This window comes from Thamnophis elegans, chromosome 6 (genome assembly GCF_009769535.1).
Source record: "Thamnophis elegans isolate rThaEle1 chromosome 6, rThaEle1.pri, whole genome shotgun sequence".
Taxonomy (NCBI): Eukaryota; Metazoa; Chordata; class Lepidosauria; order Squamata; family Colubridae; genus Thamnophis; species Thamnophis elegans.
The window spans coordinates 77,974,109-78,118,287 of record NC_045546.1 but is presented as its reverse complement, the minus strand read 5'-3'; the positions used below and the strand labels follow the sequence as shown (position 1 = coordinate 78,118,287).

Sequence of the window (144,179 nt, the reverse complement as noted above, 5' to 3'; positions counted from 1 at the left end):
GGTGGGAGTGACTTGCCCGCCATGTGTTTTCTTTCTCTCTCTTTCTCTCTTTCTCTCTCTCTCTCTCTCTCTCTCTCCTTCCTTCCTTTTGTCTCTCTGTCCCTTTTTCCTTTTTTTCTTTCATCTGTCTCTCACTTTTTCTTTCTTTTTTTCTTTTTTTCTTTCTTTCTTCCTTTCTTTCTCTTTCTCTTTCTCTCTTTGTGTGAGTCTGTCTGTCTGTCTGTCTGTCTGTCTGTCTCTCTCTCTCTCTGTGTGTGAGTGGTGTGTTTCAAAAATTTTTGGAGCCTCTTCTGTAGGTGTGGCCTGCTTTCCGGGTCCACTGGTGGAACCTCTTCTAACCGGTTCGGTAGATTTGACAAACCGGTTCTACCGAACTGGTGCGAACTGGTAGGAACCCACCTCTGCTTTAGAAACAAAGTAAATGTATCTTGGTCTGAAGAAAAGCGTGTCTAGGATTACAGCCAATGAAAAAGCAAATTGATATCCATATCTTGGTCAATCCACCATTACAGTACCTAGTGAAAATCAAAGACCTAAAAATAAAAAAGAAGAAAATCATAGCATCTGACAACATTCTTAATATCCATAGATCCAGCACTAACAAAAAGAATCCACTGAAGTTGTCAGGCCTGCAATTATATTCCTTTTAGCATTTTGGCCTGCCATACTTTCTCTTATTTCATAATGCTGTTTCATTAGTATAGTTGATGGGAGGGGGGAATAGACAGGAGTAGGATTGTGGAATGTATTGTTTTCATTCTTTTCTTGAAGACCAAGGTCATCTTTTGTCTCCGTACTTTTACAACTGACCGGAAGCAACTGGGTGGAGACGCCAGCATGGAAGAAGAAGATTGGACCATGTGATGGATTGTGGGTGTGGGGACAAGATCATGAACTTTTAACTGGGTGGAATTCTGATGTCATTTCCAGAATTGGGATTAACACAGGTGTGCTAAGATGTCTGCTTTATTAAATTGGAAATTTAAAGATCATTTTGCCTTGGACTCTGATTTAATTCTACATGATACTTAGAACGCTGACAGAAGTATCATTAAGCAATATACCCAACCTTACACTGATTAAATACCCATAGAACTCATTGACCTACATTCAATTTGATGGACAAATACACTGTACCAACAAATCAGAGAAAAACACTCATGAAATCACCACAGTCACACCGAAGATGTTATGCAATGTCTAAAGCAGGGTGTTCAACCTTGGCAATTTTAATACCTGTGGACCAACTTCCAGAATTTCCCAGCCAGCTATGCATGTTGGGGAATTCCGAGACTTGAAATCCACAAGTCTTAAAGTTGTCAAGTTTGGACACCCCTCATCTAAAAGCATAGCACTCGCACACAAGCAACCAAAAGTATGGATCTCCTTAAAAATAACACTTTCATTATAAAAAAAGGAACAATTACAGAAGACACCTGAGACAATCAACAATATCTTTAAAGGAATAAAATGTACAAGAGAAAAACACACACTGTCATCTTGGATATCTTCATCAGCAGAGAAAACAATGGCAAATTAGAGACCTATGTTTGTTAAAACAAAACCTCACACTAATCCAGTGCTTCACTATCAAAGCAGTAACCCAACCACCCACAAAATAAGCTATATAAGAACTTTATGCAGAAACATACTGCAGTAACCCAGAATGCCTAAAAGAGGAAACATACCAGCTACACTTCTTCCAAAACAATAGATACCCATCTCGCTTTATCAAAAAGTAATTGACTACACAACGCACTGCAACACAATCATTACTACTTACAAAAAGCCTCTCTGTATCAGTGTTGGGTTTTAAATTTTTTTAGAATCTCTTCTGTAGGTGTGGCCTGCTTTGTGGGAGTGGCTTGCCAGCCATGTGACCGGGTGGAAGTGGCTTGCCAGCCATGTGACTGGGTGGGCAGATAGCAGTCAGCTGAAGTGGCTGCAGTACTGCACTCTAACTACTGCGCCACCTCGGCTCATATTTTCTTACCCTTGGTTCGCTGCACGCACACACTCCCGCTTTGTGGGCACACACACACCCTGTCCATGCATGCGCCCAGCCTTCCACACATGTGCTTTGCTTGTGCACGCACTTTTTGCACATGTGCCCATGTGCAAAATGTACCTCTGGTTGTAATTGTGAAAAACAGTCATAAGTCAATTTTTTCAGGGCTGCTGTAATGTCAAATAATCACGAAATGAGCACTACCTATATGGAGATTACAATATAGCAATAGCAATAGCAATAGCAGTTAGACTTATATACTGCTTCATAGGGCTTTCAGCCCTCTCTAAGCAGTTTACAGAGTCAGGATATTGCCCCCAACAACAATCCGGGTCCTCATTTTACCCACCTCGGAAGGATGGAAGGCTGAGTCAACCCTGAGCCGGTGAGATTTGAACAGCCAATAGCAATAGCAGTTAGACTTATATACTGCTTCATAGGGCTTTCAGCCCTCTCTAAGCAGTTTACAGAGTCAGCATATTGCCCCCAACAACAATCCGGGTCCTCATTTTACCCACCTCGGAAGGATGGAAGGCTGAGTCAACCCTGAGCCGATGAGATTTGAACCGGTGAACTGCAGATAACAGTCAGCTGAAGTGGCCTGCAGTACTGCACCCTAACCACTGTGCCACGTCGGCTCTATATAATGTATTTATAATTGCACGTATCTGGTATTCAGACTTCCTCTCTCTTTTGGTTGTTTTCTCTGAATAAAACGAATTGAAAAGTTAATCTTTTTGTATTCACTTTATAAATAAGATTATCATTCCAGAGCCTGGAAGCGTGCAAACGTCGTGAAGAATATGGGCTGAGCGAATTCGTAGTGCTAATTTAAAACATGGGGCAGCAACAGTAAATTCCCTTCCCTCTCCCAAGGAATTCACATGCAATCCATAAATGGCATTCTGATGATTACTGTGGTTGTTTGTTTGTGTGTGCGTACAGATGTGTGCGCCCACATTAAGTTTGCATCCCACTCGTCTATACTGTTGCCAGGATAACCACAGTGCCATGTCTGTGCAGTCACCAGCAGTCAAACCTGAAGGAGGTTTTGTTTTTGCTTTGTTCCAAAGAAACTCACAATGACATACTTGGAGTTACATATCTTCGCAAATACCCTATGTGAAGAGATAGTAGCTTCTTCTGTGTCACTTGGGTCGGCTGTTATTAGCTCTAATCCCTTGAGCCCTCGGTTGTCCCTTGCCACGGAATCCTTTTAAAAAAAAGGAATTCTAACCTCACAAAATGAATAGCCACTATCGTTGTAACCAGGTAGGCAAGATCATCGCTACATCAACCTCCCTCCTGTGGCATCGGAAGCTAAGATTTGCAGAGGCAGAATAATCCCACAGAGAAGAACTATGAAAAAAAAAAAGAATTCACATGTTTTACTGGAGTGCTCAATAGCAATCATAGGTTCTTATTACTTGTATAAAATAAATCAAACTGATGTATTAATGTGTGTCTGTTTATTTAGAGGGTTAGGAAATCAGAGGCATAGGTCCAATAACTCTCTTTTGTAGAATGAAAGATTTCTTTTTTTTTTAATATATTTTATTTTCATTTTCATAAACTCACATGTATACACCATACAGTATTAAACAATAATTGCATCAATTCCTCTTGTCAACAATGCCCCAGAAAATAAAAGCCCAATATACCTCTTCCATTCTCTATACACCTCTTTCTTCCACCATCCTCCAACTTTCTATCTTCCCTCCATCATCCCCCTCTACCCTACTTCCCCTCGCCCTCTACCACTCCTTTCTCCAGATCCACTCCCCCCCCTTCCTTTTCGCCTCCCCCCCCACCCTCTCTCCCATCCCTCTCTACCCATCTTTCTTCTTTCCTACTCCTCCTCCCCTCGGTGTATTTCCACTATATGTTAATGTATTTGGCTTATCCTATTTTTTTTTTTTAAGAGAAAAACAGTATACATGTGAAGTCACATTGCATTGAGATCTAACACATCGTGTCTAGCCTAATATATATCCCTCCCTCCCTCCACCCGACCCCCGACCACCCTCCTCCTTCCCCCCCCCCAACTTCCCAGAACCCCTGCACGGTATAGATTTTTAACAAACACAGTCTAAAATCTATTGAGAAAAAAGAAATAAAGAAATTAATAACATCTCTACATTGATCTTGAATTTCTGTTCACAGAAACAGAGCAGTTTCCAATTGAAACAGGGAGGAGGTCAGTGGTGGGATTCAAATAATTTACCAACCGGTTCTCTGTCCTAATAACAAGTTGGGTAGGCGTGGCTCAATGGTCATGTGACTGGATGGGCGTGGCCAACTCAACGTCACTCATGTTGATGGGCGCTTCGCCTTAGCTGTTACAATGTACTAAGGGTTAACCAGAGAGGCAGTTTCTGTAAACACTGCAATAAAGATGAGGCTAGAAACATCACCAGAATGTTTCCTTCCTGCCTTCCTTACAGGATTAGCCCTGTAAAGTGGAAAAAAACAAAATGAAGTTTCTTCCAACAACCAGTTCTCCAAGCTGCTTAGAAAGTTAACAACCGGTTCTCCAGAATAGGTGCGAACTGGCTGAATCCCACCCCTGGAGGAAGTGATAATCATTTATTTCTTCCTCACCTAATACTATCTACAACATTAATAAAATGCTCCAAAACAATTGGGATGCTCTTACGATGATCTGCCTTACGAGATAGATGCTTATTGAAACCATGCTTCTTACTGAAGAATGATAACCACTATTCCATTCAGACATTTCACTGGCACATAGATGAAGAAGGAGTAAACAAGCTGAATCAAATATTTCACTTCTGAAATTCGTTATACTGTGATTGTTATTATAAACCTACAGCCTTCCTGGTGGAATGGATTCGCTTTTCCTTTCCTATGGAAGTGTTGTTGCTCTAGAACAGGGGTGGGTTTCTCGCCCCGTTCCAACCGGTTCGGTTGGAACGGGGCCGGCGGCGTCCTCGTGCACGTGCGCGGTGCACGCATGCGTATTAGCATCTGCGTGACGCTCCAGCTGTTTCTGGAGGATCGCGCAGGCGCTGTATGCGTCCTGCGCATGCGTGGAAGCGCAGAACTCATCAAAAACGGGTAAGGACCGCGGGCGGGCGCGCCCTTCGCGGTTCCCGGAAGTTACTTACTTCTGGGTTCGCCAACCAACCGGTTCGCAGGGACCGCCGCGAACAGGTTGAAACCCACCCCTGCTCTAGAACCAATGTTCCTTGTAAAATAATGAAGTAAGCTAGCATCCAGCCCTCTCCTGAAAAAATGAAATATCCTAGGAAATATTGAAAAGGCAGAGTGTTATATTTCCCTGGATGAGAAGTGGAGAAACATGCTTTTTTAGGCAGGAAGCAGACTCACTCTTAATAGCCCCCATCTTCCTCAATAGTCCACAGCAGATGTCCTTAAGAGATAAAGAGATAGCTAGGTCTATTCATAGGGACATGCCCTCACCCAAGTTTCAACAAAGGTAGGATTAGCCCTCTACCCATCTCACCACATGGTACTCGGGAAGATTACATCAGCCAGCAATGGCTCAAGCAAACCTGGGACACAAACAGCCTATAAAGTTAGCTAAGACACCCCCCCACCGCCCCTGGATGTCTGACAACCAATCAGAATACATTTCTTACACAGGAACAGGAAACTCTTAAGGTGGGGCCCAACAGAGGCCATAAAACCCAGGGACGCTCAGCACCCCCTCCCTTTTTCACCCAGAGCTCCAAGGCATTAAACCATCTTTCTATGCAGTCTCCGTGTTTTCAGTGTCTTTCCTCTCACTTGGAACTGAATCTACATGGATGGGATTAAGACATGATCCTCCAGAACATAACAGGATTATCTATCAGCAGAGCTCACCACATGGCCCAACTAAACCCCTACATTACATCAGCCCATGGTTCAACCAAACTTGACTTCAAGACAAATGGCCCCGTGGAGTCTTACAGCACCCAATAGAATACATGCTCTTGGCACAGGAACAGGAAGTTCAAGTTCAAAGCCCAAGAGAGGGTATAAATACCTTTCACTCTCCACTCCATGTGTTCAGCTACTCAGAATCACACATGCTTGGTTCTGGTTCTGCTTCACCATTAAACCATCTTTCCAATCAGCCTCCATGTTTCCATTGTCTTTCTCCCCACTTGGAACTGAACCCAGATGAATATGCTTGAATACAAGGAAGGCTGGATTGTCTGGTTGGAAATTTCCTTATGGGCTTAACCTCTCCCCCCTCAGTTTTAAATGATAGCTTTGCTTCATCTTGGGGCAGGATACTGTATGAGAAACTGAAATGGTAGCGTTTCTCACTCAGTGCAATTCTGATGATGGGATAGGAGCACACCCTTAAATGGATTAGAAGGCCAGTTAGATCTGGTTTTCATACCCATATGTTCTGACCCCCCCTCGTCCCACACCAACACATACTCCGAGCCAAAGATACTTTACGCAATTTATTAACAGACAGATAGGTCCTTGGCAGCAATCCAGCACAGACAAGCCTTGGCAGCAATCCAACACATAAGGCTTGGCAGCAATCCAGCCTGCCAAGCTCACAATAATGTTCTCCGACATTAATTCCTGCGTTAACTTCTGCAAGAGGGGTGTGTGCACAAGCAGTCTTTTTATAGTCTGGAGAGGAGCCTAATGACCACCAGCTGAGTGCAATTACCTCCTGTAACTGCGTAATTGTTCCTGACGCCTATTAGCTCTTCGGTGCTGGGCATCCAGGAACAACTCACTGCTGATCTCAGGCTCACTCTCCCTTGTCTCCTCCCCTCTGATCCAAGGCTCATGTGCCTCCTGATGGCCAACCAGACCCTCTGCGCCCTGCTCAGAGTCGGAACCCTGTCCGGGGTCCTCCACATCCTCCAAAGCTGACTCATGGGACCCCTCACTGTTGGAATCTGGTGGCAGCTCCAACGGCTCCTGCTGGGCCACAACACCCATATATGTGCTCCTAGAAAGTTTCTTTCTCTTTCTCTTCTTTCTCTTTCTCTTCCCTTCCCTTCTCTTTTTTCAAGCTGGCTAAACATTTAAGAAAAAGGATGGTCCCCAAATTCAGAAGAGCCCTAAACCTGGCAAGATTTAACGCCCTTTCGCTTTTGAGGGGAAATTATGAGGTATACTATTCAAAGACTTTTTCCCCGTTGTGATGATGTTACTGAAATATTACACTATAATTCGCTATATTGCTCTTATTATAAAGCTGCCTGGATTGCAGTTAATAAAGCTCCATCTCCGTCAGATTTCTGGGCCACCTAGATTCATTTTATTTTACAGTTGTTATTGTGTGATCAATGTGATTTTATTTCTCTGAAGATGGTTAACTTTTCCTTCAAGATACATTGTACTTCCACTGCAACAGTGTTATAATTATTAGATTTTATTGTCATTTTTATTTGCTATCATGGGATTTGTTTTCCTTTTTCAAGTGTAATAAAATATACTGCATTGTACTGTGCTGGCTACAGAGTTTGCAAGCACAAATAATCCAATTTCCCCTTTACACTGAAAAAAGGAATTGGCCTTATTTTTCCCCCCAAAATATGATTTATGCATTTTGTGAATAACTTGTGGTTGGTCCTGTCATTCTAACAAAAGATTTCTATTTGCTTTAAATCTTGCAAATATTTATTTCAGCTAAGCCCCATAAGATCCACATAGGCAAGGATTAAAGAAAAATCTCCTTCAGCATTTCCCATCCTCGGAGGGAAAAATACATGCTGCTTTCCTTGGCTGGAAAACAGCTTTCAGCTTCAACCCCAGAAATAAGTTATGGGAGAATATTAGCTCTAATCCCGAAATTTCACAAGTAAAATACTATGCAGGTTATTATCACTCAGGGATATGCTGAATACATCTCCCTAAACCAATTTAAAGTAACAGTTCTATCCTTAACCCTATTCTTTTTCACTGGTATAGAAATCAAATTGTACAAGTTCTGCATCGAATTCCACTGCCCTTGTTAGCTAGTAAGCTAATTTTGATCTAATTAGATAACGCAGTCATCCAGTTCTCAAGAAGTCCTGTTAAATGTCAACATTTGTGGTCAATAGATAGGATTAATTGAGTTAATTGCTTTTTATGTTTCTAAGTCTTGGTTGGGGCGGGGGGGGGACGACACCAGATAGACTATGTCCATAAAAGCTCCAAATCTGGCAAACATAATTTTGTACATTCTGATTCAGAGTAGATGCCCCCAAGCATCTTCTAGCAACTCTTTAAGATATCTAGGACAAAGGTTTTGAACAACCAGAGATATCACCTTTTTTTTTTAAACTGTTCAGTCAAAATTTCTTGGGGCTAGCTAGATACTAGACGTTCTTCACTGTATTTCTATTCTTCTACTCAGGCTGGAGGCTGACCTGATGTATACTGAAATATATATGTTGCTTTGCCATTTAAAATACTAGTTCAAATAAATGTATTTGACTTCCCTGGTTGTTTGCAACAAGGATGTGTTCTCATGGCTAAAGGAAATAAATTGAGATGTACAATTTCCTGGCCTCTCTACTTAATATCATAGTTGATTTCAGGAGAGTCTATATGGATATAAAATGGCAGATTTTTAATTAAAACCTGCATACCTCTTTTGCCCATTTTCTAACCTGTTTGACTTATTCAAAAAAACTCTTTCTCCTATCGCAGAAGAACGTTTACCTAAAGCATGGACAAAACTTTATTCTGATAATCTATTTATCATCCAGAGGTGGGTTCCTATCAGTTCGCACCTATTCAGTAGAACCGGTTCGTCAAATCTACCGAACCGGTTAGAAGAGGTTCCACCAGTGGACCCGGAAAGCAGGCCACACCTACAGAAGAGGTTCCAAAATTTTTTGAAACCCACCACTGGCAAGGATCTTGTAACTTGACAGCTTTAAGACTTGCATGCTTCAATGCCAGAATTTCTGAATAGCTACTTGGACCGACCTAAGTACTAATTCATAATTTCATATCCGGTCACATGGGTGGCAAGCCACTCCCACCCAGTCACATGGGTGGCAAGCCACTCCCACAAAGGAGGCCACACCCACAGAGTAGGTTCCAACAATTTTTGAAACCCACCACTGTTATCATCTCTCTATCCATGTACGTTTTTATCTTTCTTTGCATAAGGATCTAATCACGTCACATCAATCTCATAGAAATCCAAATATTCTGTTCTTTTCATTCCCATATATACAGTATGTTAATGACAACTTCTAGGATGGTTGCAAAATTTTATGTGATTGCCTTTTTAATCCTTCATACGAATGTTTTAGATTTGTATTATGGATTTGTTTTTGATTGCTGCGTTTAAACAGCCAGTAGCAAGCATACTACTATGGTTGTAACTATTGTAGGAAGTTAAAACCCACCCCTCTGCTAGAAAACTGAAATATCCTGGGAAATATTAAGAAGGCAAAATATTATATTTCCCTGAATGTGAAAAGGGAAAAACATGTTTTTAAAGACAAAGTAGCTCCCTGCAGCTTCCTGCCCCCTCTGCCCCCCCCCCGGCTTTGTCAATCAGCCATTAAAGACTGAGCTAGTCTACATAACAAAGGTAGGATTAGCCTTCTACAGAAACTCACCACAAGGCACCTGGGAAAATTACATTAGCCAGCAAGACAACCAAACCTGGACTCAAAGCACAGTCTACAGAGTTGCCCCTGCATGGCCCTATGGGAGTCTGACAACCAATCAGAATAAAAGATCAAGATCATAGGCCAGAGAAAGCATAAAACCAGGAATTTTCAGCCTCACTCTTTTTTCTTCTTCACCCAATATCTTGAAGCATGTGACTCCCCCTTTTCTGTTCAGGAGCTCAAACCATGTGGTCCTTTCCACCGTTAAACCATCTTTCCAAGCAGTCTGCATGTTTCCAGTGTCTTTTTCCCCACTTGGAACTGAACCAAGAAAGACATTTCTTCCAACACTATGAAATGTAAAGCATAGCATCAGGCGTTATATGTTTTTTGATTGTGCTTATTTTGGTCCAAGATTGTAACAAAACCTTTATATATCATGTTTTCATGGCAGCAATATGAAAGTTTTCCACTATTTCTTCCAAGATGTTTTTTTTTTAAAGCTTCTCGATTAACCCAACAACTCTGGAATTCCAGTGGTCTCTCAAGTATTAACCAGCTCCAATCCTGATTAACTTCCAACTCCAGGCAGACTTAACCAGATGCTGCCATATGGCTTAATCTAATGAACGTAGGGTTTATGTATAGAACAGTGGTGGGTTTCAAAAATTGTTCGAACCTACTCTGTGGGTGTGGCCTCCTTTGTGGGAGTGGCTTGCTGCCCATGTGACCGGATGGGAGTGGCTTGCAGCCCATGTGACCGGATATGAAGATGCCGACGACACTTGTCAGAACCACCTTAAATTACATCACACACAGCCCTGGCATGCATAAGAATAGGATGTAAACTTGTTTTTTAAAAGGCATCTTTGGTTTGCGTTAAAACAACTTCAACACACGCAATGTTCTGATTGCACCACAAACGCAGTAGTCATCCTTACCTTTCACAGAGGCACTGAGTTTTATAAATATGAGCATGATAGTGTAGAATAATCGTATCCAAGGGCCAGTGGTGGGTTTCAAAATTTTTTGGAACCTCTTCTGTAGGTGTGGCCTGCTTTCCGAGTCCACTGGTGGAACCTCTTCTAATCGGTTCGGTAGATTTGACAAACTGGTTCTACCGAATAGGTGCGAACTGGTAGGAACCCACCTCTGGTACAGAAGTAAGTTAGAGTAAAAAAAAACCTTAGCCCTTCCACGAATTTTGTGCTTTCCTAGAACTACTATACATCTTAGTCCTTGGTATAAGCGAAAGTTCTCTGGAAAGGATCTTAAGATCTTTCTAACAATAATCTGTTTGCCAACAATCCAATCATCAGGGAGGATGGGGAGAACAATCTCAGGAAATCCTGAGAAAGATATCCTAAGTGATCCATCAACGCGTCCTATCAAGTCACTTGCCTTTTCTAGTGCCCCCAGTGCTTTAATTCCTCATTCCCACCCACCCGCAGTTGATTTTTAATAATATATGATGCTGGAACAAAGGCCCTCAGGTTTATATGGCTTTTCACAGTCTCTTTAAGCTGATTACCTTGCATGTAAAGTACTGCAATGGGCTTTACACAGGGCTGCCCTTGAAGATCACTAAGATGATACAGCTGGCCCAGAACATAGACTTGCAAGTAATTATGGGCTTCAGTTCTGCATGCTTATCTGTTCTGACCCCCCTCGTCCCACACCAACACACACTCCGAGCCAAAGATAAGTTACGGCATTTAACTAACAGACAAACAGGTCCTTGGCAGCAAACTGGCACAGACAAGCTTGGGCAGCAATCCAGCACAGATAAGCCCTGGCAGCAATCCAGCCTACCAAACTCACAATCATGTTCTCTGACATTAATTCCTGCGTTGACCTCTGCAAGAGGGGCGTGTGCACAAGCAGTCTTTTTATAGTCTGGAGAGGAGCCTAATGACCACCAGCTGAGTGCAATTACCTTCTGTAACTGCACAACTGTTCCTGACACCTATTAGCTCTTCAGTGCCGGGCATCCAGGAACAACTCACTGCTGGCGTCCGGCTTACTCTCCCTTGTCTCCTCCCCACTGGTCCAAGGCTCAGGCGGCTCCTGGTGGCCAACCAGCCTCTCTGCGCCCTGCTCGGAGTCCGAACCCTGTCCAGGGTCCTCCACATCCTCCAAAGCCGACTCATAGGGCCCCTCGCTGTTGGAGTCTGGTGGCAGCTCCAACGGCTCCTGCTGGGCCACAACAGATAGCTACCAGCACTATAAGTCAAAAAGCATTCATGACTATTCTGCCTTTTTTCCCCTTTCACTGTTTTTTTTTCTGGTGAATAAAAAATGAGAGTTAGAAAAACATGGAAACAAAAACCTGAACTAAATATTTAATTAATTAACTAGGGTCCTTAATTCATCCGTATTGGACACCTTGATGGTTAGTAAGATATCCAAAAAGAACTCCTATAGTAAAAGCCATTAATGTTCGAAGTATGAACACTTGTATGAAATCATCAAATATCAACGAAACTCTTGAGAACAGCCTGCATCCATTTATATTTCTACAGATCTAATAATGAATGAAGACATAAGACTGGCTTAAAGCCATTGGTGCTGTTATCTTCTTTAGCAGAATATGTGACTTTAATAATGTTGGTGACTTTACGCCTTGAAACGTTCTTGAAAACAAGGTTAATGCTTTCTAAATTCAATCCACAAAAGAAAGGATAGGGGTTTGTTTGTGTATTGCTTTTCGGGTGTTTGTATGTATATACACCAACTAAGTAAACTGGTAACATATGCTAATTTTTACTAATTGCTTTTTTGAATAATGCCCACACAGTGAATACATTTTCTGAGCAAGTATTGAGGAGAGGTTCATTAATTCCCTAAATTCCTATGGTTCCAAATGTACAGTTAACATGTCTATGTAAAAGGAATTCCCAAGAACATAAGTGACTAGTTTCCATGCAGGTTGAATTTTGATCAGGTTGGAATGGAACGGGCTTTCCCTATTTCCTCTTAGAATGACTCTTGTTATGTTTGTGCTAAGAAGGCTACAATATGTGTCAGGAAACCAAGGACACAATGAATTGCTCAAGTAGATTCTGTATTGCTGTTTGCCCATAGATAAGGATCTTGCCAGATTAAAGCACACTCTCTGAACTGTCAGATAAATGCTGTGAAGATGTAGGGAGGATGTTTTCTGGGCCTCTTCCTTCAGCAGTGCTGATTTGTCTCTTTACTTCTCCCTCCTTTAACTCAGTGCCACTTTCTACTACATTATTGATCCCAAAATTATATTAGTTTAATAAATTATTATGTATGAGTAATCTACAGTTAGATTCACAGTCTAAGACTGGTGGAAATTTATACTTCAAATGCTAACCGAGGTCCTAAGAATTACTAAAGCAACATCAAAGAATAAAGGCAGTTCCAAGCTGTTTTGTGTAAAATGTTTGTGCATATTCGAGGCACTTCGAATGGTCACTCATGCCCTCGTCACCTCAAGACTGGATTACTGTAACGCGCTCTACATGGGGCTGCCCCTGAAGAGTGTTAGAAGATTACAGTTGGTCCAGAACGCAGCTGCGCGAGCGATATGGGGTGTATCTAGATACACCCATATTACACCTATCCTCCGCGAGCTGCACTGGCTTCCTATTGGTATCCGGACGCGCTTCAAGGTGCTAGTCGTTACTTTTAAAGCCCTTCATGGTTTAGGACCTGGCTACCTGAGAGACTGCCTCCTGCCACTGACCTCCCAACGACCAACAAGATCGCACAGGTTGGGCCTCCTCCGGGTGCCGTCAGCCGGACAATGCCGGCTGGTGACTCCACGGGGGAGGGCCTTCTCTGTTGCTGCGCCGGCCCTGTGGAACGATCTACCTGCAGAGATCCGGACCCTTCCCACTCTCCCGGCCTTCCGTAAAGCTGTCAAGACCTGGCTGTTCCGGCAGGCCTGGGGCTGTTGATTGATATCCAGCCCCGCTTAGATGGAATGGGTGACATGAATTTTAATGCTGTATTTTTATTTTTTTATCTCTATTTTTTTAAATTAAATGTTTCTTGTCTGTTGTGAGCCGCCCAGAGTCCCTATGGGAGTGGGCAGCATACAAATCCTACTAAACTTGAAACTATTAAAGTGTCCAGGTCTGATAAATTCAATATTTGAAGATATTGAGAAAGTCTTCTAAGTATCATTCCGAAGGCTCCAATCATGATTGGTAGAACGGATTTCTTTTTCCCTAAGCATCCAACTTCTATCTCAAGTCTTGGTATTTCATCCCCCCTCCACCCAATAGTGTTTCCTCAATCCTAGCATCACCCAGAATATCAACATCAATGAACCACTTTCTTATTTTCAATGTTGTATCATGCATGTTATGAACAAGATGTGTTTCTGCTTGGGTCTTCAAGTCACATAAGACCTTATCTGGTCATTTTCCAAAATCTTCTCAACTTGATGGTTACAGGAGTTTTTACTACGCTCAAATCTAAAACCCTGGCAAAGTTTCCAATGAATCATTGCAGCAACTTGGTCATCGCAGCGATTGTAGCCAGTAGATGTCAACTTTTATTTTATCTTTATTGAATTATTTTGTGTACTTAAATAAGGGATCTAGCTGTTGTGTATTATTATTCGTGACCCGTCAAAACCGCGGTCCACAAAAGCGCGCTCGATGAAAGCGCGCATTTGACGTCATCACAGCGCGATGAAAAAAATTAAAAATTGAAATAAAAATAAAATTAAAGCAAGCCGATTCACATAAAGGTTTAGGGTTAGGGTTAGGGTTAGGGTTAGGTTAAGGGTTAGGGTTAGGTTTAGAGCATTAGGGTTACGTTTAGCGTTAGGTTAAGGGTTAGTGTTAGGTTTAGCGTTAGGTTAAGGGTTAGGTTTAGGGTTAGATTTAGGGTTAGGTTAAGGGTTAGGTTTAGGGTTAGGTTTAGGGTTAAGTTTGGGGGGGTTAGGGTAAGGTTTTCGCTTTATTTTTACATTTATCGATCACAGCGCGATGTTTTCGTCGCACTGTGATGATGTCACGTACGCACTTTCGTCGAGCGCGATTTTGTCGTCCGCGGTTTTGTGGTGGAACCATTATTATTTGCCTAAAATTGGGGAAAAAAATTCTAGTGAAGGTGTTCTGTTCTTCGCCCCAACAATTTCGCATACAATTTATGCATGTACTGTGAGATGAAGGAAACAACTTTTGCTTCTGTAGAAAATTTCATATTTAATTCCTAACATTATCAGATTGGTAAGCTTTTTGTGCAAAAGCAAAAGAGCAGACAGTGTATTGCAGACCAGTCTACCGTAACTTGATACCACCTCAAAGTGTTGGATTAATTTACAATTAACCTTGCCAGCACCTAAGAGATCCACTTGCACAGTATCTTTCTAGTCCAAAACGTTTGACTCCCCAGATTGAGAAAGGCTGTTCTAGAATTCAATGGATCATTGGATGCCCTTGATAAAGGCAGCTCCTGGGCATTTGGACTGATGGCTATTGTGGGGTATTGACAACATTGTCCAAGTATAGTTTCATTATTGTGTCTTTGCACTAAAAACACTAATACACCCAAGAGCAGAATCCTCAGCTGGCACTAAAACCGGGAGCCGAGGTGGCGCAGTGGTTAGAGTGCAGTACTGCAGGCCACTTCAGCTGACTGCTATCTGCAGTTCGGCGGTTCTAATCTCACCGGCTCAAGGTTGACTCAGCCTTCCATCCTTCCGAGGTGGGTGAAATGAGGACCCAGACTGTGGGGGCGATATGCTGACTCTGTAAACCGCTTAGAGAGGGCTGAAAGCCCTATGAAGCGGTATGTAAGTCTAACTACTATTGCTATTGCTAAAACTAGAAACAATGCTTCTGCCATTTAAATTTAACACCGGCCTCTCATATCTGTCAATATTAGTAGATTCTGCCTCATTATGATAATTAGTGTCAAGGAAAATGTAAAAACAAGGTAAGAGTTGGTGGTAGAAGGATATACATGTGCCTGTTTTTCTTATGTACAATTATTAGAAAAAAATTAAAGTAGACCAAATAATTTTAGGCTTGAACATTGTAAGACTGAATCTGAAACCCAGTTGTAGTCAAATAATGAATATGTTATTGCTGAAATGTATAAACTTTTGTTGAAATTTGTAACAGAACAAGTGAAAGAATGTGTGATAAAGTGAGCTAAAACTTTGGTAATAAAATGCAAATGGAACAGTGGGGAGAATATGTGGCCGAAAGCATACAAATTAACATTTAGTCTGAAATACAATTTTTATAAAATGACGTATTGTTGATAAAACTATCTATAATATATAGAAGTACTTCAGATTCATGCTAGAAATATAATAAACAAGAAGAGACATTTTGTCACGCTTGGTATACATGTAAAAAACCTTTAAAATGAACTCAATTACATATACTAATAGAGAAGATTTTAAAGATTAATAAGCATTTAGAACCATAAACCTTTCTTTTGGGATTGATGGATAAACGTTTGGAAAAGAAACTGATTTTGTTTTTTGTAAATTACAATTACAACAAGACTATTATATGAACAATGGTGGAAATATTTGACTTTACCCACAATAGAGGAATGGATGATGAAGATGATAGAACTTACCAAAATGGTTCAATTGACAGTTTTAATTAAAGACATCCAAATACAATTTATTTCATTATTAAACTTATATGCTGCCCATCTTGCCAATGGCTACTCTAGGTGGCTTACGCTCATTCCATAAAAATGCCACATAAAACATTAAAACAATAAATAGAGATCTTACAATTAAAATTCGGTTAAAATTAAATTGAACAAGATGGAGAAGAAGGGAGCAAGGTCTCCATAGAGAGGAGGCGGATGTTATTTAATTCATTAGCCACTTCCAGAATGCCACATGCACCTTGGATCCCAGGGCAGTTGGCAGAGTCATGTCTTCAAGCCCTTTCGGATGAGCAAAAGAACAGGTGTGAATCTCATCTTGGGGAGTCTAATTTTCCAGAGGGTGGAAGCCAGAGTTGAAAAGGCTCTTCTGGATCTGCCACCTGAAATTCCTTAAATAATGGGATCGGTGGCATGCCTCTTCTGGCAGCATGGGAAGGGTGGGCTAATCCAGTGGTGGGTTTCAATTTTTTTTAGAACCTCTTCTGTAGGTGTGGCCTGCTTTGTGGGAGTGGCTTGCCAGCTAGGGAGTGGCTTGCCAGTGACTGGCCGGGCGTGGCCAACTTGTAAAATGTGGTGAAACTCACTTAACAATGCTCTTGCTTAGCAACCAAAATGTTGGCTTCAGGAACTCTGGCATTTGAAGCACGCAAGTCTTAAAGCTGTCAAGTTACAAGACCCTTGCACCCCTAACCCTTTAGGGAAAAAAACCCCAGGGGTGTTCAAACTTGACATCTTTAAGACTTGTGGACTTCAACTCCCAGAATTCCTCCTCTCGCTCTTCATCTTGATGATGTGTGGGCGGGTGGGGAGAGGGAGCTGGAACCGGTTCTAAACGGCACTGTAGATTTGTGGAACCTCTTCTATAGAAGAGGTTAGAACTGGCAGGAACCCACCCCTGGGCTAATCCCATCCAAATGAGACAGCTCCTCAAACAACCTGGACCCATAAAAGGCTTTAACGTGATAGCCAACGCATTGAATTGGACCAGCAAGCAAACTGGCGACCCGTGTAGTTCAGAACAGTGAGCCATCCGGGGACCCCAAGAACTGCCCATGCAATCTGAACCAGCTGAAGCTTCCGGGTATTCTTGAAGGATAGCCCCATGTACAGCGTGTTGCAATAGTCAAAATCTGTGACGACCAGGGCTTGATTGACTGAATGTAGTACTCCCAATCCAGGAAAGGGTGCAACGGGGGGTACAAAATGAAGTGGTGCAAAGGGTACTGTTCTGACCCAGCCACAGCAGAACCAAGAAACAGAACCCCTTGTCCCCCCCCAAAATACCCTCTTTATTTAACTACTGTGAATTAATGCATTCACACAGAAAAGTCCAGGCAATAATTCTTTCAAGGGTTAACTGACCTACAGATCTTATCAGTTCTTGGATAATTGCCAGGCCGGGAGCTTCCAGCCACAAAGCTGTAAATCAAACTCTTGCAAACAGTCTCTGAGACACGAATCACAATGAGCAAATCTTCCTAAATAAATCGAATGGTTGTTTCCCACAAGACCACTCCCCTTTTGCTTCTATTTATTCCCCAGCCAGGGAGGGGCCATTCAGCGTCCACTTGTGCCTTTCTTTCTGAGTCAGCTCCTGGTACTCGGTTGTTCTCTACTCCTGACAGCTCTGCTCATACGGGCATCTGTAACAGGCCCCAGCTGTTCTTTCTCCCCACCCATCTCCAACTCCGAAGGCAGCTGGGAACTGTCCGACGGCCCTGACTCTATCTCTGCTTCTGATGCAGAGCATCCATCAGACCGTTGCCAGACTATAGGACCAGCCCAGGTTCCTCCCCAACCTCATTGTCTGAATCTGCTGCTAGCTCCACCGGCACTTGGTGGGCCACAACAGGTCCCTAGCTACAACTGTCACAAGCTCATTGAACAGGAGTCATGAGTCCAGGAGAATCCCAAAATTGCACACTAGGAAATGCCACACATCCAGAGCTAAAGAAGTTAAAGTCCCAGAAACTGATGTTCCACATACCCAAAGCCACTCAGTCTTACCAGAGTTTAGCTGAAATCTGTCGTCCCTTATCCAGACCCCCAAAGCCTCCAAGTACTGTGAGAGAGTAGCAACAATAATCCCGATTGGAAACCTTTCTTAGCTTGTTGGTTTGTTTGAAACAGAAAAAATGAAATTTTGACGTTATATCTTCATAAACATGGAACAAATTTTTAAACATCAGTGTGTATAAATTACTATTATGACTGTCAGGCCTGCAATTATATTCCTTTTAGAATTTTGGCCTGCCACACTTTCTCTTATTTCATTATGTTGTTTCATTAGTATAGTTGATGGGAGGGGGGAATAGAAAGGAGTAGGATTGTGGAATGTATTGTTTTCATTCTTTACTAGAAGCCAAGGTCATCCTTTGTCTCCATACTATGACACCTGACCGGAAGCAGCTGGGTGTGGATGCAGCATGGAAGAAGAAGATTGGACCATGTGATGGATTTGTGGGTGTAGGGACAAGATCATGAACTTTTAACTGGGTCGAATTCTGATGTAATTTCCAGAATTGGGATTCCACAGCAATGTGCTAAGATGTCTGCTTTATTAAATTGGAACTTTAAGGATTGTTTTGCCTTGGACTCTGATTTAATTCTACATGATACTTGGAACGCTGACATCCTGTTGCATTTTATTTTTATTTTATTTTTTCTGTTAAAAGATTTTTAAGGCACAGCCCAGGAAAGAGAAAAAGAGATTGAGATACCTTGCTTTCCACCCATTAACTCTTCATAGGTTAGGAGTGGGCAATCTGAGTGGGCATGTACCCCTTTTTTGATACTTGGAACGCTGACAATGACATTATAAATCATAATATAATAACAGCATAATCAAGCTGTTAAACAAAGTTTTGGTGATTAAAAAATATTTTAAAATTACAGAAAAAAATGTCTTACAATTCTGTAACCACAGAGCAAGAGGCTAAACTACATTTATAGCTACTGTACAAGAAAATCAAGTCAGTTCTTTAAATTTTTCTTTCTTCTTTTCATTTTTCCTAGTTTCAACTTTTCCGTATTTCCTTTTTTCTGTTCATTCTAAATATTAGTTCTTTAGTTCAGATTTTATCTTTTATCTTAAAGTTTTAATATAATGATATACGTACTTGAGAGACCGCCTGCTGCCAATCACCTCCAATAGACCTATTAGATCCCACAGATTAGGCCTCCTCCGAATTCCATCTATCGGCCAATGCCGATTGGCTACCACCCGGAGGAGGGCCTTCTCTGTGGCTGCTCCGGCCCTCTGGAACGAGCTCCCCGTGGAGATTCGGACCCTCACCACCCTTCAGCCTTTCCACAAAGCCCTTAAAACCTGGCTGTTCCGACAGGCCTGGGGCTGACGAGTTCCCCGTTCCCCGCTCGAATTGTGTGGTTGTTGATTATTTTTTAAATTGTTGTAGTTGTTTGTCCATTGTTTTTCCTCCTGTTTGTATCTCTCCCCCCCCCCCCTTACTTTGGTTTGTGAGCCGCCCTGAGTCCCTCTGGGAATAGGGCGGCATAGAAATGCAATAAATCAAATCAATAAAATCAATAAAAAATGTGATGACCAGCAGCTGAATAAGTAATTGCATTTCAACAAATAGCATGGTTCAAAATGATATGAATGTACTGCCAGTATGTATGTTGCCTAATTAAGTACTGTTCCTTCAGCTCTGCAATGGGATTGTAATGATAGCAACATCAAGTATCAACAGCAGATCCCACCTTTTTCCGATGCATTCACAACCTCTCCAAGTATTAAAATAGCTGCTCTTAAACAAAAAATCTGACATCAGATAAAAGTAACTAGGTAACTCATGTATTCTCCTTGAAAGCAGTCTAGAAGTGGCTCACCACTCTCTGCTTCTGGAATATTTTTGTTTTACTTCCAGTCTAATCTTCAGGCCAGAGATTTCTCATCCAAGTATTAACTTCATCTGACTCTATTTAGCTTTTGGGAATCATTCAGAACAACTGGTAGCTGCCATGTTCTGTGACAAATGCTACTTAATTTTAGCCCCTTCCAGTGGTATTCTGAGCAAAAGTGTGTCAAGATAAGAGGGCTTAATATTACAGGCATTTACATTATGAGGATCTCCACGTACTTCACACGTGCCTGAGGCTTAAACCCTCTCCCTTTATAGCAGGTTTTAGGAATAACAAGTACACATTTGTAATAGTTAATATTTCTTTTTAATTTTTTTAAACCTTTTTTTTTGCTCTTCTTAGAAACATACGAATCCCTCTTTATAACCGTTTCATGAAATAATTTACAACAAGAATAATGAGGCACAATAAAACTTGAATTATCATAACTGCATTAAAACATCTATTTCAGGTAAAACTATCTAATAACTGAATCCTAAAGCCCCAACCCTATGTACATTTACTGGAGAGAAAGACTTACTGAATGCAATTAATCTTATTTCCAAATATGCATAGAATTAGGCTTTATGATTGCAATCATGTGCCTCTTTACATTCAGTATGCTGATGTTATCCAGCTGTACATCTGTATCATGAGTCAAGAAGTGATGGTGTCAAGGTTTTGTCCCAGCGCCTGTTATGGAGAAGAATAAGCTTAAACTCAGCACTGAGAAGACAGGCAACTTAGTTTTGAATTTTTCGTTGAAATGAAAAAGGCTGCATTTTCTCAGATAGAACTAGGGCACGATTTGAGGGTTCTTTGAATTCACAGCTCCTACACGAACACCAGCTGTGGACAAGACGGTCTTTGCTCAGATTTGGTACACCAACTGCCCCCTTTCATGGATTAAGAATGCCTTTTCACAGGCTCTTTAAGCTGATTACCTTGCATGTGAACTACTGCAATGGGCTTTGTACAGGGCTGCCCTTGAAGATCACTGAGATGATACAGCTGGCCCAGAACACAGAGTTACAAGCAGTTATGGGCTCCAGTTCTGCATGCTTATCTGTTCTGACCCCCCTCGTCCCACATCAACACACACTCGGAGCCAAAGATAAGTTACGGCATTTAATTAACAGACAGACAGGTCCTTGGCAGCAATCCAGCACAGATAAGGCTTGGCAGCAATCCAGCCTGCCAAGCTCACAATAATGTTCTCCGACATTAGGGGCCCTATGAGTCGGCTCTGGAGGATGTGGAGGACCCTGGACAGGGTTCCAACTCCGAGCAGGGCGCAGAGAGGCTGGTTGGCCACCAGGAGGCGCCTGAGCCTTGGACCAGTGGGGAGGAGACAAGGGAGTGTGAGCCTGAGGTCAGCAGTGAGTTGTTCCTGGATGCCCGGCACCGGAGAGCTTATAGGCGTCAGGAACAGTTGTGCAAGTACAGGAGGTAATTGCACTCAGCTGATGATCATTAGGCTCCTCTCCAGACTATAAAAGGACTGCTTGTGCACACACCCCTCTTGCAGAAGTCAACGCAGGAACGAATGTTGGAGAACATTATTGTGAGCTTGGCAGGCTGGATTGCTGCAATCACTTATCTGTGCTGGATTGCTGCCCAAGTTTGTCTGTGCTGGTTTGCTGCCAAGGACCTGTCTGTCTGTTAATTAAATGCCGTAACTTATCTTTAGCTCGGAGTGTGTGTTGGTGTGGGACAAGGGGGGGGGATCAGAACAGTATGTATACACGATGTAGCAACTATCAGTTGGCCCATCTGCCAAGCCGATATGCCAATCAGTGTTTTATTAATATATATTTTTTCAGTTACTGTACTTAGAAGTGTTCAAAAGGTAATGTCAAAAGAATGTGTTGGAACGAAAATAGCAATCGATTCACACATTTAACACAATGTAGATACTAGTCTATACGATCTGATATTTATTATGTCTATCTATGTATAATTCTTTTTGTCTTTGTGTAGCAATTTAGTCAATGAATAAACCAGTGGTGGGTTTCAATTTTTTTTAGAACCTCTTCTATAGGTGTGGCCTGTTTTGTGGGAGTGTCTTGCTGGTCATGTGACCAGGTGGGAGTGGCTTGCCAGCCATGTGACTGGGTGGGTGTGGCCAACTTGTAAAATGTGCTGAAACTCATTTAACAACGCTCTTGCTTAGCAACCAAAATGTTGGCTCAGAAACTCTGAGGTGTTCAAACTTGACAGCTTTAAGACTTGTGGACTTCAACTCCCAGAATTCCTCCTCCAGTCATGTTGGTTCAGAAATTCTGGCATTTGAAGCACTGTAAGTCTTAAAGCTGTCAAGTTACAAGACCCTTGCACCCCTAACCCTTTAGAAAAAAACCCCCAGGGGTGTTCAAACTTGACAGCTTTAAGACTTGTGGACTTCAACTCCCAGAATTCCTCCTCCAGTCATGTTGGCTCAGAAACTCTGGCATTTGAAGCACTGTAAGTCTTAAAGCTGTCAAGTTACAAGACCCTCGCACCCCTAACCTTTTAGAAAAAAAACCCCAGGGGTGTTCAAACTTGACAGCTTTAAGACTTGTGGACTTCAACTCCCAGAATTCCTCCTCCAGTCATGTTGGCTCAGAAACTCTGGCATTTGAAGCACTGTAAGTCTTAAAGCTGTCAAGTTACAAGACCCTCGCACCCCTAACCCTTTAGAAAAAACCCCCCAGGGGTGTTCAAACTTGACAGCTTTAAGACTTGTGGACTTCAACTCCCAGAATTCCTCCTCCAGTCATGTTGGTTCAGAAATTCTGGCATTTGAAGCACTGTAAGTCTTAAAGCTGTCAAGTTACACGACCCTCGCACCCCTAACCCTTTAGGGAAAAAAAACCCAGGGGTGTTCAAACTTGACAGCTTTAAGACTTGTGGACTTCAACTCCCAGAATTCCTCCTCTCGCTCTTCATCTTGATGATGTGCGGATGGGAGGCGGGAGGGAGCTGGAACCGGTTCTAAAGGCACTGTAGATTTGTGGAACCTCTTCTATAGAAGAGCTTAGAACTGGCAGGAACCCAACCCTGGAATAAACCAACTGCACAGTACGCTGCCATCATCGGCTCACTTTAACACAACCAAGTGGAAAGTAGCACAGATGGAAAGGAAGGGAATATTTTTTTTGTCCGTGGTTTACGCGCGCGTGGACGCGTTTTCTAAGGAAGATCTGCGCCCTTCCAAGAATTTTACATTCACACAATTCACAATTTTACATTTCACACAAACGCAGTTTATTCAGGTCAGTTGCAAACTTAACCGGCTGCAGCGCCCAATAGGTTAAAAACTCGACCAAGTTTAATTTTAAACTTAGTTTTGGGTTTTGACGGTGTCTACAAGGCTGCCGCTCCAAAGCTGGTTGCTTACTTTAGGATTTGGGGGGTTACTGAAGTGCGTGGAATAAAAACGAGCAGACGGCAGGAGGCTTGAACGTTGGTAACAGTGAACACGGCACTGTGCAATTTTCCCCGCTCGAAGGATCGGCGAGATCACACCAAGGGGGCAAAGGTGGGTTCCTACCAGTTCGCACCAGTTCGGTAGAACCGGTTCGTCAAATCTACCGAACCGGTTAGAAGAGGTTCCACCAGAAAGCAGGCCACACCTACAGAAGAGGTTCCAAAAATTTTTGAAACCCACCACACACAGACAGACAGACAGACAGACAGACTCACACAGAGAGAGAAAGAGAAAGAAAGGAAGAAATAAATAAATAAATAAAAAAGAAAGAAAAAGTGTGAGAGAGAGATGAAAGAAAAAAAGGAAAAAGGGACAGAGAGATAAAAGGAAGGAGATAGATAGATAGATAGATATGGATGGATGGATGGATGGTTGGATGGAGATGGAGATGGAGATGGAGATGGAGATGGAGATGGAGATAGATAGATAGATAGATAGATAGATAGATAGATAGATAGATAGATAGATAGATAGAGAAAGAACACATGGCCGGTAAGCCACTCCCACACAGGAGGCCACACCCACAGAGTAGGTTTGAAAATTTTTTGAAACCCACCACACACAGACAGACAGACAGACAGACAGACTCACACAGAGAGAGAAAGAGAAAGAAAGGAAGAAATAAATAAATAAATAAAAAAGAAAGAAAAAGTGTGAGAGAGAGATGAAAGAAAAAAAGGAAAAAGGGACAGAGAGATAAAAGGAAGGAGATAGATAGATAGATAGATATGGATGGATGGATGGATGGTTGGATGGAGATGGAGATGGAGATGGAGATGGAGATAGATAGATAGATAGATAGATAGATAGATAGATAGATAGATAGATAGATAGATAGATAGATAGATAAAGAACACATGGCCGGTAAGCCACTCCCACACAGGAGGCCACACCCACAGAGTAGGTTTGAAAATTTTTTGAAACCCACCACACACAGACAGACAGACAGACAGACAGACTCACACAGAGAGAGAAAGAGAAAGAAAGGAAGAAATAAATAAATAAATAAAAAAGAAAGAAAAAGTGTGAGAGAGAGATGAAAGAAAAAAAGGAAAAAGGGACAGAGAGATAAAAGGAAGGAGATAGATAGATAGATAGATATGGATGGATGGATGGATGGATGGAGTGGGGAGATAGATAGATAGATAGATAAATAGATAGATAGATAGATAGATAGATAGATAGATAGATAGATAGATAGATAGATAGATAGATAGATAAAGAACACATGGCCGGTAAGCCACTCCCACACAGGAGGCCACACCCACAGAGTAGGTTTGAAAATTTTTTGAAACCCACCACTGCAAGGGGGGAGACCCGCGTCCCGTTTGCAGCTGGAGGGAAGGGCGAGGGCAGAAGGCGGGAAGACGGAGGAGGAGGAGGAGGTGGAGACCGGGCGGAGCTCAGTCAAAGCAAGCGAGCCTCGGCTTCGCCTCCCGCCTCCGCCTCCTCCTCCTCTTCCCCGGCAGGTCCCGTGCGGGCGGGAGAGTCGGGGAAAAAGAGCGAGCTGTGCAGCGCCGGAGCAATGGCCGCGTTTCCCGGGGTTAGCAGCAGCAGCAGCGGCGGCGGCTGCGGACTCGCGTGGCCGCGCTCGCCGCCCGCTCCGGCTCTGGCTTGGGAACCGATGCTGGGGCTGCAGATCCGTTCGCGCTCGGTGGAGCAGACCCTGGTGCCGCTCGTGGCGCAGGTAAGGAGGCAAGGAAAGCCTTGATCTCAACCCGATCGCTCCGTCCTTCTCTTTCTCTCTCTCTCCCGCCGGCAAGGAGCTTTAGGATACCCGCGCGCCCTCTGCACCCCCCCCCCAGCCCCATTTCGGGTGCATAGGATCCGCGCTCCCTCCGGAGAGCGGCCTTAGAAAACAGACGGCTTCTCCAGGAAAGTGCATTTTTCGGGGGGGCTCTGCTTGCTTGCCCCAACTCTCCCCCCCCCCCCAATCTGGGGGCGTCGTGGGAAAGCGACCGGAGTTGGGGAGAACCGGTGCAATACGTGCGCGCGCGCTCACGCGTGTTTGCATCGGTTTAAAGAAAAAAAAAAAGCATTTTAAAGTAGCCTGGAGCAAGAATCCCTTTTCTTTCTTTCCTTCCCCCCCTTTCCCCTCCTCTCTCTGCGCGCTCCCGCGCTTGCTTTCGCTCCCTCCGGAAAGAACTTAGGAAGCGTCTCCCGGAACGGCTGGGTTTTGGCCCGAGCCCAAGTTTGGGGGGGGGGGAACGAAAACCGACTTCAAACCACTTTGGTTTCCAGACTTCCAAACTGGAGGATCTTCGGTCCGGTTAGAACTCCAGCCCGGCCTTTGTGCTTCGTTTTTTTTTTTGGCTTTCTCTCGGGGCCCAGGAGTCGTGCAAATAACTTTTTTGTTTTGCTTTCACGCTCACCCAGCCTCGCAAAACTGTAATCCTTGGAAGACGCGCATCGACCTCGATTGGTGTTTTTCCTTGGAGACACTTTGCTTCTCATCCCAAGTTCGTCTTCAGCTTCACTTCAGAACTGAAGAAGCTTCTTGGATGAGGAGCAAAATGTCTTCAAGGAAAAATACCAAGGAAGTCTAGTTGCCTTTTGAAAAAAAGCACCTTTGGGACAGCCTGGTCTTCATTTTGATCAACCCCAGAAGGATAGAAAACTGAAGACAACCTTGAGCCCCGCCAGGATCAAACTCCTGGCTGTGGGCAGAGTTAGCCTGCAATCCGGTACTTTAGCCCCTGCATCACCTGGCAGTTACTATTGTATGTTACTTATGTTTATAATAAATATAATATTAACAATATATTATTCATTCTAGTACAGTGGTTTCCCAAAGTTGGCAACTTTAAGACTTGTGGACTTCAACGCTCAGAATTCTCCAGCCAGCTCTTGTAAATCGAGTAGGAGATATCGCTTACGAATGGAAACCCCCCCCCCCTCCAATGTCCCACATAAAGGAATATAATGATTTAAAATCTAATACTTATATAAACCAATAAGTAATGGGGGAAATAGAAGGCAGAAAGATTTCTCTGCCAATCCTAGGCAGGAGGGTTGCTGGAGGGTGCGATGGGAGGCATATATATTTTTAAAATATATATATATATTGGTTCTTTTTAAACAAAACAACACGTACAGAACAAAGCAAGGGGGGAAAAAAACAACAACTCTCCTCCATTTCATCAAGCACGTCGTTTGGTTGCAAGTTTTTGTGCATCAGTTCTTAAGATTTAAGAATCACGTCGCTGGTTTGGCATGAAACATAACTGGATATATGCTCGCTGTCGTTGAGCGTTATGCGTGCAAATCACCATGAGTGTTCTTTCATTTGGTAACAATCCTTGGAAGCATTTTGACTGCCTTCCGGAGGATTAGCAGTGCATCCCGCTGTAGCCTTCACTCGCAACCTCAGTAGGGTGAGTGGTGGGGGGATATACATTACAGGAATGTTAACCTTAATCGAGGTCGATGCGCGGCCCGTAAATCTTATAAAAGCAGCACTTCTCCGGCCTCCGAACAATTCAGCAAATTCAATAAGAGCAATTCATCTGCAGCTCTCTGAAGTTATTCTTCAAGTCGCCCCATCGACTTTATAAATACAAAGTTAGAATAGAGCCATTCTGAGAACATGTACTGGAAAGACGATTGAGTATTGGTAAATCTGTGCCTTTGGAACCAGTAAAATTTATTTCCCAGTGAAATGTAAGATACGTTTGGAACTTGTGAGCACACAAATTAAGACTTGCAAGGGTTGAACTAGCTGAAGTAGTAGTATCTTCATTATCTGCAGTTCTCATTCATTTCACAGGGAGCATTTTGATCATCTTGGCTTGGTGGCCATCAGTGGCTATCCAAAGGAACTGGGAAAGTCAGTCTGCTTCTGGATTAATCCCTATTCGGGAAGTACATTTCAGCAGGACTAAGAAGGTTGCTGAATCGCAGCATTAATTTTATTGAATGTTAAGTCTGTGGGTGTGGACAGAATTTGAGGCCAGGATGAATGGAAACTGGGAGAAAAACTGATAAAAATGTATTTGGATCTTACAGGCATTCTTGGTGAAGCGTTCTTTTTAAAATTCTAAACAGACTAATAGTTATGTTGGATGATAAACTACTATGACTTTTTTTTTCCTGTATCAATTTATTTACAGAATGCATATAAGACATGATTATATATTCTTCTGGATTTATGGTCTGTGGTTAATGGGGGGAAATGATTTGAAACAGAAGTTGCTCTGCTGCTTCCAAACTAAATGATGGTTAGAATTATTCAAATATTTAAAAAAAATAGTTTAACAAACTCATAGAATATGCTGTTCCATTTTTTTAAAAGATTATCTTTCCTCACTTCCCTGTAGCTATTCAAAAGTTTCTTTACTGTACTTAATGCAAACCTTTTCTAATGGGTAAATTAAAAAGCAGCTATTTACTTGCTTACGTGCGCCAGACCCAGTAAAAATGTTGTAATAGTTTACATCATTCAATGCATTCTGAAGCATGAAATATTTGAGAGAGAATTTCAGTGAATTAAACAGAATAAGCGAACATGTTTTGCATTAAGATTTTGGAAGCGCCTTTAGGACAAGAGACACAATGTTCAATAGTTTAGGGACTGGCTTTGAAAAAATAGGAAATCAAGAAATATTGAAACAAGAACTGAAGTAATAGTTTAAAAGCTAACATTTAGGAATATTTAAAAGTAGTCCATTTATTCTGGTTTTGACTCCAGTACTTTATTAAATGCAAGATGCATTAGTGATAATTTTAGGTTAGAATTAATAAGCCATTCTGTGTATATCTGAATAAACAAATAATATGCATTTAGCTTTTCCAGGAATTCAAGTTGAATTTAAATGAACTTGTTCAGATAAAATAGAAGTACCATATTTTTCACTGTAAGATGCCCCTGACGACGTGACCCGACAAAAACGCGCATGACAAAACCGTGTCGCTAAAACCGCGACGTCATCAACTCGCTGACAACAGCGCGTCGACAGAAGGGCGATTTACAACAGCGTGTCAAGAGAAGGGCGATTTAAATTAAGGTTAGGGTTAGCGTTAGGTTTAGGTTTACAACACCCTTCTGTCTGCGCGCTGTTGTCGGCGTGATTCAGCGCTCATTTGTCGGCGCGGTTCAGAACTCGCGGTTTTGTCACCGCGGTTTAGTCGGGCGTGCTTTTGTCGGTGAACCCCCTGACCATTAGATGCACCTAAGTTTAGAGGAGGAAAACAGGCAATGAAAAAGACAGAAGAGGCGGGGTTCAGCACTGTAAAAGGACCCTGCGGTGGCGGCCTGTATTTATAGCTTCATAAAATGCACAGACATTTCCACCCACTTTTCTTTGGAGGGGGGAAGGGTGTCTTATGGAGTGAAAAATACGGTAGATGAATGCACAGAAGGCCAAACATCATCATGAGACAACTATAATTTTGGCTCTAAATTGCACAGAATAAATTTACTTTTGAAATTGTAGAGTACAGGTAGTCCTTGACTTATGCCCACCATTAAGCCCAACACTTCTGTTGCTAAGTGAAACATTTGCTAAGTGAGCTTTGCCCTATTTTACGACTTCTTGCCAGAGTTGTTAAGTGAATTACTGAAATTGTTGAGTTAGTAACGGAGTGGTTAAGTGAATCTGGCTTCCCATTGACTTTGTTTGTCATAGAAGGTGATCACATGACCCCAGAACACTGCAACCATCATAAATAGGAATCAGTTTACAAGCATCTGAGTTTTGAGCATGTAATCATGGGGATACTGCAATGGTCATAAGAAGAAAAATGGTCATAAGTCACTTTCAATGCCTTTGTAACTTCGAACAATCACTAAATGAACTGTTTGTAAACCGAGTACTACCTGTACTAGATTACAAGAGCATGAATAACTAATATAGATTATTTGCCCAGAGTTTAAATGTATATTAAATTGAATTATTCCCCTCGCTGATCTAAACCAGTGTTTCCCAAAGTGTGGTACGAGTACCCCCAGGGGTACGGGAAGAGTTTGGTGGGGATACCCGTTGAACCGGAGTTTGGTGGGGATCACGTGGGAATATCCACTGCACCGTGCTTAGCTGCGCCCACAGAACAAGGAAAGAAATAGGCACGTATCGCAGTTTTTACATGGGAACTGGGGCCATCGTACATCGTATCGCAACTCGGAACTTCTGCGCATCCTTCGCGCAGCTCGGGTTCGGCCGTTTTTAAACTGCGGGAACATTAACAGTTGACGTTGAGCCGCGGAGATGTTTAATGTGTTTTTTATGAGGGGTACTCAGTGTTACGAAAATTATAGAAGGGGTACGCATATGTCAGAAGTTTGGGAAACACTGATCCAAACCTTTGCTATTCTTGTTATCATGCAACTGGAAAAATAGGGGTGATCCTTTATGCTTCACAACCTACTTGATTGGATTTTGATGAAGATAAAGGAAAGGGAGACTCTGTATGAACTTCCACAGTGAACAGCTAGTCTAATATTACAGCATATGCTCATAAAGCCAGTGCATGTCTTAATCACCTCTTGACTGAATTATCACAGCAGTCTTCCTGCCACTTTTATCTGATGCTTGATCTTTGCAAAATTATTACTGTTGTCAAATCATTTCCTCTTCTGCTGCAGATATTTGTAGCCGTTTTTTTGTCTTGGCTCTATATGGGGTGTGTGTGTGTGTATGCTGGAATATTTGGGAAGAACTTACTATTCGGTCAAGGTAGAGTTTCTACTGTCCTACTCTGCATTTTTATCATAGAAAAATTGCCTTGATGTTTATAGTGAAACAATAGGAGTCAATTCTGAGTATTTTCTTTTACATAGATTAACTGTATTATCCTCAAAGACCTTTGAGGACTACCGTATAAATTAGGGATTTATTTTTATTTTAAAGAAAAAAACAATGAAATATTTTTTTTGTGAGATTGCCAAATCTCAAGAGAAGATAGTGCGTTCATCTTAAAAACAAAGATGGCCTTAAATAAGTATCTCTTTTATTTTACAAATTCCAAAAATGACCTGCAGTAACTTTCTAAACCACCACCTGTCTCCAGAATGGAAACAGTTGCAATAGAGCTGTCCAACTCACGGGCTGCGGGCCAGTTGTGTCATGCGCTGGCCACGCCGCCGCTGATTTAGTGAAGGGGGCGGGAATTGCAATACATCACATGACCACAACGTGTCATCAACAAGTTTGACACTCCTGCAATAGAGGAACTAAATGGATAGTTTGGAGATGTTTCTTTTTTTTAAAAACGAGCCATGCTTAAATGAATAGAATAGAATAAAATAGAATAGAATTTTATTATTTGTATGCCGCCCTTCTCCGGGAGGACTCAGGGCGGCGAACAATTCAAGGGGGAAAAAGGGGAACATAAACAAAATACAAATAATAAAAGTAAACAACAGTCGCACAACCATACATGTCGAGAGGGGAGGGAACTCATCACCCCCAGGCCTGCCTGAACAATATGTACTGAAGAATCAAATTGTAACAGCAACAATTGTTTCAGTAAAACAAAAATAGAATTGAAAATTAATTAAATGTTGGCAGTATGATGCTGGTGGTAAGGATGGCTTATGAGGGGTGGACAACAAAATACGCTTCATGTTTGAGAGAAGCTTGTTTTAAGGAAGCTGGTGATACAGATCAGATGGGTCAGTGATATAAAGAAGAAGATTTCCTATTTTTTTCTGATTTTTTAAAAGAACATATAGAGTTAATTCGTATATGTCCCACTAAAAAGTTTTGGGATAAACTTTTGGCATTCTGCCTACAGATTTTCCATTCCTGCTGCAGAATTGCAGGCAGATGCTCAGGAAGGAAGAGTTGTTTTGTTTTTCATGATATATGTCTATGAAGACCTTGAGGTTTCAATGCCATCATGGTGTTCATGATCTATTAAATTTTCAGGCAAGAAAAATGTCGAAATGATTCCAGATTTATTTACAAAAGCATATTCTTATACTTTCTAACACGGAGATAAGCATCAAATCTATGACTTGTCTATTGAGTATACATTCGAACCAATATCCCATTAATAGTTTTTTAAAATAAATTTATATAGGTTGTATTGATATAATTGTACATGGCTGCATACGGGAAGATTAATTGGAAGGCTGTACATGATTCATTATAAAAACTACCCAGAGGGTCGTTATTATACAATGAATACTGGCTGAGGCAAGATTATATCTGAAAGGATATTATCATAACTGCAAGAATTAAAGTACAAAACAGGTTATCCTTTTTGATTCAACATCAAGATACATAACTCAACATCAAGACATAAAACACTGTGCAGATACAGTGAAGATACCTTTTATTTCTTCCAAGTGTGATACTTTTCAATGGGCAATTTCTTGCATTTTTTGTAATCTGAACCACTGAGTTGAGATATATTTACTTGGAAATGAGTCTCATTAAATAAAAGAATTTATTTTGTAGTGGTATTTATCAATGTATGTGAATCATAAGTGCCTACAATTATTGCTGTTACAAAGTATTGAAAATAGATAGTCTGTAAAATTGACTTGGAGATTGGTAAAAAGTAGGGAGTGTGTTGTGAGATGAGAGGGAGAGAGGGAGGGAAGGGGAAGCAGGATGGCAGGAGAAAATATAATGCAAATTTTCTCCAAAGAACAATCTTTTCTCAATCTAGCAATAGCAATTAGACTTATATACCGCTTCCTAGGGCTTTCAGCCCTCTCTAAGCGGTTTACAGAGTCAGCATATCGCCCCCACAGTCTGGGTCCTCATTTCACCCACCTCGGAAGGATGGAAGGCTGAGTCAACCTTGAGCCGGTGAGATTTGAACAGCCGAACTAGCAGTCAGCTGAAGTGGCCTGCAGTACTGCACTCTACCCACTGCGCCACCTCGGCTCTTACTATCTGCAATATAAACTGCCTTTGAAACTGTAGGGAGGGGTGTGGAATTAAGAAGGGATGTTCTGAAATCTCAAATTATTGATATGGGGATGTGATTAGTGTGAACCAGTCTTTTGGACCTTTTGAATTCAAGCTGCAGTCCACCTGTATCTCTCAGGGGAGCAAGTCACATTGAATTTGAGTTGACGTGTAGAAAATTGAACTGTCAGTCACATAAGGTGAATTTAGTTACCTGTAAAAAAAACAGTTTAGTTACTCTGCCTGTAGAGAACAAGTGGTGCATAACAAGTGGACCAAAACCAACAATTTATAACATTTGGCATCATTATGTCTGCCTTCTTAGAAGTGCAGTTTTGTCACGAAAAGCTTTAGCAACAATGACTAATGCCTAATCACAAGATTAGATTACTGTGGTGCTCTTTCCATGGGGCTCCCTTTAGATACCACTTGAGAACTGTGGTTGGAGCAGGGCAGCTGTATACTAGGAGGAGGCATCCGTTACAGCTTATTACAGCCATATTACAGCATCTGTAGGTGGCATTGTGTTGATGTTCAGTAGGTGATTCAATGTTCCAGTTTTAAAGCTCTGTTTGGCTGGGCTGTCAGTCATCCTCAGAAATGCTGCCTTTCTGTACTGCCAGTTTACCTTCCGTGTTCATTGTGAATAGGGATGTTTAGGGTGTCCCATATATATGAGAGTGAAGGGGAGAAGTGTCCTGGAAGTAGTGGTTTTCAGTGGCAGCCCCATTTGGTAGAATAGTGTCAACAGTGGTCTGTTTAGTATTTACTCTTTTATCTAAAAGAGTATCTCTTTTAAAGCCCTACATGGCATCGGACCTGTCTACCTGAGAGACTGCCTCCTGCCAATTACCTCCCAAAGACCGATTAGATCACACAGATTAGATCGCACAGACTAGGCCTCCTCCGGATTTCATCTGCCGGCCAATGTTGGCTGGCCACCCCCCGGGGGAGAGCCTTCTTTGTTGCAGCTCCGGCCCTCTGGAACGATCTCCCCGTTGAGATCCGGACCCTCACTACCCTTCCGGCCTTCCGTAAAGCTATTAAGACCTGGCTGTTCCGGCAGGCCTGGGGCTGTTGAAGTATCCAGCCCCACTTTAAGTTATAGCAATAGCAATAGCAGTTCGATTTATATACCGCTTCATAGGGCTTTCAGCCCTCTCTAAGCGGTTTACAGAGTCAGCATATTGCCCCCACAGTCTGAGTCCTCATTTTACCCACCTTGGAAGCATGGAAGGCTGAGTCAACCTTGAGCCGGTGAGATTTGAACCGCCGAACTGCAGATAACAGTCAGCTGAAGTGGCCTGCAGTACTGCACCCTAACCACTGTGCCACCTCGGCTCTCCTATGAATGTTGCTGTAATTTTAAATTGTTGTATTGTCTTTTATATTCCCCTTCCCTTTTTTATTGTAAGCCGCCCGGAGTCTTCCGAGAGTGGGCGGCATACAAAACTAATAAATACAAATACAAATCTACTTATTTTATATTTATTCATTTCTTTTATTTACAGATAGTCCTCCGTTACCTGTATGTGGGAGTGGGGACTTCAGAGACACGGTTATAAAGTGAAAAATCATGTGATGGTGGGAATGCTGCATGGACCAGCATAGGTCTCCTCATTCAGCACCATTATAATTTTGAGTGGCTAATGAAAAAGTGTCGCTGAGGACTACCTGTATTTAGATTTTTTTAAAAAACATTTTAATGTTTGTGGAGATTAAATTTTTCTGGAAGGTCTTTGAAATCCAATTGTTGCTGCTATTAAGTGGTGTGAGGTCAGGGTTGCATTTTGTGATTTGCCATTTTTTTGGTTACTTTAAATTACTTTAGTAATTGTTCTCCTACTTATTTCTAGTTTGTTATGTGCTTGCTTTTAATTGTTTTGCAAAACCCTGAGAATAATCTGGTGACACCAGTCTGTAAATACAAGATATGAATAAACAAATCAGTTTAGTACAGTAAGTAGTGTTTTTATCTTCTCAAGAGTTACATTCCACTGTGCGTGTGTACTATTTGAATTGTATTTTGTACTGTCTACAGTCATAGATAATTGATGTGCTTATCCTTGGGAAAAGGAATGTCGACAACCTGTGGTGTATAATATCTTTAAAAATGGTCTGCCAATTTCTGGTTTTTAAAGACTGGAGCTATGGGGCCTTTCAGCTAAGTTTTTTGTAGTGTTCAATAACTTGTAAACTAGGGTGAATCCTTCTTTTTATGAGATTTGGTCTTAGCCTCTGAAAGCAAGATTTCTCCCCTCCCCTCCTCCCCATCTTACTCCCCAAAGTGTAAGGAAATGGTGGGAAGAAAGTAGAGAGAAGATATAATAGATTAGGGAAGAAAAACAAGAAATATACACCAGTATGTGTTCATGCAGTTTCTCTACATGTATGCATTGTGAAAGCACACAGAACAGAAGCAAAAGGGAATATAGATAGCATGTTTGTGAGTATTAAATATGACAGTAGGTGTCATATTTAATTCATGTCATTCATTTACCTTTTTTTTTGCTGTGCTCCTAAATCATGTATTCTAAGGTAGGAGTTTTCAAACTTTTTTTTAGACTACAGAATTTGTTAGTTTAAATATATACATCCTGGAATAAGGCAAAATTCTAGTAATAAGAAAATTAGTGACTGTATGATTTAGTGATTTTTTTATTTTGTTTTTGCCCTTAGACCAGTGGTGGGATTCAGCCAGTTCGCACCTATTCGGGAGAACTGGTTGGTAACTTTCTAAGTAGTTCAGAGAACCGATTGTTGGGAGAAATCTCCTTTTGTTTTTTTCCACTTTACAGGGCTAATCCTGTAAGGAAGGCAGGAAGGAAACATTCTGGTGTTGTTTCTAGCCTAATCTTTATTGACCTGCTTACAGAAACTGCCTCTCCGGTTAACCCTTATTATATTGTAACAGCTAAGGCGAAGCGTCCATCGACCCGAGTGACATTGAGTTGGCCACGCCCACCCAGTCACATGACCACCGAGCCCCACCTACCCAGATGGTCATTAGGGCAGAGAACCGGTTGTTAAATTATTTGAATCCCACCACTGCCTTAGACTCTCACAGAACATAGTTTGAAAAACTCTGCTTTAAGTGTGATTTTGCATAAAAGGCCTAAGAATGGCCACTTTTCTCATCCTCAAATGCATTTAAATCAATTCCAGGCCTGTAGATATAGTGCAAGCTCTGGGGGTCACATTTGTTAAGGATATCTTGATTTAATATTTGATGGTGCATCTGCACAAAGAAGCCACGCTCAAATAAGTTTATTTGGAAGCCCTTTAGAATTGCAGCAGCGTGGTTTCAATATTCATCTAGTAAAATAATGTCAGGGCTCATTCAGAAGATGCCATCTTCTTTCTCAGTGAAAGTAGGCATTGGTTTAAGACACTCATAATGTCCACAAATATCAGTCCAGACTCCCATGAATCCTGTGTCAGACCTGCAATTATATTCCTTTTAGAATTTTGGCCTGCCACACTTTCTCTTATTTCATTATGTTGTTTCATTAGTATAGTTGATGGGAGGGGGAATAGACAGGAGTAGGATTGTGGAATGTATTGTTTTCATTCTTTACTAGAAGCTCAAGGTCATCTTTTGTCTCCGTACTTTCACACCTGATGGAAGCAGCTGGGTGTGGATGCCAGCGTGGAAGAAGAAGATTGGACCATGTGATGGATTGTGGGTGTGGGGACAAGATCATGAACTTTTAACTGGGTGGAATTCTGATGTCATTACCAGTATTGGGATTAACACAGATGAGCTAAGATGTCTGCTTTATTAAATTGGAACTTTAAGGATAGTTTTGCCTTGGACTCTGATTTAATTCTACATGATACTTGGAACGCTGACATCCTGTTGCATTTTATTTTTATTATTTTATTTTTTCTGTTAAAAGATTTTTAAGGCACAGCCCAGGAAAGAGAAAAAGAGATTGAAATACCTTGCTTTCCACCCATTAACTCTTCATAGGTTAGGAGTGGGCAATCTGAGTGAGCATGTACCCCTTTTCTGCATTTCCCCAAATCTCTGCTGTCTGTAGAGTCAGTGGTGGGATTCAAATAATTTACCAACCAGTTCTCTGCCCTAATGACCAGCTGGGTAGGCGGGGCTCGGTGGTCATGTGATCATGTGCACCCCAAGTCAATGTCATTTAGGTCGATGGGCGCTTCGCCTTAGCTGTTACAATGTAATTAAGGGTTAACAGGAGAGGCAGTTTCTGTAAGCAGGGCAATAAAGATTAGGCTAGAAACAACACCAGAATGTTTCCTTCCTGCCTTCCTTACAGGATTAGCCCTGTAAAGTGGGGGGGGGGAGGAGATTTCTTCCAACAACCAGTTCTCCAAACTGCTTAGAAAGTTAACAACCGGTTCTCCCGAATAGGTGCGAACCAGCTGAATCCCACCCCTGAATAGAGTGTACAATGAGCTTTGAAATGGTTTAACTTTAAACAAAAGGGGACCCTCATGTTTCTCCTCTTTAAATTAGCAATAGCAGTTAGACTTATATACCGCTTCATAGGGCTTTCAGCCCTCTCTAAGCGGTTTATAGAGTCAGCATATTGCCCCTAACAACAATTCGGGTCCTCATTTCACCCACCTCGGAAGGATGGAAGGCTGAGCCAACCTTGAGCCGGTGAGATTAGAACCGCTGAACTGCAGGTAACAGTCAGCTGAAGTGGCCTGCAGTACTGCACCCTAACCACTGCGCCACCTCGGCTCTATTCAGAAAATCTTGGTTCAACTCTATATCATCATCTCAACCTCAGTCTTGGCCACTATCCAAGGTTGACTTAGATCCGGAGTGGCTTCAGATTGACTCAAACTTCCATCCTTCTGAGGTTGGTAAAAGGAGGAACTAGATTGTTGGGGGCAATATGCTAACTCTGTAAAAAGCTTAGAGAGGGCTATAAAGCAATATGAAGCGGTATATAAGTGCTATTACTGTTGGTCTTCTTAGATGTAGCCCCCTGCAGTCAGAAATTTCCATATTCAAACAAATTCCTTGATATCCTTTTCTGTGTGTCTGATTTGTGCCCTCAGCTGCCGGATCAAAAAAAAAAGGGGGGGGGTTCAAAAAAAATTTGGGGGGACATTTAGAACCTTTGAGTTAACATGCTTCAGTTTACTGTGCAAGAGACATTAGTTTGCTCAGTTGCTGAGTGAGGAAAACTTTTTCATGCAGAAGTAATTGCCCTGAATTCAAAAGATGTTGGATGTTGGCGCTCAGTGAATCTCCCCTTTCCCCCACAAACTTTGTTTTTCTCTAGACCAGTGGTTCCCAAACTTGGCAACTTTAAGACTTGTGGACTTCAACTCCCAGAATTGAAGAGCTGGCTGGAGAATTCTGGGAGTTGAAGTCCACAAGTCTTAAAGTTGCCAAGTTTGGGAACCACTGCTCTAGACATTAACTGCTCCAATAGCCTTTGCAAAGTTGAGGGGGGTTTCTCTCCATATCTCTATCTCTCTCTCTCTCTCTCTCTCTCTCTCTCTCTCTCTCTCTCTCTCTCTCTCTCTCTCTCTCTCTCTTTCTCTCTCTCTCTCTCTCTCTCTCTCTCTCTCCTTATTATGTTTAGGAAAGAGATTGCCATTGCAACTTACATCACTGTGTTCAAACTTGCAAATACATAACACAATGAAGAAAGCATTGGGGAGGGGGGAGAGGGAAACAAACTTATGAAGTGAAATTTTCTTTCGTTCTTGAAAGATGATGCTTCTGAAAGTTCTGTGGTCAGATTCCATGTTCAAGAATTACGGAGCTAACATAATAGCTAAGATAATTGGCTGTAAAAAGTGTCTGAAGCCCTACAAAAAATATTACTAATTACTAATAAGACATCAATTTGAGGTAAGAGAAACCCTGTTCCTCAATTTACTGAGATGTTGCGGAATTATAATGTATTTTGCATAAGTGCTTTTAGGGATGTTCAAAAGAAGGTTTGTGGCCTCTGCTCTGCTGACTGATTGCCTTCTGCTATTATTGTCTTTTATGGGTACCTCTTGTAACTCAGCAGAAGTTTGCTGTGAGTTGAGTCGGGATGCAGGATTAAGAATGCAGCTGGGGCTCGTTAGTGTCATCTTTTGGAGATAAAAGGACGGATGGTGCCACGCCCCTGGTTGCAGAAGTCAACGTTCACTCGTTCGTTCATTCATCGGTCGTGGTTTATTTGTGAGAGACACTTGGATAAGTGATTTGCTTTCTGTAACCCTGATTCAAAGAGACACTTGGAGAAGTGAATTGCTTTGTAAGAGATTTTGTTTTGAATTCTGTTATCTTCTTGCCAGAGACTTTATTTATGTTTATTTTTGGGCTCGCAGCCAGTGTGAGTCAAGGCTGATAAAGTTCTTTCCTTTTAAGTCTGTCTGCCTGTCGTCTTTGAACGAGCGGAGAAGGGGGGTCAGAACAGATACCACTATTAAGGACTAACTGATCAGGGCAGTGAAGATATGCTTCATCATCCTGATGCTACCGTAGATGAGCAGAAGACATACATACTATGTACATCTTGACTTCTGCTTCTGACAGGATGAGGTAGCATCTCCAGCTTCCCTGGAGGCAAAGAAAAGGCAAAATCCAGCGTGATCTCCCATCCATTGCCTAGAGAAGAGGCAGCTGAAGCGAGCTTCATCTACCCATCCCTCTAGAAAAAGCACTTTGCTCCTCCTGCCAAGTTTAGAAAGAGGTAAATCACTTTCTCCATGTGTGACCCCATCCGCCCAGAGGAGAAATGGTTTCAGGATATGTTAAGCCTCGGGGACCATGTGATTGAAATGATCTAATAAAGGAACTATGTGTATGATGCAGCGTGACGGACTTCATATTCCTACTTCCACTGAGCCGAACTCTGGAAATTAAGATAGATTAGCGTAAATATGCATGATACATACCAAGTTATATGTGGTCCTTTTCACTGTTCAAATGTTCAACTGTCTTGAGAGGAGTGCAGGTAGCCTGTGTTCAGATTTGCAGGTTTTGAATATTATGCACATACTTTCCCATATGAACATTTTTAGCATAAAGATTTATGGCACTCCGTATTAAACATTCCCCCTATTATATTAACATGGAGTGCTAAGTGACTCAAGTTGTTTTGTTCTTCTTTTTGTTCGATGTGCTCAGATTAACTAAACACTTCCTTGATTTTTAACATAGGCTTAATATTTCAGGTATGCTGCTGAGTAGCAGATTTAACTCTTGGGAATATTAATATCCCTTGAAGAACATGTAAAGACTATTTGAGGAATAAGATGCTGATGTTTGAATGCCAAGGGTGAAGTATAATGAGATGTAGTTAAAATTAAATTAGCCGTTTGGACGTATTGCATCTTAGACTTCCTGTCTTTCTAAGGAAAAAAGTATAGGCTAAACATATAGATATTGTGGATTAATATAATAACTTTTTTTCTTTACACTGTATACAAGAAGGATGATTTCTAAACTGTCTTTATAGAGAGAGTCAAGAATTAACATGTAGAGAAATTCCAAAGATTCCTAGGTGCGCGTGAGCTCTCAATTCCTAAGTGGATTCTAAGCCATGATTTAGTTTCCTTGAACAAGTCTTATGTGCTTGCATGAAATGTTGAGCTCAAGGGCTCTGCTGTCTCTCTCGTTTTGAGCATTCCTCCCCCCCCTTTTGTATTCTGCCAAAAGGAATTTATTTCAACGGTCAAACTAAAGCAGATTTCATTTCAGTCCCGCAGATTCTTGGCTTGTGATTTTTGGGGGGCAAACCAATATCGAAAAGTGAAACTATAAACTCTTTACTTAGATAAATCATAAAAATAAAGATTTCCATGGATGATTTATTGAGCAAAGAATATTATTTTAAAATCATAATTTCCAATCCGCATATAAGAAGGCAAACCAGGAATCTGCAGATAAACCACGCAGCTCTAGTTTATCCATCTCCCAGTTCAGTGGTGGGATTCAAACAATTTACCAACCAGTTCTCTGCCCTAATGACCAGCTGGGTAGGCGGGGCTTGGTGGTCATGTGATCATGTGGCCGTGGCCAAGTTAATGTCACTCTGGTCGATGGGCACTTCGCCTTAGTTGTTACAGTGGTAATAAGGGTTAACTGGAGAGGCAGTTTCTGTAAGCAGGGCAATAGAGATGAGGCTAGAAACAACACCAGAATGTTTCCTTCCTGCCTTCCTTGCAGGATTAGCCCTGTAAAGTGGGGAAAAAACAAAAGATTTCTTCCAACAACTGGTTCTCCAAACTGCTTAGAAAGTTACCAACCGGTTCTCCTGAATGGGTGTGAACTGGCTGAATCCCACCACTGTCCCAGTTGAAGAGGAAAGGTGGGTAGGATAAGAGTGCCAAGCATTATGTGTGTTTAGGCCTGTAATGCTGTATTGTGTGTTAGCCTTATGTGAGAACCAGCCTACATAAGCCATGAAATGTCAAGTATCATACAATTATTTACCGTTGTATGATACTTCAAAATCAATCTACCCTTTTCAGGAGCTTTTCTCCAGTAAACAGTATCACTAAATATATTCTGATTTTATACTGCACTTGAAAATGTTTTAAAAACCTATTCTTTAAAGAGTGGTAGTCTTTTGCTGTGTCTTGATGCCTTTTGGAATAATATTTTCTATACTCATAATGATTCAATATATAACCTGTTGTGGCCCAGCAGGAGCCGTTGGAGCTGCCACCAGACTCCGACAGCGAGGGGCCCTATGAGTCGGCTCTGGAGGATGTGGAGGACTATGGACAGGGTTCCGACTCAGAGCAGGGCGCAGAGAGGCTGGTTGGCCACCAGGAGGCGCCTGAGCCTTGGACCAGTGGGGAGGAGACAAGGGAGTGTGAGCCTGAGGTCAGCAGTGAGTTGTTCCTGGATGCCCGGCACCAGAGAGCTAATAGGCGTAAGGAACAATTACGCAATTACAGGAGGTAATTGCACTCAGCTGGTGGTCATTAGGCTCCTCTCCAGACTATAAAAGGACTGCTTGTGTACATGTCCCTTTTGCAGGAGTCAACGCATGTCAGAGAACATTATTGTGAGCTTGGCAGGCTGGATTGCTGCCAGGGCTTATCCGTGCTGGATTGCTGCCCAAGCTTGTCTCTGCCGGTTTGCTGCCAAGGACCTGTATGTCTGTTAATTAAATGCCGTAACCGATCTTTGGCTTGGAGTGTCTGTTGGTGTGGGACGAGGGGGGTCAGAACAGTAACCTAAAAGTACAAAGTTAAATATTATATCTCTCTCCAAATTTGAATGCATATTTGACATTTATGTGTCCTTGTTTACAGATTCAAAAGAATAAAACACTTAATATAGCAGGCGCAGAAATTTGGATACCCTTCTGGTTAGTGCTTTGTAACACCTTCTTTGGCAAAAAATAACAGCTTCCAAATATTTCAGCTTGTCAACTAAGAGCTTATTTTTGGTTTTGGATTCTCCCCCTTTCCTTGCAAAACACATCTAGTTCATATATAAAAATGGTGGCATTTTCCGGAGGGAGGGACAGGAGTCCCCAGTTGTGGTATAATCACGCTCAATTGGCTGAGAGACTGTGATGAAGCTGAAGCCACGCCTCTGTGCTCCACCCCTTCTGACTCCAGTTTCATCTCAGTCTGGCCAGTCACGGGACATATAAAATTGGACTCCGTGATTATAGCCTTCTGGATCCTCCTTACCTCCTTGATTGTAGGTTTCCTGGCTGTAGCTGCCTGGGGCTGGTCACTAGGTGGGAGCAGGCTGTGGTTTGTGTGGCTGAGGATGAGGAGGATTCCAAACCAGATCCCACGGCCTTTCCCCAAATTTATTCTGATCCCTTCTGCGCAAGGCGCGGGCCACTGCACAGCCGAGGGGGCTATGGATGGGGCTAAGAAAGGGACTGTGGCTAAAAAGCCTGAGAGCCCAGTTTTTTCCGAGCCCAAGTCTGCCAAGGAGGAGATTCCTGCCCCACAACTGTTTCTGGAGGTGTAAGATAAACGAACTTTTAAAATGACGGTTCACCGACAAATGCGCGCCGACAAAACCGCGCCATCAACAAACAACATAGTGGGATGCGAAAACAACGCTATAACCCTAACCCTAATTGCGGTTTTGACGTCACGGTTTTGTCAGTGCACATTTGTCAGGTCACGAAAATGACAGAGCCAAGTGTCAAAGAATAAAAAAAGCAGTTTGTTAGGGAAGCAGACCAAAGGAAGAAAAAAAAAACAATTAAAAGCAATGCACAGATACAATTCCAAATAAAACAAAATTAAAATGCATTTTATCTAATTAGATAGGACTTTTGGTTTTGAGGCCCAGCGTTCCTTAATTGAAAAGATGGTCTGGGCACATTTGGTTAGATGTTGTCAGAAAATAAGAAGTTACATCTGTATTTTTACGGAAACTTGAAATTCTAAAAGAGGTGGATGGTTTTCCATTCAGTGATGGATCAAAGTCCATTTCTAAGGTCACCAAGCAGAAGGAAGATGGCTACTACCATACTACTACAGGTTCTAATAAGACTATGTATGGTTTGTAGTAGGTAGCAATAGATTTTAATTTTCTTGTGGTTGATAATAACAACAGGATGGCTAACAGCAGCAAAAAACAATCAAGCAATTGGATAGGATATAGATGTGAAAATTATAAAGTGAATTCTTCATTTTATGTTCTTCTATCTTCTACCAAACTATCATTCTGTACTTAGTGGACTTCTGGGTTCTTCAATTAATACATTTAAAAATAACTCAGCGAGCTTAAAGAAATCTGCCTGACACATTCTTCAGTCAATCAGCATGTTAATTAAGAACTAAATCAATGCCTTAGTAATTCCAAATTTGTATTTCTAAAGAACTGCGAAGTTCCAAATTCAATACAGCGTTTTGAGGGAAAAATCAGTGTTTTATGTATCCTGAATAGCGATATAGAATCGGTTTAATTTAACTGCAAGTTTAAGGGGAGAAAGTACATTTAAATTTACTGATTTAGCAGATATAGATTTACTCTAAAATACTGGATAATTTTCAGAGAGTAGCAATAAAAAAATTCCTTCTGTGACTAAAACTAGTATGAAATGAATGAAGCTAGGAAGCATAGCCATTGGTTTTTAAATAGGATAACTATGAGCTCTTTTCAGTTTTGATACATAAAGTAATTTGATACTTGCCATTTCTTTATCTATCTAAAGAAATAGCATTTTAGAAAAAAAGAAAATGTAACTTATAGATGTAAATTTTGAGAAGATAACATTTTACATGTTGATTGACACATTCCTTGGAGGATAATGAAAAATAGAACCCTGGTGAACTTTGACTCCATTCAGAAATTGAATTTGCCACATCTTTCAAATGGTTGTTATGCATAATATATATGTTTTTGAAAGTGGGTGCTTCAGGCATAATTTGATTCACTGTGTCTATAATATAAGTTGGGTTTCAGTTATGAGCACCAAGAAATCTGTTTTGTTTTTTTCCCCAGGCCCATGAACAGAATATGTGATTAGAAACAAGTCAGATGATTTGTAAAAATAATGAATGTGTGTGTATGAATGTGAAAAAGAGAGAATGTGGTCTCAAATAAGCTTTTATTGAATGCTGAATTGAATTATGCTGAAATTCAGCCTCAGTTCATTAAAAACAGAAATAATTAAAAATGCATATATGCAAAGTATAATGTCCATTTGTCGCACTTAGTATTATTATTATATTGTCCACGAGGAGGTTGTTTTGCCATGCAATTCTTTTAATATCCATGAAACACATTAGGAAGTAATTGCCTCAAAAATAGCATTGATATGACATTTAAATGCTTTTCTTTAAAAAAAACCAGTATATCAGTAGTTAGCTGTTTAAGGTATTTTGCTGGTCCCCATTTGAAGATAGGCATGCTGAACAAGCCTTACAGTGGTGGGTTGCTAATCCCGTTCCAACCGGTACGATTGGAATGGGGCCGGCGTCGTCCTCGTGCACGCGCGCAGTTCACACATGCATCTTAGCGCCTGCGTGATGCTCCAGCTATTCGCGGAGAATCGCGCAGGTGCTGTATGTGCCATGCGCCTGCGTGGAAGTGCAGAAGCCTTTAAAGACCGGTAAGGAGCGAGGGCGGGCGGGTGGGCCCTTCGGCGTTCCCGGAAGTTAATTACTTCCAGTTTCACCGACCAACCGGTCCGCGCGGACCGGTTGAAACCCACCCCTGAAGCCTTATAACACAGACTGGCTCCAATAATACTGTTGTTGCCTCCATTTCCAGCAAGTGCACAAACTCTGCTACAGTCCTCTGAAATAGGAATAGATAAATAGAGATAAATGCAAGCATCAGCAATGCACTATTGCTCATTTGTCACTGGAGCTGTTTAGAAAAGATGAAAGAAGGATTTAAGGGGTTGGTGAAACTGAACTCCCACGTCCAAACATCTTTTCAAGGACAATATCCTCTGGATAGCTGGAATGCACGATCACAGGAGAGAAGACAGAACAGAATATGTTTCCAATTCTAAGGCAATGGCCATTGTCATTAGATGAAATGAAATGTTCCGGTGCTAGGGGCAAGCATGCCCACTTTCAGTTCAATGCAAACAGTGTACCCTGATTGTTTTTGTTACGCATTGTTCCAGAAAAATATCTTAAATATAAATATGTGCCCCAGAGGTTCCAGCGACTAGCCAACCTTACTTGATTTCAGTTGATCAGCCCATGTTAGTATTTGAATGAAGGACGGCTTCAATTTTCCAGAGTTGTAAGCGAGACTGAGTATTTGTAGGATACAGAAAATAACTGCAAAGCATTTTCATATTGTTGTCAGCAAAATTGGATTGTCTTGAGAGTGACTTTATAATTTGAAACAAAATGATCGAATTCTGTACTTGTCTAAACAAGATTTACAGATGTTTCTTTTAAAAACAATTAACCCTGTTAATGTAAAGGTTATTGTAATTACGGCCCTGAGTAGAAAGATGGGTTTTAAATTGACTGGACAATGTTTTGGAGACAAGCAGCAGTTAAATTTTTGGTGGGGTTGAATGCACAGAACAATTATATCTGCTTCCCAAAAGGGAACTGCTATACATTTTTGCAACCACATTAGAGGAAGTCCCAGGGAACATATAAAAACATAACTGTCAGGCCCGCAGGTTTCTCCTCCCTGTGGCAGTAATACCTTCTTAATATTACTTTATAGAAAGAATCTACCACACCTTTCAATGAATTTGCATAGTTTTCTGCAGTTAAAAACAGCTTGCGGTGGAAAAATATTAATAAATGCTATGGCAGATAACATTCCTAAAGGATGGTCTTTGTTTCAAATAAGGAGAAGGTATAATTAAAAATCTCATTGGCAAACCAACCTTCTGAGGATTCTCCAATAAATAGATTGCCACCAACACTGAATCTCCTGCCATGACTCTTGGGGAATTTATAGACTTTCCATTAAGAATTTGTGCCTTCAACCATGCTGCTTTTGTGTGTGTGTCTGTGTCTGTGTGTGTGTGATTGCTTAAAGAAGTCCCTGTAGTTTTCTTGGCAAGATTTCAGAGATGGTTTGCCCTTGCAGCCTTCCAAGATTGACAAAGTGTAACTGGCCCAGGGGTGGATTTCAATTTTTTTTACTATCGGTTCAGTCTGCATGGCTAAGTGGGGGGCATGTGACTGAGTAGGCGTGGCCAACTTGATGTCACTCACGCACGCTCAGTCACATGACACCCACCAAGCTACGCACACTGAAACATTGGTGAAAATTTTTGACAAGCGGTGGGTCCCAGGCTGGGGCTCTTCGCTGTCTCCTCGACCGCACTGGGGGCAAGCCGAGCAGCCGGCTCTTGAAATGGTGGCTGTAGCTGATGAGCTTGGGCTCTCGCTCTGTCTGCCTGGGACGCTCCCATCTGCCCAGGAATCGAAGCCCAGGGAGGAAGGTAACGGCCGTTCAGGTGGTACCGCCCGGTATACTTTGGAGGCAACAGACCCAACAGAGGCAAGCGCTCCTCTTGGTGGGGCGGCTGTGCTCGCCTGCTCCTGGCCCGAAGCCTCGTGGCCCGTCCCCCCCTCTGTCGAGATAAGCGCGCTTGGCTGGGCGGGGGGGGGGTTGCAAGGCTTTGAGCCAGGAGCGGGCGAGCATGGCCATGGCACCAAGAGGAATGCTTATCTCCATTGCCTTTGAAAGCGGAGGGCAGGTGCGTGACAGCGGGGAGCGGCGGGCGCTGCTGCTACAGCTTTGAGTGGAAGGCGCTGGGGATCAGGGGCTGTACGTCCACCTCGTAGAAGTTGTCCAGCTCCATCGATTAGCTAAAGCGTACCGTGGCACATGGTTGGGAATCTAGCAGGTATCCATTGGTGGTGGCACTCGAGGTCGGGATGGGTTGGCTGATCTGATTGAGTCATCCTGGGCCGGCTATTTATACCTGCCAGTCGATGGGTGCTCCATAGTATCTGCCTCCTCCCCAGCTCAGCAGTTCCTCCCTGTTCCACCTCTGGCACCACTTCTGGGTCGGCTGCCTGGATGGGCCTTGGGAGGGGGCCATCCCTGCCGGTCCAACCGGTTCGGAGAGCCAGGCCCAATTTTTACTACTGGTTCAGCTGAACCGGTCCAAACCAGTAGGAACCCACCTCTGGACTGGCTCAAGGTCAGTCCGGCTGGCTTCATGCCTAAGGTGGGACTAGAACTCGTAGTCTCCCAATTTCTAGCCTCTTGCCTTAACCTACACGAAACTGGCTCAATCAGCCACACTTTAGGAATATAGAAAGCAAATTGGATCTTTCAATCTTCTTGCCCCAAGTCCCAAAGTATAGTTTTAGGAAATGTGGTGACACATATATATGTTAGTGATTTTCCCCAATTTATTGCTGCTGTAGCACGTTTCTCTCGGCCCAATTCTATGTTAAAAATTCTTACAATATTTGTCAATGACTGAATTTCAATTTTTGATTTTCCATAAACCTTTAGGTCATCCATATAAATCAAATGTGAGGTTATTTTGCACTTTTTGCCTTTAGATAGCCAATGTTTGTTTTTTTCAAAATCACTGAAAGTGGGATCATAGCAGTGACACACAATAGAGGTTGATAATGCCTCTCCTAACATTGATATGTGTTGTTGTTGTTTTCATTTCCAACCACGAAGTCTGTCTTCCACTGCTTCATTATTTCTTCTATAAACAGTTCAGTGACATTGGTTGTTTCCAAACATTTGATTACTGTGGGAGAAGGACTTGCAGAACCAGGGGGAGTAGTAAAAAGAGGGATCTGCTTAGAATCACTATATAGCCACAAGTGAACTAATTCTTTACCCATCAAGTATTTATATTAGCTTTTAGTTGAGATTGCTACAGAGCTTTCCAAAACTAGATTGTTTCCTATTTTGTTTTCCATTTTCAGGGTTTGGGGGAATTTTTATCAGTGAGTCCTGGCTGTGTCTCACTCTGAAGATTCACAAAGGCAGTCCTTGCATAGCTTCAGATGCCACTTTATTGTGATCACTTTGGACAACTTGTGTTTTTCTGGATGCCATACATTATTGTCTCATTGTAATTTGTCTCATTGAGTCTGACATTCTTATAATATTTTGCTTCCCCAGATTCCTAGTTTGATATTTCTTACTGCAAAATGGGTTAGTGGAATTGAACAGTATAATTTTGTATTACGGGAAAGCGGGGGAATTGCATTATTAAATATTCTTAGATATTTTAAAAACAAAAGGGAAGTTTCATAGACGTAGAAAGTAACACAGCAGAACAATTGTGCAGCAGAAAACAGAGATAAAGGTAGAGAAGAAATACTTAGCTGTTGTGGCCTGGCAGGAGCCGTTGGAGCTGCCGCCACACTCCGACAGCGAGGGGGCTTATGAGTTGGCCTTGGAGGAGGTGGAGGACCCTGGACAGGGTGTCGACTCTGAGCAGGGCGAGGAGAGATTAGTTGGCCACCAGGTGGCGGCAGAGCCTTGGATCAGAGGGAGTGTTCAGGGAAACACTCGTGAGTTGTTTCGGGATGCACCCCGTCGAAGGGTTACTCGCCGGAAGGAACAACTGAGTACTTACAGGAGATGATTACAAGCAGCTGTTGCTGATTAAGATCATCTCCTGAGTATAAAAGGGACTGTTTGTGCCACGCCCTGGTTGCAGGAGTCAACGTTCTCGTTCGAGAGAACAAGAGAAACCAACTTGGATAAGTGGCTTGATGAGAGAAGCCTGTTTGCAGTGCTGCATGAGTTATAGGACTTTTGCCAGAGCGATTATCTTTGTTTATTTTGGGCTCGCAGCCAACAAGAGCCTGGACTGATTAAAACATTCTTTGGTACGTCTGTTTTGGCTTTCGTTCCTAGACGGAGAAGGGGTGGTGGTCAGAACACTTAGTATGCAATAAAGACAATAAAAAAGTCTCAATTTGGGAAAGAGTATGACAAATGCTTAAAATAATCCCTACCTTTGTTCCATATGGTATAAGAAGATTCTCAATAAGGGTGGAGATAGCAGGCGGGTTATATAGTGGTTAATTAATTAGTAATCAGACTCAGTCCAATCAGAGCACGAATAGTGTCAACCCATGCAAGGATGCTATCTCCACCTTATTAGAAGAGGCGTATCAGGTAAGTTACCAGGTTCCACCACAAAACCGCACTCGACTAAACCGCGTCCGACTAAACCGCGTAGCTGACGTCATCAACAGGGCGACAACAGCGCGGAGACAGAAGCACGCTGTAAACCCTAAACCTAAAATTAACCCCTAAACCTAACCCTAAACCTAACCCTAAAGCTAAACCTAACCCTTACCTTAAGTTGAATCGGCTTGTTTTCAAAGCGCTATTTAAAGCACCCTTCTTTCTCCGCGCTGGCTGTTGTCGGCCTGTTGATGACGTCAGCGACGTGGTTTAATCGGGCACGGCTTAGTCGAGCGCGGTTTTGACGGGTCACGAAGTTACCAACGCCCTTTTCCCTTCAAGACTGCCACGCAGTGTGCCTTGCAATGAGTTAAGGATAGTGCTGTTCTTGAAATTTGGAAACTGATCTTGTTTGGGTCGCTGGCTGATTTGTAGTAAATAGGGTATTAATACAGTAAACATATAAAGGGAACAAGCTGCATAATCCAGTTGACCTTCTGTATTTAAATTTCTTTGTTTCAAAATTGAATTGACTTCTTCTAACTCCATTGGTTAAAAAAAAAAGGTTTCCTAAGAAAAGCTGTAGAAATATAATTACCTGGAAATGTTTTTTATTTTTATTTTTACTAGTTGGAGTCAAAAACGTCTACTATAATTAAAGGGGTAAATCCAACTGGATCATGTAATCATTTCAGCCAGCATTTATAATTATAATCCAAAGGCCAGATTCTGGTGACTTTTGCATTTTTTTAGAGCACTGTATTTGGAGAGACTTGTGAAATCTGTCTCAAAAATTATGTTTGGACTTTCTCTTTTATTGCTGTCTTGCTGTAAGGACCCAATTGAACCCACTATAATAATTTGATGTATTTAACAGCGATTGGAATGAGCTATTTATTTTGAGTAAAATAGAAAGCTTATATAGCCGAGTCCAATTTCTGCCCTTTGGGATATGTAGAAAGGCATTTTAGGCTCCAGAAGTTTGGAAAACCTAAGTATTTAAAAATTCTGATTTATTTGATGGTGTGCCCTCCTCATTTGCCAGTTCTGGGTTCACCGACAAAACCGCGCTGACGAAACCGCGCCCGCCATCAACAAACAACATAATGGGACGCAAAAACAACATTATAACCCTAACCCTTTATAACATTGTTTTCGCCTCCCTTTATGTTGTTTGTTGATGGCGGGCTCGGTTTTGTTGGCGCGCATTTGTCGGGCGCGCATTTGTCGGGTCACGCAGTTCTGTACCTTGGGAAGTTTGGAAAATACAGATATTTTAGATTTGGAATATTTTATCAGGAGATTCTCACTATTAGAACAAAGCTACCACTTCATTGCCATAGAATAGCAATTTCATACACCATTAGCCGAGTGTAGGCTGCTTAAACTAGCCACAAGTGAATTTACGTATACATTAAACTGTGCTGGAGGTACTACACAATCCTGTTTTTACTTCTGTACTCATTGGTATTTCTTTGGTTTTACGTCCTTGGTTACTGCACCTGACTTTCATTCTTACATCTTTATACATTCTAGATATTAGTAGAAGCAAACTTTTATCAGTTGTGCTAGTTTTACGTTTGTGCCGCGGTGTAATCCTGAAAATCAAGTTGAATGCACCCTTAAAATCAATGAAAGGCACAAATGCAGATGTTGCAGCACTATAGTATGGTCCCTAGTGTAAATCTGCCTTCCCCAAACTTTGCCTGTTTATCACTCAGAATAGATTAAGACCAAGGCCAGTCTGTGGAAGTTCATCTGCAGGTATGGTATCAATTTGGACCAGTGGTAGTCAACCTTTTTCTATCTACCGCCCACTAATGGATCTTTCTTGATGGAAAAATTTCCTTACCGCACACCAGTTTTTGCGCAAGTGCGGAACATGAGCATATTTCTTTTTTTCAGACATGGGTTCTAAATTTGTTTCACAATTTAACAACTACTTTTACTCTTACGTTTTGATCTGCACTCCACACAGTGCTTTTTTCCCTCCTCGTTTCCCTTTTATTACAAACACCAAAAACAATGCTGTATTAGGTGCCAATTTTTATTAAGTGCCACCGTCAAAACAAAATTCCTTTTCCTGCCTTCTTTTTTACCTTTCTTATAGTATTTCACTATATCAAGGATCTCTTTTTCCCTTTTTTATTTTCTCCTTCCTTTACTTATTTGTTTCTTTTATTTTATGATAACAAAACTTAATTTATGAGCCAGACTAAACACTGCTTACTCTCCTCCTTTATTTTATCCCCTTTTCTCTATTTTCCCTTTTTTTCTTAATTTTTTTTATCTTTTCCTTTTTATCTCCTTTTTTTTACCTTCCTTAGGGCAATGTACAAAAGTAAGGCTGAGCTAGTTAGCCCACTGATTATTATTAGCCAACAACAATTCTCTCCTGCCTATAACTTTTCTTTCTCCTATTTTACAACTGCTCCACTTTATTTTATAAGATAACAAAACTTATCTGCCTGTCCCTGCTATCAGTTTCCACTCCTCCCCTTCCTCTTCCCACGTGTTTGCTTGTTTGCGTGCACGCGCACATTGGTTTATTGATGCGTGCGCTCGTGCCTGCCCACTCACTCAGAAAGAGGTTTTAACCTCCGAAGTCCGTACCGCCCACCTGGAATCCCAAAACGCCCACTAGTGGGCAGTAGGGACCAGGTTGACAACCCATGATTTAGACCTGGCAGGAAGCGGATAGAGGTGAAATTAAGATTCGAATACAGAAGCACCCTTTTACAAGTACTCCCCAACACATTTTATAAATGTCTTTTTAGTTAGCAATTACTTTTATTTCCGTTCATTTTGTTTTAATATTGCTTTCTGCTCTGCTTATCAGACTTGGAATTTTAATTGAATGTTGATTTTTTTTTTGTCCGCTGGGTTCTGCCTGGACTCTCTGTACTCCCTCACACAAAGAAAGGCATTGGGATGGAGAGAGAGTGAATTCTGATGTATAAACATTGCATTGCATACATTATTCAAATAACAAAAATTAAAAGACCTCAAAGGAACTAAAAAAAAAAGATAAAAAGGAACATTTAAGTAAAAATTTAAAAATACTCATCCTAGCAATGGCCAAACACAGTTCACCGACAAAAGGGCGAACGACAAAAACGCGCCCGACTAAACCACGGTGACAAAACCGCGAATTCTAAAGCGTGCCGATGAATGAGCGCTGAAGCGCGGCGACAACAGTGCAGCAATAGAAGCACACTGTAAACCTAACCCTAACCCTAACCCTTACCTTAACTTAAATCGCGCTTATGTCGCCGCACTGTTGTCGCCGTGTTGATGACATTGCGTTGATGATGTCGCGGTTTTAGCAGCGCGCTTTTGTCGTGCGCGCATTTGTTGGGTCACGGCCAAACACAGGCAAGGGAGATGAAAAGGGTTTCAAGATCTGTTATTTAGGTATTATTTTGAATGGAACTTCTTGGGAATAAAGATACCAAAACAATATTTAATACATGGTTTTGCCTGTCAACTGTTTCTGTTTTTAGATAACAACTCTGATTAACCATAAGGATAAACCAAAGAAGTCCGATAAGACATTGAGAGCAGTCCAACAGGTGGGCCAGGCGGTTAAGCTAGCTGTTGGAAAATTTGTCATGGTGGGTGAAGCTATAGCCAATGAAAACCAAGAGCTGAAAGAAGAAATGAAGGCAGCCTGCATTGAAGCAAAGCGAGCAGGTAGGTGAAGGTTCATGAACCTGAGAAGCAGGGCATCATTTGCTATAAAAATACCTGCTGGATGGATGATGGATGGATAGAGATGGATGGATGGAAACAACACTGTCAGTGCTTGGATGATTTATTTAGAGCCAAAATTGAGTTATTTATATACAGTCAGCTGGTGGTTTTAAAAGCTGCATTGAGGAACATCTCAAGAACATCCCAAGGATGTCTTGTCTGCAGGATCAACCCAGGCGGTTTTTCTGACATATTATGGGTTTTTAAAATCCATGTGGAGATTCTTTTAGAGAAGAACAGATTCTCAAGAGAAGTTTGAAGACTTCGTCTCTGATCCAACCATCAAAAATGTTTTGAAGATGTTCTCATTAAAATACCTTGCTCTTTACCCTCAAAAAAAAAAAACTGCTGCCTTCTGTTCTCCTGGAGTTAGTAAATCCTTCTCGTTTTGAATTTACCTGCAACAGAGACTTGCATTTTAATCTCTTAAATGTTTGGAGAAATACCACGGGAGATTATTTTAGTTCAGATATCTCCAGTCTTGTTGAAATGGTATTAACTTCTACTGTTCATCTGTGGCATTCAGTAGGGAAGCATTAACACAAAGAAACTGTGGAATAGTTCATGGTTCTCAAAAATATCTGCTGTGATTTAAAACAGTAAGTCTAATTATGAATTTGTTCTTTGGAGAATGAATTGCAGTTCCTAATTTCTCAAGAATATTGAGTCATGTGGGATAGGTGGTATTCTAGATACTTCATGCTTAAAATGGGTCTGAATTCTTTTTCGTGAGGAGCATTTGGTGATTATAACAGCCTTCTTTCTCAAACCATGAAAGTTTACAGGAGACGAACTAATTGATAGGGCAATTAAAAAAGATACACCACCGTTCTCCATATTTTGTAAGAATAAGAATGAGTAACTCCAACATATAGGTAGTCCTTGACTTACAACAGTTCATTCAATGACTTTTTGAAGTTACAATGGTACTGAAAAAAGTGACATGATAGTTTTTCACACTTAACAATCATTGCAGTATGCTTTTGGTCATATGATCAACATCCGGATGCTTGACAACTGGCTCATATTTACGGTGGTTGCATAAATGTCCTGGAGTCACGTGGTCTTCTTTCACGACCTTCTGATAAAGTCAATGGGGAAGCCAGATTCACTTAAAAACTAACTATTACTAACCTAACAGTTGCAGTGATTCACTTAACAACTGTGGCACGAAAGAACATAAAGTGGGTCAAAACTCACTTTTAACAACTGTCTTGTAGAGCAACAGAAAATTTGGGCTCAATGTTGTTATGGTTATAAGTCAAGGAATATATGTATGTATGTATGTATGTATGATACCCAAATCATAGTGAGTGAAGAAGATAATAAAAACTAAAGCAGTGACATTACATAATATGTTTTAGATTATTAGTTATTATGCCAAAGAATAAGGATCTAATCACCAGAAAATGTGGTTTCAGCCCCAAAGATGAGCAAAGGGCTTTTAAGGAAAGCAAGCACTATGACAATATCGAAGCTTCATTTTTTTTAATTTACTAAACTTATTATTATTAGACATTCCATACCAAAAGAAGGAAGCCTAAGTTAAAAATGTTTTAAAATAAAGATAAACACGCTTACTTCTTTCTAAAACATAAGCAATGTCCTCTTGTATCAGACAATAATCCATTAAGTCCAGCAGTCTCTTTTCATAGAGATTCCCCATTGTGCAAGGAAGCCCGTTAGACTCCAGCAGGTGGCCTTCAAAGGCAGTTACAGTGCCATCAAAGTTAATCACTATTGATCCCCATGATTTCCCTGAATTGGCCCCACACATTTTTGAAGCCAGTTAAGCTGGTGGCCAGCACCACATCTTGTAGTAACTCGTGGCACGACAAAACTGCGCTCGACTAAGCCACGCCCGATTAAACCGCATCGCTGACGTCATCAACAGGGCAACAACAGCCAGCGTGGAGAAAGAAGGGCGCTTTAAATAGCGCTTTGAAAGCAAGCCGATTCAACTTAAGGTAAGGGTTAGCTTTAGGGTTAGGTTAAGGGTTAGGGTTAGGGTTAGGTTAAGGGTTAGGTTAAGGGTTAGGTTAAGGGTTAGGGTTAGGTTAAGGGTTAGGGTTAGGTTTAGGGTTAGGTTAAGGGTTAGGATTAGGTTTAGGGTTAGGTTAAAGTTTAGGGTTAGGGTTAGGTTTAGGGTTAGGTTAAGGGTTAGGTTAAGGGTTAGGGTTATGGTTAGGTTAAGGATTAGGTTTAGGGGGGGTTAGGTTTAGGTTTAGGGGTTAATTTTAGGTTTAGCGTTTACAGCGTGCTTCTGTCTCCACGCTGTTGTCGCGCTGTTGATGACGTCAGCTACGTGGTTTCGTCGAGCGCAGTTTAGTCGAACGCGGTTTTGTGGTGGAACCGTAGTAACTATCACCACCATCACATGGCAAAGATAATGCATAGAATTTAAAATTCTCTTGCTGCCCTATTGATGTTGGCCTATATTCTCTTTTGTAAAGTATGTTTTTTACCAGTGGATTTTGTATTCGGAGGAAGCCCGAACTAACTACTAATTTGCTTATAGGTGAGACCATTGCACACCTCACAGAGATGGCAACCTTGGATCGTCCAGAATCTGATGGCCAGATAACAATTTTTACAGACAAAACAGGAGTGATCAAAGCTGCAAGACTGTTGCTTTCGTCAGTTACAAAAGTATTGGTTCTGGCTGACATAATCGTTATTAAGCAAATTATAGCTTCTAGAAACAAGGTAATTGTGATTTTTGTGAACAGCGATTGTACATTTGCATACAGTTTTATACTGTATATTATGGAAGTGATAATTTAATATTTTTAACTGGCATTGAGTTCAGTCCAAGGCAGTGGTGGGATTCAGCCGGTTCGCACCTATTTGGGAGAACCGGTTGTTAACTTTCTAAGCAGTTCGGAGAACTGGTTGTTGGAAGAAATCTCCTTTTAATTTTTTCCCACTTTGCAGGGGTAATCCTGTAAGGAAGGCAGGAAGGAAACATTCTGGTGTTTCTAGCCTAATCGTTATTGCCCTGCTTACAGAAACTGCCTCTCCGGTTAACTCTTATTACATTGTAACGGCCAACGTGAAGCGCCCGTCAACGTAAGTGACATTGGATTGGCCACACCCACCCAGTCACATGACCACTGTGCCCAACCTACCCAGCTGGTCATTAGGACAAAGAACCGGTTGTTAAATTATTTGAATCCCACCACTGCTCCAAGGTCATTGTGTGTGTTTTTGTCTCTGTGTACATACATACATTTTCTTATTAATAAGAAACCTAAGTGCTAAACTTTAGCCAGATAATACATTATAGATATGTATAGCCATTATGGGAGCAATAAATAAGCCTTTCATCCAGTAATACATAAAGTTAAACTGCATTGTCTATTGAAAGAGTACATAAATAATCTTGACTTGCCATGCAGAATTGGTTGCATCTTAAAATAGAAAACAAGAACTGATTTTTGAGAAATTCTAAATTTGTCTTGTCAGCGATCTATCACTCATGGTTTCTTTTCAACATATTTGACAGGTCCTTATGACAATGGAACAGTTAGAGAAAGTGAGCAGTTTTCAGGAATTTGTGCAAATATTCAGTCAGTTTGGAAATGAAATGGTAGAATTCGCCCATTTAACTGGAGAGCGACAAAATGTAAGTGCTCGATAAAAGTTCTTATCTGTTCAATGCTTTGTAGAAAACATTAGCAAAATTACTTCATTTTCAATTCTGCCATCTTACAGAAAAAAATAGTCACCTGGTTAGAAACTTACAATTGGTGTTTATAACGTGCGCACCCAATCTGCAATTTATCAAATATTGTAAGATATAAAAGTACCTCTGAACAGTGAGATCCCATCTGAGCTGTCATGGTTAATAACCATAAAAGGCAGAATACCACTGACTTTAGTCGTGACCCGTCAAAACCGCGGTCCACTAAAGCGCGCCCGATCAAAGCGCGTACGTGACGTCATCAGCAGCGTGACAAATAAAATAAAAAATAAATTAAATTAAAATTAAAATTAAATTACAGCAAGCCGATTCACATAAAGGTTAGGGTTAGGGTTAGGGTTACGTTAAGCGTTAGGGTTAGGTTTAGGGTTAAGTTAAGGGTTAGCGTTAGGTTTAGCGTTAGGTTAAGGGTTAGGTTTAGGGTTAGGTTTAGGGTTAGGTTAAGGGTTAGGGTTAGGTTTAGGGTTAGGTTTGGGGGGGTTAGGGTAAGGTTTTCGTGTTAATTTTAAATTTACCGCTCACAGCGTGCCGTTTTTGTCGCGCTGTGATGATGTCACATACGCGCTTTCGTCGAGCGCGCTTTAGTCTACCGCGGATTTGTGGTGGAAATCACTTTAGTAATACTAGGGATTTTTAGTCTCAGCAACTGTTCTAATGGAGCCACAGCAGCAGTGTTTCCTCCCAACTGTGAAGTTCTGGCAATCTTGGATGACCCAATATTTGCAAAAGTACAAAAGGAAAAAAAAAATAAAGTAGAAATATGCTGGGAAACTGCCATCGTTAAATAAAAAAACAAAACCCTCACAATAGCCTGCGTAGTATGGAATGCTGACTGACCATCAGTGGGAAAATGTTCTTAAATAGATTGCTGGGTTAGCAGAAATTCTTTGTCAGCATGTAGACCATTGTGAGAAGTCTTGCAAGTAGCTTCCCACTTGAGCACCCAAGACTGCCCACCAGAATTTGCCAGCAAACTCCTATACTAAAGAAAAGCACCTTAATTTTTGTGCAAAATGAGATGTTTCGGACAGGCATAAGACACTAATGTTGCTTAAACAAAGAGAAAGCCCCACATCTAGTTCCAAAAAGAAACCAAAAAAAAAAAATGGTGTTCCGGATGTTTTGGACATACATTGTTGCCTTGCTCTCTGTTGCTATCTACCAGGGGTGGGTTCCTGCCAGTTCTATAGAAGAGGTTCCACAAATCTACAGTGTCATTTAGAACCGGTTCCAGCTCCCTCCCCCCGCCCGTCCGGACATCAAGATGAAGAGCGAGAGGAGGAATTCTGGGAGTTGAAGTCCACAAGTCTTAAAGCTGTCAAGTTTGAACACCCCTAGGGTTTTTTTTTTCTAAAGGGTTAGGGGTGCAAGGGTCTTGTAACTTGACAGCTTTACGACTTGCTCATTTCAGTGCCAGAGTTCCTGAGCCAACGTGACTGGAAGAGGAATTCTGGGAGTTGAAGTCCACAAGTCTTAAAGCTGTCAAGTTTGAACACCCCTGGGGTTTTTTCCTAAAGGATTAAGGGTCTTGTAACTTGACAGCTTTAAGACTTGCGTGCTTCAAATTCCAGAGTTTCTGAGCCAACATTTTGGTTGCTAAGCAAGAGCGTTGTTAAGTGAGTTTCACCACATTTTACAAGTTGGCCACGCCCACCCAGTTCACATGGCTGGCAAGCCACTCCCACCCAGTCACATGCCTGGCAAGTCACTCCCACAAAGCAGGCCACGCCTATAGAAGAGGTTCTAAAAAAATTTGAAACCCACCACTGCTATCTACCTTGAAGAAAGTGGTAGAAAAGTATGGTTACTGGTTTAGTCTCACAAACAATTCCTTTAATTGTTCTATACTAGCAGACAGCTCCTTTAATTCTGTTGAAACCAAATCTATCTTACATCTAAATTGTTAAATCTTTTGGATTCCTTCTCTGTAACTTCTACATTGTAAAAGAAAATGTTTGTGTTATGTCTGTGGAATGCTTTATTTTGTTAAATCAGAGATATTTTACTGACAGAACCTATTTCAGTTGTCATTCTCACTCTATTTAGAATTCTAAGAATTAGGCAAAATTAACATCTTCATCAATGACTATAATAAAGAGTAATAGTGTTTCCCCCAAAATAAGACCAGGTATGGTTTTTTTTTGGACCAAAAGACCCATTAAGTCTTATTTTTCAGGGAATGTCTTATTTTGCGTCTGGTACCCCATTCCCTCCCACCATCTGCTTGCCTGCGGACGCAACGGCTTACAAGGCTTCCTAAGGCAGATGCGCTTTTCACCCGGATGGAGAAATGATGGAGACTCGAAGCTTCGTCTGCTGGCAAATGGGACGCTTTGAAACTGAGCTGAGCTCATTGGGATTGCCGGCCTCCCCACCCCCCACCGCCCCCCGCCTCTGCCGTGCACATTTTGCCAAGAGGGAGATGAAGCTTTGCCTTCTAGCAAATGGGATCTCCGAGTCTCCCTCATTTCTCCATCCAGGCAAAAAGTGTTTGGGCACCTATGGGGCGCTTGGGAACGGAACATGAAATCACATGAATCTAATAGTTCAGTAGCAGCGGAAAATCTGCCCCAAATTTCTCTCCATATCCCATTTTTGGTATCTGTCGTTTGTTTTAATAATTAAAAGAGATGACACGCTTTGTTTTTCAGTAGATGTTCTCTACCTCCCTTTGCCAAGAATTATTGTTTTCCGTTAGGTTAGGTTAGGTTTATTAAACTTGTATGCCGCCCTATTCCCGGAGGGACTCATGGCGGCTAACAAACCAAAGGGAAGGGAACAATATAAAAACAAATAAGACAGGAACAAATTAAAAACTCACAGCAGCCATAACCATTCGAGTGGGGCTGGGAACTCATCAGCCCCAGGCCTGCCAGAACAGCCAGGTCTTAACGGCTTTGCGGAAAGCCTGAAGGGTGGTGAGGGTCCGGATCTCCACGGGGAGATCATTCCAAAGGGCCGGAGCAGCCACAGAGAAGGCTCTCCTCCGAGTAGTCGACAGTCGACATTGGCCGGCGGATGGAATTCGGAGGAGGCCTAGTCTGTGGGATCTAATAGGTCTTTGGGAGGTAATTGGCAGGAGGCGGTCTCTCAAGTACCCAGGTCCGATACTATGTAGGGCTTTATAAGTGACGACTAGCACCTTGAAGCGTATCCGGAGACCAATAGGCAGCCAGTGCAGCTCGCGGAGGATAGGTGTAACGTGGGTGCATTCTGGACAAGCTGAAGTCTCCGAATGCTCTTCAATGCTCTTCAAGGGCTCCGAATGCTCTTCAAGGGATTTTGCTTTTCTTTCTTTAGGATCTGAAAGATGAAAAGAAGAAAGCTAAAATGGCAGCCGCTAGATCTATTCTTGAGAAATGTACCATGATGCTCCTCACTGCTTCCAAGGTAATTTTTTTTCCTTTTTGTTACGAGCAAAACAAATATCTTGAGAGCCGCTCTCCAGAAAACATGGGGACAGCATTGACTAAAGCCACATCAGTCAGCATGTCTAGAGATTGGAAAGCTTTCTGGGGGATACCAGAGGAAATGTTGACAAATTCAGTGGCTAATTGACTGATAAAGCCGCCTTGGCTGATTTGCCCAGGGTGGGACGACACACACAAACACACATTAATGGGATTAATGGGTAAATAGCATAGAAAGATCCAAATAGTGTTGATGTATCGATTATTTACCTGCTTGCTTATTCCTCCCCCTCCTCAAATTATTGATTTTTTTTCAGACGTGTTTAAGGCATCCTGATTGTGAATCTGCCCGTGTTAACAAAGGAGCAGTGTTCCACAGAATGAGACTAGCTTTGGAACAGGTTATAGAGATTGTAGCAGACACTCGGCCCAATGGAGAAAATGAATCGGGCCCAATGAGTATCTATACTGGCATCAAGGAATTCAAGGTATGAATCAGATGAGGCTTTTTTTGGAGGGTATTTCTAGATGCAAGAGGAAAAAACATTTCATTGGTTTCAATTAGAACTTTCCAGTGATTTTCAAATACTTCAGTGTTCTGGGCCCCCCCCTCTCGTTCCACACCAAAGCACTCCAAGCCAAAGATACTTTACAGAATTTAGTAATAGACAGACAGGTCCTTGGCAGCAAACCGGCACAGACAAGCCGTTGGAGCTGCCACCAGACTTCGACAGCGAGGGGCCCTATGAGTCGGCTCTGGAGGATGTGGAGGACCCTGGACAGGGTTCCAACTCTGAGCAGGGCACAGAGAGGCTGGTTGGCCACCAGGAGGCGCCTGAGCCTTGGACCAGTGGGGAGGAGACAAGGGAGAGTGAGCTGGACGCCAGCAGAGAGTTGTTCCTGGATGCCTGGCACTGAAGAGCTAATAGGCGCCAGGAACAGTTGTGCAGTTACAGGAGGTAATTGCACTCAGCTGGTGGTCATTAGGCTCCTCTCCAGACTATAAGAGGACTGCTTGTGCACACGCCCCTTTTGCAGAAGTCAACGCAGGAACAAATGTTGGAGAACATTATTGTGAGCTTGGCAGGCTGGATTGCTGCCAAGCCTTATCTGTGCTGGATTGCTGCCCAAGCTTGTCTGTGCCGGTTTGCTGCCAAGGACCTGTCTGTCTGTTAATTAAATGCCGTAACTTATCTTTGGCTCGGAGTGTGTGTTGGTGTGAGACGAGGGGTGGTCAGAACAGATCACTAAATGAACTGTTAATAAGTCGAGGACTACTTGTAATAAATATTACTGTACAACTAACACATGCCGTCTGGATGACTTTTCTATAATATAATCTTAATCTTCTACCTCACGGGAGTAGTATGGATTATTTCTCTTGCAACTTTGCTCATTTTAACTTTTGAGGGGAGATGGGTATATGAAAACTTGACAGATCACCTGGGAAGCTGCTTTGCACAAATATCATCTGGTACAATTCTCTATTCATATCAGCCGTTTTACATAGATGGTTGGGTAGGTTATTGCCATGTGGGAATTGAAATAGTCTCACTGAAATCCGTCATCCTTTCCATAAGAAGTGTGTATTCTGAAAAGAATGCAGCAGGATGTGGGTTTTCTCTCACCCATGTGTAGGACATCGGTGAGAGAACCCCAAATCTTCACAGTCCTAACCAGCAGTTAGCCCAAACATTAGTAAAACACCGAATTAACTGATATGTGAATCTTAGTTGTGAGACATGCATAGTCATCATAAAGACACTGAGTTGCCATTTTTAATTCGATCAAAAGATATTTCGGTTCCACCACAAAACCGCGGTAGACTAAAGCGCGCTCGACGAAAGCGCGTACCTGACGTCATCACAGTGCGACGAAAACATCACGCTGTGAGCGGTAAAGTTAAAATTAACATGAAAACCTTACCCTAACCCCCCCAAACCTAAACCTTACCCTAACCCTAAACCTAACCCTTACTTTTACGTGAATCGGCTTGCTTTAAAAGCGCTTTTTAAAGCGCCCTTTTTTCTCCGCGGTCGTATTTGTCATGCTGCTGATGACGTCAGGTACGCGCTTTAATCGAGCGCGCTTTAGTGGACCGCGGTTTTGTCGTGCCACGGATATTTCAGTCTTTTTTGTTTTATTTTTAGCATATCATGCATCCCTTCCCCCTCTTTTCAGAATAAGGTGGAAGGTCTGCGAGAAAACCTTTATCTTCTACCAAGGGAGAACCTTCGAGCATTGCTGCGTCTTGTCCTTGAACTCACAGAAGATTTTACTGATTCTGCTTATACAAGCCATGAAACACGGGGACGGATCTTGGAGCTCTCCAAGCAAGCAAAGTTGGAATTGGAGCAGTTGCTATCAGCCTGGATCAATGCTGTAAGGAACACTTTTTTTCCCAGCACAACCCTTTGTTGTTGTTGTTGTTGTTTATTAGTTTTGTATGCCGCCCACTCCCGAAGGACTCCGGGCGGCTCACAATAAAACAGGGAAAGGGAAATAAATAAGACAATACAAAGAATTTAAAAATGCACAACATTCACAATTGAGGCGGGGCTGGATATTTCAACAGCCCCCCAGCCTGTTGGAACAGCCAGGACTTGGTAGCTTTACGGAAGGCCGGGAGGGTAGTAAGGGTCCGGATCTCCACGGGGAGCTCATTCCAGAGGGCCGGCGCAGCAACAGAGAAGGCTCTCCCCCGAGGGGTTGCCAGCCGACATTGGCTGGCAGATGGAATCCGGAGAAGGCCAAGCCTGTGAGATCGAATCGGTCTTTGGGAGGTAATTGGCAGGAGGCGGTCTCTCAGGTACCCAGGTCCGATGCCATGCAGGGCTTTATAAGTAACGACTAGCACCTTGAAGTGTGTCCGGAGACCAGTGGGTAGCCAGTGCAGCTCGCGGAGGATAGGTATAACATGGGTGTACCTGGGTACACCCACAATCGCTCGCGCGGCTGCATTCTGGGCTAGCTGAAGTCTTCGAACACTTTTCAAGGGCAGCCCCATGTAGAGCGCGTTACAGTAATCCAGTCTTGAGGTGACGAGGGCATGAGTGACTATCTGAAGTGCCTCCCGATCCAGGTAGGGTCGCAATTGGTGCACCAGGTGAACCTGGGCAAACACGCCCCTGGTCACAGCCGACAAATGGTGATCTAAAGTCAGCTGTGGGTCCAGGAGGACTCCCAAATTGCGAACCCTCTCTGAGGGGCGTATAATTTCACCCCCACCCCCACCCCCCCCAGGCTGAGAGATGGAATAGTTTGCCAATCTTTGGGAGGGAACATCAATAGCCATTCTCAAACTGTTTGTTTGAGAACTAATACTGGTACTCAGCTTATACACTCTGCCTGATAACATGTATCACACCACTATTGCAGATTCTATCCTTGCCATCTAAAACCAGATTTATAAATGTTTACCTAAATCAGAACAAAATCTCAATATAATTCTTTTTATAACTTTTATCCTAGCATTAGTAGTCAGATTCAGAAAAAGATATATGCGGTACATATTTGTCCTCTGCTCTGCTACTATTGGTTGCTGTTGTAATTTATCCTACATACAGTAGTGATCTTTATAGAGAATGGGACAATAGCACCTACTACTCTCAGCTAATATGGGTAACGTAAAAATGTTAAACCCCAATACATGTGGAGAACTGCTAAAGATTTAAATTTTCTCAAAATGTAGAGAAGAAATTAAATTCATGTAGAACTGAAATACAGGTGAGCCTTCGGATTAAAATTGGGAACCAAACTGCCACTGCTAAGCTAAATGGTTATAAAGCTTTATAGCAATAGCAGTTAGACTTATATACCGCTTCATAGGGCTTTCAGCCCTCTCTAAGCAGTTTACAGAGTCAGCATATCGCCCCCAAAAATCCAGGTCCTCATTTTACCCACCTCGGAAGGATGGAAGGCTGAGTCAACCTTGAGCCGGTGAGATTAGAACCGCTGAACTGCAGATAACAGTCAGCTGAAGTGGCCTGCAGTACTGCACCCTAACCACTGCGCCACCTCGGCTCTTATGCCACGTGACCGTTTCACTTAGCCTCAACAGTTCTTACAGTCCCAATTGTCATTGTTAAGCAGTGACCTCAGGGCTCAGTAAGCAAACTGATATCCTGTCAATTTCACCCTCGATTTTGCTTGTGGGAAGCCAGCAGGGAACATTAGGAATTGTGATCATATGACTGTGCTCATTGTGATGTCATAATTGTGAGCAGGGCACCGAAAACCTAGATGACAAACATGTGACCATGAAAACACTGCCACAGCGGAAACTCTTAAGGACCTGTTATAAGTACCACTTGTTCAGAGCCGAGGTGGCGCAGTGGTTAGAGTGCAGCACTGCAGTCACTTCAGCTGACTGTTAGCTGCAGCTCGGCGGTTCAAATCTCACCGGCTCAAGGTTGACTCAGCCTTCCATCCTTCCGAGGTGGGTGAAATGAGGACCCAGACTGTGGGGGCGATATGCTGACTCTGTAAACCGCTTAGAGAGGGCTGAAAGCCCTATGAAGCGGTATATAAGTCTAACTGCCATTGCTATTGCTATAGAGTGCAGTACTGCAGCCACTTCAGCTGACTGTTATCTGCAGTTCAGCGGTTCTAATCTCACCGGCTCAAGGTTGACTCAGCCTTCCATCCTTCCGAGGTGGGTGAAATGAGGACCCAGACTGTGGGGGCGATATGCTGACTCTGTAAACCGCTTAGAGAGGGCTGAAAGCCCTATGAAGCGGTATATAAGTCTAACTGCCATTGCTATTGCTATAGAGTGCAGTACTGCAGCCACTTCAGCTGACTGTTATCTGCAGTTCAGCGGTTCTAATCTCACCGGCTCAAGGTTGACTCAGCCTTCCATCCTTCCGAGGTGGGTGAAATGAGGACCCAGACTGTGGGGGCGATATGCTGACTCTGTAAACCGCTTAGAGAGGGCTGAAAGCCCTAGGAAGCGGTATATAAGTCTATTTGCTATTGCTATCACTAGTTTGAATGGTCATTGAAAAATAGATTGTAACCTATCTGCAATATTGCTTAACAAATTAAATATATTTTATTGGCTTTAGAACATACCATATATTAGAGCAGTATATCTATCTGTATGCTAACCTGTGAAGCCATTGTTTATAAATTACAACGGTTGGGTTCACATGTTCTTCTAAATTAAAGTTTGCTTTGTTTGGTTTTGGTTAGTATGATATATGAACACAACTATTACGGTTTGGAAAACTATGTAAACAAACACTGGATTAGTATGATGTATCAATCCAGCTAAACTTGCCATATTTGTCTTGTCCATATTAAGTGTATCAACAATATACTTAAGGACAAATTTTGCGAAATAAGAACAAAAGTGATTATTGTCATTAATTATTCATATGGAAACTTATTGAGTTCTCATATTGCACTAAACCATAAACTGGTTTGATTTTAGCACATTGTTCATCCCTGCGTAAATCAGTCAGTTGTTTCTTATTCAACAAACCATGATTAAACCATGGTTCAGCATGATATATGAACTAATGTAGAATTCATGCGCCTCTATCAGGCATATCTTTTCAAAGCCACGTTTCAAGGTTCAGTGAGCCTTATTTCCAGATAAAATTGCTATTTTATTTTAAGATATTATTTAAAAAAAGCAAATGGCATGAATTTGTGGGATTTGTAATTGTTTTTGTTTAGCAAAATCAGAAGAAAAGAGAAGTCACAGAGGACTTGGAAATATCCATTCTAAAAGTGTGCCAGTGCATGAATGAGCTTCAAAGAGAGGTAAGTTAGAACCAGAGGTGGGTTCCTACCAGTTCGCACCTATTCGGTACAACCGGTTCATCAAATCTACTAAACCGGTTAGAAGAGGTTCCACCAGTGGACCCGGAAAGCAGGCCACACCTACAGAAGAGGTTCCAAATTTTTTTGAAACCCACCACTGGTCCTTGGATATGATTATTCTACACTATCATGCTCATATTCATAAAACTCAGTGCCTCTGTGAAAGGTAAGGATGACTACTGCGTTTGTGGTGCAATCAGAACATTGCGTGTGTTGAAGTTGTTTTAACGCAAACCAAAGATGCCTTTTAAAAAACAAGTTTACATCATATTCTTATGCAGGCCAGTGCTGTGTGTGAGGTAATTTCAGGTGGTTCTGACAAGTGTCGTCGGCATCTTCATATCCGGTCACATGGGCGGCAAGCCACTCCCACAAAGGAGGCCACACCCACAGAGTAGGTTCCAACAATTTTTGAAACCCACCACTGGTTAGAACCCAGTACAATCCGGAATATATTTGGGCTATGTGCAATTTCCTCAGAATGAATTATTATAATCTCAATAGAGATATAATGATATAACAGTTTTTCCAACTGTCTGACTTTGTCATTTAACCAGCAGGTTGTTTTGAATGGAACAAGTCCAGTTTATGAGCTGCATAGATGTTGGTAGCCTTGTCAGCCTTTGCTGTGGCCCTCCGACCTTGAATAACTGATGGCATAGTTTCCTGCTTAGACTGGAAGAAACAAAATTCTCAAAAAGAGACATAACAATTCACAATGCATTTCTCAAAGATTACTTTCAAAATCTCTCTCATTCACAGGTGTGAAATGGCTTTCAGCTACAATTCCTAACCCCCCTCACCTCCTAATAAATCTTGGTCACCAAACAATGTTCATCCTTCACCCAGGAAGGAAGAGCACAGGCCTATGGAAAGAACTTACCTGAAAGCCCTATGCAAGTCAATTTAATCAAAGAAAGCAATAAGTACATGAAATCTTATTTTATAGATCCATATTACCATTAATTCAGGGGACGCAGTGGTTCAGTGCCTAAGATGCCGAGCTTGTCAGTCAGACAGGTTGGCAGTTCAGCAGTTCGAATGCCTAGTGCCACACCCGAGTGAGCTCCCATGACTTGTCCCAGCTTCTGCCAACCTAGCAGTTCGAAAGCATGTAAAAATGCAAGTAGAAAAATAGGAACCACCTTTGGTGGGAAGGTAATAGCGTTCCGTGCGCTTTCGCCGTTTAGTCATGCCAGCCACATGACCACAAAGACGTCTTCGGACAGCGCTGACTCTTCGGCTTTGAAATGGAGATGAGCACCGCCCCCTAGTTTCAGGAACGACTAGCATATATGTGCGAGTGGAACCTTTATCGTTATCTTTTTTATTACCGCCACATTACTAGGATTTTACCATCATCAATTCCTCCTCTTGCATACACACATTATACCAGTACAGATTCTTTTTTAGTCTAACCAGCATTTCAAGGATCAAGGAAATTGCAGCCCCCAAGTGTGACAGACTGTAGTTTTCAGTAGCTCTGGTTAAGAAGACCCATGCTTAAGCATGTTGAAACTTCTCCTTGAGCTGCCTCTGAGTGCCGCCTCAACAAGGTCTCCATTTCTCAGAGATTTGGGCACAGAGAGAACTTCCCCAACAAGGGACGTTAGTGGGTAGTGTCAAGTGATGAAAACAGGGTTGCAATTGAAGCTTTGTCCCTTTTGTACATTTATCACATTTTCGTGGCACGTCAAAATAGCGGTGATAAAACCACGTCGCTAAAGCCGCGACGTCGTCACCGCGATGTCATCACCACCACGACAACAGCGCAGCGGCAGAAGGGCGCTTTAAAACAGCGCGGCGGCAGAAAGCCGATTTAAATTAAGGTAAGGGTTAGGATTAGGTTTAGGGGTTTGCTTTAGGGTTAGGTTTAGGGTTAGGTTTAGGGTGCTGAGTGCTTCAGAAGGCGCGGATTTGCCCTCCGCGGTTATGTCATCGCAGTAGGGTCGCATTTTTCCTTAGCGCTTCGGATGGCGCGGATTTGCCCTCCGCACTTATGTCGGCACGGATAAGGGCTTCGCGGTTTTGTGGTGGAACCTCACATTTTGACAAAAGCATTGGATCTCGCAGATGCCTTTGTTCCCAGCAAGTGTTAATTTTTGCCGAAGACTCTGGGATTTGAACATAATAATCTCTACATGCAAAGTATGTATTCTTCTACTGAGCAACAGTCCCTTCCCAAGCTATAAATGAGTGGGCTTGTTTAAGAAAAGAACAAAAGCAGAGAAGCCGTTTAGCCTTACTGTCCTTAAGAGTACAACAGTTGTGTTACCCACCATTGCTGTTTTTTAGAATTAGAGAGAATTCTACGGCGGATAATCGCCTACGTGGAAATCCTCTGAATTTGTGACAAAGCCTCTTATAAGCCTGATTTTCTGCCCCAGGTGTTATGTACTATCCTGTAGATTATTTAGCATACTTTTGATTTTATTCCAGATCACCTAGTTCCCTTCTGGGAGAAGAGCCAGGATAAAGTTGGGGTTATCCTTTCTTAATCCTGTTCTTTCTTCTGGCAGATTGATTGTTTGTTTCGGGGGAGGGCCTTCTCTGTGGCTGCTCCAGCCCTCTGGAACGATCTCCCCATGAAGATCCGGACTTTCACTACCCTCCCGGCCTTCCGCAAAGCAGTTAAGACCTGGCTGTTCCGGCAGGCCTGGGGCTGTTGAACTATCCAGCCCCACTCGAGGTTATGGCTGTTGTAGAATTCTGAACTGTTGCTTTTTATTTTATTTTTTGTATCCCCTCCCTTTTTATTGTTAGCCGCCCCGAGTCCCTCGGGAATAGGGCGGCATACAAACTTAATAAATTGAAATTGAATTGAAATTATTTGTAGCAGCAAAGATTGTTGCAAGAATTATGAACAATAATAATACGAACAAACAATGCTGAAGAAGAACACTATAATTAATCAAAATTCTGCACTAGAAATATTTTAATTAATTATGAGACCTACTTCAGTGAATTCTTATTCTGCCCACATTTTCCTTTTTTGCTGGAAGCCTTCAATACCCAAAAAACCCCTAACCCCTAACAGAAATGTTATAAATGTTCTTACTCTTCTCAATGCAGGCCTTTTCAGATTTTTATAGTGTCACCCACATTTTTTCATATATATCTTTGCGACCATGAGGGTTAGATACTTGCGATATTTTTTTAAATTAATACTGTTGTTATCAGGAAGCAGTTTTCAAGTCTGCATCCAAGATCTCTGCCTATCAGATAATACAATCATTTGCTGATATGTAGGACTAACAAGTCTAATAGGATGCCATCGTCCAGAAGGGAAATGATAAATGGTTTAGTAAATTCAAACTGGAAATGCTTTGCTCCATAAGCCCTATATTAGTTCATCTTTTTTCTACTTTGAACAACTACTACTTCAGAACAACCATATATGTTTGAGATTTTTAATACAGATAGTGTTCAATTTACAACAGTTCATTTAATGACCGTTTGTAGTTACACTGCACTGAAAAAAGTGATTTAATGACCATTTTTCACACTTTGCAGCAACCCCATGGTCAGGTAATCAAAATTCAGACAACTGATTCATATATTTATAATTGTTGCAGTATTTCAGGGTCATGTGATCCCCCTTTTGTGACTTTTGACAAGCAAAGTCAACGGAAACCAGATTCCCTTAACAACCATGTTACTAAGTTGTTCTGACCCCCTCCTCCATCCAGTAATGAATGCCAAGACAAGCTTAACTGGAATGTACTTTAATAGCAAGGCACCAAAACCTCGGTGGCTGAAAGCCAAGCAGAACAAACGGATAAGGACCTTGGCAGCAACTCAGACAAACTCAGGCAGCAATAAACACAGATAAGGCTTGGCAGCAATCCAGTCTGCCAAACTCACAGTAAATGTCCTCCGACATTCAATCCTGCATTGACTTCTGCAAAGAGGGGCGTGTGCACAAGTAGCTTTTTATAGTCTGGAGAGGAGCCTAATGACCACCAGCTGAGTACAATCACCTCCTGTAATTGCGTAATTGTTCCTGACGCCTAGTAGCTCTTCGATGGCGTGCATCCAGAAACAACTCACTACTAGCCTCCGGCTCACTCTCCTTTGTCTCCTCCCCACTGGTCCAAGGCTCAGGTGCCTCCTGGTGGCCAATCAGCCTCTCTGCGCCCTGCTCAGAGTCGGAACCCTGTCCAGGGTCCTCCAAAGCCGACTCATAGAGCCCCTCGCTGTCGGAGTCTGGTGGCAGCTCCAACGGCTCCTGCTGGGCCACAACACTAAGTTAACTGCAGTGATTCATTTAGCAACTCTGGCAAGAAACGTCGTAAAATGGAACAAAACTCACTTAACAAATGTCTCACTTAGCAACATAAATTTTGAGCTCAGTTGTGGTCCTAACTGTATACCTTGCCCTATTGAATTTTTTGTTATTGTTTAACACTGTGTGAACTAAACCACAGTTACATCTGTTCTTGGTTAAGCAGCTTTATCCTCTTCTCTATATAAATGCAGTTAATGAGTTTTGACTATTTATTCCTTATTGTTCATAATTTTTTTTGAGCTTCATTATATAGTCTACAATACTAGTTCAGAAAAAATATGTTGCCCACAAAAAAATGTTGAACAGCTACGCCAAATGCCCAAACAGAAACATCAATGGCTTTTGTGCAGATGTTCTAATTGCCTGGAAATAACTACTACTTGCTCCAAGTTCCCGTTGTTTTGTGTTAATTTTTCCACTATCAAAAGCTCCAGTGTGCAGCCATATCCGTCGCAGCAGACCTGATAAAGTTTCATTCTGATCACCTTGCTTTGAAAGCGCTGAAAGCCTGCGGAGTGGAAGGAAATATAGAAGCCATTGCAGAGCACAGCTATAAGCTCTCTGAACAGAAAGACCAATTGATCGAAGTAAGTTTGGGTTATGTTTAAAAAGACCTAAATTCTGCTTATTTAGGGTGTTGATTCTTTTTTTCTTTAATAGCGGTATTAGTAATTGCTTGCTACCATGAAGATTACTGCAGTCGGCTGGGAGATTTGAGTGGCTGATCATGTTCCTTAGACAGGAATACCCTTTGAATGGTCATATGTATGCCCCCAGTTTTCTTTCCCTTCATAAAAAAATATTGCTGAATTGCAATCTTAATGTGTCAGGAATTACTATTACCATAGGGAATAATCAGATAAGCTGTATTTAGTTTGCATTTGCATTTAAAAAAAAATTTGAGAATTTTTTTTATTGTTTTAGTTAAAAATAAATAAATAAGAAAAACAAATCATCTTTCGTTACATCTTGTTGAAAGCGTATCGATTGGTTACAAATATATTCCGTGCGTTTCTTCCACAGTCCTTAGATATACTTCATCCAAATCATGTTGTACATTTTAAGTCAAGAAAGAAAAGTTATGTATTTTACTATCCCTGTAACCATAATTCTCATTTGGTTACCATTGGTTAAACATGTTTTCAATCTAGAATCATTTATATTAGAAGACACAACCACCTACTGGCATTCATTTGCAATTTCAATAGATCTCCAATACCATTGCACCTTTGTGGCATGTTCTAAAATTAATTCGGTTAAGTAAGATATCTAAGCATTTCTCTCCCCCCCCCCCGCCCGTAGCACACCTGCATGTATCATTAAATATTGTCCATTAACATTTCATTGTTATTATTGTAGTTAACTAAAGGTTATTTACTGATTATCTCTCCTCTCCAGGCCCACACAATATTATAACTTTATAACTGTCTTTAAACAATGATTTAATAATAAGATTTATAGGACTTTTCCCTCAATCCCAAATTAGTTAGTTACATGCTAAGAAAATAAACATAAGACATCTAAGACAATCTAAGAAATATTAACATTTCTACTTGACAATCACCCAGAATGTATATTAGCATTTCTAAGGTCTGGTTATTTATCCTAACTAGGGTTATTATTTCTGTATTAGTATCATAGTAAATTTATGTTAATGGATAAACATTCAGTGGTAATTTAAAACAGCATTTAATTTTTATACTGGCCCAGCTGACTTCTTTGTCCTTAACCCACCATATCATTTAAAGACCAACTGCAGCTTCTCCCTTTCACCCAGGGAAGTAAAAGGGAATATCCCAAACTCTAGCAAGAGAACAAATTCCCCCCAAATAATAGATTTTTGGAATTGAAGTGCTATGTTAATGCTCCTGCTTCATTCTTCAGAACACCCTTCTGGTGAAAGCTGCTTGGAGCCTTGGGGTATCTGTTCTTAAAACCAACAGTTGATTGATTTCTAAAACGCAAGTAGTAGTTGTACCAATCCTACCATATTTTTCATACTATTGATACAAAAGGAGAAATAAGCATGCTTACGGAACAAAACAATCATAATAGCAATAGCAATGGCAGACTTATATACCGCTTCATAGGGCTTTCAGCCCTCTCTAAGCGGTTTACAGAGTCAGCATATTGCCCCCAACAATCTGAGTCCTCATTTCACCCACCTCGGAAGGATGGAAGGCTGAGTCAACCTTGAGCCGGTGAGATTAGAACCGCTGAACTGCAGATAACAGTCAGCTGAAGTGGCCTGCAGTACTGCACCCTAACCACTGCGCCACCTCGGCTCTAACAATAACAATAACAGTAACAATAATTTATTAATCTGGTATGCCATCTGATTCTTAACAATCCTGGATGGATTGTTGATTGTAGAAATGTTGATTGTGGATTGTAGAAATGGATTCCAGATGTCATCAAGTAGCTTTAAAAAAAGCAAGAAGTAGAATTTCAGGGAGGAGCTTTCCTAGCTTTGAGTACTTTCCTTCAGTCTTTGTCCCAGCTAAATATCCCTTGACTTATTTAGGTCAAGATTGGAGAGACGAGTTCAAATGACAAATGATTGGCAGAGGAATACTTAAGCATCCTCTAGCTTAGATATCAGGCAGGTGTCCAGCTTTCTACCAAGAGTAAACCTGAATCTCTAGATGAATTCCTGTATATTCAAGGCTTTCATTGAGTATCCACCATATATGTTCCCTAAGAATTCCACAATTCATACACAGGCTTTATGATTACGTTGGATTGTTTTGTTTCTCTGGATAGATATGCCATCTGTTGAGACATGTCTCTGGAACAGAGCCACTTGAAATTACTTGCCTCCATGCAGAAGATACTTTTCGTGCGACTGGGCCTCAGGTATTTATAATTTTACATGACTAGTTGCTCCTGTTGAATTCTGTTTCAAATCCTTTAGTTTCAGATGCGGGAAATTAGAACTGAAAACTTTGTCCATAATATGTACTGTTCCCATATGGAAATGGGTCAATATTCCATCAATATTTGAAAATAGATCAGAATTTCATAATGGAAAATGTATATTGGGCGTGGAATAATAGTGTTAAAAGTATCTTTAAGTTCAACATACTTACAGACTTCCTAAATACTTAGGTAACAAAGCAAAAAAATCTTCAAAGAAGGTTCTGAATAGGAAATTATGTTTAATAAACAATAATCATGGCTGGCATGATTTATGATGCTAGATTCACGGTAACTATTCCTGACAGTATAATCAATAAAATGCTTCTTTAGAGCCATTTCACTCTGTTGGAAGACCTTCTTCCCTACACCAGAAGAATAAGTTAATAATCCTTTTCAAAATCTTCTTGAAAGTAAGATTTCTTATAATAGTTATATTCTCTCCGCTTACGTTGTTTAAAACAGCCACTCGCTCAATACAATATATAGCACAATAGCATTCCCTATGAAAAGTGTCCTGGGGTCTTTTTTGTAAAGCTTTGTTGTTAGTAAATGCTATACAGCCTTTTTTTTTTTTTAATACAAATGAGACACAGCTTACCTTTTGTCCTGTGGAGATGGATGCTGATACACAATTGTATGACAAAGCCTGTTTTGTTCCCTTCAGATAATTTCGGCTGCTGAAACTCTGACATTGCATCCTTCCAGTAAAATTGCGAAAGAAAATCTGGATGTATTCTGTGAGGCTTGGGAATCTCAGCTGAATGACATGTCCCTGCTCTTAAGAGAAATCAGTGATGTGTTGGAAGGAAGACGAGGTGAGCAGGTTGTTCCTAAATACCGACAACCTATGTCCTTAAACACAAACTTACAGCTTACAGCGCACGCATATTCTGAGCATTCTCGCTATGAGATGTGATTATCCACATTCTTCCTAAAGCCAACAAACTACAACTCGATGCCACTTAACACTTTTAGCTACTCTGTCGGTGTTTCGGTGTTGACTACACTAAAATATATTAACTATGGAGGGAAAACATAAAAACAGCCAAAACCCATCAGTAACGTGGCAGATCCTTGGAATGCATCTACCCTGTGTTCACAGTTCATAGTTATCAATCTAGCAAATATTAGAATACCTGTGATGTAGCTTAAAGTCAAAAGCACTTAAGTATTTAGATAATAATTCAAACAATCTCGCCTCCTATTTTTCAAGGAGATAATGAATATCATGCTGAGACTGAACCTTTTATGGTTTCAATTTTTAGTGGAATCCCGTGAGACTAGAAAGAACAGTCTCGTCTAATTAAAAGCATATTTACTGCTTTTAGTTAAGTGATTTTCAACCTTTGCTTCATTTTTTCTCCTTTTGTATGATAATAGAAAAATCTCTGCTTATCAGACCTAAAATTCTTCCCCAACATCTAAGATCATATAGGCGCACTTTTGATAGGTCTACATAAGTTAGGTGTGCGCTACATGAATGCGTTCAGTTGTCTCTTTCATTTATATATTACAAAAAAGGGTGCTAAGAGCCGAGGTGGCGCAATGGTTAGGGTGCAGTACTGCAGGCCACTTCAGCTGACTGTTATCTGCAGTTCAGCGGTTCTAATCTCACCGGCTCAAGGTTGACTCAGCCTTCCATCCTTCCGAGGTGGGTGAAATGAGGACCCAGACTGTGGGGGCAATATGCTGACTCTGTAAACCGCTTAGAGAGGGCTGAAAGCCCTATGAAGCGGTATATAAGTCTAACCGCTATTGCTATTGCTATGTCTAATGATCTCTCTTAAGAATCACAGTACTGCAGTCGAAGGCCACCATTTTAATAGGAATAGAGTTCTTTTTAAAAGAATTTGAAAGGAATAGAACTTGTTATACAATGAGGTTATTGTGTAGATCAGCAATACATTTTCAAATATTCAAGGAAGTGATTCATAATTCAAAGCAGCTAAAAAATTTTTTTGAGGGGGATGATGGAAACATAAAAAGTTCTTCTTTCAGTCTGACCTGAACTGTCTAGTGTTCTTGCAAAAGAAAGAAACCCTTTTATATATATATATTATGCTCTCTGCTGACTTCACAATGTAGTGAATTTAGCTATTTGATTTTTAAACTGCTACCGTTTCTGCTTGGATGGGATCTGTGTGATGACTGCCCACAACTTTTGGCCTATATTCTGTGGTAAGTCACCTGGTATTTAAAGTGTAGCATTTAGAAAACTATAAAGGGCAAATCTGTTTCTTAACATCCTTGCCAGAGGCACTGTAGCATTATTTGTTGGGAGATTTCTCATTCCTCTGTGTCATTTAATTTTCTTCACAAGGCTTTTCGGTTCTACAGAAAAGAACACTAAATTCTGCCATTCTTTCTGTGATAGAAATGTTATATTTGCTGAATTGATTCTTTTGGGGGAATTTTCTTGAACATAATCACTCAAGACAAAATCATGTACAGTACCAGGCTTGACATTAGAGAAAAATCAGGCAAGTAACAGTAGCTTTTAACTTATAAAGCCATTGCAGAATGCCTAAGGAGGCAGTTATACATATCTGATTATGCCCCTCACTTTCTAGCATACTGCTTTTAATGGGTCATGTGCAGTGAGGTTTATGGCTGGTGAGGCACTGACACAGCGGTTTATGAAGCGGTATATAAGTCTAACTGCTATTGCTATTGCTAAAAGAGAATTTTTAAAGAGAGAGAATTTACTTACAGAATGATGCATTTTAAGTCCTTGACACCTCAGGGGTGTTGTAAGTTTCCTATTTAAATTAATGGGACAGCATATTTAATTAGCTGATACCTTGGCAGGCAATTAGGTTATATTTTTATTAACTAAAACACATTATTTTCCTAGATATTTTAAAATTTTCAGTATCATAGTAATTGATTCTGCCTTTTTCTATAGAAAAAAATGGGACTGCTTTCTTGATAAGGGGAGGTATATCTTTAATATTTTGATTAAGAGATAGATGCAGTTAGCATATCAGGATGACAGTTGAGGCTATGCCCAAGCTAACCCACACCACTTAACTCCTAAGTTTACACATACTATATTTTTATGGTAACATCATTTTTAAATTGCCAATTTAAAATATTGACCTTGATATTGGCATGTGATGAATAACTATGTTTTAATGTCTGAGACAATAGCCCTCTGCTTTTGATGATGGCTAAAGACTACGGATGTGCTGGACACTTTCTAATAAACCAATTTCAGTTTTACAATGAATCATGTTGGCTCCATTTTGGTTTGCTTTCTCTACTTCATGGGAAATACAGAAATGTAATGGCTTTAATCCTCAATTGTTTCTATACCTCACCCTGGCCTTCTGTAAAGTTCTTTATCTCAATCTTATCCAAGTCGCATTTCTTAACTTTCCTTTTGCCCATATATTAAATTGCTTCATTGCATTTGCGGTTCCACCACAAAACCGCGTTCGACTAAAGCGCGCTTGATGAAACCGCGTAGCTGACGTCATCACAGGGCGACAACAGCGTGGAGACAGAAGCACGCTGTAAACGCTAAACCTAAAATTAACACCTAAACCTAACCCTTAACCTAACCCTAAACCTAATCCTAACCCTTAACCTAACCCTTAACCTAACCCTAAACCTAACCCTTACCTTAACTTGAATTGGCTTGCTTTTAAAGCACTATTTAAAGCGCCCTTCTTTCTCCGCGCTCGCTGTTGTCGCCCTGTTGATGATGTCAGCGACGCGATTTAATCGGGCGCGCTTTAGTTGAGCGCGGTTTTGTCGTGCCACGGCATTTGCAGGTCTTAAGACACTCATTGACTGGCAGAAACCAGGAATAAATTAAGATGGTATGAAATATGTAGCTGTAATTACTTTTACATATTTTCTACTGAATGACTTGAGGTTTAATATTAACTGAAAAAAGGACATTGGCAAGTTCAAGGTGGCCATGATTTATTTTTTTGTTCTTTTTTCCCCCCCCAGTCAAAAAACATGAGGTTTAAAAACTTGTTCTTCTGGTATTCTAAATATTTTATTTGTGGAGGAGTAGAAGACAGAATGGCTGGACCAGGCAGGAATCTATTTCTTGTTACATGGAAACAGTGTGTGGTCTCGTTTCGAGGGAATAATTAGAAAAAAAGGAAGGTGTCATACGCTGCCTTATATTCCATCATGTGTGAAACATAATGCATTTCCCCGACTTTTTAAAGAATGAATTTCTATAATAATAATATGTGGCGAAGGGAAAGAGAAGAATGTCAACTTCGATCTTTGCAAATGGTGCACCATCTGGTAAACATGTTTCAATAGAACAGTTGTATTTAAAGATTTTTGGTAACAAGGCTTTTTCTATCTCATGTGAACAGTTCATATAGCTAGCCTTCATATGCATTAATAAAAACCATTACTTAATTCGCTTGCGGAAATGCAGATTTTGAATTAACCTGGAACATTCAGATGTATTTGGTGATGATGCATAAGTCAGATATCAGCCTTGTAAATAAACCAACACCCTATTAGACTTCAAGGGGGGAAAAAATTGAGAGTTAAGACCTCGGACACCTATATTTCCCTGCTGTCCAGGGAGAGGCTTTCTACCTCCACTCTCAGATAGCATACAAATATAGTGCTAGTTTTCTATTCGAGGATGAATAGATGCGTGTGCATGCGTGTGAGTGTGTATAAACAAAAAATCCTTTTCTCATCCAGATGGGTAATGTTTGCCTTCTTCATTCTTGGGTGCCTTCTGCATTTTGAGGGTTATGCACATTATCTGTCCTAAGCACTGCACTCTGGACACAGCTCTGATGCTGTTCCTGGAATCTGTTGGGAGTCCCTTTGCTAGCTTAGAAGATACACACTCAAGTGCTCCTATCACTACTGGGACCAATTTGGCCTTTACTTTCCACATCCTCTCTTAGTTCCTCCTCAGGCTTCTCCAGCTTCTTGTACTTGTCCCTGATGTTGCTGTCACTTGATATCACTATATATGACATTTATCTCAACGTGTGTGTGTGTGTGTGTACGTGTGTATACGTGTGTGTACTATACTCACTATGCCCACTCACTTATATATCGTATTTTTCGGAGTATAAGACGCACCAGAGTATAAGACGCACCCAGGTTTTGAAGAGGCAATTTTTTAAAAAAAGTAGGTAGGTAGGTAGATAGATAGAGGGATAGAGAGGGAGAGAAAGAGAAAGAAATATAGTCGGTAGGGAGAGAGGGAGGGAGAGTAGGTAGGTAGAGGGATAGAGAGAGAGAGAAATACAGTAGATAGGGAGAGAGAATAGGTAGGTTGGTAGGTAGAGGGATAGAGAGAAATACAGTAGATAGGTAGGGGGAGAGAGAAATACAGTAGGTAGGTAGGGGGAGAAAGTGTGTGTAGATAGGTAGGTAGGTAGAGGGATAGAGAGAAAAATAGAGAAATACAGTAGATAGGTAGGGAGAGAGAGAGAGAGAAATACAGTAGGTAGGTAGGGGAGAAAGTGTGTAGGTAGGTAGGTAGAGGGATAGAGAGAGAGAAATATAGTAGATAGGGAGAGAGAGTAGGTAGGTTGGTAGGTAGAGGGATAGAGAGAGAAAAATAGAGAGAAATACAGTAGATAGGGGGAGAGTAGGTAGGCAGGTATATACGTAGATTGAGGGGGGGGGAGAGAGAGAAATATAGTAGGTAGGTAGGTAGGGAGAGAGAGTGAGAGAGTAGGTAGATAGATAGATGTTTCCAGGTGTATTTATCCATGTGCTGGAGAAGGAAATCGCTGACAACCTGTAGCACCTAAAACTTTGTTTCTGCTGGCACAGCACTTAACCAATGCAATTCTCACCAACCACACTAACGAAACAGCTTTCCGAAAGGGGGGGGGAGTTTTTACACTCTGCAAACCTCCCCAAAATGGCCTGTTTTTCATGAAAACGGGCTCATTTTTTTTAACTGGGGGATGGGGGGGTTCAAAAACGAGCAAAAAACGGGCTGTTTTTTTGTCAAAAAAATGCATGCATAGCGTTATGGAGGCTTATAGAGTGCTGTTGGGGGGTGGGATGGGCCGTTTTTCACTCATTTCTGCCCTCCCAGTGCCCAGGAGATCTCTGAAAGCCTCCATAAGGCTATGCACAGCCATTTTGGTGAAGGGGGCAGGGCTTCAGGAGGCAAAAAATGCTGTATTCGGTGTATAAGACGCACCCAGATTTTCAGCCCCTTTTTAGAGGAAAAAGTGTGCGTCTTATACTCTGAAAAATACGGTACTCATGTACACATACACACATTTCTGTTTGTGTATATGTGTATAATATATAAATATTGTATGTGTATAATATATACATATGGTGTGTGTGTTGATGTACATTGTGTATTTGAGATTGGAGTGCTGGTTGCCAAGTAATGCATTCATTAAGCCATCACATGACTCGACCCAATTCTATTATCATTTTACCACAGTTGTTAAGTGAAATTATGCAAGACAATCTGGTTTCCCTAATTGATGCGGCTTGTCAGAAGCTATCTGAGAAAGTTGCAAATTGTGATACTCTCATGGCAAGATATTGTGATTGTAAATGCAAGCTGGTTGACAGCCCCCCTCCCCCAATGGCAAATCCGATGACCGTCTATCAAGTTGGCAAGAAGTGTTAGTCTTTGCATTTTTGTGATGACCAAAGAAAAATGGGATTTATTTCTTGACAAACAGTGGCTAGGCTGATCTTAAATTTCTCTGTATTTCTAATCACCTATGATTTTCAAACGGATATTTAAATATCAGACCAAGTCATTTCAAATTTAAATAGCAAGCTCAGACATCACATCTGGATACCATAATAATTCTCTAAATAATATGACCTTAAGTATTGATAATTAACAAGGACCATTACTAATGATTCACCGACAAATGCGCGCCGACAAAACCGCACTGACGAAACCGCACCCGCATATGCGCGCCATCAACAAACAACATAAATGGGACACGAAAACAACGTTATAACCCTAACACTTTATAACGTTGCTTTCGCATCCCACTATGTTGTTTGTTGATGGCGGGTGCGGCTTCGTCGGTGCGCATTTGTCGGGTCACAATTACGAATTACTAGCAGCTATAGAAGTTTACCTATTTATCTACCTATTGTTAGATGTACATTTTGAATAGCAATAGCACTTCACAGTGCTTTGCAGCCCTCTCTAAGCACTTTTACTAAGTTAGCATATTGCCCCCAACAGTCTGGCCCCCCCAGAATGATTAAACCTTTTTTTCAGGCAACTCAGAATCAATCATACTTTGATATTTATTTGAAAATTATTTTGCATAAATTATGATTTGGTATGATGTCTGAAGTGAAAACCATATTTGCAAATGGAATTCAATCCTAGAAAACAATGTACGAGAGAAATGATAAGTAGTGAAAGAAGAAAAATGAAGTCAGGTAAACATTGGTTGGCTTTTGAAACTGAAAGTTCAAATATTGGTTTTAATATTGAATGCTGGTTGGAATGAACTATCCTTGTGTCTGAATTAACCTGAATTGCCTCATAGAAAAATTTGAAAAGTGATTTGGAAAACTTGAAAGATGATTTTGAAATTTTGATTGGTGTACTGTCTGAATTGACCTGAATTGCATCACAGAGAATTGGAAAAGTGATTCTTATGAAGAAAAAAAATTGATATCATCTGATCAAAATTTAAATTCCCATTAATTTCTACAAAACATCTAAAATATTGGACTTAACCTTAAGTATCCACTAGACTGAAAACACTGTAGCTGATTTTAGTCCATCATTCAGTATTTTAAAATGAAGGGTAACTCATGCATTCTGACTTGAGACACTTAGAGGAAGATAAATATAATAAAACAAAAACTTTAAAAAAGCATTAAGTACATATTGGTGTTGATTTCAATGGAAGAAATGTCAGGGTCCTATCAAAAAGCAAATGGTTCCTCATACTATTACAAAATCTGAACTTTACTTCAGAGATTACTTGATTTTAATCATGTACACTAGACCTTGTACATAGGCTTTGTCCACACCCAATTAGCTGTTCCTCTTGGCATTCAGAAAGATAAAAGGATTTTTGTACAAATGTTATCAACTAAAAGGAAAGGTTTCTGGTGAATGTGTCAATGCTTTCCGTAAGCGCAAATATAGGCAGTATTAAAATTCCCCTTTTACAATGCTATGCATGGCAAAATACAGAACCTGTCTGATCTATGAAGAGGAACCAATAAAGGGTAGGTACATTTTTATATGACTTTTCCAAAACTGGAGAGAAGATTTAAGAAGTACACTACATAATCAATTTTGGTGTATTGTTTTTAGGGGAGAAGCGTGCGTACTTGTCACTACCCAAACCTGGGGTAAGTTCATTTTTGTGGGGCTGGTGGTTTCTTTATACTTTTCATCAATTGTTCACTCCACATATTCACATTTGTTTAGCAAGCTATCCTGGCCTGATTCAGATGTAACACTGTAAGGAGGTTTGTATATCACACTAAGTTAAAAGTAAATCAATCACATAATGACATAGCATTGTAGGCGATGAAAAGTTATCAAAGACTAATCTTTCTAGAACACTAACGTTAAAGCTGAATTCTGCAAACATCTCTTTTCCATATTAATAGTTGTATAAGAGTACTAAGGGAAATGTCTGAATTCTGCATTTGTGATAGAAACATAGAATTGGAAGGAGATAAGATGACCAATGTAGGAAATTCACACTACAGTTGCCATCCAGTATTTTATTTCCAGTCTGTTTCATCCCTCAAAACTTCTTCCCTTATTCTTTATTGTAATGTCAACTCTGCAACAATGGTAAATAATATATGATCTATTTCAAAGCTTTAAAGATACATCCATCTTATTGCCTAATGGCTATTGTAATTATTACAAAGTATCACATAGGGTTTTGATCAAAATTAAAAAGAACCTTTTCCAATTACTTTGTAGTAGTAGCTTTTGATACAAAAAAATGTTTAGCTTTGTATATTTTTGTGCCGAGATCTCAGCTCTCTTGTTAGAAAATGTCTGGATCATTTGAAATCTGTTTTTAATAAGTTAGATTTTATTACTGTTATAAATAAGGCTATATAAACTCCAAAATGATTTGACAAAAGTGAACCTGCATGAGCACAGTGTTTTTCTATTGAAATGACTTTGAACACATCTAGATCAGTGTTGCCCAATCCTGGGAACTTTAAGAAGTGTGAATTTCAACTCCCAAAATTCTCCAGCCAACCATTTCCAAGGTTGGAAAATACTGATCTAGATTTTTTTTTCAGTCTTGTTTGCAAACTTGAAAAAGGCTTGAAACAATGCAGATAAAGTAATTGTTATTTCAAATTATGTGGTTTGATCTTCTATGTTCTGCGAACACCCATTGATCAAAATCTGTTCTTGTTTTCTCCTATATATGTCAATGGCAGCATATTCATTTGTATGGCATCCATCCATTGTATGTGGAAAGTATCACTGTCCATTTTTTAGGTACAACAGTGTTTGTACAGATTTGTGGTCAGAATGTCCTTATGGTGGGAAAGTCTCCAGCCCATTTCCCATCATAAGGACATTTTGACAAATCTGTACACCTACTGTAGCTACATGCCTAAATAGCATCACAGTTCTGTTCCTAATATCTTTAAAAATTGAACTATATTTTGTAATAGGATACATTTAAAATAACCTGTACTTGAGAGACCGCCTGCTGCCAATTACCTCCCAAAGACCCATTAGATCACACAGATTAGGCCTCCTCCAGGTTCCGTCTACTAGCCAATGTCATCTGGCCACTACCCCGGGGGAGGGCCTTCTCTGTGGCGGCTCCGGCCCTTTGGAACAAGCTCCCCGCAGAGATTCGGACCCTCACCTCTCTCCAGGCCTTCCGAAAAGCCGTTAAAACCTGGCTATGTCGGCAGGCCTGGGGTCGATGAGTTCCCTTCCCCTCTCGAATCGTGTGGCTGTTGGTTGTTTTAAATGCCCTGTATTTTTTGTTGTAGTTTTTGTGTTTCCCTTCCCCTCCTTGGGTTTGTGCACCGCCCTGAGTCCCGCTGGGAATAGGGCGGCATATAAATAAAATGAACCTCGAACCTCTCCTGAGATTTTAAAGGAAGATAATGCTAATTACAACACTAAACTATATGAGGATGCTGATGTTGTATAAGGCTCTTCCATATATTTTAAAGGTTTAACACAGGCAACAGCTATGTCGTATAATTACAACAGTAACATAACTCTTGACTATATAATTTTTAAATAGAAATAAGCTCATATAAGCAGAACAGTTGCTTTCTTCTAATAATGTTCTCAGTTGTCTGGTATCTGGAACCAGAAGGTTGAGCTTATTTCAGAATCAACCCTCTTCTTAGAAATCTATTTTCTTTAGCATACTACTCTTGACTTCAGCTCCTAGTAAATCTGTTTAATTTAGATAGAATTATTTAAAAAATCAAATTCTGTTCTTTAAAAATATTTTTTACAGAAGCATAATGCAAACTTGAAAGCCTTAAAGCCAGCCAGACTTGATAATGAGGTAAGATGTTTGTTTTATTCATTAGCACCAATTTAGATGTTGTAATTAGTTTGAGTTACTTAATGAACAAAAATGATATATTTCCTCTTTTCATTTGCAGGAGCAAACAAAATTTGGGAAATTAGGTTTAGAACTTCATAAAGTAACAACTCGGGTTGATTCTGAAATGGAGAAATGGGAAGACCCTGAAAATGAGATTATAAGATATGGACAAGGTCTATCCAGTATGGCTTATTCCATGTATTTATTTACAAGGTAACAACAAGAGTGGGACAAGGGAAAGCATTAAAAATTAAAAATGAGAGGGCAAAATAGTTTGTAGAAATGGCCTTGAACCTTTTCTTCCCCATATCAAATCTAGATGATATTGTTTAGTAGGGTAGAATTTCTCTGAATTACAGTAAAATCCAGATATTACTCAAACAAGTAGTGTAAATCCCAAAATAGGATCGATCCCTCTCCCTCCCACCCCTCTCCCCATATAAATGTTCATATTATCATTTATCTACATATACATGCACAGAACAAGTGGATAATTTATATAACATTTCAGATGTGTTGGCTTTACTTAATGGGGAAGGGATTTGGAGAATGTCAGGATATTGCAAAATTTTGCTAATCCTACATAAGGTTTTTTAAAAGTCTGAGCAGAGATTTATATATTTTACTTAACCGTTAGGATTTGAAATAAATAAACAATTTTGAGTCCTTATTAGAGTACAGAGGTGCAAATAAATAATAATCTGCTTTATATCTTAAAATTCTGCTGCCCCATTTATAAATTTTGGAGCATTTCCTATCATATTAGTATTAGGTATTAGTATTATCTTAACTTATGCATTAGCATGGGTTCCTTACTTTTTCATTTTTTAACTTTCTTATCAAAAGCAGGGGAGAAATCCATATATGCACTATTGTGCAAGATATTAGCCTGGTATCAAGAATTTCTTGTTTCACTTCTGTAGAGATCCATACATTTATCAACATATATGTTTTTTATTAAGAATTTCAATAACAATAGTAAAAAACTAATACAAATTAAATTTCGAGAAAGAGACGAAAGAATAAAATGCGAGAAAAAAGAAAGAAGAAAAAGAAAAGAGAATATAATAAAGAAATATATAAAGAAATGACATCTAGCTTTCATCACAAGTATAAACAAAGTTAGTAATTCTTCATCCTTATAAAGTTAAATGGATTATCTGTTCATCCCATTTCTCATCACTTATAAAAAAAATCCATAAAACATCAACATGGTGTTACAAAAGGTCCATCAAGGATTGCCAGAAAATTGCCAATTTTTAAAAACTAATAATATTCTTTGATCAAATAAACTAACTTTATATCCCTTTCTATTGCTTCTAACAGCCTTAATATTTAATCAAATCAAATATTGTCATAGGATTTAATTTCTTTATTCACCCACACAGATTTCTTCAAGGTTTTAACAAGTATCTTATGTAGTTTCTCTTAAAAAAAATTTTTTCAGGTTACTCTCTTCTTTATAATTCATATTCAGATATTTCAAATGTTAAAACTTCAGCCAGTTTCTTTTGTATATCCAATTAAATATCTTTGGTATATCCAGTTACATCTCAGTAGAATCTTTTCTTTTCTGCTCCTCTACTCAGTTTTCCAAAATCATAGTGACATAGTTGTAAATTATTTGTAGATTGTTGTGGAATTTTATTCTTTTTCTTTCCCTTTTAGAGGGGAAGGACTGCTGAAAATTACCCAAGACTTGTTCCACCAGGCAGAGGTAATAAAGCAACGAAAAGAGAATTTAAAACTCTACTTTGAAGTTGCTAATTATTTTCTTCTGTGAATATTCTCCTATCAGTCAACTGAAATAAAAGAAATTCTAGATATGTTGTGCATCCACTTGATTACCTTGTATAGTTATTTGAGGAAACGGTGGACATATTACTATATTTTTTCAGTTTTCTATCATTGTTTTATTCTTGACTCTATTCTTCTTTGCAGACTAAGGTTATAAATGGGGACTATATTTTGCATATATGAGAGCAATAATTATTACCTTTATTTTAAAAATGTAGAGCTATGAATTTCTTGAGACTGGATTATCTAACCCAAAATAAAAAGCAACACATATGTTTATGTGTATACTGTATGAAACAATCCAGTTCATCAACAGCCACTTTTTCTTTTTCTTGCTTTGAAATGGATAAAAGAAGGGAGTTTTGTCAACTACATTGCTTCTGAATTTGACTAATTGGATTACAAATTGGGCATACACACATTTGAATAATAGAGGGGGTTTTTTTCCTTTAATTATTTTGCATTTAACTTTCTGCACTTTTCCTCCTTAGGCCTTTGCTACAGAAGGATTAAAGCTTACTTCAGCTCTCCATATATTTTCCAATCAGGTATGGTACAGCTTCCAAATCTTAAAGACAGTTTACTTTTTAAAATGTGTGGACTACCTTGTATAGGTAGTCTTTGAGTTACAACAGTACATTTAGTGACCTGTTCTGACCCCCTCCTCTGTCCAGTAACGAAAGCCAAGACAAGCTTAACTAGAATGTACTTTAATAGCAAGACCAAAATCTCGGTGGCTGAAAGCCAAGCAAACAAACAGATAAGGACCTTGGCAGCAACTCAGGCAAACCTTAGCAGCAATCCAGCCTGCCGAGTTAGTTTCAACAGTTCTCTTTAGTCAATGCGTTGAGTTCTGCAAGAGGGGCGTGTGCACAGGAGTCTTTTTTATAGTCTGGAGAGGAGCCTAATGACCACCAGTTGAGTGCAATTACCTCCTGTAATTGCATAATTGTTCCTGACCCCTAGTAGCTCTTCGATGGCGTGCATCCAGGAACAACTCACTGCTGGCTTCTGGATCACTCTCCCTTGTCTTACTAATTTAACAACTGCAGTGATTCATTTAACAAATGGGGCAAGAAAAGTAATAAAATGGGGCAAAACTCACTTAACAAATGTCTCACTTAGCAACTGGTCTCAACTGTGGTCGAGGACTACCTGTACCGTAATACAATAGCAGCTATCTGTGCCATTGATATTTTTTCCCATAACTTTTGTTATTATATCGTATGTATTTCATGATTTACATTTCCCGTATTTGATTGATTGCTGTCCCCAGGGTGACAGAGGTTTATTGTGTATGGTATTTGTTTTTATTTTTCTAAGTTGCCTGGAGTCAGTGTGAGTTGGCGGCCATATACATTTTATCAACAAAATTAGAGAGCCGAGGTGGCGCAGTGGTTAGAGTGCAGCACTGCAGGCTACCTCAGCTGACTGTTAAGCTGCAGTTCGGCTGTTCAAATCTCACCGGCTCAGGGTTGACTCAGCCTTCCATCCTTCCGAGGTGGGTAAAATGAGGACCCAGATTGTTGCGGGCGATATGCTGACTCTGTAAACCGCTTAGAGAGGGCTGAAAACCCTATGAAGCGGTATATAAGTCTAACTGATAATTGCTAAAATAAATTAAAAAATGAATCATGTTTAGCATGCCTACGCAACATCTGTTTCAGCTGGAAGATGATGACAAGCCACGGCTTCTGCAGGAGATTGAGAGGATGGCCTCTGTATGTCAGCAGCTTCAGGTCACAGCTAGAGGCCCTGCGCAGGGCAAAACTGCAACTTACCTAAAGGTAAGGTATTTATTATTTTTTTAAAAAAAGAAAACTTTGTTTTCCTATCTTACTTTGTAGATAATGAAATATTTTAGCTGTGTTAAATCTTGAACAGAATACATCGGATGATACATGACAGTTGCTAATTTAAGGAGACCTTGAGTTAGTTGGAATCGAGGAGAGGACAGTCTGCAGTTATGTTTTGATGCTTGAAGCCCAGATTAAAATGAAATATCAGTTAACCAGGCAACTCATTAGAAACAAATTTAGTTTATCATAGTGTCCTATTTGGGCTATAGGTAGTTTTGGATTCGCAAGAAATGAGCACATAAGTATGGGTTACCAAAGCTTTATTCCGTTGCAAAACAGTAGAATAAGGAGGGAAATTATATCTAAGAGAAGCAATAGGAGTACTAGCACTACACATAATTTATAAGTTTATAGGATATGTAGTTGGACATATGTGTAAGAGCCCACTATCACTTCTTATGCCTTATAAATAGATGGATCTCTCTACCAATTTAGTAATTAGTGTTTGGCTTCTTCATTCTCATGACAGACTTATATGTATGATTCTTGTTACTGGAATTTTCTACCTCCAAGGGATGTATGATATGTCCCCCTATCTAAAATATTGATTTGTAATTCAGATTTCCTGTGCCAAGCATATAGTTCAAGTATTTCTGGTCCTACAGCATCTGGGCCTGTTCTAACCCCCTCCTCCGTCCAGTAACGAATGCTGAGACAAGCTGAACTGGAATGTACTTTATTAGCAAGAAACCAAAACCTTGGTGGCTGAACGCCAAGCATAACAAACAGATAAGGACCTTGCCAGCAACTCAGACAAGCCTTGGCAGCAATCCAGCCTGACAAGCTAGTTACAAAAGTTCTCCAACTTTTAGTCAATGCATTGACTTCTGCAAAAGGGGCGTGTGCACAAGCATTCCTTTTATAGTCTGGAGAGGAGCCTAATTACCACCAGCTGAGTGCAATTACCTATAGCAATAGCAATAGCAGTTAGACTTATATACCGCTTCATAGGGCTTTCAGCCCTCTCTAAGCAGTTTACAGAGTCAGCATATCGCCCCCACAGTCTGGGTCCTCATTTCACCCACCTCGGAAGGATGGAAGGCTGAGTCAACCCTGAGCCGGTGAGATTTGAACCGCCGAACTGCAGATAACAGTCAGCTGAAGTGGCCTGCAGTACTGCACTCTAACCACTGCGCCACCTCGGCTCTTCTGTACCTCCTGTAACTGCATAATTGTTCCTTACACCTATTAGCTCTCCAGTGCCGGGCATCCAGGAACAATTCATTGCTGATGTCCGGATCACACTCCCTTGTCTCCTCCCCACTGGTCCAAGGCTTAGGCGCCTCCTGGTGGCCAACCAGCCTCTCTGCGCCCTGCTCGGAGTCGGAACACTGTCCAGGGTCCTCCACATCCTCCAAAGCCGACTCATAGGGCCACTCGCTGTCGGAGTCTGGTGGCAGCTCCAACGGCTCCTGCTGGGCCACAACATGGGCCTCTAGGTCAGGTTCGTGAAGTTTTTGTAACTTGTCTTGCAGGTTACCAAATTCACAGAGGATAAAACTACTCGTTGCCATGATCAGATACACTTTAGGTGTTTGTAGAAAAGATCTTAGAATTAAATTCTCTTGAGTTTGCAAATAGGAATGACAGTTCGCAAAATACTGCAGGGTTCGAATAGCAGCATTTTCTATCAGCAAATGGCATGTTCTCCCGTACAGTTGGAAGACGTCCTTCCATTTCATGTTCCCAGGCACATATACAAAACATCTTTTTAGCTCTGATATATAGACCACTTTCCAGACACTTTCTTTCTTCCCCGCTAGATATCTGCAGGCCCAGATACAGAGGTTGCTTCTAAGTTCTCTGTTTGGATGCAAAGCATCTGTTGGCCTTGCCGGGTTAAGCAGATAGGAATCACAACCAGATGAGCCAACTCTACTTCATTGTAAGACTACATGAATAGAATCTTGCAAGTCTGGAAGTACAATTCTCATCGGTCTTCTTTACACCCCGAAAAATTAAGGAGTGTCTTCTCTGAGCCTCTTGCTCCTACCCACTGTTCGGCTGCAGGCTGAGCCGTCCTTTATTCGTCCATTCCTTTTTAGTGTCCCTTTGTCCAGTCCCTTAACAGAGCCGAGGTGGCGCAGTGGTTAGGGTGCAGTACTGCAGGCCACTTTAGCTGACTGATCTGCAGTTCAGCGGTTCAAATCTCACCGGCTCAAGGTCGACTCAGCCTTCCATCCTTCCGAGGTGGGTGAAATGAGGACCCAGACTGGGGGGGCAAGTTGCTGACTCAATTTGCTAAAAAAACATTGTAAACCGCTTAGAGAGGGCTGAAAGCTCTATGAAGCGGTATATAAGTCTAATAAATAAATAAATCTTTCCCACCTGCAATTACAACATCACGTGGCTTTTTCTTCATTCTGGCAATTCATTAACTTAGAACACTGACTCTGCCTTTTATTAGAAAGGTATTAAAATTACTGCGTTTGTACTTCACCTAAAATACTATTTGGTACAATACATCCATAGCAGTTATATTATTAAAACTCCAGTATATTTCTTTCTTCAGTTATAATTAAATTTTAAAACAAATGTTTTCTCAAGCTGAATTGTGAAATTATTTTTGCTTCAATGCACTGACTTTAGGTGGATGCCTGTATTCAGAAAGCCAAGTATATTCTGGATATACTTTCCCAAGTTCTGCCACTTAGCTTCAGGTTACTTAGAAAGGTGAGTTGATGATATGTCCAAATATGGCAAAACAAACCATTTCTGGCTAGAGTGCCCACTTCTATTTTTATTAATGGTTGCTTGTTTTGCAGCACAAAGCAGGAAATGGGTATCTAATGGCCCACTGCTCTTGGAATGGCCAGCAGGCAGCGTCAAGAGAAAACAGAGGTCTGGCTGGGAGAACTACCAATTTTGGAATCAGATCCTTGGAACAACATGTAGCAAGCCTCACTGTATTGGAGAACAAATGAACGGAAGACGGACGCATTTCTATATTGGATTTGTACTTTTAAGTCTCTCCTAATTGCTTTCTTTTGAGAAAGGTAAAACCGGGTTAGAAAAAGCTGATGTAATCTTTTCACATCTAATAGATGTCACGGTACTTAGCAATTAGCAAAAGGAACAGTCAGATTTAATGGCTGCATATTTTTGTATGGTGAATAACTTTTGGTTCACTATTAATACTGCTATTTTTGTAATCGAGTACATTATGAATGTCTTTATTTTTCAAACCCCAAAGATGCTGCTTTGAATGTTCATGCAGATGATCTGGCTAATATCAGATATGCTACATGGAAAAACTACTGGTGGTGGTTACTGCTGCTATCCTTTGTTTGTTTAACGGCCGTCACTAATGTGAGTCTTGATCCTTGCCAATATCATTTTGCTGGGGAAGTCCGTTTTGAAAAAAGCTTAACTGGCTGAGTAGCTGGTCAGTCTTTGCCTCTTGAAGTGACTTGCCAAGAAATTCTGTTGCCATAGATAACCACATTTGTCTCCTGGTGGGCAAGGAAGGTGAGGAAGAGAACTAGGAGAGAGAACGTCAAAGAAATCCATGTTGCTGCTACCGGATGCATAAGTTACGATAAAGCTTTAATGATGATAATTTTATATTCATTTAAAAACAGTTTTAACAATATTTAAAATGAAAACTAAAGATCAGTAACAGCATTAAAAAAAACCAGCTATGTTTAAAAGCTCCCTTTTATCTTATTCCCTTTTATCTATATTTTTATATACAATCTTTATAGCGTTATCTAAAGAATCTTTTCAGAAATAGTTCTAAAACCCGTAGGGCCTAATTCCCTAATAAATGTGATTATATTTACAGCCTTAAGCATAAAAGCTTGAGCTTTCGTTTTTAGCATGTTACAGGAAAGCTTTAGACTGATCATTCAAATAAGTTGCAGCTATTAAAAATACTTATTTCAAAGAGGGCATTATCTACTTCGCAAGTTCTTTTCCAAGCTTGTTTGAGATCTGTATATATTTTAATGGTCCTATGTTTCAGACTGTAAAGTTATCATTGAATAACTCCTTGCCAGTCTTAAGTACTGTAAACTAAGTACGTTTGAAAATTATATAGCTAATACATTACTCTCATGTCCTTTACATTTTGCTCAAAGGACAACTTGAAGTCACAAGCTAATGATTCTCAATCATATTTGACTATATCATGCAATGTAGGAATTGGGGGGGGGGGGGGGGCAGAAAAAGAAAATAAGTAAGCATTTCTAATCTTCTTACCTCTTTTTTTCTTCTGTAACTCCAGTCCCATCCTCCACTTCTGTCTGTGGCATTTATATTAATGTTGCAATTGATAAAACATACTCTTTCTTAACATTTGGTCCTGTAAAACCTTGAACATTCACTCTGCAAACTTTAAGGCAACATGGGCATTAATAACTGATGTATCAACTAGTTAATTTATAGGTTCAGTGTTGCTATTCAGCCATCTTAAGGCACCATGTGTAGGCTTCATCGCTAAAATCCTCAAGAAATAAAATAATAAAAAAAAGTATTGATCTGTTGAATTGGCATTTTCAGATTGGATTTTGGTTAATAAAGTAGAAAATGAGTATAATGTACCAATGAAATTAAGTAAACAAAGGCTTTTATTGACATAAAGAATAGTACAATATTTTGGCACTACATCCTTAAATCCAATAGTAAAGTTACAGATTGAATTTTGAAGGTCTTAAACACTGACTTCGTTGTCTGAAAATGAACAAGGTTATAATCACCCAAAAGTAAAGTATGACAATCCATAAAGTCACTTTTGTATGGGATATACTGGAAGATGTCTGATGTTTTTCATACTTCTGCTGAGTTCTCTTTCTTTGTATTGCATAATGATGTGGAATTAAAACGTTTTGACATAAATTCTTCGTATTCTTCCCTTGTCAGAAGCCCCTGAGTTACTTTTTTGCTTTCTTCAAATTTTGGTAACACAACTGCAATGTAACCCTCTGTGGAAGGCTAAAAAAAACCAAACACAAACAAAAATATTTGTGAGAAAATTAAAGTAGGGGGCAGAAGGAAAAAAGAACTAAGTTTGAAATCCTGACCTTTTCTTGTAGAAGAGATGGGTTCTCCAGAATATTTTCATTCACCTCTATTAATTTTCCTCTTATACAGCTGCAAAGAATTTTCATTTTATTAAATGCTAGAACAGCATGAGCAACACAATATAAATAACATCTTACCGCCTTACCTATAGATGGTGTACTCTTCTCCATCTGAGCAAAGAATTCGACATAAAGGAGCAAGTTCTGTTAGAAATTGAGCACCCTAGAGGGAAAAGCCTACAACTAATTAGGATTCTTGCAAAATGATAACACAATCAGAAACTGATACAATTTAACATTTGAAATTGAATATTTATCATAGTTATACAATTTGGCTCCTTTAATTTGGCAGAATTGATCGGGCACTAAAAACCCGTATTAAAACCTCAGTCTTTTATGAAATCCAGAAGGCTTGTAATTAATGTGTGTTACTAATTTTCCACATTTATAAAGCTGCCCCAATTTCTTGATGATTCTGAGTAACATACAAATTTAAAAATAAATAGAATAAAAAGATGGTCATTCTGGTGGAACAGACAAATGCTGTCACACATCCCATCCTGGCCCAAATCTTGGGGAAATAGCAAGGTCTTCAAGGCTTGTTGAAAGAAGAACAGAGCTAGTACATTTAAACTTTGAGATGGGGAGAAGCTTTTGTATTATAGATTGCATACTCCAAATAATTTTAGAAGCTCTTACCAAAACTACTGACGGGTATTTGAGAGTTTACATTTCCATGTGGTATAAATGCTGAAATCTCACATAATTCCAGCTGCTAATTAATATTTGCCAAGGAAAGATTCCCAATATCTGCAATCATAATCAACTACCGCCTTAAGCATCATATTGTTTCTCAGCAAAACTTGCTTCACAAGATAATACGTATTATGATCTATCCTGGTATTTCTGTTCCAGCTACCTCAAACAACTAAAAGACCAGTATCAGACATGTGACCAATTATTTCCATTGACTTCAATAACTTTGTGAGAGGATACCAATGAAAATATGCTTGTCAGGCTATTTTCACTGAGTTTTAACTGCACCAGGTCTAGTAAAGGAGAACCTCTGGTCACGACTATAATTTGTTCCATAACTTTGGTCGCAACCAGATTTGGTCCTGACCCAAATCTAATTTTGGAAATTTGGCACTTACAAAAAAAAATGGTGCAAAAGGGGGAAACAGCCGCAAAAAAATAATAATAATAAAAATTGTGAATTTTTTGGTTGGAACCCAATTTGGTCATGGTCAGAAGCATTCGTGACCAGAGGTTCTACTGTATAGAGAACAGCACCGACTGACTATTGGGACAGCAAAAATCCAGACCATTAGATGGCATCTTTCTGTATTTCTTTGTTGTGTAGTTGTTGTGTCAATTTCTACAGCCCAAATTTATACTTACGTCCAAACATTCAACAACATGAGTGTAGTAGGAGTGGACATGCCAGAAAAATGGCCTTCCTCTTGTTGACCTACTTTTCTTTAAGACTCCCCCATCTTGAGTCCCTCGGGAATAGGGCAGCATACAAATTGAATAAACTACTACTACTACTACTACTATTACTTACTTTAAATCAGTCTGCTGATAAAGTGTTTTGCCAACAAGGGCCATACTGATAGAGTTAAGGAAAAATTTGTTGGGATATATAACCAATCTTGATACTACAGTTCTTTCACTTTGAGCTAGCCTAATATATTTTTTTTTAAAAACAATCTAGACTGGAAACTCGGATCTATGTTATAATGAAAATTAAAAGAACCATACCCGTTTAGACTTTCCAGAAACTTTATTCTGCAGCCTGCTGCAGTTTGCACTAATCTGATAACTAATGCTCTTAATTGGTTTTTCTTTTTGAAGAAGAGGATGGGCATCTGCTATAGTGACGACACAGATTCTACAAAACAAGAAGTTCTGTTTATTCAAAGCATATTTTTCAAAACAAGACTTCCCAGAAGCACCTGCAGTATTCAACACAATTTAAAAATTAATTTTGAAATGAGAGAATAAAATAGACCAATTGTAACAATAAGACAAAAATGCAAAGCGTGAAATTGAAGCATAGAGAACAGGAAGAGAATAGACGTGAGGGTACTCAATATTCTAGAAAAGCTATTATAATTTATTTTAAGAAAGCTTGAGTTTTGTTTCAATGAAAGGAAAAAAGCCACTGGTGAAGGTAACATTGCTATAGTATTTAGATTAAATGAGCTGTCATTTAGATATGCGTCTGATTTATGCTTGCAGTTTTCAATCCAGCAAGGCTTCTTAGGTATGGAAATCAACTGCAAAAGTTTTTTTTAATTGCTTTAGTATATAGAAGGAAACCAAAACAGATTGACTAAACAAGAACAAAATACCAGTACCTTTACTTAGCATGTGTCTTTATGATAATTCATAACATAACTATTTAGTGGCAGGCCAAAACAGAGGCTATAGCACAGGATAGGGATTAAAAAAGGGAAAATAAATTGGAAGCATATTCTGCCAGATCAAAACAGAAGATTAGCACTTTGGAGTGGTGAAAAGCTCTTCAGACTTTAACCACTGCCTTTTGAAAGTGGTCTCTTTAAAACTAGGTTTGATACCTGGCTCGTAAAACATGCTAGGTTCTCTTGAATGATGACTGAACAGAGAAGCATTTTTGTGTAAATAAGCATGTAACTTTAAGTCTTACCTGTTAGAATGTTGCAATATGCAATGATCTTCACACTGATTACCTTTTACATCTGGGAAAAGAAGGCTAGCAGTTAGTTTTTGTGCAGAGTTCAGGCTGACTCAAAGTACACAAAACGTTCCAAAAAAGTGTTGTAGCCTTTTAATAACAAATAAGCTTAATTTTAGCATAGGTTTGTGTAAACTAGAGGCTACTTTAAGTAACCAAAATGTTAAATCAGGTGGCAAATAAATGCATGTAATGGGAAAGGAGGGAAAAAGTTACCTATATATAGCATAATAAAATGCAAGAAAAAGATGAGCTGACATTATTATAAAATAAGGTACACGTAGTCATTGTTTAGTAACTATAATTGGGACCAGTAACTCAAATCATTGAGCAAAGTGGTTGACAAGTGAAACCATGACTGAGCTTTTTTCAGCTTTCTGTTCTTTTACAGAACTGTGAAGGTCATAAAAGTGAGGTTTGATCACAAGTTACTTTTTCATCACTCTCATAACTGCAAACAGTTGTTAAGCAAGGACTACCGGTGTTACCTTGAATCTCAGCCACTTAGTTTACGTGGATATGAAGACTTATTCCCTGAATTTGGGAAAGAAAAACACTTTTATGTTTGCAAAGATGACTTTTTTCACCCACCCAAAAATACAAACCAAATAAATTTAGGCAAAGCAAAAAGTATTTATTTAAGGGGGAATGAGGTCAAGACTTTTTATAGGGTGTAGGAAATAATGGGGATGTGCATAAGTGAACCAGCATGCCTTCTGTCCCTGTCCTACTGTCCCCATTTCCTTTGTCCATGTCCATGTTTATACTTATACCTGTTATCTTGTACACATTTAACAAACTAAATAAATAAAAATAATTGTTAACATTCCTTACATGTCAGAAAGCAAGTGATCAAACAATGACATTCCACCAGTGACAAATTTATGGGTTATATCACCCCCCTTTCGGGTGTGATTCAAGGTACTAATTATGATCTTTAAAACGCTTCATGGCTTAGGCCCAGGATACCTGCGAGACCACCTACTGCCACCAGTAGCCTCTCACCGTCCAGTGCGATCCCACAAAGTTGGCTTCCTCAGGGTGCCGTCGGCCAGACAGTGTCAGCTAGCGACCCCCAGGGGGAGAGCCTTCTCTGTGGGAGCGCCTTCCCTCTGGAATGAGCTGCCCCCAGAGCTTCGTATAATCCCTGACCTCCAGTCCTTCCAACGCGCCCTAAAAAGTTGGCTTTTCCAGCAAGCCGGCCTGGCCTGAACAAAATAAAATAAATGATTGATTGTTAATTTTAATTGAATTTTTTAAAAATGTTATTGTTAATCTTAATTGGGTTTGTTTTTTGGATACTCTAATTTTTTTTAAACTTTTGTAATATGTGTTTTTTTTTTAATGTTGTACGTCGCCCTGAGTCCTTGGGAGAAGAGCGGCATATAAATCCAATAAACCAAACCCTTTCCCAATCAGGTTTGTACTGTATCTTTATTAGCAAGTATATTCAAGGACATCCAGAATACACTCCCTGTTGTTTACTTATTGAAAACTTCTGGTTGTCAAAAATGATGCTGGTTAAAAAGAAAACATGGTTTTCCTGCAATTCAAAAGGAGATAATGAATGCCAGCTATATGTTAATATCACCTTTTATTAAAAGTAATGAAACTTAAAAGTCCAAGGTAAACCACATTGTCACAGTTTTTTTTCCCTTTTTTTATTATCTTCCTGTTTTTTATAATAGCAATCATCAATCGATACCGCTCACCTTATATTATTTCCCCTTCTATTGTATTTCATTTAGATTTCACCATTCTTAACCCTCTTATTTTACTCATAACTATTGTTTTTGAGTGTTGTTATATTCTTTCATTGATTTTTGTTTCTTTCCTCCATCCCCCTATACCATTTATCCCATATCTGGTAGAATTCTGATTCTTCCTTTCCCTGGATTTCTTTAGTTAGTTTATCCATTTCGGCACAGTCCATAATCTTTCTTATTATTTCATCTTCATTTGGGGTTAATTTGTTTTTCCATTTCTGTAGCCCTTGTTGATTAATCATATATTTTGAATAGGTTTTGGAGGATATTTACATTTCAAAGAACATGTAGCTAAAGTGCCCCAAGGATTTCAGCTTTCTGAGAACTCTAGGCACATGTTTTCTATGTCCTTTGGGTTACACAATATTACAGGTATGAGATAAAGGGGGAGATAAAGGGGGGCGCTGCAGTTGTTTTCTGCTCTAATATAACTTCATAGATTTTAGATTCAGAGACAAATATAAATTGTTGCTTTGCTTTGATAAAGATGCACACAGCATGCAATGTGATATACTGGGGGAAAAAAGTCAATAATCTAATCTATATGGGAGCCTGCTAGTAATTACAAATCAGAAAAACACGTAAACGCAATTAAAGAAAATAGACTTTGATTATGATTGTACATATATACTGCAATTTTTTCTTTATGTATATTGAAATGGAATCATAAATACCATCAACACAAAAGGGAGTTTGCTCAAAAGCTGAAATACACCAAGTGAATTAGAGGAAGAATGGGAAGCAGAGGAGAGAAGAAAGATAGGAAGAGAGGGATAGGAGAGAGGGTGAAGGGGGAAGATGAGGTGTATAAGGAGGAGTGGTAAGGGGAGAGAGAAGGAGGAGAAAGGTAGAGGAAGTAGAGTATTAAATGATGGAGGAAAGACAGGATGTAGAAAGGGGGAGGAGAGAGGGGGAAGAAAGTGTCGGATAAGGTATAAATATGGTGTATGGAGAGCAGAAGAGCCAATAACTGGGTTTTTCTTTTTTCTTTGGTAATTGATGGTAAGATGAATTGATGTAATTACTTAATAACACAACATGATATTGACTATGTAATAGTATACATGTGATTATATGCTATGAAAATGGAAAATAAAAACTTTTCTATGTAAAAAAACAGAAAAAGAAAATAGACTTTGAGAATAGCAACAAACATGGTTGGTGAACAAGAAAGATTAAAGCACATGTGACTAGTAAGGATGATAACGGCAGTGATGGTAGTGATGAGTATGTTAATTTTATGAAGCCTCCTCATAAATAGAGATAAATTAAGTTTTAACAGGTAACCCATATCTAAGTTACCAGCCTTTTGCCGTGCTGGATTTATTTCTATTTTTTCCGGAGTTTTTGTCAACGTTGGCAACTTAAAAAAAAAAAAAAAATTATTTATTTATTTGTTTTCAAAACAAGCACATATTGTAAAAAGTATATCAGCTGGTTACAAAAGGCTTTTGTGCATCTCTCCCACCGTCATCAAATACAATTCATATTAATTCAAATATCTTAACTCACATATTTACTATATTGACATCATCATACCTCCAGGATATAGTTAAATAAAGAAAGGATAATGATAATAAATTATATAGAACTCACATATTTACTATATTGATTTTCAAAACAAGCACATATTGTAAAAAGTATATCAGCTGGTTACAAAAGGCTTTTGTGCATCTCTCCCACCGTCATCAAATACAATTCATATTAATTCAAATATCTTAACTCACATATTTACTATATTGACATCATCATACCTCCAGGATATAGTTAAATAAAGAAAGGATAATGATAATAAATTATATAGAACTCACATATTTACTATATTGATTTTCAAAACAAGCACATATTGCAAAAAGTATATCAGCTGGTTACCAAAAGCTTTTGTGCATCTCTTCCACCGTCATCAAATATAATTCATATTAATTCAAATATCTTAACTCACATATTTACTATATTGACATCATCATACCTCCAGGATATAGTTAAATAAAGAAAGGATAATGATAATAAATTATATAGAACTCACATATTTACTATATTGATTTTCAAAACAAGCACATATTGTAAAAAGTATATCAGCTGGTTACAAAAGGCTTTTGTGCATCTCTCCCACCGTCATCAAATACAATTCATATTAATTCAAATATCTTAACTCACATATTTACTATATTGACATCATCATACTTCCTTGGATATAGTTAAATAAAGAAAGGATAATGATAATAAATTATATAGAACTCACATATTTACTATATTGATTTTCAAAACAAGCACATATTGTAAAAAGTATATCAGCTGGTTACCAAAGGCTTTTGTGCATCTCTTCCACCGTCATCAAATATAATTCATATTAATTCAAATATCTTAACTCACATATTTACTATATTGACATCATCATACCTCCAGGATATAGTTAAATAAAGAAAGGATAATGATAATAAATTATATAGAACTCACATATTTACTATATTGATTTTCAAAACAAGCACATATTGCAAAAAGTATATCAGCTGGTTACCAAAAGCTTTTGTGCATCTCTTCCACCGTCATCAAATATAATTCATATTAATTCAAATATCTTAACTCACATATTTACTATATTGACATCATCATACCTCCAGGATATAGTTAAATAAAGAAAGGATAATGATAATAAATTATATAGAACTCACATATTTACTATATTGATTTTCAAAACAAGCACATATTGTAAAAAGTATATCAGCTGGTTACAAAAGGCTTTTGTGCATCTCTCCCACCGTCATCAAATACAATTCATATTAATTCAAATATCTTAACTCACATATTTACTATATTGACATCATCATACTTCCTTGGATATAGTTAAATAAAGAAAGGATAATGATAATAAATTATATAGAACTCACATATTTACTATATTGATTTTCAAAACAAGCACATATTGTAAAAAGTATATCAGCTGGTTACAAAAGGCTTTTGTGCATCTCTCCCACCGTCATCAAATACAATTCATATTAATTCAAATATCTTAACTCACATATTTACTATATTGACATCATCATACTTCCTTGGATATAGTTAAATAAAGAAAGGATAATGATAATAAATTATATAGAACTCACATATTTACTATATTGATTTTCAAAACAAGCATATATTGCAAAAAGTATATCAGCTGGTTACCAAAGGCTTTTGTGCATCTCTTCCACCGTCATCAAATATAATTCATATTAATTCAAATATCTTAACTCACATATTTACTATATTGACATCATCATACGTCCTTGGATATAGTTAAATAAAGAAAGGATAATGATAATAAATTATATACATGGGAGGGTTAGAAAACTTTTGGTATTAAAATATTATGGATGTTTAGCTAGAACAGGATATGAGGACTTGATGTTAATGGGAGGATTTTATAAATAAGTAAATGAAATGCCAGCATGTGGTATTATGGATTGAAATCTTGGGATACTTAAGGATGAAGGATGTTTAAACCAGTGTTTCTCAACCTTGGCAACTTGAAGATGTCTGGACTTCAAGTCCCAGAATTCCCCAGCCAGCGAATGCTGGCTGGGGAATTCTGGGACTTGAAGTCCAGACATCTTCAAGTTGCCAAGGTTGAGAAACACTGGTTTAAATAACTGTAGCCAAAAAAAAAGTGGAGGTATGATGATGTCAACATAGTAAATATTTGAGTTAACGTTGGCAACTTTTGAGGTTTTGACTTCAGCTCCCACAATTCCCCAGCCGACTCCATCCCCACTCGCAACAAAAGCAACCCACGAAGCTGGAAGGCAGTTAGGGGAAGACTGGGGTAGAGGCGGGAATCGCTGGTTTCTTTTTTTAAAGGTCCAGATCCCTTTCACAGCTCGCCTCCGATCAGAAGAAGAAGGAAGCGGCCGAGGGTCGGGGGATGAATTTACCTGGTTTATACCAGCGGGTGAAATACCGTTCCGTCACGCCGGGCACCGTTGCCATGGAAGCCTGGGCCTCCGAAGCCCCCGACGCCATGATTCTTCCAGCCGTGGGCGTGGCCAAAGAGCCGCGCTTGCGCTTCAGCTTCCGCAACGCAGCAACCAGTCGGGCTCCGGGGGGGGGGGGCGGCGGGGCGGACTAAACCAAGTTGTGGGGCAAATCAAGTGTTCGCCGTAGAGCTGTACAATGAATAGAGATGAACGCTGGGTTTAATGGCAGGAGTTTCCGAGCTCAACTAAGAAAACTAGTTTGTTTGTTTTTTTGGTTGCAATTCGTATTTATTTTTAAACATAAAACGACATAAAAAAAAAATCTCATCTCCAATGATGAGATTTGTCACCGCGGGGGGGGGAGGGGAGGGGGGTTGTATGTTTAAAATTGTATTTGTATTTGTATGTTTTACTCTTAAAAATGTATAACTAATAAAGATTACTTTAAAAAAAAATCTCATCCATTACATACAGCATGTCGTTTGGTTACAAGTGTTTTTGCATCCATATTCTCAATTACATTTACAGTCACACATTTTTCATCTAATATAACTAAATACCTCACTTTCATTGTACAATGTATATTCAATTACAATTAGTATATATTTTTTTTTCAATAAACCTAATTCCCTTACATTCTTAATTTTCTGTTTAATAACAAATTGTCTTTTGGGGCATAGTAAAATTTCTCCATAGAAGTCAAGGAAGAAACTCAACTGATAAAGGAGAATATTTTTTAGCTCAGGGCTGAAAGGAGAAATATGCAATAATTTACGCCAGCACCAAGTTCAAAGATGTCAACTCTTCTAAACTCAAGCTGTTCTAAAGCAGACGTAAAGTGAGATTTGGACATTAAGTGCGAAACCTACTGGGTCAGGCTGGACAGCCTCTTAGAGACCCTTTACTTCTATATTAAAGTCACATAGGCAGAGTGGCAACTTGCAAAAGAATAGGAAGCCAGCGCCATAGAAGTCAAGGAAGAAACTCAACTGATAAAGGAGAATATTTTTTAGCTCAGGGCTGAAAGGATTTGGACATCTCTAAAGTGAGATTTGGACATTAAGTGTGAAACCTACTGGGTCAGGCTGGACAGCCTCTTAGAGACCCTTTACTTCTATATTAAAGCCACATAGGCAGAGTTGCAACTTGCAAAAGAATAGGAAGCCAGCGCCTAACCACAAGATGTCAAAATCTATGTCAAAGGTCCAAGGTTCAATTAAAGTTCGTTAATGACACGTTCTCCATAAACAAAAGGAGAAGTAAGACCCCCCATCTCCTTATAAGGCTTTCTCCTCAAGGCAACCACTAAGAAATGTGTTAAGTATTTCCGTGTTGCAATGCTTTTGAGAATGTGTAAGAATGCGTGTTTCGATAATAAAGGTTGTTCAGAACTTGCAATGGGCTAGCTTTCTGAACCTGGCTGCCAAATAAACTTTTCCTGTATCCTAAGCCTGTCACTTTCTGCAACAGTTCAGCGTCCAACTCTTACACCCATTCATTATTATAGGGAAGACTATTGCTCTAATTAGCCTGCTTTTTGTATTTATATCAATATCTCTGCTTTTCCAGATTTTATTCATGTAACCATTGCAGTGCAGCCTAAGGATATCTTGCATTGATTTCAGGAATACAGCTGCCACCATGAACAAGGAACATAAATTCTCAAACTAATTCAGTTTTCTCACTGTTGATTTTTTAACACCCGATGTCCATCGGCAGCTTTTGTCATTATCTTTGTTTTCCTGAAAACCCAATCCTACTTTTTTACTTTCATCCGTGATTTTTCAGATCGTTTTTCCAGGTCTCCCTTATTTTCAGTCAATAATGTATCACTGGTGTACCTCCAATTATTTAGGGTTCTTCCTCCAGTTTTCAATCCCAACTCAGGCAATTTCAGGTCTAATCTCCACATATTATCTCAGCATGCAGATTGAACAAAAATGGTGATTAAAATACATCCCTGCCTAACTCCCTTTTTGATCCTGAACCAATCTATGTCACCATAGAATATTATAGTGTTCACACTCGCATCTTGTCTGGCCAAAGATGCCAGTAAATACTAAACAAATAACACTGTGAGATAGCTAGGAGTTAAAACATGCATCAGAGGGGATTATATTTTTTCCACTAATTTGCAGCAAATAAATAACATTCTTGTGTTCTGCAATCAACACTGCTTAAGGGCTTGGTTTATCAATGTGGCTTTCAAATGGATATTTTGAAAGGCTTGTTTCACTTCTTCTGAGATTTGGTCAACTAACAATCTGTTCCCCTTCCAGATTAAATAACAACAAAATATGGAATTATAAGAGCTGGTTTTGCCATTTCTCTCATAAATTGCTTTTCTGGAATGCTATAAATAGTTCTTGTTATCTTTCTGCAACAATTCTAAAACCACCCATCTGATATTTTAAAGTATTTTAGCTACAAAATGCAAATGAACTCACACTGATACAGCATGACAGAATCTATTTCATTTCTCTGTAGCTAAAAACCAAGTGTTCTAAAAATAAAAAAAAGCCAAAACCTACATAATTGGAATATGAATTCTCTATCAATTATACAAATGGCCTGAAGAATGCATGCTTTGCCATCATGAGTTGACTTATTTTGGAAGGTTGGTCTGCATATAATTTATGTTTAATTTGCTATTTTTCTCAATATTAAATAAATAATTAACTGATATAACTTACTTTGGAAACACATGTAAACTGATTTTTTTTCAGTCTATGCAAATTTTAATTATATACAATATAAAAATATTCTGAATAATTACAACAAAAAATGTTACTTTCAAGTTTGGCATAAGACATTCCCAGGATTCAATTCTGAACAATCATGGTTATCGAGGAACAGCCTGCTTAAAACATGGTATGTGTGTGAAGTAATGATTAGCAATCTTGAAAAAAATACAATAAAATACAATAGCAGAGTTGGAAGGGACCTTGGAGGCCTTCTAGTCCAACCCCCTGCCTAGGCTGGAAACCCTATACCATTTCAGACAAATGGCTATCCAACATCTTCTTAAAGACTTCCAGTGTTGGGGCATTCACAACTTCTGGAGGCAACTTCTGTTCCACTGATTGTTCTGTCAGGAAATTTCTATTCAATTCTAACTTGCTTCTCTCCTTGATTAGTTTCCACCCATTGCTTCTTGTTCTACATTCAGGTACCTTGGAGAATAGCTTGACTCCCTCTTCTTTGTGGCAACCCCTGAGATATTGGAACAGTACTATCATGTCTCCCCTAGTCCTTCTTTTCATTAAACTAGACATACCCAGTTCCTGCAACCGTTCTTCATGTGTTTTGGTCTCCAGTCCCCTAATCATCTTTGTTGCTCTTCTCTGCACTCTTTCTAGTCTCCACATCTTTTCTACATTGCGGCAACCAAAACTGAATGACTCTGGCCAGTTATTTTTCTGCTTATAGCAATAGCCCTTAGCAGATTGCCCTCAACAATCTGCGTCCTCATTTTAGCGACCTCAGAAGGATGGAACGTTAGTCAACCTTGAACCAATGAGAATCGAACTGCTGGCAACTGGCACTCAGCAGAAGTAGCCTGCAGTACTGCATTCTAACCACTGCACCAGCACAGCTCATATGGTTACTGTGACAATAAGGAAGTAGAGAAAGCACTAACGTTCACTCCTAAAATTCTTTACAACTCCCTTACCTCCACTGGCCTTAGGAGGCATCTGTACTTTTCTGTCTATCAAAGTAACATGTTTCATCTGCATGTGTGCATTTTGTCCTTAAAAGATGGTCAAATTGTACACGTTACTTACATGAAGCTGAGTTAACAAATTGCTTTAATCAGCAAATTTAGTGCTCTGGCAGTTTTCTGAGACATATGTTCTCCAACTTTTTCATAATAGCAGTTTTTTTAAGAATGCAAATCCTTAGAAAGTGAAGAATGTTCTGTCACTTCTTCTATTCTGAGCATATATGGTGTGAAAAAGTTGTTGTGATTCAAATATGCATCATCTATCAAATGGCTGCTGAAGAGTCACATGAACCCAGAGAATTAGACAGAACCTTGATTATTGTAACTATACATAGCAGAAATCCTCTATTATATATACTATTCCAGATGTTTAACTCGTTAATGAAGGCTGGAATAGACTTCTACTGCCTGGCACTGAATGGAACATATGTAGCTATTTGTTGTTCAGGGATGGTTGCCTAGGCATTATTTTTACACAACTGCAAATTTTAACTTTTCCCACGTGCCTTGCTTTCTCACATCTCCCAGTAGGAAGTCCGAATCAATCAGCACACTGGGCACACAACTCCGCACTCAATACAGTTGGGATTCAAGAAGTGTTTGTGTCCCTCTAAAACCTCCGCTTACCCATCAACCCCTTCACAGTATAGGTAGGTGTTGTGGCCCAGTAGAAGCTGTTGGAGCTGCCACCAGACTCTGACAGCGAGGGGCCCTATGAGTCGGCTCTGGAGGATGTGGAGGACCCTGGACAGGGTTCTGACTCCGAGCAGGGTGCAGAGAGGTTGGTTGGCCACCAGGAGGTGTCTGAGCCTTGGACCAGTGGGGAGGAGACAAGGGAGTGTGATCCTGACATCAGCAGTGAGTTGTTCCTGGATGCCCGCCATTGAAGAGCTAATAGGCGCAAGGAACAGTTGCGCAAGTACAGGAGGTAATTGCACTCAGCTGGTGGTAATTAGGCTCCTCTCCAGACTATAAAAAGGCTCCTTGTGCACACGCCCCTTTTGCAGAAGTCAACGCAGGAACGAATGTTGGAGAACATTGTTGTGAGCTTGGCAGGCTGGACTGCTGCCACGGCTTATCTGTGCTGGATTGCTGCCCAAGCTTGTCTGTGCCGGTTTGCTGCCAAGGACCTGTCTGTCTGTTAATTAAATGCCATACCTTATCTTTGACTCGGAGTGTGGGATGAGGGGGGTTAGAACAGGTAGGCATTGCTACAGGCAATTGGGGGCATCTTGATAAATACATAAAAATATACTTTGGACATTCATTCAGACCAAGGATCATGTAATCTTAATTGCAAATAAAACATTAGATCTCTTTATTGGAATACATGTTTGCAGTAACGTAACAGTTCTCCACCATCTCTACCAAGAAAAAAAAGGTGATAATTTTAGATTTTTCTATATCTTTAAAACAACAATAGTTGACCTATTTGTACCACTTTTAACATACAGTATACAAGACAAACTCTAGCAATGCATGCTCTAATCAGATTTGCAATATTATTATTTTTTTAGAGGAAAGTTCATGTTGCAAACTATAGTTTCATTTTGCACTATGTTTGGAAAAAAAAGGTAATATTTAACAAGCCAATTTTCTCTCTTTGCCGCTGGCAAGCCCCTGCAATTTATGAAAGATTATATTATTAAACTCTCTACGACTAATTAATGGGAGGGAAAGTGTCTACAATTAAACTAGAGAGACAATATCAATAGTATGAAAAGTGAACAGAACATGCGGCTGGAGCAGTGTACAACTTCAATAAACAAAGAGTTCATGGAAGCAATTGTAATCCTTCAGTAGTTCAACCCCTGGATAAAGAAGACTGGGGTGCGATTTCACAATTTTCTTCCATCATCCCGTACCTTTACGTCTCTCATTCCTCCCTGAAGGATCAGGAGGAACAAGAAACTGGCAAAAATCATTCTACCTCCTGAATTGCAGCTCCGAGTAAGAATGCAATCCTATAAATTTATGCTGAACACAATTTTATGTTCAAACACTGAGATAAGTAACATGATACCAAAACCTAATAGAATCCCTGCGTTTTGTAACAGGAAATATCCCCAGCGGCTGCATCCATGATCACTAGCATCATTGTGAAGCATTTCGGGTACCTATATTTAAAGAAACATACAATAATTTTAAGTCATGCAATAGCAATAGCAATAGGAGTTAGACTTATATACCGCTTCATAGGGCTTTTAGCCCTCTCTAAGCGGTTTACAGAGTCAGCATATTGCCCCCAACAACAATCTGGGTCCTCATTTTACCCACCTCGGAAGGATGGAAGGCTGAGTTAACCTTGAGCCGGTGAGATTTGAACAGCCGAACTGCCGAACTAGCAGTCAGCTGAAGTAGCCTGCAGTGCTGCATTTAACCACTGCGCCACCTCGGCTCAGTGCATATTATAAATAATGTTATAAATAATGTTTCTACATATGCAGTGGTTAATGTTGGTAATATTGATCAACCCTCTGTTATTATACGTATAAAATCTGCTAGAAAATATTGCAGTATATTCCCATCTGTAAAAATATGCTCCTATTCTTCTTTCCAGGCAGCTAAGAATATCTAGATCTAGAATACCTAGATTTTTTTTTAATGTCCCTGTAATCCATTGCATCAGGGTGGCGTCAGGATGACTGAATGGAACTCTAGCATTTGCTGGCCAGGTGCCCTTTCTGATGCCTATGCAGAGTTCACAGCAGACAATTACTCATTGTAATTCTGGAGAGAAATATCTGCTGCTACCTAGGATTGAACTCACAGCCTCCTGATTGTGAGGTGAGAGCTCTACCTCTAAGCCACCATGCCACTCATATCTAGGAAATTAAGGAACCAAATTCATTTTCTTTATATTTCTATTACTGTTTTTCAGTAAATGACTTAATTTTCCATGCTTCCTGGATCCACTGATCGTTATGTTACTTTAACAACTATTGTGGCTGATTGCCTGTGATCAAATATGAGTTGAAAATATTGTGCTTGAAATTCTTCTTAGTATACTATTTCCCACCAATCCTCCAACCCCCAATGCATTAGTTAGAATGAATCCTACCTAGAAATGTATATGTCAAGGTTTCATTCTTAAAATAAATCCAGGATAGTCTTCAGAAAATCATAGCAATTAGATGAATGAATACATTTGGCTATAATTGCCAGAATGGCCATGTTATTTGGGTAAAATTTTTAGTAAGCTGTTGTGGCCCAGCAGGAGCCGTTGGAGCTGCCACCGGACTCCGACAGTGAGGGGCCCTCTCCCCCAGGTCTGGAGGATGTGGAGGACCCTGGAAAGGGTTCTGACTCTGAGCAGGGCACAAGAGGCTGGTTGGCCACCAGGAGGCACCTGAGCCTTGGACCAGTGGGGAGGAGACAAGGGAGAGTGAGCCGGAGGCCAGTAGTGAGTTGTTCCTGGATGCACGCCATCGAAGAGCTACTAGGCGTCAGGAACAGTTGCGCAAGTACAGGAGGTAATTGCACTCAATTGATGGTCATTAGCCTCCTCTCCAGACTATAAAAGGACTGCTTGTGCACACGTCCCTCTTGCAGAAGTCAATGCATTAACTAATGTTTGATGAACAGTATTGTGAGCTTGGCAGGCTGGATTGCTGCCAGGGTTTATCTGTGCTGGATTGCTGCCCTGGCTTATCTGTGCCAGTTTGCTGCCAAGGACCTGTCTGTCTGTGAATAAATTCCGTAAAGTATCTTTGGCTTGGATTGTTTTGGTGTAGGAGGAAGGGTGTCAGAACAGAAAGCTAATATTATTTCCCCACCCTACTCCCATTCCTCTAAACACTACTTCTATTGGCTAGAGAATAAGCATATGCTGAAGTCAATGCCAGGCTAGTATTCCTATAAGAATATATCATTGGCATTCCAAAGTATTGGAATGCTATTAATATATATTAATATCTATTAATAAGCATGTACTTACCATATCAACAAGAGCAACATACATGAACAGCCCAGCCGTAAGGGCAAAAATCCACATGGAAACATTGTCAGCATAATGGCCAATAAGTATCCCAGTCGCCATTCCAAGGTATGCCAGCATAGCTGAGAGAGCATTATAAAGAACAGCTTGCCTGACAGTCATACCAGCTTTAAGAAGTACAGCGAAGTCTCCTTCAAAAGAGAGATACAAATGTGTTTATGTCAATCGTTTACATTAAAATGTAAGCATTTCACCCCACATGATAGCCGTTAAAACATTATGGTTTTTTTTTCTTTTAAAAAAAATCATTTGCTTTCATATAATCAGGTGCTTCAAAACTTTAGAAGAATGGAGACAAGTGTAAGCATAATTGCTTTTGTCACATTTTATCATTTTTTATGTGCTTGTCGATACTCAAATATATGCAAATTAGGAAGGCTGTTGGTGGCGCAATTCTGGAAGAAGGAAGATCTGCCCACTATTCAAGAATGGACATTAAAAGTAACAAACCTAGCAGAGATGGCTAAAATATCAGCATATCTCAAGGACCATTCAAACGAGAGATATAAACTGGAGTGGAGAAGATGGATTGACTAAACTCAAAATAAATACGGGACTAAGAAATTCCAGATAGTTTATGACTGAAGAAACAAGGAATGATATAATCTGTTTAGAGGTAGCCTAGCAAAGAGGAGTTAAAGCTCAAATGAAAGATGATACTAACTTTTTTTAAAGTTTATTTTAGAATATCTTTGTTAAAGGTTTATACCCTGTATTGGTTCTGGGAAGTCGGGGGGGGGAGGAAGGTTTGGGGGGCATGGGGGGGAGGGTAGGGGGGGAGGTAAACATTTGTAAAAGTTTTTTTTTCAAAATTTTTCAATAATATATATATATATATACATACACACATACAAACTAGGATTGTATACAGATAGGATTACAAAAACCAGTGTCTTTTCGTGATTGTTTCCCTCGGCTGTAATAAAACATCAAAAACAAGACAAGAGCAACTCGTAACACATATCACAGACTTCACAAATCTGAGTTTTTCCATTATTTTAACACATACTTCTACAATTTATATTAATGTGAAATAAAACATTTTGAAATAATTTGCCATTACAGTTATGCCTCAAAACCACAGTAAAGCCCAGGATTTCAATTGTAAGTCACTGCAGTCGAAAAATCAAGAAAATGGTCGTAGACTGAGGACTACTTATACATGCAGAAGGGATCTTGAGTTGGAAGTTGACAGCTTAATAAATCAACAATTCAATATCTGAAAAGCAAAATGTCCATTTCTGAACAGAGATCATTAGTAAATGGAAAGAAACCTAATTTCCAGTATTGTAATGGCTTTATAGAAATTTAGGAATTTGGAATATATTTAGAATACCGTGCATAGTTTTATATGCTCTACAACGTCCAAAAAAAGTGATACCAAGGTACAGAAAATCCATCCAGAATAATCAGAGAATTAAAACAACTCTCCCATCAGCAAAGTAACAAGTGTCAGGATTACTTTAGAAAAAGGGGGAAATTTAGAATGTGGAAAATGTGGAGGGAGGGATGAAGAAAGCAAATACAGAAATGTATTTCTCAATCTCTCAGAATACCAGAAACCCATAGCATGTAATTAAACTAAATGTAACAATGATCATAAACCTAGCTTAAACCTTAGGTGTACAGAAAAGAAACACAGAAAAATCTATGAAGAACAAGCTTACTATAGATACAAGGGTTTTATGATATATTTAGAAACGGAAGAACAACAGTTGCAAAGGAACAAAAGCAGAGAAGGTTGTTGTTCTGATATATTTTGTGACTCCACTGTGTATGCTTGACAGGTTGCTGTGAGAAACAATTGTTTTCTCTGATCAGAGAAGGCAATTACATTGTGATAAACCTTAACAAAATGGCAGATTGCTTTTCAGCATTTAAACAAAAAACAAAAATAAATACTAAGGAATTTGGGGCTTTATTAGTATTACTATCACTCTGCAGGCGATATACCAGTTAAAGCATGGAAATTATATTTTATGTATGTCTAATATGTCTCTAATACATATATCTTACCCAATTCATGTGGCAACTCATGACAAAAGACCGCAACAGACGTACTTAAGCCACTGGATAAGCCTTCGGTGAAAGCAGCCCCTAGGAAAAATAAATGAACATTGTTAAAAAGGAATCACACTGAAAAATGCAGGCAAACCCAAAAACAGATTTAAATTAAGAAAGATGTTTTCTAATCAGCATTGTATATTGTATAGGTGCTGTATTGCAGGAACCAGGGATTAAATCATACAAGGGAGAACGAGAAATAAATGATTAGTTGTAAGAAATATGCTCCCTATTAAAAAAAAGTTTAAAAATACACCCATTTTCTGAACAAAAGCTATATACTTTCAGCTAGCCCATTCTTATTCCTATTTCAGTTATAGTGAAGAGAATCAATTTCCTATCTGTGTACTTGTTTAGAATTTCAATTTAAATGAAGAGCAGTTTACAGTTACATAAAAATCACAGAACTATAGATTTTAATAAGATGCAATCGGATAAATAGCTAAGACAATAGCAACATGACTACAGATCAGTGGTGGGTTGCTTATCCCGTTCCAACCGGTTCAGTTGGAACGGGGCCGGCGGCGTCCTCGTGCACACACGCAGTTCACACATGCGTCGTAGCACCTGTGCGATGCTCCAGCTGCTCACAGAGAATCGTGCAGGCGCTGTATGTGCCATGCGCCTGCGTGGAAGCGCAGAAGCCTTCAAAGACAGGTAAGGAGCGCGGGCGGGCGGGCCATTCGCCGTTCCCGGAAGTTACTTACTTCCGGGTTCACCGACCAACCGGTTCGTGGGGACCGCCGCGAACCGGTTGAAACCCACCCCTGCTACAGATAATCTTCACTTAACAATAGTAGTTGGGACCTGAATTTCTGTTGCTAAGTGACACAGTCATAAAACACGGCTTCGCATACTATTTACCAACAGCCATTCTAGCATCTTCAGTTTCTGTCATTAAGTGAATAACAGCAGTTTAATTGAGTATGTCCCATGGCTACCATTTGTGGCTCACTGCTGGCTTTCCCACCGAGTCATAATTACCATTCACTCAACACCATTGTAAGTTTGAATGGTCTTTGGTCTCTCCACTATGCTAGTCTCAGAGTGCAATCGTTGCAGCTGTGCCAATCCAACGGGTAGCCAGCCATATCGTTGTAGTGGCTGTGCCAGTTAAACCGGGGTAAGCCATCTGAGTCGTAGGAACTTTCCTTCCTCCTAACAGCTGATCGTTGTGGCAGCCTTCCATGCCATTCACCGACAAACAGCTGACAGGAGCTGTTTCCCTCTCTCGCCGAACAGCTGGCAGCCTGAGCGGCTGCAGCGCTCACCTGAAAAATCGCGCTGCTCTCTGAAACCCGCGCTGTTCCAAAGGAACCTCATAAACCGCTGAGAATCCTAAGAATTTAACTCTGCCATTTTGATCTGAAGAGCTCTCCTCAAAAACATCTCTCTTGGGCTAAGCCTTCATCAAAAACTGGAGAGGGGGCGTGGCTGCAAACTTTAAAAGGACCCAGTCTTTGGGTAGAAGGGCAGAGTTAACCCATTCTTTGGATTCTCTGCTCACACACTGCAGAATGAGTGGTTGTTAAGAGAGAACCACATGCAATTTTTATGTACTTTAGAGATCTTGATTCTTGGTTATAACAGGAAAAAGTAACCAATTATTAACAGAGCCAGGAAGACAGACAAATAAGATTCACGTCTACCTAAGCGCTAGCTATGTTTAACAAACGAAACATGCATTTTAATGAATTCGGAATTTCTGAGATATTTATAAATTGGCTGGGAAAATACTGAGAATCGCGACAGGCTTAATTTTATCAAAAATCTTTTTTTTATTATTATTCCTCTTGTGCATTTACAAAAAATGTTGCTGCAATGCTGCTCTCCCATTCACATGTATGGACTAGCAGCCACAGGGAAGCCAATACATAAAGCACTCACCAATTGCGAGACCGTCACTGAAGTTATGCAAGCCATCTCCCATTATCACCATCCAAGCTAAGGTAGCGATCCCAGCATCTTTCAATTCCTCGCGTGAATACCGCTGGCTATGGCTATGTGGGTGATGGTTTTGATGGTGATGGTGATGCAAAATATGATGGTAGTCATGGTGATGGTGACTGAGATGATCTGATTGGCCTAGGGTGTCGTGCAGGTGTGAATGGCATTTGTTTCTACATCCCCTGGATTCATATTCATGATCAGCTGTCTCTTTGTGGATGGGGGCGATCATGACCTCCTCTTCTTCTTGTACCATGGGTTTCTGAGATAGGAAATTTGATGGCTCTTGAGAAAGCACCCCCAAATAATTTTCAGGCCCTTGGAGGGGGGAAAAAAAAGAAAGAAAACAACTCAAATAATTATCCAATTGATTTAAAAAAAGAAATAATTAGAACAATTGCTATATAGCTAAAAGACCCTGTTTTATTTTCACATGTTTTTATTGGAAGTGTACCATGAAAGTAAGTAAAGAATGTTTTGATCTATTTTATGTTTTAGGACAAACCTATGAAAGGCAGGCACACTTTAACCGTGTATTATGCCACATGTTTAGAATCATGTTTAAAAACTGCCCTATGAATAAATGCATCTAAAGTTCAGGTTCCAACATATGCCCAATAATAATCAAGATAAATACAAACCATCAGGTTTCCTGTCTCACCTCCTTTTTCTCCAAGGTAGATTGCACTCATAAAAAAGTGGCATTAATGAAAACATTAAAAAAAATGATTATAACCTATGCGTTTCATTTGCAGGTGTGTCCACATGCCTGGGGTTAAAAAAAGTGAAGATAATAGGGAGTATCCTGGAACATTCCTCATGACCTGATTTTGTCAGGGCCACCATGGCAACCTTTAAAAAAAAAGGGGCAGGATTTTTTTCCCCATTACAATGGGAACTATTTAGTAACAACTCCCGTTGCATAGTTTCAAAATTCCTGATGTGTCCACCAGCACAAATGGTTCTACACCCTTAACTTGCAGCGTGTAAAAATTATTTAGCAGTGAAAACTGAACAGTCATTTTCAAAACTTACTCCTAAAGGCCAAATCAACTTCTGATGGATCAACATAGCACAGGGATGCCTCACTATATATATATATTTATTTATTTAGCTAACAATTTATAGTATTTATAATAATAACTATGTAGCAGAATCCAGAGACACAAGGACAGTAAACATCAATCATCTCTCTGCAAAATCTCTGGGTGAGAAAAAAGAAGAGATGGTGTATAGTAAGAGCCACTTGGTATGGTGGTTAAGGTACAAGTGGAAGATCACAAATTTTTGTCCTGCCTCGGGCACAAAGCCAGCTGGGTATACCTGATGCCAGTTGCTCTTTCTCAGTGTTAGAAGCAGGTAATGATAACACCATTTCTAAAAAATGCTGCCGAGAAACTGACAAGGCATTGTCCGGGCACTGACTCCAAGGCCCGAAAAGGAGGAGCGGGGGAATACACAAATAAATGACAATTTATGGAGGAAAAAAAAGCAGGAATGAAGAAGAGGTTGCAATAAAGAGAAACTAAGATCATGTTTGCCAAAATAGCTCTAGTAGAGAAATGTAGGAGACTGCTAACAACGTTTAAATCATTATATTTAAGAGCCGAGGTGGCGCAGTGGTTAAATGCAGCACTGCAGGCTACTTCAGCTGACTGCAGTTCTGCAGTTCGGCTGTTCAAATCTCACCGGCTCAGGGTTGACTCAGCCTTCCATCCTTCCCAGGTGGGTAAAATGAGGACCCGGATTGTTGTTGGGGGCGATATGCTGACTCTGTGAACCGCTTAGAGAGGGCTGAAAACACTATGAAGCGGTATATAAGTCTAACTGCTATTGCTATTGCTAACTGCTATATTAATGATGATTGAGGATGAAAAGTTATGAAATTAGTTAGGAATATTCCAAACAATTTCTACACCACTTACACACTCTATTACAATTATTGGTCTTTCTGGAAGGTTTTTCTTTATAACTGTAGCAGCCATATTTCAAAACCTGGGACATAAATGGGAACTTAACTAGATTGCCAAGTACTCAGATGGATTTTGGCCACCCTACTTCAAGTTTATCTTCCCTAGGTTAATATTTGGAACACGGAAGGAGCTGAAAAAATGAGACTGTGTATAAATGATAAGTCAGCACTGTTTTATGACAATGTTTCTTAACAGAATGTATCTCATTCATTACCCTCTGTAATGAAATGGTTTTTATTAAAGGGAGTGGACAATTCTCATTCACTTTTTAATATATTTGTCAGAGATGAGGAGACAACAGGGAGGTATATCCAATACTGTATTAGAAAGTTAAATCTATAACGCATTTAAGATTGAAAATAATATCATGTATTTTATTTTTGTTCATTCTTGCTTTCCTTAAGCCTTCTAGTGCTCTTAGTACCCAAAGGAAAATTGTAGCCTTTTTCAAACTGCAGATAAACACATACAAAACAGGAAAAAAAAACATGTTTTGTATACAGGGATTTATATTAATTTTATTCTATTTAAAAATTGAAAGCTTCCAAGCTAATATAGATCTCAGATTCTCCTATATTGCCATAAATACATTTCACAAAGATTTTAGAAGATATTTATACAAAGTTCATTGAAACTTACTATCATCTACATCTATTTTGTCATCATTTGCTGAAAGTTGAGAGTCATATTTAGACAGCTGTTTCTTGATTTCTGATTCATCGTCATCATTTTTTTTCTAACTCCGAAAAGAAATACAGTGAAATTGTTAACATTTTGGCTATACATCCCGAATGACACATATATCAGCAGAATACAGAAATAGAATATAGAAAAAATATAGACAGTGGAATAGAAAATATGGACAGTGGAATAGAAACAAATTGAAATGCATGTGAAATTTCTATACTTGTTAGAAAAAAACCCACAGATTTTTGCTATTTTAATATTTCATTTCAGTTTTAAAACCTTACACCAGCTAGGAAAATTCAATCTCAAATACACTTAAGGATATATCAGGTTTTTTTCCTTTGAAAAACTTACTCTGTGATGGTGAAATCTAAGTAACTGACACTATTACAGAAAAGTAATATCCAGTGAAAGCATAATTCTATAAATTGGTTATAAGCATTACTTTCAAATAGTCTCCTAAAAGGAAATTTAAGCAAAACAAAACTCTGATGAAAACCAGTAGTTTCTCACCTTTTTTTTCTTATCCTTAAATTGTTTAATTAATGTGATCAAGTGCTCAACAAGAAACATAAAATATAATCCTCCAAGGGCTGTAAGTCCTTTCCACGTAGAATCCAAATAAGCGTTCTCTTCCGAACTCTGGAAAACTAGATGCTTTAAAGGGAGATCCTTACTGTGTGCCATCAATGGTTTTTCATGATGATGGTGGTGCTTTCCATGAGACTGAATGTGGAAATTTAAAAAAGAAAAATAGTTTAGACAACATTCCATATAGAAGAAGATGAGATAGGATGACTAGAGAAATAGTGATGTTTGTCAGCACAAGAATGGTATAAAGCAGGGATTCCCCAATCCCCCGTCCAGAGGTGGGTTCCTACCAGTTCGCACCTATTCGGTAGAACCACTTCGTCAAATCTACCGAACCGGTTAGAAGAGGTTCCACCAGTGGACCCGGAATGCAGGCCACACCTACAGAAGAGGTTCCAAAAATTTTTGAAACCCACCACTGGTCCTTGGATATGATTATTCTACACTATCATGCTCCTATTTATAAAACTCAGTGCCTCTGTGAAAGGTAAGGATGACTACTGCGTTTGTGGTGCAATCAGAACATTGCGTGTGTTGAAGTTGTTTTAACGCAAACCAAAGATGCCTTTTAAAAAACAAGTTTACATCCTATTCTTATGCATGCCAGTGCTGTGTGTGAGGTAATTTAAGGTGGTTCTGACAAGTGTCGTCGGCATCTTCATATCCGGTCAAATGGGTGGCAAGCCACTCCCATCCGGTCACATGGGTGGCAAGCCACTCCCACAAAGGAGGCCACACCCACAGAGTAGGTTCGAACAATTCTTGAAACCCACCACTGCCCCAGTCCATGGACCAGCACCGGCCCACGGCATGCCAAACTGGGCCACACCAACAAGCAAAGCTCCATCTGCAGGATGCAGGCAGCATGCGAAGCCACGCCCCCCTCTTGTTTGCCGAAAAACCTCTCTTCACGAAACCGGTCCTTAGTGCCCAAAAGGTTGGGGGACACTGGCATATAGACAACAAGGTAGAAAAGGTGAAACTTGCATTTTATTGCAATCAGTGACCACCCACAACTAAAACTCACAGACTAAGGCCTGGGACGACTCTAAAATAATAAACTATAATTTCAGACAATACATAAGAATATGGAAATAAGATTATAGTGTCAAAAGTCCTTGTACGTCTTGCAAAAACTCCAAGAAAAATGGATGTGTGTGGTGGAGGTGGGAGGAACTGTTGCATTAATTTGACCTACAGGATATTCTTTGTGTCATTTAAAAAAAAAGAGTAATACCTCACCTGTAAAATAAAAATTAGTGAAACACTGATTATAACATCTCATGCTATTCCAGGAATAAGACTCAAATTATATTCAGATGACTGTCCAACTTACACATTTAGCATAATAGTTATATTTATAAACTCAACAGCCTCTTTATGCCAGCTATGAAATATTTCCAAATTATACCAAATGTTTACTTATTTTTAGCCAAAATGTCACACAGGTTCATCTGATCCGTAGAAGATTTATTTGCTTTGAATACAGTAGTCAGCTGTGATACTAAACCTTTCAATCCCCTCAAACTGAATGACGCAGAATAGCTCTTGTATTATTTGGCAAATCTAACCCGACCACAAACCATAATTGGCAACATGAATTGTAAATTCTTTCCAATGTTATTGTTTGTGAACCAATAACTATAGTACGTAAGCAAGCACAGTTTGAATTAGTTGTTGCAACAAGTTAATACAAGGAATATCTATGTAGAAAAATATGTGAATTACATGCCAATGATCCTGGATACCAAACGTAAAGTCAAAAATATGAAAAAAATCTCAAAGGTTTGGATTTTATAAATGTTCGTTTAACTATTAAATGTCTCTCTTGATTTCTGTGCCACAAATATTTAGCCATATAAACTCCGTTACTAAATCAAATTGCCACTGAATGGCCTTGTCACATGTTCAAACTCCAATGCTATAAGCATCCCATAATGCTCTTCTTCCAAAATAATTTTTTCTTTTCAACCAAAACAGGAGGGGATGATATTTCTCCCGCTATACGCTATGAGAGCTACAAGAAGAAAGGAAGAAGGGAAGGAGAAATATCTCCCTTGCATACATACACAAAGTTTCACAAAGCAAACTTTTCCTGAGAAATGCACAACGCTACAGTTTGCAAAGAATTCGACCGGACAGGTTTTACATTACTATAAATGCTTATAGGTTGAATAAATAGTGAGCAGAAACAAGAGACGCAAAACAGAATTGAGGAAGCCAGGCCTAATGTGACCTTCTGAATTTTAATGGCATAAGAAAAGAAATTAAATTGAAGCAAGTATGTGTTTTTCTTACTTCACACCAGTGGTGGGTTTCAAAAATTGTTGGAACCTACTCTATGGGTGTGTCCTCCTTTGTGAGAGTGGCTTGCCACCCATGTGACCAGATGGGAGTGGCTTGCCACCCATGTGACCTGATATGAAATTATGAATTAGTACTTAGGTCGGTCCAAGTAGCTATTCAGAAACTCTGGCATTGAAGCATGCAAGTCTTAAAGCTGTCAAGTTACAAGATCCTTGCCAGTGGTGGTTTTCAAAAGTTTTTGGAACCTCTTCTGTAGGTGTGGCCTGCTTTCCGGGTCCACTGGTGGAACCTCTTCTAACCAGTTCGGTAGATTTGACGAACCGGTTCTACCGAATAGGTGCGAACTGGTAGGAACCCACCTCTGCTTCACACCATAGTCAAATCCACCAAAGAGCTGATGAAATAATGTGACTTTTCAAATGCAAATAACAAGGATGATGCCGAAGCAATATTTCCACTAGGAGAGAATAGTGGTTTTTCAGGAGGACTTGAGCTGGCTAAACTCTCCCTTCCCCACTGTCCTGTAGTTGCTTCATCCCTTTCCTAACAGCTGGCATAAAACTGTGTGGGTACACTATATTCGCATCCTTAGTAGTACATTTACTTTAGCTCTAACCTAGTTAAGAAAAATGCATCTGCAGAGATTTAAAACATGATGGACAACACAAGGTCATCAGATTAGATGCTTTCGTTTCATTATGACTCCTTTTTCTATTTACAGGCTTCCACTGACCAAAGAACACTGCTGTGCTTCAATGGAACATCTGCACTATTAATAGAAAAAAAAAACAATGTACTTACATGTGGAAGGAGATGTAAAAGAGCATCTCCGCTTAGCGTTCCAACTGCTAATGCCACCAGGAAACTTAAGAGGAACTTGAAAAAGACACGATTCATAAGTGGCACAAGTATAACACCCAGTAATGAAAGAAAACTGATAATGGAAATGGATATAAAGCCACCGATCCAAGCTGAAAAGAAAAGAGATTTTTTTTTTAATCAAAGGATTCAAACATACATTCTTTATTAAATAGCTTTCTTTCATTTTGGCGACTAGCTAAAATAATTTTCTAACCTGAAAGATCAGTAGGATTTTTATATTAGTTTGTTGGCATTTATAAAAGGACCTATTCCTTGAGATTAAAAAAAAAATGTTTTGATTCAGATAATTCAGCCCAAATAAAGCCACTCCTGGGATAAGAATGTATTACACCATCAAAAAGAAAAAGAAAAAGTAGAAATATTAAATGGAAAATCTGCCAGCAAACTCACCAACTTGTAGTGAATATGTTTTTGGAGCTGCTTCAGCTGTTTCACTTGCTGCATGGACTATACAGTTTCTGCCATCAATCTGATTAATTATAGCTGGACAAAGATAACTAAATTCTATGGCTGTCAAAGATGCTTGAGTACTTATTCCATGGAAAAGCATCATTTCTGATGTATTAAAGCACTATGGAAAAAAGCAAAATACACACATTAAGAGACATAATTTCAAAACAGTAGCTTTTCTTCAACCGACAAACTTCATGATAAGAAAAAAGTGATTTTTTTTAAAAAAAAGTTAAAAATGCATCAAAGCTATTACATCGGATTATGTTATAGCATCACAGAGCCGATACATTTTTGTATGTCACAAATAATTTAATAAGGTGTTTAAAAATCAAAGGTATTACAACTATCATCGAAAGCGTGGCTTGTGCTATAGGAAAACAATAAGTGAATGCATTTTTTTTTAAAAAAAACTGCCAGACTAGTTTTATAAATATTAAAATGAAGTCCCTGAAGATTGCATTACTTTTGGTAACTGGGTGTCCCCTGGGCAACGGTGTTGTCACCGGCAAATCTTTTCAATCAAAAAGCACCTCTAGGTTCAGTGGCGGGGTCCTACCGGTTCGGCCTAAGCGGTAGTGGTTTGGGGGCCTGGGTCGCTGGAAACGGCAGTGACCCAGGCCTGCAATGCCCCTGAACTGGTTGTCCAGGCGGCGCCCTAGGCACTTCCATCTTGTTTTTTAGTTCTGCACATGCGCAGAACAATTTTAATTGCACTGTGCATGGGCGCACTGTGCATGCACACGCAGTGCATGCGCACATGGTACGCATACGTGGAGACCGACAGTAGTACCTGCCGGAACCCATCCATGCCTAGGTTACAGACAGACTTTATAAATTTATAAACAAGCATTAGGTAAGTTTTTGCAACATTGATGGATACTAATGTAATTTTAAAGCGCTCCATGGCTTAGGCCCAGGATATCTGCGAGACCACCTACTGCCACCGGTAGCCTCCCATCGTCCAGTGCGATCCCACAGAGTTGGCCTCCTTAGGGTGCCGTCGGCCAGACAGTGTCGACTGGTGACCCCCAGGGGGAGAGCCTTCTCTGTGGGAGCACCTTCCCTCTGGAATGAGCTGCCCCCGGAGCTTCGTATAATCCCCAACCTCCGGTCCTTCTGACGTGCCCTAAAAAGTTGGCTTTTCCAGCAAGCCAGCCTGGCCTGAACAAAACAAATCAAAGTATTGATTACTGTTAATTTTAATTTGAATTATTTAAAAAAAATGTGTCATTGTTAATTTTAATTGGGTTTGTTTTGGATATCCTATTTAATTTCTTTTTAACTTTTGTAGTATGTGTTTCTTTTAATGTTGTACGCCGCTCTGAGTCCTTGAGAGAAGGGCAGCATATAAATCGAATAAACCTCAAACCTCAACTAATGTAAGTATACAATCTTCAAAATGTAGAAGTTTAATAACTTTCAGAAGTCCAGGGTGGGACTGGCAAAGCTATTCAATACAATTATCTTCTTTCTGTTTACATAATCTACGTAACCAAAAAATTTCTATACTCTTTAACGGTAGTGATAATGATGAATGTTCTTATTCAAGCTATACTTGAAATTTCCAAGATTTCCATTTTAAAGTTTAACACATGAATTATAAGCAAAGCATACCACATGGAAACTGCTTTTCTCCATGAGCTAATAAATCAATTATGTAATTTAGTAATTTTATACACACACACACACACCCCTTTGAACCTGTGGATATCTAAACATTTCAGTACACTCAGAAAGACCACAAATTATAGGCATATAAGAATTAATACATTCAATTTAAATGTGAGCATGGCAAGGTTGTAGAAAACTATTCATTAGGTTAGGATTAGATCAGATCTCAGACAACGACAGCAGAATCCCAAATTTGCCAAACTGATTGTTCAATTTAAAACGCTTCAGAAATTTATTACAAAGAAAATAAATCCAGCGGTCAGGAACCTTGTTTGTTTTTCAAAGAGCAAGATTGAAATACTGATGAACAAGGGAAACCTTCAGCATGCAATTCTTTGCATGATTATCATATATGAAAGCATCTGAACCAACTCTTAGATGATATTTCTTTTGGAAATGGAACAACACACTGTAAAGAGGTAACTACATGGCATCGGACCTGGGTACCTGAGAGACCGCCTCCTGCCGATTACCTCTCTCAGACCAATTAGATCGCACAGGTTGGGTCTCCTCCGGATTCCATCTGCCAGCCAATGTCGGCTGGCCACTCCCCGGGGGAGGGCCTTCTCTGTTGCAGCTCCGGCCCTCTGGAACGAGCTCCCTGTTGAGATCCGGATCCTTACTACCCTCCCGGCCTTCCGCAAAGCCACCAAGTCCTGGCTGTTCCAGCAGGCTGGGGGGAGCTGAGAAGCATCTACCTCCACGGAAATTGTGAATGTTGGTTTTGTTTTTAATATGTTGTCTTTGTCTCGTTCCCCCCTTTCCCTTCTCTTTTGTGAGCCGCCCAGAGTCCTCCGGGAGTGGGCGGCATACAAGACAAATAAATAATAAATAATAATAATAATAAATAATAAACTAAATTATTAAGGCTTTAAAAGAATAGAATCTTATATCAAATGTCTTTTTTTTAAAAGCCTCTTTCCAAATATATTTTGTGTAATTTGTTTGCTAATTTTAGAATACAGGGGAACCTCCTGTTTCAGACCTCCGCACAAAAACAAGTGGTTCCTTTGGTTTTCTATTTAAAAACTTACATCACTGCTGCTTCCTAGAACAGTGCTGGGTTCGGGGCTGACGAGGCCTACGCGTGCTGACAATTCTGCAGTTTCTGAGTGTTGTAGCAAAGGGTTGCTCTCTGTAGTTGTGATATAGGTAGCTGTTGTTGTAGCAACGGTCGCACTCTTGTTATCCATGGATTCTTGCTGGTGGTCCTCCATATTCTCCGTTCTAGGCACATCTTTTGCTGGGTTATTCCAAAAACCTTTGCTGCCATCACCCGATTCATCATTAGGACAATAGGTTTTGTCAGAGTTTGCAGCATGGTTGTGATGGTGGTGGTAATGGTTGTGATCGATTCTTTTCACTTTCTCAATGCCTATGCTGTGTAGCAATTTTTTAAACCCTTCAATATTCAATGTATTGTTCTCCCCATAACGAGAGAAGAGATCCTGAAGATGATGCCTCTGTCGACATAAAGCCAAACTAATATTAATACCAGCTGCCTTCTCAGGAGTGAGTTTCTCTGTAGTTTGTGAAATTGTGGCTGATTCCAAGCTAGAGTAGGAAGCATCACAATACAAGAATGTGGAAAGTAAGTGAAGAAAACCTATGTAAAGTTTGTTGGCCATAGTAGGTCCTATGAAAAGAAAATGACATAAAATTAATTTTAAAAACCGGCCATGTATCTTGTTCAATTCATACAATAGAAAATAAAATGAGAATTCAAAAGAAACTTTTGCAAATCTAAAATGGTAAACTACACACATTTTACTATATGAAATTTTGCTTTTTTTTATTTCAAGCAGTACCAGGTAACCACTTTAAAATAAACCCAAGATAATACAAAGGATACAGAAAATACAAAAGCAATCTACAATTTGTGTAATTTTTTTTCTAATGTGGCAATTGAAGATAATTTGTTAATCCACTACTCAATTGTTATGTTACCTAACATTTTTCAATCTTGCACAATTATTCTTTTGGCTAATAAAATTAAAATACGATATGTACCAAAGGGATTTAAAGCTTTAAATCCCTTTGGTACAGATCAGTTTCTGATCTGGTGGTCGAAAAGACCAGAAAATTTGACAGCAGTTATGGAAGCCAGCAAAGTCACTACAGCTTCAATGCAAGAATTTCAGTGAAAGGTCATACATTGCGTGACCCGACAAAAGCGCGAACATCATAAGCGCGCTGACAAAACCGCGGCGCTAAAACGCGATGTCAAAAGCGCGTCGACAACAGCGCGCCGACAGAAGCGCGATTTAAGTTAAGGTAAGGTTTAGGGTTAGGTTTAGGGTTAGGTTACAGCGCGCTTCTGTCGACGCGCTGTTGTCGGCGCGCTTCAGGGCTCATTCGTCGCTCGGTTTTGTCACCGCGGTTTAGTCAGGCGGGCTTTTGTCATTCGCGCATTTGTGGTGGAACCGTACATTGTTGATATTGGATTCCTATTTAATTGGCACATAGTATCAAATGCTTCCTAATGCTGGGGAGGTTGTCAAAAAGGGGCCATTTTCTTCATTTGTGGTGCTCATATGATAAAGCTACATCTCCTCAGTGAAACAATTTTGGAGAGATAAGTATCACTAAACGTGAATGCTGTCCAGAGTTAGTCTTATTGCATTTATTTATAGGATCAAACCATATCTTTAAAAACAGATTATTCTCATTCATTGCAAGAATAACCTACATATTTTATATCTTTTCTTTTGGTTGTTAAAAATAATAAGGTATTAAATTCTCAAAATTGGTATAAGGCCATATTGCTGAAGCTCTAATAATTCTATTGCCCAAAAAAGATTTGAATTGACACCAAAAAAATCAAGTTGCATACTGTAGTATCCCTCCTTTGGAATTCCCTAAAATAGGGAAAAACTCACTTAAAAACTATCTTGCTTAGCAACGGAAACTTTAGGTTCATTTGTGGTCGTAAGTCACAGATTACCAGCACAGAGTTCTATAGATATTAAAGATTCCCAAAGGAAACACGTCAAATAGCCTGAATTAAAATCATTTTGAATTTTGATCGAATACTTTCCAATATTTATTTAATTTCTATCACCTTACTTTAAATAACAAGATTTCAGTTTTATGGTGTACTCGAAACACTTTGCTGCATTCTCATCAATCTAATGTCTTGCGAAGATGAAGCATAAATGTATATTCAACTATAATAAATTGGAAGAAGGGTCACAGACTGGAGGACAGGAGAATCAAAAGTAAATGCAAGTGTTTAAGTCAGAGATGAGTTGCTCCTGGTTTGGCCTGGATCGGCCGAACCCGTAGTAGTGGCAGTGGGAGGGGCTCTGCCCACCCGCTTCTGTCGCGCACGTACAGGAGCTTGGCCAAACCAATAGTAAAGAAATTGGCAATCCATCTCTGGTTTAGCCGAGGTGGCGCAGTGGTTAAATGCAGCACTGCAGGCTACTTCAGCTGACTGCAGTTCTGCAGTTCGGCTGTTCAAATCTCACCGGCTCAGGGTTGACTCAGCCTTCCATCCTTCCGAGGTGGGTAAAATGAGGACCCGGATTGTTGTTGGGGGGCAATATGCTGACTCTGTACACCGCTTAGAGAGGGCTGAAAGCCCTATGAAGTGGTATATAAGTCTAACTGCTATTGCTATTAAGTCCAAGAATAAGCATTTTATAGTTAATTACCACTAATCATAAAGTGGGATATAATTCTAAAGTAAGAATTTCAATCTTTTAATTGAACTGGATTTACAATAGATACCAAATAGTAACGGACTACTAGAAATACATTGGGACTTTTGTGAGCATTTACTGTTTGGTGATGCTGTAGAATTCAGTTTAAGAGTATAATTCAACCTGTGCCAGTACCCAGATGACCTATTTGCAGCTACATGAATATTATTTATGCATCTTCTCTACACCTACAATCAATGAACCTTCATTAAAAAGACTGCGTAATTTATCACTAATGGGATAATTTTTTCCTTCCTGATTTCTCATCTTATATTTTTGCATTGACAAATGTCCTAGGTGCACTTTTCATACCAAAAATTCAGGGGGAACGTTGATGGATATATCAATAATTTAGGGATCATAGATCTTAGAAATTAGGTTTTTATGTTTATTATTCAATTTTTATTTTTATCATGGATTTTCAAGAAACTTTACTCTTTTTATAATCATTTATATCCTCCTGTTCTTGCAAAACATACATGGTCCTCCCCCACCCCTCCCATTTTATTCTGATATCCACCCGCTGAATTAAGAAGAACTGGACTAAAAAGAACTCGTAATCCACCCTCCCAATAAATTCTATGGCAGGGGAAGACTGAATTTGGGAAAGGCAGGAAAGTACTGGCCAATCAACCAGACACTGTGTTAGTAGACAAAGGCCGGAAGACAGCGGTTGTGATAAATGTAGCAGTGCCAATTGATAGCAACATCAGGAGCAAGGAGTATGAGAAGCTGGAAAAATATCAGCAATAGCAGTAGACTTATATACCGCTTCATAGGCCTTTCAGGCCTCTCTAAGCGGTTTACAGAGAGTCAGCATATTGCCCCCAACAATCTGGGTCCTCATTTTACCCACCTCGGAAGGATGGAAGGCTGAGTCAACCCTGAGCCGGTGAGATTTGAACCGCTGACCTGCTGATCTAGCAGTAGCCTGCAGTGCTGCATTTAACCACTGCGCCACCTTGGCTCTCAGGGCCTGAAGGAGGAAGGACAGAGAATGTACAAAAATACAGGTAGTCCTTGACTTACAACAGTTCATTTAGCGACCATTCAAGTTACACCGGCACAGAAAAAAGTGACTTTTGACCAGTTTCCACACTTGTGACAGGTTTTAGCATTCCCATGGTCATGGGATCAAAATTCAGGCGCTTGACAACTGATTCGTATTTAGGATGGTTGCAGTGCCCTGGGATACACCCATGTTACACCTATCTTCCGTGAGTTGCACTGGCTCCCTATTGGTCTCCGAACGCGCTTCAAGGTGCTGGTTATCACCTTTAAAGCCCTACATGGCCTAGGACCTGGATACCTACGAGACCGCCTCCTGCCACGTACCTCCCAGAGTCCGCTAAGATCTCACAGGATGGGCCTTCTCTGGGTGCCGTGGACTAGACAATGTCGTCTGGCGGCTCCTCGGGGGAGAGCCTTCTCTGTAGCTGCCCCGGCCCTATGGAAGGATCTACCCCCTGAGATCCGGACCCTCCCCACTCTCTCGGCCTTCTGAAAGTCTACTAAGACCTGGCTTTTCCGGCAGGCCTGGGGCTGTTGACCCTTGATTTAGTCTCAGACCCACTAAGGTTGAGTGCATGTTGTATTCTTTTAACTTGCTCTGTCTTTGTATTCTAAATTTTTTAGTATTTTTAAAACTGTTTTTATGTAAGCCGCCCGGAGTCCCTCGGGATTGGGCGCCATACAAATTCATTAAATCTTGAATCATGTCATCCCTTTTGCAATCTTCTGATAATAGCAATAGCAATAGCAGTTAGACTTATATACCACTTCATAGGGCTTTCAGCCCTCTCTAAGCGGTTTACAGAGTCAGCATATCGCCCCCACAGTCTGGGTCCTCATTTCACCCACCTCGGAAGGATGGAAGGCTGAGTCAACCCTGAGCCGGTGAGATTTGAACCGCCAAACTGCAGATAACAGTCAGCTGAAGTGGCCTGCAATACTGCACCCTAACCACTGCGCCACCTAGGCTCAGATAAGCAAAGCCAACAGTCCAACCAATTTCACAGAGATTCACTTAACTCCGGCGAGAACGGTCATAAAACGGGGCAAACTCACTTGATGAATGTTTCGCTTAGCCACAGGAATTTTCGCGCTCAAGTGGCGGTCGTAAGGAAGAGGACTCCCTGGTAAAAGGCCAAAGCGGTCGCCAGTTTGTGCTCGGCGCCTTCAAGGCTGCGACTCCTAAGCTGGGAAGAGCGGCTCCAACAGATCCCAGGATTGACAATCAGAGCTCTCTGCAAAGAACTAGGATATTTTGGCACGTTGCGGCATGCATCCTGCACCTGTCGAAACTCCTCTCCTACACCTTCCTCCTTCTCAGCTATTAAGAAAGGCAGCCTGCCCTCTATTGTGCAAGAATTCCCTCTCTGATTGAAACCAAAGCAGATCCTGTTTATTCAGACTGGTGGCCCCAAGGAAGGCACGCAGGGAACACTAATAGCCCTCTCCTTTCTTCCTTCGCTGGCATGTAATACCCAGAGATAGACTGCTATTGGACATGGAAGCTTGACTCACCAACTAAAGCAACTTTCTGCCCCCAGCTCAACTGGGAGAGGCTGATGAAAAAATGAGAAGTTCACCAATCGCTGCTGATTCAGTGGTCTCCAACAGTGGCAACTTTAAGACTTGTGGACTTCAACTCCCAGAGTTCCTCAGCCAGCAAAGCTGGCTGAGGAACTCTGGGAGTTGAAGTCCACAGGTCTTAAAGATTGGAGACCACTGCTTTAGGACCCTCCAACCATCCAAAGAGCGACTTCCGGACAACTAGCGCCCTAACCGGGCTTGCCCACCCACCCACCCACCCTCCCCAACCTAGACCGACAACCACGAAGCCGCGCTTCCTCACCAACTGCTCCGGTCCATTCCGTGCCCGGAACCGCCTTCGCTCGCAGCTCCGGGAGAAGGTGAGCAGCAAGCCGGCCCTACGGGACTCAAGAAGCGGGGTGACGTCACTCAAAGCAGCCAATCGGAACGCGCTTTCCGATCAGCTGGGCGGATAAGAACCAATCAGCCTTTCGTAACCCCGCCGCGTTTCGTCCTTGGAAAAGGAGGGCCTTGGTCGAAAAAGGGAGGGGGGGGGAGAGAGAAGCGAAGACAAAAGAGTACTGTACACACAAGGCGGCCCACGTGGGGAGGAAGGCGGCCTCCTGCGCATGCGTGAAGTAGCAGGCGCGTTAGCGTGTAAAGTGGTTTCTGGCTTGGAAATTTATTAGGCAAATTGGTCGGTTTAGTTTTGCGGTCATTCTTTGCACCAACCCTCGCTTTTAGATATGTATAATACGGGTTTTTCTATCCAGTTTTGGCAGCGTGACGTTTAAACAGCAATTAAACTCTTTTTCTTTTCTTCCACCGAGCGGAGAAAGATCTGTACAGTTTTTAGTTAAGTGTTTGAACTAACCTTACAGAAAAGTCAGAGCCAATCAATGATTTATATTGGATCTATCGGAAAGCCTCACTATAAACCATTGTGGGAAGTTATCGCCCAGCCCTCTCCCAGAAAAAAATGAAATATCCTAGGAAATGTTGAAAAGGCAGAATATTTCTCTGGAGGTGAAAAGAAAAAAAAACATCTTTTAAAACAGTGGTCCCCAACCCCCGGTCCGCGGACCGGTGCCGGGCCGTGGAGTACCTGGCACCGGGCCACGCAGCGGCCGGGGGCCATGCAACGGCCGACTCTTCACTCATGCAGTGCCGTCGCCGGAGGGGGGGAGCTGCGCGGAAGCACAGGAGCAAGTGAGGCGAGGAGGAAGAATCCCCCGCTACTACACCACCTCCGCCCCCTCCCCGAGTCAGCCGTCCCCTCAGTGAACGCCTCCGCCTCTTTCTCCTTTCTCGCCTCAGTCGGCTCGCCTGGAAGTGAGGCGAGGAGGGGGCGGACCATGCGCTGGAAGCGGAGCCCTTGGAGGCCGCTCTCTTCTTTTTCTCGCTTCCCCGCCCGGCCTTGGCTTGTGAGAAGGAACGGCGGGAGAGGTAGAGAGAGAGAGAGAACGTCAGGCAGCCGAGGGCAGGGGGGGTCTTTTGAGGGGAGATGGGGGTGCGCGATTTTGGCGCTCGTGCGCCCTCCGCGGGCGTGGGTGGGGGGCTGAGAGGAGTCTAACGGTAGAGCAGGAAAGGGGAGGGTATGAGCGCCGCCTGAGGTGGTGAGGGGCAGTCGCCAGATTCAGGCCGCCGCTGCCGCTATTGCAGCGCACAGTGGAAAAGCGGCGGTCTTGCCCACCCCTTCCCTGCCTCCCGCCCGCTCCAGTTGCCGCAGCCAGGGGTGGGGGCTCAGTGCCTGAAGTCTCTTGCCTCTCTTCCAAAATTTCGCCAACTGGCATCGGTGAAGCACGCTCTTTCTCTTCCTCACAAAACACATTTCCTTTCCCCCCACACGTAGTTATTGGCGATATGGACTCTTGGACTCTTACCCAGCCAGATCAGTATCAAACATTTCCCTGACCTCAGCAGAAGCGAGGTTTTTTCTTCTCCTTTCTCTCCTTAATACTGTATTCTTTTTACATTGCTATCCTCTGGCTTATTTAATTTTGCCCTTGCTCTTTTTATCTTTGACCTTGATTAATTCAGCTGTTTATTCCTTAAAATCTACATACAAAATGGAAAGTGGGATATGATTCAGGTGTTGAATTGGGAAGGTGGATTTAAAACAACGCCCGCCCACCCCTGCGCGCGCTCAGCGGGCCACGGTAAAATTATCAAAGGCTGACTGGTCCGCGGCGATAAAAAGGTTGGGGACCACTGTTTTAAAAGACAGAATAGCTTCCTGCAGCTTCCTGCCTAATTGCCACTTTGTCAATGGGCCATTAAGAAGGCCAAGCTAGTCCACTTTACATAATAAAGACTTCTCCCCTTCAGCTGCAGGGGGATGGGATTAAAGCATGATAATGGCCCTTTACCCAACTGGCCACATGGCATCTGAGAACTCAACCATACCTGGATTCAAAACACAGCTTAAGAGAGTTGCCCCTGCATGGCCCCATGGGAGTCTGACAACCAATCAGAATACATTTCTTGAGAGAGGGTGAGTGGGGAAGATGAGGAGTATAAGGAGGAGTGGTAAGGGGAGAGAGGAGAAGGAGAAAGGAGGGGGAAGTAGAGTAGAAAATGATGGAGGGAAGAAAGGATGTAGAAAGGGAGGAGAGAGGGGGAAGAAAGTGTCGGATAAGGTATAAATATGGTGTATGGAGAGCAGAAGAGCCAATAACTGGGTTTTTCTTTTTTCTTTGGTAGTTGATGGTAAGATGAATTGATGTAATTACTTAATAATACAATATGATATTGACTATGTAATAGTATACATGTGATTATATGCTATGAAAATGGAAAATAAAAATTTTTATGCAAAAAAAAAAAGAATACATTTCTTACACAGGAACAGGAAACAGAGAGGTGGGACTGAACAGGTTATAAAAAGCCTAGCAAGCCCCTCCCTCAGCCCTTCTCTTCTTCTCCACCAACATTGAAGCATGTGATCACCTTTTCTGTTCAGGGCTTAAGCCATGTGGTCCTGTCCACCAATAAACCATCTTTCCAAGCAGCCTCCATGTCTCCAGTGTCTTCTTCCCCACTTGGAGCCGAACCCAGAAGGACATTTCTTTCATCACCATGACCTAGAATGATCGTGGATCTGACACTTTTTGGGCAACGCCTTGATATTAAAACAGGAATCCAGGGCATAAATCTTACTGGGCTTTGATGTTAAACCTGAAACATCAGACAAATCACAACCATCCAAGAAGCCTAACTGTTGGGAAATCTGACAATTGTTGATTGGCCCCCAAATGTGATCCAAACCACTGTTTCTGTGTCTCTTGAGCTTCTTTGGGAATGACCTCCTCTGAATGACTGTTTTTGACACTTGTCATCCTCAGTGCTGTACCAAATACTCAGCTGCGCAGAACTGAATGAGATATGCACACACGTTCTCACACTCGCTCAACGAAATCTCAGTGAAACTAAATTAGATCAGGTCCTCGGTCTTCGATCATTGTGCCAATGAGTGCTGTCTTATTTATGGCTGAGCTGGCCACTGATCAACAGCAGTTGCTGTTGTGGAATGTTTTAGGAGTGAAAAACTGAATTATTTTACTGCAATCACAGACTACAAGATAGCAAAATGAAGCCCTTCCCCAATTACAATCATTGGGGAAGGTCTTTACTATCCATCTGTGGGATGGTATCAAGGTCCAAGAATTTTAAAAAGTTTAAAGAAATACGATCTTCATTGGCTAGTATACAGTGCTAATAATACATATCAAAAGGCCTGGAGATCAGCGGATGGCAATTATCTCTGTAAAACTGGCAATAATAAGGAACATTGAACATTGAAGAGTATCCGGAAGCTGCAATTGGTGCAAAATGCAGCAGCCCACATGATTTTGTTCAGACCTCACATGTACCCAGAGGTGGGTTCCTACCATTTCACACCTATTCGGTAGAACTGGTTGGTCAAATCTACTGAACCGGTTAGAAGAGGTTCCACCAGTGGACCCGGAAAGCAGGCCACACCTACAGAAGAGGTTCCAAAATTTTTTGAAACCCACCACTGGTCCTTGGATATGATTATTCTACACTATCATGCTCATATTTATAAAACTCAATGCCTCTGTGAAAGGTGAGGATGACTTCTGCGTTTGTGGTGCAATCAGAACATTGCGTGTGTTGAAGTTGTTTTAACGCAAACCAAAGATGCCTTTTAAAAAACAAGTTGACATCATATTCTTATGCATGCCAGTGCTGTGTGTAAGATAATTTAAGGTGGTTCTGACAAGTGTCGTCGGCATCTTCATATCCGGTCACATGGGCGGCAAGCCACTCCCATCTGGTCACATGGGTGGCAAGCCACTCCCACAAAGGAGGCCACACCCACAGAGTAGGTTCAAACAATTTTTGAAACCCACCACTGCATGTGCCACCTCTCCTGGGGGAGCTGCTGATTTGCTTCCGGGTGCAATTCAAAGTGCTGATTGTCACCTTCAAAGCCCTTCATAGCTTGGGACTAATTATCTGAGGGATGGTCTCACGACAGTCACATCTACCCGACCCATTAGAGCAGGGAGGCAAGGAATGTTACAGGTCCCATCCCCTAGGAAGATACACCTGATGGGACCCAGAAGGGCCTCCCTCTCTCTGGAACATCATTCTCCCAGAAATTAGAATAGCCCCCACTCTAACACTTTTCCAGTAGGCGCTGAAGATGCGGTTCTGCCAGTGAGCTTGGGCAACCGAGAGTGGGATGGAGCCAATTAAATGGTTTGTCCGATGTGTTGCCCCCAGGTGTGTGTGTGTGTGGGGGGCTACTGTATTATTTTATTACTTTCATTAGTTCTATTTTTTATATATGATGCTTTTACAGTCCTGTAAGCTGCCTTGAGTTGCCATGTGCGAATAGGCAGCAATATAAATAAATAAACACGAGCTGCAGTTTTTCAGAAAAAAAATTTCCCCGGTCTCTACCCCCCCCCACCCCGTTCTCACACACAGACACACATTGACACAGGAATACAGGAAGCCACATATGCATACAAATAGATCACTGATGCCATTCTGGAATCCTGCAAGGATGGAATCCTGGTGGAACACTTTGTTACTGATAATCCTTTTCTTTTTCCTTCCATTTTTTCAGCATTATAGATTTCTCTAGAGAACTAGGTCTTTGCATAGTTATCCAAAATATTGATAACTTGGTTATTTGCCTCGAATGAAGACACTGGATTTATTTGTTCTGTTATCTGTTAATTTTCCTCACTATTGATGGCATTTTCAGGAATGTTCTCTTAACACCAGACTTCAAAAATCATAAACATTCTTTTCATTCTGATTCTTCAAAGTTCAACGGTCACTTCCATAAAGTGTTGATGAAAGAAATATCCTTCTGGGTTCGGCTCCAAGTGGGGAAAAAGACACTGGAGACATGGAGGCTGCTTGGAAAGATGGTTTATTGGTGGACAGGGCCACATGGCTTGAGCCCTGAACAGAAAAAGTGATCACATGCTTCAATGTTGGTGGAGAAGAAGAGAAGGGCTGAGGGAGGGGCTTGCTAGGCTTTTTATAACCTGTTCAGTCCCACTTCTCTGTTTCCTGTTCCTGTGTAAGAAATGTATTCTGATTGGTTGTCAGACTCCCATGGGGCCATGCAGGAGCAACTCTCTAGGCTGTGTTTTGAATCCAGGCATGGTTGAGTTCTCAGATGCCATGTTGGGTAAAGGGCCATTATCATTTAATCCCATCCCCCCTGCAGCTGAAGTGGAGAAGTCTTTATTATGTAAAGTAGACTAGCTTGGCCTTCTTAATGGCCCATTGACAAAGTGGAGATGGGCAGGAAGCTACAGGCAGCTATTCTGTCTTTTAAAACATGTTTATTTCTTTTCACATCCAGAGAAATGTTCTGCCTTTTCAATATTTCCTAGGATATTTCATTTTTCTGGGAGAGGGCTGGGTGATAACTTCCTACAGTGTCATAAGGAAAACTGTTCTCTGCACAACTCTGATCTTTATATACACGTTATGATATCTGAAATCTTTTCCACATCATTGATTCCTCCTCTACCATATGCTAGTCTATGGCATGTTTGTTGATGGCTGGTTCCTTCACTGTTAATAATCAATCTGAACAGTCAGAAGCTATCTAGCACTTCAATAAATGTATTGTCACTTCTCAGACTCATTTCTGAACCTGCTATAATTAGTTTGCGTTCTTTCCTTTAATTGTAGTCCTATTTTGTCACTGTGCTCCCTGCTCCTTGATTTTCATTACTAGAGCTTGCAGATCACTTGGGTTTTCAACTATCAGAGTAGTGTCATAAGCATAGCACTGAGAATTGATGTTTCTTCCTCCAATAGAATTATTGAATAGGTGAAATTCTTTACAGATTTGAGCATTTATTTTTAATCCTCTACCTTTTGGGAAAAGCAAGAAAAAGCATTACAGTTATCTAAAAAGCCCCCAAAGCATTTCTAGGTGCTATTAAATTTGCAAAGTGACATGGGAATAGTTTGACTCAGCTGCAATTAAATCATTCAAGGCCAAAGGTCTAATTGTTTTGCTTCATGGAATTCAGTTGTGTATCTATAAAAAGATACACAGTATAAATTCCTTAAACCAATATAGTACCAAGCATCCCTCTTTCAATCTTTAGCGCCCTAATGCAGTTAGAGTGGAACATGTTCCAGAATTTTTTTGCAAGGTAAGTATAAATGAAAAATCAGTAGATATGCACATGATTTACACCAGCAGTCCCCAACCTTTTCACTTTGGCGGGCCTCCATGTGGAGGGGGGGGGCGCGTGTGAGTGGCATGTGCACACGCATGCACACAGCTCCATTATTGCAAGTGGTGCGCGCACGTGCCCTCCACTCGCATGAATAGAGCTTTGCGCATGAGGAGAGGATCTTGCACTTGTGCCTGAAGATCAACTCACGCAAGCAGAGAGCATACAAGCAGGGGGCGCTTCTGCTGACGCACGAAGCTCCACATGGGCAGCTTCAAACGCCTTGCTCACGTGAGTGGAATTTTACATCTGCACTCGCTTGCATAGCCCTGTTTGAAACAGAGACTTCCCATCTCACTCATGGAGCAACTCTTCTTTGCAAATGTTATTATTATTTTATTTTTTATTTTTTATTACACAGACAACAATGGAAAAGGGAGAAGATGGAAAGAAAAAAAAGGGGGGGGAGGGGAAACCCATCTTCACATACAATATGTCGTTTGATCACAGGTGCATCCCTACTAAGTTTATACATCCCGTATCTCTCTGTTGTATATTTAATAAACACCACAATAAGCTAGGGTTTAAAAAAAAAAACAAGAAAAAAAAGGGTGGGGGGAGGAGGGAGAGGCCAAAAAGGACAAAAAAAAGTCCAAAAAGGAAAAAAAAACCCATCATCACATGCAGCATGTCGTTTGGTTACGGTTGTTTTAACATCTACATCTTCAAATAATATTTACCATCTCAGATATTTCCTCTAATGTAACTAAAGGCCTCATTTTCCTTCTACAATATATTCAGTTAACATTAGCATTGTTTTCCCCCAGAGAGTATACTTCTATTCATTGTTAACCTTGCATTTCATACCTTCAAACAGAGATCTTATTCCTTCATTGTTCAACAAGGCATCGCTGCCTATATATACCAGTTTTCATTTGTTCCCCTATTAGAATTGCCTTATCAGCAGCGAAATATCATTATAGTAAGTTCTTAACCTTATACATTATATCACCAGACCTTATATTAGTACTTCCTTATATCATTGTTGGATTATTTCACAGCATAATTATATCATCATTTACTTTCTTCTTTGCAAATGTTGATCTGGTCTTTTATTTCAGCGGTTTGAACTAGATTGCTTCTAGATTTTGAAGGAGCCAATTCTTTCATCCCTCGTGGCAGCTTTCAATGTCCCCCAGACTTTCTTTAATGTCATTTCCAAGGGCAATCCCAAATGCTATCACATCACTTATTTCCACTGCAGGTTAGAAGAGGTTACGGATAAAAGTCCTGAATCAGTTATGACTGGATAATGATCGGTAATTTTGATCTTTCTGGTTACTGTTGAAAGACCATCTGTCATTCAAAGCATGGTCATTAATTTATAGTCAGTTCTATTTACAGAGTTGCCTTGATTAAAAAAAAAACCTCCTTGTCATCTCAGAGTTTCATTTCTACCAAGCTTCCTAGATGACTTTGAAAGGGCTAAAAGAATAGCCAACTTTTCGGGTGGCTGATTAAAACTTTTAAAGCCTCATCTAGAGGCTTCATTAGCTTTACTGTCTTTAAGGCTTGTGTGCATATTAGCTGAAGAGAGCTAAATTTCTTTTGGATTACAGCAAATATTTTACTATTTTATCAGGATTAACAGTCTAGTAAAATGCTTCATTGGCACAGAATATTTAGCATTCAAATAACATGCTTATAGAGAAACGGATCTTCAGCAGGAATTTATCTCCTTTTTGAAACAAATTGCCCAAATTTCATCTTGCATGATTCCTTTAATCCATTAATATGTTTTTATGAAATAAATAAGTAGTTTTTCTTGGATATTTGTCTTTTTAATTAATACTACATTCTAGTTAGAAGCAGCATTCCAAGCAAAGTTGGAATCACATCATCATAATCTAATGATACTTGTTGCAAAAATTATTACTAGCTCTCCTACCCCATTCTTAATCACCACACTCTCAGACTTGATTATCAGTTATAATTAGGGCAACTTTTATACTGTGTATGCATTCCACTGCAGCATCTGCAACCTTAGTTAAATGTTGTATCAAGGAGCAATCTCTTACCTTGTTTATAAGGGTTCCACCACAAATCCGCGAAGCCCTTATCCGCGGAGACATAAGCGCGAAGACTAATTCGCGCCGTTCGAAGCGCTAAGGAAAAACGCGACCCTACCGTGATGACATAATCGCGGAGGGCAAATCCACGCATTCCCAAGCACTCAGTACCCTAAACCTAACCCTAACCCTAACCCTAACCCTAACCCTAACCCTAACCCTAACCCTAAACCTAAACCTAAACCTAAACCTAAACCTAAACCTAAACCTAACCCTAAAACAAACCCCTAAACCTAATCCTAACACTTACCTTAATTGAAATCGGCTTTTTGCCGCGGCGCCGTTTTAAAGCGCCCTTCTGTTGCCACGCTGTTGTCACAGCGGTGATGACGCACGGTGATGACGTCGCGGCTTTAGTGACGCGCTTATATCTCCGCGGATAAGGGCTTCACGGTTTTGTCGTGCCACGGTTTATAAGAGTAGCTTAACAAGATATATTTTGCCCATCATGCTTTTCACATCACGGTTTGTGAATATTTTAAGTGCTCATTGTTTTTTTTCTACTCAGGTTCACTAACCACTGTGCCTGTCAACCAATTGTCGAATCCAAAGGGTGCGCTGCTAGTTATAATAAGCACGTTAAGCTAAATTAGTTCCATTCACATCAAGAGGCAATTGGCATTCCAATATATTAATTATCAATCTGTATTGTTGTTTTAGCCTCTGTGTACACATGTGTATACAGGTAGTGCTCCACTTACGAACCACAATCGAGGCCAAATTTTATGACCATGGGGATGCTGTAACAGTCATAAGTGTGAAAAATGGTAATGTTCCTTTTTTCAGTGCTGTTGTAACCTTGAAGTTGTAACTAAACAAACTGTTGTAAGTTGAGGACTGCCTATATGCATGAACACATACTTTTATTCTGTCAGTTGTAGCTATGATAATGCCTTTTATACTCAGTTGTAATTACCAGTAAAGCTAAGGCACATGCCATAATTCTGCAGATCTTTCGAGTATAGCCAGGCAATGCCGGCTGGCGGCTCCCCGGAGGAGAGCCTTCTCTGTGGCTGCTCCGACCCTTTGGAACAAGCTACCCCCAGAAATCCGGACCTCGCCCACTCTCATGGCCTTCAGGAAAGCTGTTAAAACCTGGCTCTTCCGGCAGGCCTGGGGCTGTTGACCTCATTGTTGAGATCCAGCCCCGATCGTAACGAATGTATGTGTGTTGTTTTTAACATGTTTTTATTGTCATTTTTTATTATTCTTTCTTTCGATGTAAGCCGCCCGGAGTCCTCCAGGATTGAGCGGCCTATAAATCGATTTAATAAAATAAATAAAATAAATAAATATAGATACAGCTCACGATTTGCAGCCATATTTTTTTTTTTGGGGGGGGGGAGTTTCCTGTTGTAAGTTGTAAGTCGAAGCAGCCGTGTGAGCAGACCCATTTTTACAACTTTTTTTTTTGCAGTGATCGTAAAGTGTGAACCTATTTTTTTCCTCAATGGGCTTTTGATGTTGGAAAAACAGCAAACAAAACCACAAATTGCGGTTCTGCAGTCTTGGAACTCTGCAACTGGTTTGTAAAGGTGAGCCAGTTGCCAAGAGCCTGAGAGGCAGTCTCATAACCACAGGGAGTGGAATAACATTCTTCAATTGCCAAACGTGCCTTACAGGCCATAAAACAAGGATTCCAGCCCACACTATAATATTAAGTGACTGATTGTAAGTCAAGGACTAGCTGTTGTCAGCATTCCAAATACCATGTAGAATTAAATCAGAGTCGAAGGCAAAACTATACTTAAAGTTCCAATTTAATAAAGCAGGCATGTTGGCATAGTGCTGTGGGGATTCCAACTCTGGAAGTTACATCAGAATCCCACCCAGTTAAAAGTTCACGATCTTGTCCCCACACCCACAGCCCATCACATGGTCCAATCTCCTTCTTCCACGCTGGCGTCCATGGCCAGCTTCTTCCGGTCAGGTGTACTGGTGTGGAGACAAAGGATGACCTTGGCTTCTAGCAAAGAATGATAAACAATACATTCCAAAATCCTACTCCTTCTATTCCCCCCTCCCATTGACTATACTGAAAGAAACAGCATAATGAAATAAGAGAAAGTGTGGCAGGCCAAAATTCTAAAAGGAATATAAATGCAGGCCTGACACCTGTATTGCAAAATCTTGCATTGTCCATGCCTGCCTCCCAGCTTTTTTCAAACCCTGAAATATCAGCATTAGAGTTGGGCTTGTCACAAACTGCATGACCATAATAAATGCTGCTGTGAAACTATAAATCAGCACCTTCCTATTCCCTGGTGAAAGAAAGTAATTGTTGCAACCATTAAATCTGAAATTTGTCAGCTCTCCGCTCCAATTTTTAGAGAGTATATTCTAAGCCTGTGCTGGAGGAAGAAATGAAACATTGCTCCAGATGGCGGTGGGAAATATTCAAGTGTATTATGGCTTACTTCTATCAAATGATTCCTGCTTTACTTGAGTTTTGTCAGTAAGTAGAATCTCAGACTAGATCCTTCTCAAATGCCAAATGCATTCTTCATGAATGTGTATATGTTTCTGCATGTGCACAAATGCACACGTGGGTATAGTCTTTGTGACTTAGAAACAATATTGCTTTTCAAGATTACTGTTTTAACTCCAGAGTTCACCTTTTCCTGCCCAACATTTTAATGATGCTTCATTATGGAACAGGAGCTTTTTATTATGTCTGACCACTCCCCCCCCCCAAATGTTAATTTAAAAATAAGATTTCTTTTTTTTAATTTTTTTTTTAAAAATTATTTCCATTTTCATAACATACAATCATATGTATACTATACATAGCCCGTATCATATAGTATTAAATAATAATTACATCAGTTCCTCTTGTCAACAATGCCCAGAATAAAAACCCATTATAGCTCTTCTGCTCTCCATACACCTCTTTCTTCTACCTCTCTCCAACTTTCTATCTTCCCTCCATCATCCTTTCCTACTCTACTTCCCCTTCCTTTCTACTGCTCCTCTCTCTACAATCCACTCCTCCTTATCCTCCTCATCTTCCCCCCTTACCCTCTCTCCTATCCCTCTCTTCCCATCTTTCTTCTCCCTTCTGTTTCCCACTCCTCTTCTCATTGGTATATTTCCGCTTCATGTCAATATGCTTAACATATCCTAGTTTTAAAGAAGAAATAATAATAATAATAGTAATGAAAATATAAGAGAAAACAGTATACATGTGAAGTCAAATTACATTAAAATCTAACAGGTCTCGTCAAACCTGATATATATCCCCCCCACCCTCCCCCACAACCCCCCACAACCTTCTCCCCCCCCCAACTTCCCAGAACCCGTACACGGTATAGATTTTTAACAAAATAAGATTTCTGAGTACCACATTCACAACAAAACGTGTTACTATTGTGAAAGTTATTAGCTCTGTTAGCCACATTAGACATCTAATAACAGTGCTCAAATTCTCCTTAAAATTGCATTTAAATAAATTAAATTTCATTTCCCATTTAAGCATTGGAGAGTATATGTTGGGTTGTTAAATTCCATTTCCATCAACCATCAATGTCTACTAGTACGAGGTTGTGATGAAAAAGGTAGCAGCAAGAGAAAGATCTAATCTGGACTTCAAGGTTAAGCTGGTTTATAGTTGATAATAGCAATAGCAGTTAGACTTATATACCGCTTCATAGGGCTTTCAGCCCTCTCTAAGCGGTTTGCAGAGTCAGTATATCGCCCCCACAGTCTGGGTCCTCATTTCACCCACCTTGGAAGGATAGAAGGCTGAGTCAACCTTGAGCCGGTGAGATTAGAACCACTGAACTGCAGATAACAGTCAGCTGAAGTGGCCTGCAGTACTGCACCCTAACCACTGCGCCACCTCGGCTCCCCGGATAAGTGGATGGGAGACCACCAAGAGAGACAAGGGTTATTGGCTAGACTAGAAAGTCCGGGGAAAAACCCAAACATGTCAAAAGAAAACAACTGCAAATTGTTTACAGTTGTTTTGTTGAGAAGAAATCTACATGAATGTTCCTATGAAGTCACCAGAGTTATGCTCACTTGTGCCCTTGAATCACACTTGACTCCTGGCATCTGCCTGGACAAGTACCTGCATTTTCTTGGCTAGATTTTCAGAAATGATTCACCATGCTTACTTCCTAGGGCTGAGAGAGAGAGAGAGAGAGTCACTAGTCCAAGGTCAGATTAAACAACCATGGCATGTATTTCACACGGGTAAAGTCAGATAGGAGACTTTGGTTGTGCCTTTCAAGGGTATTTGGAATTAATTTTGGTTTGGGGACCCCAAGAAAATAGGTCAGGTGATTTGTGGGATTGACCCACCTGGGAAGCTTGAGTAGATATGATGAGGGGCTAGATCTGGGAGCTGACAAATTCTTTTTTAGAATGAAAATTATGACTGTTGTCTTGAAGTGGTCCATCTGCATTCAGCAAATCTTGACAACTATTTCTTGGTGTTCCTGTTTTAGGGGAGGCTGTGGAGAATGATAGGGCTCCAATTACAGATCTCCTTAGAGGAAGTGTATTAACTTTGCCTATTTCAATCCAAATTCAGACCCTAGAATGGCATAATAACTGTCTTTGTCCTTCTAATGGCTAGCCTTCATCAGGTCATGGATTGGATGAATGCATTTCTTCTTTTCCATATTTGGAAGATAGATAAAACTCTTGGTGGTCTTGGATACCATTAATCGTGGTATCTTTCTAGAACAGTGTTTCTCAACCTTGGCAACTTGAAGATGTCCGGACTTCAACTCCCAGAATTCTGGGAGTTGAAGTCCTGACATCTTCAAGTTGCCAAGGTTGAGAAACACTGTTCTAGAATATCTGTGAGAGTTGAAAGGTGGGGAAAATACGTTGCAGGAGTCTGGTCTTTCTTGAGTGGGCAAGACTAGTCAACAATGAAGGACTTATGAGGTGTTGGAAGGACTCTAGTTCATCTGAAGGAGAAAGGTTATGACTTGGGAATCAAGTCATAATTCATGGTGTCAGCACTCCTCCATTGAATAATTAGGAAAGAAAACCACAAGACTCCATTGATAGAAATCAAGTGCACTTTTACTAATTATAAATGATCAGAAGCGTAGCAAAGCGAAGACTGATTATTTAGGCGCGAAAGCAAATGATAGCAATAGCAATAGCAGTAGACTTATATACCGCTTCATAGGGCTTTCAGCCCTCTCTAAGCGGTTTACAGAGAGTCAGCATATTGCCCCCAACAATCTGGGTCCTCATTTTACCCACCTCGGAAGGATGGAAGGCTGAGTCAACCCTGAGCCGGTGAGATTTGAACCGCTGACCTGCTGATCTAGCAGTAGCCTGCAGTGCTGCATTTAACCACTGCGCCACCTTGGTATATAGAACAACCCATTCCCCACCCCTTGGCATCCCAGTTACAGTCCAATCATAATTCTCCCAAGTGTCAGGTGCGAGATAACTTCGAAAGGCATCACCAAGATGGAATGTCGGTGCCGTTGGCCTTGGCGGGAAACCTCCTCCGCATGCGCAGTAAGACAGGCAGCAGAAACTCCAGAATCTTCCTCCAGCACAAGTAGTAGTCTCCTCCCAAATATCATGCCCCCCCTCCCCGTTTCAATGGCAGCCGAAACAGCAGCAAAGCAGAGGCTGACACATGGCTACTGCTAAATAGAAAAATGGGAGTTCTGGCTAGGAGACTTTTGTTCAATTTTGGCTGGAGTGTCAGTTGTGACTCTGGAGTATGATCCTCTGGCAATGTTACCTCTGTTTTCACACTTTAGTTGCATTAACTACTGCAATGTCATTACAGGTAGTTCTTGACTTACAACAGTTCATTTAGTGACTCTGAAAAGTTACAACGGCACTGAATAATGACTTATGACCATTTTCCACACTTACAGCCTTTGTAGCATCTCCGTGCTCATGTGATCAAAATTCAGATGCTTACAACTGGTTTACACTGTCCCAGTCACGGGAACACCTTTTGCAATATTCTGACAAACAAAATCACTGGGGAAGCCAGATTCACTTACAATCATGTTACTAAGTTATCAACTACAACTTAACAACTGTGGCGAGGAAGGATATAAAATGGGGTCATAAAACTCACTTAACAAATGTCTCACTTAACAACAGAAATTTTGGGCTCAATTGTGGACGTTAAGTTGAGAACTACCTGCATATGGGATTGCCTTTGAAAATTGCCAGTTATCCATTGTAAATATTCCAGTTGCAATTGTAGGTTCTGGAAGCCAACTGAATAGACAAGTGAGCGCCATCCATATAATATACCAATGGTGCTGTGGGCACTACACTGTCTGCCAATAGGTTTCAAATTATAATTTGAAATTCTGGCTAACTGATAAATTTCCTGTTCTGGCATCTCGGCCTCTGGGTATAGAGGACATACTGGGAGTTTTCTCCTCCCCATGGCAACAAAGAGATTGAGATCACATTGCTTTTTGAGTTATGATCCTCTCCTATGGAGTAACTTACCAGCAGAGATCCAGATAATGCTCTCCTAATTATGTTCAGGTGGAGGGGAGCCAAGATAGAGATATTTTGATGTTTGAAGAATACTGTACTCAGGTAGTAGTACTTGTGTAGTTTGGGGTGGGTGGGTTATATTTGTATGGATTTTTTCTGGTTATATACCATCAGGAATCTGTATGAGGGCAGTGTGTAAGACTGAAATTTTCTGGAAGCAAAACTCTGGAGAAAGAGGGGAAAGGCCGGGTAAGGAATGGAGGTTTTTCTTCTTTATTTATTGATATTCTATTTTAGATGCAATTATTATATTATTCCCAGACATTCGTGTGTTGAGAAAGATTGAGCAAACTCATTTATTATCCAGAGGATATGTCTTCTACGTTCCAAAAAACTCAATAAATCTATTATTTGTGATTTTTGGTATGGTCCATTGGAATAAACTCATTATTACCTTAATGGCGAAGTGCATGATTCGCACAAAAATGATTACTTTCTGCATTTGTATGAAGAAAAAAAAGATAATAACAAAATATGATATCATTTGCAATCCTTAATTTCTCATTAATCATAATTTAGTTAATGCTGAACTGTTATAACATGCAATTTGTCATTATTGGATGGCAGATTTCTCTCTCTCTCTCTCTCTCTCTCTCTCTCTCTCTCTCTCTCTCTCTCTCTCTCTCTCTCTCTCTCTCTCTCTCTCTCTCTCTCTCTCTCTCTCTCTCCATCCTCCTAGACAAAGATAGTTTTATTTATTAGGTCTGCAGCTGTTTCGGTAGATCTAATTACTATGCAGTTGTCTTTGCATAGTAAAATCATTAATAGTAATTGTTGAAGCCAAGGACTTAGCAATGAATCCAGGACAAGGTACATAACTCTCCTAAACTAAGAGATTCATCAATCTTTGACTGTCCACTAAAGGCCACACTGCAAAAGTGGGTGGAGAAAAGCTAATTTATCACTTTAAACGTGAGACCCCCCCCCAATTCATTACTACTCCCATAACCTTTTCCTGTATAAGGCAGTGTTGTAAAACATTATTAACCTTGAACAAATAGGAGTACCCAGAAAACTGCTGATTGATCCCAGCCCTCAGCCTCAAGGTCCACTTCAGAATTGCAATTATAGAATGGATGGGACATCTAAATGAGAACCAGGCCAGAATTCAGTTCCTACTTGGAGGCTGCTTCTCTGATATCTACTTGGTTCCACCACAAAACCGCGGACGACAAAATCGCGGTCGACGAAAGCGCGTATGTGACGTCATCACAGCGCGACGAAAAAGATCGAAAAATGTAAAAATAAAGCGAAAACCTTACCCTAACCCCCCCAAACCTAACCCTAAACCTAACCCTTAACCTAACCCTTAACCTAACGAAAAACCTAACGCTAACCCTTAACCTAACGCTAAACGTAACGCTAATGCTCTAACCGTAACCCTAACCCTTAACCTAACCCTAACCCTAACCCTTAACCTAACGCTTACCTTTATGTGAATCGGCTTGCTGTAATTTAATTTTTATTTCAATTTTTTGATCTTTTTCATCGCGTTGTGATGACGTCACATACGCGATTTCGTCGACCGCGCTTTTGTGGAACGCGGTTTTGACGGGTCACGATCTACTTGGGTGGAGAAAGCCAGAACAACTACATCTTCTGAAGGATGATATACCCAGGGATGCATTAGGGAGGATTAGACAGGAAGAGGAGCTGCCCGATATGAAGCTTTGCAACTGATGACTGGTCATTGCAGATACAGATCCTCAGCGTAGTTTGCTGTATCTAAAATCGGACAGCTCCCTTCCTCTTCAGGAAATCCTCCTCCCAAACCTGTTGGACAGCTCCTCAGCCGGAGTAGCAAGAGAACTGAGGTCGCACAGAAAGATACAATCACTCAATTAAGGCCTAGAAACCCACACAAACACACAC

At 40.5% G+C, this 144,179-nt stretch overlaps 3 protein-coding genes across 5 annotated transcripts; 1 reads left to right on the top strand and 2 right to left on the bottom strand.

Moving 5' to 3' along the window:
* The first annotated feature begins 24,954 nt into the window (after positions 1-24,954).
* CTNNAL1 (catenin alpha like 1) lies at positions 24,955-91,152 on the top strand. The gene is made up of 19 exons (XM_032219349.1): positions 24,955-25,205; positions 52,411-52,600; positions 55,179-55,366; positions 56,166-56,285; positions 59,664-59,753; positions 60,091-60,261; positions 61,955-62,155; positions 65,456-65,542; positions 70,319-70,477; positions 72,654-72,746; positions 73,474-73,624; positions 81,091-81,128; positions 83,246-83,296; positions 83,397-83,551; positions 85,007-85,055; positions 85,627-85,683; positions 86,803-86,922; positions 89,584-89,667; positions 89,760-91,152. Exons 1-19 carry the CDS (start codon positions 25,044-25,046, stop codon positions 89,916-89,918), a joined length of 2,325 nt encoding a protein of 774 aa, XP_032075240.1. The 5' UTR covers positions 24,955-25,043; the 3' UTR covers positions 89,919-91,152.
* Positions 91,153-91,431: 279 nt separating this feature from the next.
* Positions 91,432-100,546, bottom strand: ABITRAM (actin binding transcription modulator). Its single transcript, XM_032219350.1, has 6 exons — positions 100,415-100,546; positions 94,690-94,741; positions 93,780-93,909; positions 92,162-92,238; positions 92,016-92,085; positions 91,432-91,926 (listed from the first exon to the last, which is right to left on the bottom strand). The coding sequence occupies exons 1-6, from the start codon at positions 100,500-100,502 to the stop codon at positions 91,762-91,764; spliced, it is 582 nt and encodes a 193-aa protein (XP_032075241.1). The 5' UTR covers positions 100,503-100,546; the 3' UTR covers positions 91,432-91,761.
* A 4,935-nt stretch (positions 100,547-105,481) lies between these two features.
* SLC39A6 (solute carrier family 39 member 6) lies at positions 105,482-127,424 on the bottom strand. Of its 3 annotated transcripts, none has more exons than XM_032219893.1 (11): positions 127,314-127,424; positions 126,524-126,712; positions 121,787-122,388; positions 119,019-119,199; positions 118,548-118,717; positions 115,362-115,574; positions 114,801-114,897; positions 112,129-112,506; positions 110,194-110,274; positions 108,118-108,308; positions 105,482-106,297 (listed from the first exon to the last, which is right to left on the bottom strand). In XM_032219893.1, exons 3-11 carry the CDS (start codon positions 122,378-122,380, stop codon positions 106,145-106,147), a joined length of 2,058 nt encoding a protein of 685 aa, XP_032075784.1. In that variant the 5' UTR covers positions 122,381-122,388; positions 126,524-126,712; positions 127,314-127,424; the 3' UTR covers positions 105,482-106,144. The 3 variants fall into 3 exon arrangements, with proteins under 3 accessions (XP_032075784.1, XP_032075782.1, XP_032075783.1); XM_032219891.1 differs by having other exon boundaries at positions 126,524-126,702; XM_032219892.1 differs by lacking the exon at positions 126,524-126,712 and having other exon boundaries at positions 127,314-127,423.
* Between the last annotated feature and the right edge of the window lie 16,755 nt (positions 127,425-144,179).

Bases quoted from the DNA above. Each gene is read 5' to 3' on its own strand.
- CTNNAL1 (XM_032219349.1), top strand. From the start codon at position 25,044: ATGGCCGCGTTTCCCGGGGTTAGCAGCAGCAGCAGCGGCGGCGGCTGC. The intron at 72,747-73,473 runs GTATTTATAATT...TGTTCCCTTCAG, and splicing joins TTCGTGCGACTGGGCCTCAG to ATAATTTCGGCTGCTGAAAC. The intron at 83,297-83,396 runs GTAAGATGTTTG...TTTCATTTGCAG, and splicing joins CAGCCAGACTTGATAATGAG to GAGCAAACAAAATTTGGGAA.
- ABITRAM (XM_032219350.1), bottom strand. From the start codon at position 100,502: ATGGCGTCGGGGGCTTCGGAGGCCCAGGCTTCCATGGCAACGGTGCCC. The intron at 94,742-100,414 runs GTAAATTCATCC...TTCTTTTCCCAG, and splicing joins CACCCGCTGGTATAAACCAG to ATGTAAAAGGTAATCAGTGT. The intron at 92,086-92,161 runs GTAAGGCGGTAA...AATTCTTTGCAG, and splicing joins GAAGAGTACACCATCTATAG to CTGTATAAGAGGAAAATTAA.
- SLC39A6 (XM_032219893.1), bottom strand. From the start codon at position 122,380: ATGGCCAACAAACTTTACATAGGTTTTCTTCACTTACTTTCCACATTC. The intron at 115,575-118,547 runs GTAAGTACATTG...TTCCACATTCAG, and splicing joins TTTTACATCTCCTTCCACAT to TCTCATGGAAAGCACCACCA. The intron at 110,275-112,128 runs GTGAGTGCTTTA...TATTTTTCCTAG, and splicing joins CAGTGACGGTCTCGCAATTG to GGGCTGCTTTCACCGAAGGC.